The sequence below is a fragment of the Salmo salar genome, chromosome 18, assembly GCF_965601325.2.
Source record: "Salmo salar chromosome 18, fSalSal1, whole genome shotgun sequence".
In the NCBI taxonomy this organism is placed as follows: Eukaryota; Metazoa; Chordata; class Actinopteri; order Salmoniformes; family Salmonidae; genus Salmo; species Salmo salar.
Window position 1 is genome coordinate 15216277 of NC_138308.1, and position 142151 is coordinate 15358427.

At 43.5% G+C, this 142151-nt stretch overlaps 8 protein-coding genes, 1 long non-coding RNA gene and 2 other non-coding genes across 17 annotated transcripts; 5 read left to right on the top strand and 6 right to left on the bottom strand.

The window, feature by feature from the left end:
• Window positions 1–25531: 25531 nt before the first annotated feature.
• Window positions 25532–31581, top strand: LOC106576911 (WW domain binding protein 1 like). Its single transcript, XR_014381300.1, has 4 exons — window positions 25532–25823; window positions 28447–28549; window positions 29036–29200; window positions 30839–31581. It is a non-coding gene; the product is annotated as a WW domain binding protein 1 like (transcript).
• A 6166-nt stretch (window positions 31582–37747) lies between these two features.
• On the bottom strand, window positions 37748–41656 carry cyp17a1 (cytochrome P450, family 17, subfamily A, polypeptide 1). The gene is made up of 7 exons (XM_014154002.3): window positions 40612–41656; window positions 40202–40340; window positions 39835–40064; window positions 39645–39731; window positions 39085–39473; window positions 38887–38990; window positions 37748–38768 (listed from the first exon to the last, which is right to left on the bottom strand). Exons 1-7 carry the CDS (start codon window positions 40924–40926, stop codon window positions 38488–38490), a joined length of 1545 nt encoding a protein of 514 aa, XP_014009477.1. The 5' UTR covers window positions 40927–41656; the 3' UTR covers window positions 37748–38487.
• Window positions 41657–41694: 38 nt separating this feature from the next.
• Window positions 41695–44836, top strand: borcs7 (BLOC-1 related complex subunit 7). The gene is made up of 5 exons (XM_014154003.3): window positions 41695–41908; window positions 42873–42935; window positions 43058–43101; window positions 43278–43298; window positions 43409–44836. Exons 1-5 carry the CDS (start codon window positions 41702–41704, stop codon window positions 43458–43460), a joined length of 387 nt encoding a protein of 128 aa, XP_014009478.2. The 5' UTR covers window positions 41695–41701; the 3' UTR covers window positions 43461–44836.
• Window positions 44837–46082: 1246 nt separating this feature from the next.
• Window positions 46083–73677, bottom strand: nt5c2a (5'-nucleotidase, cytosolic IIa). Of its 3 annotated transcripts, XM_014153998.3 has the most exons (20): window positions 73487–73677; window positions 70329–70447; window positions 69633–69671; window positions 62377–62450; window positions 60797–60914; window positions 60385–60480; window positions 60159–60250; window positions 58076–58133; window positions 57894–57987; window positions 57205–57258; window positions 56997–57080; window positions 56871–56912; window positions 56627–56734; window positions 56440–56506; window positions 54373–54543; window positions 54204–54255; window positions 50129–50189; window positions 49827–50003; window positions 49399–49631; window positions 46083–49111 (listed from the first exon to the last, which is right to left on the bottom strand). In XM_014153998.3, exons 2-20 carry the CDS (start codon window positions 70424–70426, stop codon window positions 49060–49062), a joined length of 1770 nt encoding a protein of 589 aa, XP_014009473.1. In that variant the 5' UTR covers window positions 70427–70447; window positions 73487–73677; the 3' UTR covers window positions 46083–49059. The 3 variants fall into 3 exon arrangements, with proteins under 3 accessions (XP_014009473.1, XP_014009475.1, XP_082820854.1); XM_014154000.3 differs by lacking the exon at window positions 69633–69671 and having other exon boundaries at window positions 73487–73676; XM_082964728.1 differs by lacking the exon at window positions 69633–69671 and having other exon boundaries at window positions 46083–49631; window positions 73487–73676.
• A 597-nt stretch (window positions 73678–74274) lies between these two features.
• On the top strand, window positions 74275–77520 carry inaa (internexin neuronal intermediate filament protein, alpha a). Its single transcript, XM_014154001.3, has 3 exons — window positions 74275–75470; window positions 76604–76728; window positions 76914–77520. The coding sequence occupies exons 1-3, from the start codon at window positions 74400–74402 to the stop codon at window positions 77128–77130; spliced, it is 1413 nt and encodes a 470-aa protein (XP_014009476.2). The 5' UTR covers window positions 74275–74399; the 3' UTR covers window positions 77131–77520.
• A 539-nt stretch (window positions 77521–78059) lies between these two features.
• pcgf6 (polycomb group ring finger 6) lies at window positions 78060–85600 on the bottom strand. The gene is made up of 10 exons (XM_014153997.3): window positions 85145–85600; window positions 84872–84971; window positions 84670–84766; window positions 82609–82664; window positions 82448–82507; window positions 82114–82234; window positions 81847–81874; window positions 81533–81631; window positions 78778–78864; window positions 78060–78662 (listed from the first exon to the last, which is right to left on the bottom strand). The coding sequence occupies exons 1-10, from the start codon at window positions 85304–85306 to the stop codon at window positions 78612–78614; spliced, it is 861 nt and encodes a 286-aa protein (XP_014009472.1). The 5' UTR covers window positions 85307–85600; the 3' UTR covers window positions 78060–78611.
• A 4590-nt stretch (window positions 85601–90190) lies between these two features.
• Window positions 90191–103136, bottom strand: LOC106576688 (RING finger protein 122). Of its 3 annotated transcripts, none has more exons than XM_045700772.2 (6): window positions 102773–103136; window positions 94711–94867; window positions 92442–92484; window positions 91954–91995; window positions 91710–91792; window positions 90191–90601 (listed from the first exon to the last, which is right to left on the bottom strand). In XM_045700772.2, exons 2-6 carry the CDS (start codon window positions 94818–94820, stop codon window positions 90481–90483), a joined length of 399 nt encoding a protein of 132 aa, XP_045556728.1. In that variant the 5' UTR covers window positions 94821–94867; window positions 102773–103136; the 3' UTR covers window positions 90191–90480. The 3 variants fall into 3 exon arrangements, with proteins under 3 accessions (XP_045556728.1, XP_014009471.1, XP_014009470.1); XM_014153996.3 differs by having other exon boundaries at window positions 102767–102971; XM_014153995.3 differs by having other exon boundaries at window positions 102089–102794.
• LOC123728817 (U7 small nuclear RNA) lies at window positions 96321–96377 on the top strand. Its single transcript, XR_006760589.1, has one exon. It is a non-coding gene; the product is annotated as a U7 small nuclear RNA (small nuclear RNA).
• A 1024-nt stretch (window positions 103137–104160) lies between the features above and the next one.
• On the bottom strand, window positions 104161–106331 carry calhm2.1 (calcium homeostasis modulator family member 2, tandem duplicate 1). Its single transcript, XM_014153994.3, has 3 exons — window positions 106198–106331; window positions 105249–105877; window positions 104161–105020 (listed from the first exon to the last, which is right to left on the bottom strand). Exons 2-3 carry the CDS (start codon window positions 105792–105794, stop codon window positions 104607–104609), a joined length of 960 nt encoding a protein of 319 aa, XP_014009469.1. The 5' UTR covers window positions 105795–105877; window positions 106198–106331; the 3' UTR covers window positions 104161–104606.
• A 5565-nt stretch (window positions 106332–111896) lies between these two features.
• On the bottom strand, window positions 111897–121726 carry LOC106576686 (lymphoid-specific helicase). Of its 3 annotated transcripts, none has more exons than XM_082964730.1 (23): window positions 121552–121726; window positions 121213–121313; window positions 119661–119743; window positions 119440–119562; window positions 117827–117868; window positions 117695–117719; window positions 117509–117570; window positions 117367–117408; window positions 117002–117226; window positions 116737–116919; window positions 116461–116604; window positions 116126–116322; window positions 115925–116021; window positions 115667–115828; window positions 115387–115529; window positions 114989–115133; window positions 114696–114779; window positions 114457–114576; window positions 114196–114312; window positions 113921–114080; window positions 113097–113193; window positions 112914–112990; window positions 111897–112666 (listed from the first exon to the last, which is right to left on the bottom strand). In XM_082964730.1, exons 1-23 carry the CDS (start codon window positions 121557–121559, stop codon window positions 112572–112574), a joined length of 2532 nt encoding a protein of 843 aa, XP_082820856.1. In that variant the 5' UTR covers window positions 121560–121726; the 3' UTR covers window positions 111897–112571. The 3 variants fall into 3 exon arrangements, with proteins under 3 accessions (XP_082820856.1, XP_014009468.1, XP_014009467.1); XM_014153993.3 differs by having other exon boundaries at window positions 119661–119779; XM_014153992.3 differs by having other exon boundaries at window positions 119661–119782.
• A 12534-nt stretch (window positions 121727–134260) lies between these two features.
• Window positions 134261–141489, top strand: LOC106576685 (uncharacterized). Its single transcript, XR_014381360.1, has 5 exons — window positions 134261–134394; window positions 139747–140025; window positions 140159–140310; window positions 140905–141112; window positions 141200–141489. It is a non-coding gene; the product is annotated as an uncharacterized LOC106576685 (long non-coding RNA).
• Window positions 141490–142151: the final 662 nt, after the last annotated feature.

Sequence of the window (142151 nt, forward strand, 5' to 3'; positions counted from 1 at the left end):
TGAAACACAGCCAGCCGAGACACAGTATATTTAGCTGAGGGAACCATATGCAGAGCATCAGGGTGCGTCTGTGGGTTAGTGGCGACCTGCTTTAAGACGTAAATCACACACACACTTGGATCATGCAGATGACAGATGTGGAAATAAAGTATAGTCTAGTACTGCAACTACCTCGCAGTGGAGCATGACTTGCACTAAATAGCATTAGCTTAATGCCAAAACATGTTTGCAGATGAGAGCTGATGGAACAAACCAGGCTGTGTGTGTGTGAAGGAACAATGTTTAACTGTTTTCAACACAATATGGTTTGACCAATTAGAATTGTAATTTCCGTACCACTACTGTTACTTCTCCCACTAGATAAACACAGAGTAACCCACTGGCACCTGTCTCACAGAGCAATCCACCATCCTTTGACTTTGTTCTCTCTCACAATGGATAACCTGTAATTTATCCTCAGCACTTAGCAAGACTAGCAGAGTAACATGAGAACATGTGAAGAATCACACAGTGTTTTTTTTGGCCAAGTTCATTGGACTTGAATGGAAGGAATGGCTTCCCTTTCAGTGGAGGTGAGCCCTGTTTCCTTGGGCTCAGGGGGTACAACCACAGAGAGGATCAGATATCAGAGCAATGCTGGGCTGAGCATAAGAGCATCATACCAGGGTTGAGATTGGTTTTGGGGAGGTGGTTGAGCTGTTATAAATGGGCTGTCTGTTAAATGGACAATAAAAACCTTTTATGTACCAAAAGGTGCTGGAGCTCTAGCATCCAGTTGAATAACATTTTAGAAAGAAAACCAGTTGGAATTCTATGACTTTTATACCAATGCTGCCATCTACAGGTGATGAGAGTAAATGCATGCATGACACCACTACTACAGTTTTCACATGTGAGATTCACCTGAATCTCAGAAGTCCGAAGAACCAATCACACACGTCTTTCAGAGACAGACAGGTCGAGTGGCAAATGAGGTGACCCCTCCCCTCATTATAAGAAGCCACATGCCCACCCTCTGGTCATTCTCACCTCTCTTCCTCAGGAAGAGCACTTCTCTAAGCTCTCCTCAGCACGACTTGAGCCATGTTTCTTGCTTACCTGTTCGCAGGTGTGCCGCTAGGTCATAACTCAGAGGGCAGGTTGTTCAGCTCTCGTCTTCGGTGCCGGGTGACTTTACCGAAAGGAACGTTTTTGCTTCGGGTAAGAATGAGCTTTTCCGCTTTTTCTTCCCTTAGTCTCCTGTCGTAACTAGCCTCACACGGCTAGCTACTGAGACTTCGCTAGCTTAGCTGCAAGGCTTAGCTAACCTGGCTTGTTCGCTGCAAAGCTGGCTATCCTACCGACTAGCTACTAGTTTGCTATCTCGTTTAGTTCAACCCACTACCGTGCCGCATTGACTAGACAGACTGTCCTAGCTATACTGCTTATCTGTCGAGAGACACGCTTTTGTTCGTTGGAAGACTAACAAAGCACTATCTTCCTTTGGCTAACAGTGTGCTGCTAGCAAGGCTACTAGCCCATGAGGTGAATGCTAGCTAAGTTCATATTGTTAAAGGATTATCTTACTCCTGCTAGCATCGTGCTAACTAGCTAGGCTATTAGCCCACGTGGAGACCGCTAGTTAAGTTTCACTTTGTTCTCGGAAGAGCTGTTTTTTGGAGCCATGGAGCCTGCTAGCCCGGCCCAAGGGGTACCGAGCAAGGTGACGGCCCCTGCCCCAGCAACGGAAAATCCGTGTCCATGCTGGGAAACCAGATCAGGCAAAGACACGCACCCCCTGTGTGCCGTCTGCCTTGCGCTCGAAAACACACACAAGCGGCATTCTATGACTCCGAGTTGAAGAGTGTGCAGAGCAGCCCAGCTTGATTAGTCTCCTACACTGACTTCAAGCGGGGAGGCTACCTCACAGACCCAGCACTCATGAGACGACGTCTTGGACGGCTACCTCGAAGACCTTCACCCACTCTTCCAGGGCTTGGCCCTGGAGGAGGTTGAAGGGAATCTTGTCATCGATGAGTACAATGGCAAGGGCATGACTGACCTCAAGTCACAGAAGAGGACATGGAGGCGCAAACCCTTACCTTTAGGCCCTCTTCCACCCTTAGCAGGGCATTGATGGCAGATGACAGATATTTGCTCATCGACATCTTCAAAACGGGTAGTGGCCAGACTCAGCATTGAGTGGCCCGAACCCATTGGGGGTGGCAGCGCAGAGAGGGACTGGTATGAATGGAGGAAACTCCCCTCTTGCACCGTCCTAGGCAAGCCAAACGTAACTGGGACAAACCCTTGACCGGCAAAGTCCAAACCGGACTTTTTGCCAACATGAATGTCAAGAACATAGAGGATCTGGGCCTTGGCAAGCCACTGGTGATCGAGCCGTCATTGGCCAACCACCTCAACCCCAGTGCCTCGTCACTGACAGGCACTTCCCTCCCTGATAAGACGGACCACTTTTCCACATCCATCTACCAAAAAGTCTACATGTCTACCGCATGTTAATTATGGCCGTTGAATGTTACGTCCATACTGTTGGCCTACCAAGCCGATTTGATGCTGGAGATGCATAGTCTCCTAGCTATCGGCAAGTATAACCCAGACCTTTGGGATGAGACTGTGGTGTCACAGACCTCAACCTCCAGAGGCGACATTCAAGACTGTGGCCGTGCCATGAGCCTTGCATTGGTGGGGGAGAGAGCCCTGTGGCTCAACTTGTCCAGCCTGTCAGACAGAGAGAAAGCAGGTTTCCTTGATGCTCCTGTCGAGCTGAAGAAACTGTTTGGACCGGCTGTCAACACAATGCATCAGAAATGTGAACTTTTAAAAAAGGAGGGCCTTCAACTTCTGCCTTGGGAAATTCGCTGGCACCATCGGGAAGAGGCACATCTGTGCTCCTAGAACCCTTCCCTTTGTGCAGTGACCCATTCCCATGTGTTTGCTCTTAAGGAAGACGGAGGGAACCCACTTTAACATTTACTGAAGGAAAATGGTTTCACTAAAATTAATTGTGTGTGTGCCTCTGTTTGTACCAGAATGTGAATGACACCAACCTCTCCACCCCAAACACCCCCAACTCTAACTTTGCCCTCACCTGTCAGTCATCCACGGGTCCCTGGGCTGAGGAACACAGTCCTGTCAGAGGGACTTCTACTAGCCCTCAAAGAAAGACCCCCCCCCCCTGACAAAATAAGTCAAATTTAAGAAAGTCGGCCCTACTTTGCAGATCACTCAGTAGATACCTGATTGTCACTCTGAGAGTTGCAGCCTAATCCTATTGTGCCCTCTACAGGATTACTCTCTGTGGTCCCTCTCTCCCTGTGGCTGCCCGCGGGAGAAAGGCCAGATTAAGGGGATTAGTTTGTATCCTCCTTACTTGTCAAATTGGGATGTAAAGAACCATTGACTTCTGGGATCTGAATGAGAGAAGTGCCTAAAAAAGAGGCAATGAAAGGCAGTGAACAAGAAAAATTCTTGAAAGAACAATGTGATTTGTTTCCTTTTGTTCCCTTTAACTGGGCTGAAAGGTTCAAAGAGCTTCCCCTGAGGAGATCGAGAGAGAGAGAGAGAGGGAAGGAAAGATGGAGGGAAAGAGAGACAGAGGGATCCACAGCGGGAGAAGGAAAAGGGAGTGTAAGAGAGATGAAGGAAGGGAGGGAGAGATTTCTATAACAAACATGTAGGCCTATCTTGTTTTTTTGTAATCGAATACATTACGTTTTGCCTTATGTATTGCCTGTTTCTAAAGTGATAGAATTGCACCATGACCTTTTCTTTTCTCCAGCCATTGATCGTCATCCCACATACACTTCCTATAGACTCCAGGAGAATGAGACATGGCATCAATCTCAATCAAGTCATCCAGAAATGAACCCAAAGCTCCATCCATAAAATATTATGTGTAGGCTACACTTAGTCAGGGATCAATTGACAGCACCCGCCCAAAAATGGAAAAATTAACATGGGCAAACTTGTAAGTGCTAAATGGTCAAAACCCCTAGGACTCCCCAATGAGTCAATATACTGTATGTATACCCAATAATACCCATAGACTGCCAGTATGGGGAATTAAATTGAAACTCCATGCTGCCACCTACAGGTGAATGTATGGCACGTTGAATATTAGTGGTGGGTCAGTATATTGAACTGTGGGTGTGGTGGGTCAGTATAATAGACATGTGACAGGTATGTATTTGGGCAGTGGCAGGATTGTGATGAACACAGAGTGACATTCGCAGGACTTCGAAATACATGCAGCATGTGAGAAAATGTTAGAAGCAATGTACTGTATTTCAAATTATGTTGCACACAGTGTCAGATAAATTCATTGGTAGGCCTAATGAGCCCAATTTATTCAATCATAAAGGGCCTCTTAGGTAAACATCCATCTTCCCCTTTGATCCGTAAGGTGTGACTGCATCCTGAACAGAAGTCTGGACCATTTTTTTAATTTTTATTTCACCTTTATTTAACCAGGTAGGCAAGTTGAGAACAAGTTCTCATTTACAATTGCGACCTGGCCAAGATAAAGCAAAGCATACAGCATAAAGCAAAACATACAGTCAATAATACAGTAGAAAAATAAGTCTATATACAATGTGAGCAAATGAGGTGAGATAAGGGAGGAAAAGGCAAAAAGGCCATGGTGGCAAAGTAAATACAATATAGCAAGTAAAACACTGGAATGGTAGATTTGTAGTAGAAGAAAGTGCAAAGTAGAAATAGAAGTAATGGGGTGCAAAGGAGCAAAATAAATAAATAAATACAGTAGGGGAAGAGGTAGTTGTTTGGGCTAAATTATAGATGGGCTATGTACAGGTGCAGTGATCTGTGAGCTGCTCTGACAGCTGGTGCTTAAAGCTAGTGAGGGAGATAAGTGTTTGCAGTTTCAGAGATTTTTGCAGTTCGTTCCAGTCATTGGCAGCAGAGAACTGGAAGGAGAGACGGCCAAAGGAGGAATTGGCTTTGGTGGTGACCAGAGAGATATACCTGCTGGAGCGAATGCTACAGATGGGTGCTGCTATGGTGACCAGTGAGCGGAGATAAGGGGGGACTTTACCTAGCAGGGTCTTGTAGATGACCTGGAGCCAGTGGGTTTGACGACGAGTATGAAGCGAGGGTCAGCCAACGAGAGCGTACAGGTCGCAGTGGTGGGTAGTATATGGGGCTTTGGTGACAAAACTGATGGCACTGTGATAGACTGCATCCAGTTTGTTGAGTAGGGTATTGGAGGCTATTTTGTAAATGACATCGCCGAAGTCGAGGATCGGTAGGATGGTCAGTTTTACGAGGGTATGTTTGGCAGCATGAGTGAAGGATGCTTTGTTGCGAAATAGGAAGCCAATTCTAGATTTAACTTTGGATTGGAGATGTTTGATGTGAGTCTAGAAGGAGAGTTTACAGTCTAACCAGACACCTAGGCATTTGTAGTTGTCCACATATTCTAAGTCAGAACCGTCCAGAGTAGTGATGCTGGACAGGCGGGCAGGTGCAGGCAGCGATCGGTTGAAGAGCATGCATTTAGTTTTACTTGTGTTTAAGAGCAGTTGGAGGCCACGGAAGGAGAGTTGTATGGCATTGAAGCTCGTCTGGAGGGTTGTTAACACAGTGTCCAAAGAAGGGGCAGAAGTATACAGAATGGTATCGTCTGCGTAGAGGTGGATCAGAGACTCACCAGCAGCAAGAGCGACATCATTGATGTATACAGAGAAAAGAGTTGGCCCAAGAATTGAACCCTGTGGCACCCCCATAGAGACTGCCAGAGGTCCGGACAACAGGCCCTCCGATTTGACACACTGAACTCTATCAGAGAAGTAGTTGGCAAACCAGGCGAGGAAATCATTTGAGAAACCAAGGCTATTTAGTCTGCTGATGAGGATGTGGTGATTGACAGAGTCGAAAGCTTTGGCCAGGTCAATGAATACGGCAGCACAGTATTGTTTCTTATCGATGGCGGTTACGATATCGTTTAGGACCTTGAGCGTGGCTGAGGTGCACCCATGACCAGCTCTGAAACCAGATTGCATAGCGGAGAAGGTGCGGTGGGATTCGAAATGGTCGGTAATCTGTTTGTTGACTTGGCTTTCGAAGACCTTAGAAAGGCAGGGTAGGATAGATATAGCTCTGTAGCAGTTTGGGTCAAGAGTGTCCCCTCCTTTGAAGAGGGGGATGACCGCGGCAGCTTTCCAATCTTTGGGAATCTCAGACGATACGAAAGAGAGGTTGAACAGGCTAGTAATAGGGGTTGCAACAATTTCGGCAGATCATTTTAGAAAGAAAGGGTCCAGGTTGTCTAGCCCGGCTGATTTGTATGGGTCCAGATTTTGCAGCTCTTTCAGAACATCAGCTATCTGGATTTGGGTGAAGGAGAAATGGTGGGGGCTTTGGCGGGTTGCTGTGGAGGGTGCCGGGCAGTTGACCGTATTAAGTATTAAGTGCCTTTGCAAAAAATGTACCCACAAAATGGACAGGAGCTAATTTGCTTGATCCCTTTTTACTGCAGATTTCTGGTCCCTTATTGTAGAACCTTTGACCTACATTTTTTATTTAACAATTGCTTCTGGTGCTATGCCTAAGATCTGGAAGGCGGCGCATGTCCTCTCCTTAACAAAGGTGGGGATCCTTTTGACCTAGATAACTACCGCCCAATTTTTATTCTTGCAAAAATGTTAGAATCACTGGCAAACTCTCAGCTACTAACTTTAACTTCAAATTATATTCTTAATGTGTTAAATTATATATTAAATAGCTTAGATCATCCTTTCTTAAAGTATGGATCGAGACCCAAAGTGGGTCGCAATGGTGGGTCGCAACGTGTCAGAGTAAATGTATAATTATATAATTGATTACTGGAGTTGATTTGGCAAAGTGCTACTGTGCTCACTGTTCAGTGCGCTCTCTGCTTAGCAGCGGTCTCTGCTCAGTTTGGCAGCTGCGCAAGTGGGAGATGTCGTGTGCTTCGCGGTTTACAGGATCATTTTTTTCTGCAGTTTTATTGAAAATCACTCCTTGACCCACACGCTGCAGCGCTGTCGTTCAGCAACGGATGATACGCTGTCAGCCACTGATTTATCATTCCCACTCGCCATCACTCACCACTGTCATCAAATGGACTCAAGCTAGCCACTAGTTTTGACTGAGCTCAGTCATCATGAAACGCAAATACAGAGATGAGTTTCTCTCTCTTGGTTTCATACAAACTTTGAGAAATAACGAGGAGCATCCACAATGTGTTTTGTGTGGGGAAGTGCATAGTAATGAGTCTCTCAATACGAACAAATTAATAAAACGACACGTCCTGTCCAAACATCCACAGCATGAGGGTAAACCCAGGGAGTTCTTTCAGAGACGTGAAGAATGCTTCAGGAAACAGTGCTTCGATTGCGGAAAAGTAAGTAAGCAGAAATAAGGGAGTACTCTCTCATATACTATAGTTAGCTAACACACTTTTGTACATCATGCTGTAACATATAATTTGCCTTATTTTAGCGCCCAAAAAACGTAATACTTCCAGGTCAACTGTAATATGAATACCATTGTAAAGGACAATGTCTCTCCTTTCCTGCAAAATCAATGACGAGACCTTGATGCTGCCCGTCTCTGCATGATTGAAGAAGGCAATGAGCTCCGTCGGGTCTTTTTAAAAATGACGGGTGGGGAAGCGAAACCTACTGAGTGATAAGGAAAGGGGGAGAATAGCCGTGTGGGGAAACTGCTTTTTTCGCTCGATCTGTCCAACTTATCACCTCTAAAATGTAAATAGAACACTAAAGAGTAGAGGTCGACCGATTAATCGGAATGGCTGATTAATTAGGGTCGATTTCAAGTTTTCATAACAATCGGAAATCGGTATTTTTGGACGCCAATTTGGGCGATTTATTATTATTATTATTTTTATTTGTTCACCTTTTTTAACTAGGCAAGTCAGTTAAGAACACATTCTTATTTTCAATGACGGCCTAGGAACGGTTGGTTAACTGCCTGGTTCCTCTCTAGGTTTATTCCTAGGTTCCAGCCTTTCTAGGGAGTTTTTCCTAGCCACGGTGCTTCTACATCTGCATTGCTTGCTGTTTGGGGTTTTAGGCTGGGTTTCTGTATAGCACTTTGTGACATCGGCTGATGTAAAAAGGGCTTTATAAATACATTTGATTGATTGACTGATTGTATTGCCAGCGAGAGCTGGGGCTTTTTGAAGAGGCCCTTGCTTTTCTTGGGCAGTGTGAGGCCAAGACAACACGCTTTCACCTGGGTGCCTCTGTGCTGCTCCCAAATAAAATGCAGAACATTTTAAAGTTCCAGCAAGCATTTTCAATGCTAAAACACTAGACCACTGTTACTCCAACTTCCGGGATGCATACAAGCCCCCCCCCCGCCCTCCTTTCGGCAAATCTGACCACTACTCCGTTTTCCTCCTCCCTTCCTATAGGCAGAAACTCAAACAGGAAGTACCCATGCTAAACACTATTCAACGCTGATCTGACCAATCAGAATCCACGCTTCATGATTACGCGGACATGTTCCGGGTAGCTTCCGAGAATAAAACTGACGAATATACTGAAACGCTAACTGAGTTTATCAGGAAGTGTATTGGAGATGTTGTACCCACTGTGACTATTAAAACCTACCCTAACCAGAAACCGTGGATAGATGGCAGCATTCGAGCAAAACTGAAATTACGAACCATCGCATTAAACCATGGCAATGTGACTGGGAATATGGCCGAATACAAACAGTGTAGTTATTCCTTCCGTACGGCAATTAAACAGGCAAACATCAGTATAGAGACAAAGTGGAGTCGCAAATCCATGGCTCAGACATGAGACATATGTGGCAGGGTCTACAGACAATCACGGACTACAAAGGGAAAACCAGCCATGTCGCGGACACCGACGTCTTGCTTCTGGACCAGCTAAACACCTTCTTCACCCAATTTCAGGTTAACACAGTGCCACGAATCTGGCCCTCTACCTAAAACTGTGGGCTCTCCTTCTCCGTGGCCGACGTGAGTAAGACATTTAAGCATGTTAAACCCTCGCAAGGCTGCCGGCCCAGACGGCATCCCTAGCTGCGTCCACAGAGCATTCAATCTCTCCCTATCCCAGTCTGTTGTCCCCACCTGCTTCAAGATGTCCACCATTGTTACTGTACCCAAGAAAGCAAAGGTAACTGAACTAAATGACTATTTCTCCGTAGCACGCACCTCTGTCATCATGAAGTGCTTTGAGAGACTAGTCAAGGATCATATCACCTCCATCTTACCTGTCACCCTAGACCCACTTCAATTTGCTTACTGCCCCAATAGGTCCACAGACAATGCAATCGCCATCACACAGTATACTGCCCTATCCCATCTGGACAAGAGGAATACCTATGTAAGAATGCTGTTAATTGACTACAGCTAAGCATTCAACACCAAGGCATTCAACACCCCGCCCGGTGCAATTGGGTCCTGGACTCCTTGACGGGCCGCCCCCAGGTGCAGATAGGAAACAACACCTCCACTTCGCTGATCCTCAACACTGGAGCCACAGAAGGGTGCCTACTCAGCCCCCTCCTGTACTCCCTGTTCACCCATGAATGCATGGCCAAGCACGCCTCCAACTCAATCATCAAGTTTGCAGACGACACAAAAATAGTAGGCTTGATTACCAACAACATCGGACAGCCTACAGGGAGGAGGTGAGGGCTCTGGGAGTGTGGTGCCAGGAAAATAACCTCTCACTCAACGTCAACAAAACAAAGGAGATGATCGTGAACGTCAGGAAACAGCAGACGAGAAGGTGGAAAGTTTTAAGTTCCTTGGCGTACACGTCACTTACAAACTGAAATGGTCCACCCACACGGACAGTGTGGTGAAGAAGGCGCAACAGCGCCTTTTCAACCTCAGGAGGCTGAAGAAATTTGGCTTGCCACTTAAAACCCTCACAAACTTTACAGATGTACAATTGAGAGCATCCTGTCAGGCTGTATCACCGCATGTTACGGCAACTGCACCGCCCACAACCACAGGGCTCTCCAGAGGGTGGTGCAGTCTGCAAAACGCATCACCGGGGGCAAACTACCTGCCCTCCAGGACACCTACAGCACCCGATGTCACAGGAAGGCCAAAAAGATTATCAAGGATAGGAAACACCCGAGCCACTGCCCGTTCACCCCGCTATCATCCAGAAGGATGTTAAATAAATCAAATCAAAGTTTATTTGTCACATGCGCCGAATACAACAGGTGTAGACCTTACAGTGAAATGCTTACTTACAGGCACTAACCAATAGCGCAAAAAAAAAAGGTATTAGGTGAACAATAGGTAGGTAAAGAAATAAAACAACAGTATAAAGACAGGCTATATACAGTAGCGAGGCTATAAAGGTAGCGAGGCTACATACAGACACCGGTTAGTCAGGCTGATTGAAGTAGTATGTACATGTAGATATGGTTAAAGTGACTATGCATATATGATGAACAGAGAGTAGCAGTAGCGTAAAAGAGGGGTTGGCGGGTGGTGGATGGGACACAATGCATAGCCCGGTTACCAATGTGCGGGAGCACTGGTTGGTCGGCCCAATTGAGGTAGTATGTACATGAATGTATAGTTAAAGTGACTACGCATATATGATAAACAGAGAGTAGCAGCAGCATAAAAAGAGGGGTTGGGGGGCACACAATGCAAATAGTCCAGGTAGCCATTTGATTACCTGTTCAGGAGTCTTATGGCTTGGGGGTAAAAACTGTTGAGAAGCCTTTTTGTCCTAGACTTGGCACTCCGGTACCGATTGCCATGCGGTAGTAGAGAGAACACTCTATGACTGGGGTGGCTGGGGTCTTTGACAATTTTTATGGCCTTCCTCTGACACCGCCTGGTGTAGAGGTCCTGGATGGCAGGCAGCTTAGCCCCAGTGATGGACTCGGCCATACGCACTACCCTCTGTAGTGCCTTGAGGCCGAGAAATTGCCATACCAGGCAGTGATGCAACCAGTCAGGATGCTCTCGATGTTGCAGCTGTAAAACCTTTTGAGGATCTCAGGACACATGCCAAATCTTTTCAGTTTCCTGAGGGGGAATAGGCTTTGTCGTGCCCTCTTCACGACTGTCTTGGTGTGTTTGGACCATTTTAGTTTGTTGTTGATGTGGACACCAAGGGACTTGAAGCTCTCAACCTGCTCCACTACAGCCCCCTCGATGAGAACGGGGGCGTGCTCGGTCCTCCTTTTCCTCTAGTCCATAATCATCTCCTTAGTCTTGGTTACATTGAGGGATAGGTTGTAATTCTGGCACCACTTGGCCAGGTCTCTGACCTCCTCCCTATAGGTTGTCTCGTCGTTGTCGGTGATCAGGCGTACCACTGTTGTGTCGTCTGCAAACTTATTGATGGTGTTGGAGTCGTGCCTGGCCATGCAGTCGTGGGTGAACAGGGAGTACAGGAGGGGACTGAGCACCCACCCAGTGTTGAGGATCAGCGTGGCAGATGTGTTGCTACCTACCCTCACCACCTGGGGGCGGCCCATCAGGAAGTCCAGGATCCAGTTGCAGAGGGAGGTGTTTAGTCCCAGGATCCTTAGCTTAGTGATGAGCTTTGCTGGTACTAGGGTTTCGAACGCTGTGTTGTAGTCAATGAATAGCATTCTCACATAAAGTGTTCCTTTTGTCCAGGTTGGAAAGGGCAGCGTGGAGTGCAATAGAGATTGCATCATCTGTGGATCTGTTTGGGCAGTATGCAAATTGGAGTGGGTCTAGGGTTTCTGGGATAATGGTGTTGATGTGAGCCATTACCAACCTTTCAAAGCACTTCATGGCTACGGACGTGAGTGCTATGGGCTTGTAGTCATTTAGGCAGGTTGTCTTTGTGTTCTTGGGCACAGGGACTATGGTGGTCTGCTTGAAACATGTTGGTATTACAGACTCAATCAGGGACATGTTGAAAATGTCAGTGAAGACTAGAGGTCGACCGATTTAATCGGAATGGCCGATTAATTAGGGCCGATTTCAAGTTTTCATAACAATCGGAAATCTGTATTTTTGGATGCTGATTTGGCCGATTTTTTTTAACCTTTATTTAACTAGGCAAGTCAGTTAAGAACACATTCTTATTTTCAATGATGGCCTAGGAACGGTGGGTTAACTGCCTCGTTCAGGGGCAGAACGACAGATTTTTACCTTGTCAGCTCAGGGATTCAATCTTGCAACCTTACAGTTAACTAGTCCAACGCTCTAACCACCTGCTTTACATTGCACTCCACGAGGAGCCTGCCTGTTACGCGAATGCAGTAAGAAGCCAAGGTAAGTTGCTAGCTAGCATTAAACTTATCTTATAAATAACAATCAATCATAATCACTAGTTAACTACACATGGTTGATGATATTACTAGTTTATCTAGCCTGTCCTGCGTTGCATATAATCGCTTAGGTACACGTTACTCCAACGTGTACCTAACCATAAACATCAATGCCTTTCTTAAAATCAATACACAACTATATATTTTTAAACCGGCATATTTAGTTAATATTGCCTGCTAACATGAATTTCTTTTAACTAGGGAAAATGTGTCACTTCTCTTGCAATGGAGTCAGGGTATATGCAGCAGTTTGGGCCGCCTGGCTCGTTGCGAACTGTGAAGACTATTTCCTCCTAACAAAGACAGCCGACTTCACCAAACGGGGGATGATTTAACAAAAGCACATTTGCGAAAAAAGCACAATCGTTGCACGACTGTACCTAACCATAAACATCAATGCCTTACTTAAAATCAGTACACAGAAGTATATATGTTTAAACCTGCATATTTAGCTAAAAGAAATCCAGGTTAGCAGGCAATATTAACCAGGTGAAATTGTGTCACTTCTCTTGCATTCATTGCACGCAGAGTCAGGGTATATGCAACAGTTTGGGCCGCCTGGCTCGTTGCGAACTAATTTGCCAGAATTCTACGTAATTATGACATAACATTGAAGGTTGTGCAATGTAACAGGAATATTTAGACTTAGGGATGCCACCCGTTAGATAAAATACGGAACGGTTCCGTATTTCACTGAAAGGAAAAACGTTTTGTTTTCGAGATAGTTTCCGGATTCGACCATATTAATGACCTAAGGCTCATATTTCTGTGTGTTTATTATAATTAAGTCTATGATTTGATAGAGCAGTCTGACTGAGTGGTGGTAGGCAGCAACAGGCTCGTAAGCATTCATTCAAACAGCACTTTCGTGCGTTTTGCCAGCAGCTCTTCGCTGTGCTTCAAGCATTGCGCTGTTTATGACTTCAAGCCTATCAACTCCCAAGATTAGGCTGGTGAAACTGATGTGAAATGGCTAGCTAGTTAGCGGGGTACGCGCTAATAGCGTTTCAAACGTCACGCGCTCTGAGACTTGGAGTAGTTGTTCCCCTTGCTCTGCATAGGTAACGCTGCTTCGAGGGTGGCTGTTGTCGATGTGTTCCTGGTTCGAGCCCAGGTAGGAGCGAGGAGAGGGACGGAAGCTATACTGTTACACTGGCAATACTAAAGTGCCTATAAGAACATCCAATAGTCAAAGGTATATGAAATGCAAATCGTATAGCGAGAAATAGTCCTATAATTCCTATAATAACTACAACCTAAAACTTCTTACCTGGGAATATTGAAGACTCATGTTAAAAGGAAACACCAGCTTTCATATGTTCTGAGCAAGGAACTTAAACGTTAGCTTTCTTACATGGCACATATTGCACTTTTACTTTCTTCTCCAACACTTTGTTTTTGCATTATTTATACCAAGATTTGACCAAGATTTTTGCAACGTAAGCTTAACTTTCTGAACATTCGAGATGTGTGTCCACTTGTGTAGCTAGCAGGACTGACTTTGTGTTAGCTAGCCAACGTTTAATCACTTCTGCGTTATGAAAGGTACCAGACACGGACACGAATGATCCATTGGTAGTTTGTTGTAACCAAGTATTGGTGCTAACCGTGTGTTATTGGATGCTAGCATGCTAGTTAGCTACGGCGTCATAGGACACCCTACACCCAAAGAAGGGCACTGCGTTCATCCACCTCTGGCCTGTTCGCCTCCCTACCTCTGCGGAAGCACAGTTCCCGCTCAGCCCAGTCAAAACTGTTCGCTGGTCTGGCACCCCAATGGTGGAACAAGCTCCCTCACGACACCAGGACAGCGGAGTCAATCACCACCTTCCGGAGACACCTGAAACCCCACCTCTTTAAGGAATACCTGGGATAGGATTAAGTAATGCTTCTACCCCCCCCCCCCCCCCCCCCCAAAAAAAAAGATAGATGTACTATTGTAAAGTGGTTGTTCCACTGGATATCATAAGGTGAATGCACCAATTTGTAAGTCGCTCTGGATAAGAGTGTCTGCTAAATGACGTAAATGTCAAAAAAAAGTAAATGTGCACTGGAAGAAGCTGGAAGAATACTGTACCAAGTTATCTAGCTGAATAAACTAAGTTTGAGCCTATTCCTCGTAACATTGAACCACTGTAGTTTACATCAATTATAATTTCTAAAGTGGAAGTTGGAAAGTTATATTTGAGTGTCATTGAGTGTCATTGAGTGTTCATTCCAATCTCCTTTGCATTAGCGTAGCCTCTATTGTAGCCTGTCAACCATGTGTCTGCCTATCCCTGTTCTCTCCTCTCTGCACAGGCCACACAAACGCTTCACACCGCGTGGCCGCTGCCACTCTAACCTGGTGGTCTCAGCGCACACGACCCACGTGGTGTTCCAGGTCTCCGGCAGCTTCTGGAACTGCCGGTCTGCGGCCAACAAGGCAGAGTTAATCTCAGCCTATGCTACCCTCCAGTCCCTCGACTTCTTTGCGCTGAAGGAAACATGGATTACCACAGAAAACACTGCTACTCCTACTGCTCTCTCCTCGTCTGACCACGTGTTCTCGCATACCACGAGAGCATCTGGTCAGCGGGGTGGTGGCACTGGAATCCTCATCTCTCCCAAGTGGACATTCTCTCTTTCTCCCCTGACCCATCTGTCTATCTCCTCATTTGAATTCCATGCTGTCACAGTCACTAGCCCATTCAAGCTTAACATCCTTATCATTTATCGCCCTCCAGGTTCCCTTGGAGAGTTCATCAATGAGCTTGACGCCTTGATAAGTTCCTTTCCTGAGGATGGCTCACCCCTCACAGTTCTGGGTGACCTCCCTACGTCTACCTTTGACTCATTTCTCTCTGCCTCCTTCTTTCCACTCCTCTCCTCTTTTGACCTCACCCTCTCACCCCCCCCCCCCTACTCACAAGGCAGGCAATACACTTGACCTCATCTTTACTAGATGCTGTTCTTCTACTAATCTCACTGCAACTCCCCTCCAAGTCTCTGACCACTACCTTGTAGCCTTTTCCCTCTCGCTCTCCTCCAACACTACTCACTCTGCCCCTACTCAGATGGTATTGCGCCGTTGCAACCTTCGCTCTCTCTCTCTCCTGCTACTCTCTCCTCTTCCATCCAATCATCTCTTCCCTCTGCTCAACCCTTCTCAAACCAATCTCCTGATTCTGCTTCCTCAACTCTACTCTCCTCCCTTTCTGCATCCTTTGACTCTCTATGTCCCCTATCCTCCCGGCCGGCTCGGTCCTCCCCTCCTGCTCCGTGGCTTGACTACTCATTGCGAGCTCACAGAACAGGGCTCCGGGCAGCCGAGCGGAAATGGAGGAAAACTAGCCTCCCTGCGGACCTGGCATCTTTTCACTCCCTCCTCCCTACATTTTCTTCCTCTGTTTCTGCTGCTAAAGCCACTTTCTACCACTCTAAATTCCAAGCATCTGCCTCTAACCCTAGGAAGCTCTTTAATACCTTCTCCTTCCTCCTGAATCCTCCTCCCCCCCCCCTCTCTGCGGATGACTTCGTCAACCATTTTGAAAAGAAGGTTGACAACATTCGATCCTCGTTTGTTAAGTCAAACGCCACCGCTGGTCCTGCTCACGTTGCCCTACCCTATGCTTTGACCTCTTTCTCCCCTCTCTCTCCAGATGAAATCTTGTGACTTGTGACGGCCGGCCACCCAACAACCTGCCCGCTTGACCTTATCCCCTCCTCTCTTCTCCAGACCATTTCCAGAGACCTTCTCACCTCGCTCATCAACTCATCCTTGACCGCTGGCTACGTCCCTTCCGTCTTCAAGAGAGCGAGTTGCACCCCTTCTCAAAAAACCTACACTCGATCCCTCCAATGTCAACAACTACAGACCAGTATCCCTTCTTTCTTTTCTCTCCAAAACTCTTGAGCGTGCCATCCTTGGCCAGCTCTCTTGCTATCTCTCTCAGAATGACCTTCTTGATCCAAATCAGTCAGGTTTCAAGACTGGCCATTCAACTGAGACCGCTCTTCTCTGTGTCACGGAGGCTCTCCGCACTGCTAAAGCTAACTCTCTCTCCTCTGCTCTCATCCTTCTAGACCTATCTGCTGCCTTTGATACTGTGAACCATCAGATCCTCCTCTCCACCCTCTCCGAGTTGGGCATCTCCGGCGCGGCTCACTCTTGGATTGCGTCCTACCTGACAGGTCGCTCCTACCAGGTGGCGTGGCGAGAATCCGTCTCCGCACCACGTGCTCTCACCACTGGTGTCCCCCAGGGCTCAGTTCTAGGCCCTCTCCTATTCTCGCTATACACCAAGTCACTTGGCTCTGTCATATCCTCACATGGTCTCTCCTATCATTGCTACGCAGACGACACACAATTCATCTTCTCCTTTCCCCCTTCTGATAACCAGGTGGCGAATCGCATCTCTGCATGTCTGGCAGACATATCAGTGTGGATGACGGATCACCACCTCAAGCTGAACCTCGGCAAGACGGAGTTGCTCTTCCTCCCGGGGAAGGACTGCCCATTCCATGATCTCGCCATCACGGTTGACAACTCCATTGTGTCCTCCTCGCAGAGTGCTAAGAGCCTTGGCGTGACCCTGGACAACACCCTGTCGTTCTCAGCTAACATCAAGGCGGTGACCCGATCATGTAGGTTCATGCTCTACAACATTCGCAGAGTACGACCCTGCCTTACACAGGAAGCGGCGCAGGTCCTAATCCAGGCACTTGTCATCTCCCGTCTGGATTACTGCAACTCGCTGCTGGCGGGGCTCCCTGCCTGTGCCATTAAACCCTTACAACTCATCCAGAACGCCGCAGCCCGTCTGGTGTTCAACCTTCCCAAGTTCTCGCACGTCACCCCGCTCCTCCGCACACTCCACTGGCTTCCAGTTGAAGCTCGCATCTGCTACACGACCATGGTGCTTGCCTACGGAGCTGTGAGGGGAACGGCACCTCCGTACCTTCAGGCTCTGATCAGTCCCTACACCCAAAGAAGGGCACTGCGTTCATCCACCTCTGGCCTGCTCGCCTCCCTACCTCTGCGGAAGCACAGTTCCCGCTCAGCCCAGTCAAAACTGTTCGCTGCTCTGGCACCCCAATGGTGGAACAAGCTCCCTCACGACGCCAGGACAGCGGAGTCAATCACCACCTTCCGGAGACACCTGAAACCCCACCTCTTTAAGGAATACCTGGGATAGGATAAAGTAATCCTTCTACCCACCCCCTACCCTCCAAAAAAGATATAGATGTACTATTGTAAAGTGGTTGTTCCACTGGATATCATAAGGTGAATGCACCAATTTGTAAGTCGCTCTGGATAAGAGCATCTGCTAAATGACGTAAATGTAAATTGAACATGTTTCATTATTTATTTCAGGCTAAATTGATTTTATTGATGTATTATATTAAGTTAAAATAAGTGTTCATTCAGTATTGTTGTAATTGTCATTATTACAAATTGTAATAAAAATAAATAAATAATAATAATATTTCAAGAAATCGGCCGATTAATCGGCATCGGCTTTTTTTGGTCCTCCAATAATCGGTATCGGCGTTGAAAAATCATAATCGGTCGACCTCTAATAAAGAGTTTATATAATGTGTCATTACATACCTATTTGAAGGTTTGTCGAATTTGACTGGGGTTTTTAGGGCGGCGGTAAAGATATCTTCAGACGTAAACAGCGGCTTTTGAGAGTCAAATTGGCTTGCAGTAATGACGCAAAAAAATTTATGCATTCAGTTGTACAATTGACTAGGTATCCCCCTTACCCTGTCCCTGTCTTGTTTTTAATCTGCGAGAGAAGCGCTACACCTGGTGGAGAGAGGCTGTACAACACAGAATGAGTTGCATTATGCTTGCTGTACGTCATGACACGTCACAATTTAACGTACAGCATCAGAGGGGTCTGTTTTTTTTTACTTTTCTCCAATACTATAGGGCTATTACCATGTCAATCAACGCTTGAATAGAAACGTAGTTCACACCCCAGATTTTGAAGCCAACACATTTGCTACAGTCCCATTAGTTTTCATTGCAGCCTCGTTTGAATGCCGTACAAATTTGCGCAACTGCGGAATGGGGTTAGTCAACAGTAGTAGGTGAGTTTCTTTCAAACAATCACCTGGCCTTGTACACAGTTAACAGCTAATGTTAGCCAAAGAAAGCTAGCAAGCTACTAATAGTGCAACCGTAAGTAACAGTAAATACAGATGAAGATGAAAAATGATCAGGCCTACTGTACATCTTACTGTAGAAATTATTGTTGGAAACAAATCTAGGTTTGAACTGTTGCTGTTAAAATACAATAATAATAACTGGAATAAACTGATTAAAGCAAGATGTTTTTTGAGGCAAACACACACACAGTTCTGGGTTGTTCATCTACAACAGGAAGCGGTCTCCTGTCTGACTGAGAAAGCAGTAGATGTTCTGGTCCAGTTTGGCACCACATACCTATGCGAGTCAGGGTTCTCAACTCTGACATACTTAAAAAACAAGTACAGAAATAGACTCAATGCTGAGCATGACGTCTGTGTTACACTGTCAAAAACAGAGCCCAGAATAGACATGTTGTTGAAAACTTCAACCTGTGGGATTCCAGTTCTGAATAAACAAATAGTTATTGTATTTTAACAGCAACAGTTCAAAATTAGACTTTTTTTCAACAATACTTTCTACAGTAAGATGTACAGTAGGCCAGATCATTTTTCATCTGTACTGTTACTTAGGGTTGCACTATCAAAAAGCCTGTGTGTGTGTTCTGTTTTTCATCTGTGTGATGTGATCAATCAGTTTATTCCAGTTCAGAATGGAAATTATTTATTGTATTTTAACAGCAACAGTTCCAACCTAGACAGATATGTAAAAGTGTTTTTAATGGAGAAAAATAAACATGAATAGCTATTTATATGAATATTTAATTTTATAGTTCTTTATTTTTGTCTATATTGCATTTGTTTTAGGCATAAGGGTAATGAAATGTACCAATATTTATGTATAGTTGCATATTTTCATAAGCTTGGGTCCCAGGAAAACACAGAATTTCTCAATTTGGTCCCAGACTGAAAGTTTAAGAACCCCTGGCTTAGATCATAGGAATCACAGTGCTGACATATTTATAGACCTATCCAAGGTTTTTGATACAATCCCCAACTCATTCGAAGGTTGTCTGAAATAGGAAACAACCTGTCAGTAAGGCCAATGTGTGCTTTCTGATATAGTCTCGATATTACTAAAGGTGTCCCGCAGGTGTCGATTTTGGGACCTGTCCTCTTTACTATTTATATAAATAATATCACAAAGAACTATATGCAAAAACATGTAACATTCATCAGTATGCAGAAGACACTGTTATGTACCCTATTCTACAGCTGACCAGGCTATGTTGAAGCTGCAATCTGATTTTGTTGCCATGCAGAAAGTCCTTGTTGATTTAAAATTATTACTTAATGCGGGAAAAACTAAACGTATGCTGTTTTCTAATTCTCGTAGAAATATTTCAGATGGCTTACACGTTTTGTCACGTCCTGACCAGCAGATGGAGCTGGTGTAGTAGTTTGGGGGTCAGGACGTGGCAGTCTGGTGTGTGTCTTGTGACTCCTGATCAGGAACAGCTGGGAATCGTTGTTCCTGATTGGGAGTCACATATGTAGGAGTTGTTTGTCACTGGGGTTTGTGGGGAATTGTTCTGTGTTGAGCCTATGCTTTGCTAGACTGTTGGTTGGTTGGTTGGTTGGTTGGTTGGTTGGTTGGTTGGTTGGTTGGTTGGTTGGTTGGTTGGTTGGTTGGTTGGTTGGTTGGTTGGTTGGTTGGTTGGTTGGTTCTCATGGTTTGTTATTTTGGCATTCATTTTGATAGTGAATAAAAGTCAAGATGAGCCTGCACGTACCTGCTGCGTATTGGTCCACATTTTCCAACGATGATTTCGTTATATCATCAGAGGACGAAGACAACTGTGACAGAATTCCCCACCAACAAAGGACCAAGCAGCGGAAGAAGGCTGGCGAGGTAAGGGAGACCGAGAGGCACCCCCAATAATTTTTTTAGGGGGGGGCACAAGGGCTGTTTGACGGGGCAAGAGCTGCCCGCCAGTCAGTCGCCAGAGCTGCCCGCCAGTCAACAGTCGCCATCAGAGCTGCCCGCCAGTCAACAGTCGCCATCAGAGCTGCCCGCCAGTCAACAGTCGCCATCAGAGCTGCCCGCCAGTCAACAGTCGCCGTCAGAGCTGCCCGCCAGTCAACAGTCGCCGTCAGAGCTGCCCGCCAGTCAACAGTCGTCGTCAGAGCTGCCCGCCAGTCAACAGTCGTCGTCAGAGCTGCCCGCCAGTCAACAGTCGTCGTCAGAGCTGCCCGCCAGTCAACAGTCGTCGTCAGAGCTGCCCGCCAGTCAACAGTCGTCGTCAGAGCTGCCCGCCAGTCAACAGTCGTCGTCAGAGCTGCCCGCCAGTCAACAGTCGTCGTCAGAGCTGCCCGCCAGTCAACAGTCGTCGTCAGAGCTGCCCGCCAGTCAACAGTCGTCGTCAGAGCTGCCCGCCAGTCAACAGTCGTCAGAGCTGCCCGCCAGTCAACAGTCGTCAGAGCTGCCCGCCAGTCAACAGTCGTCAGAGCTGCCCGCCAGTCAACAGTCGTCAGAGCTGCCCGCCAGTCAACAGTCGCCAGAGAGGTCAGACTGCGCTGAACTGCCGGAGTGGCCAGACTGCGCTGAACTGCCGGAGTGGCCAGACTGCGCTGAACTGCCGGAGTGGCCAGACTGCGCTGACCTGCCGGAGTGGCCAGACTGCGCTGACCTGCCGGAGTGTCCAGACTGCGCCGACCTGCCGGAGTGGCCAGACTGCGCCGAACTGCCGGAGTGGCCAGACTGCGCCGAACTGCCGGAGTGGCCAGACTGCGCCGGAGTGGCCAGACTGCGCCGACCTGCCGGAGTGGCCAGACTGCGCCGACCTGCCGGAGTGTCCAGACTGCCCCGACCTGCCGGAGTGTCCAGACTGCCCCGACCTGCCGGAGTGTCCAGACTGCCCCGACCTGCCGGAGTGTCCAGACTGCCCCGACCTGCCGGAGTGTCCAGACTGCCCCGACCTGCCGGAGTGTCCAGACTGCCCCGACCTGCCGGAGTGTCCAGACTGCCCCGACCTGCCGGAGTGTCCAGACTGCCCCGACCTGCCGGAGTGTCCAGACTGCCCCGACCTGCCGGAGTGTCCAGACTGCCCCGACCTGCCGGAGTGTCCAGACTGCCCCGACCTGCCGGAGTGTCCAGACTGCCCCGACCTGCCGGAGTGTCCAGACTGCCCCGACCTGCCGGAGTGGCCAGACTGCCCCGACCTGCCGGAGTGGCCAGACTGCCCCGACCTGCCGGAGTGGCCAGACTGCCCCGACCTGCCGGAGTGGCCAGACTGCCCCGACCTGCCGGAGTGGCCAGACTGCCCCGACCTGCCGGAGTGGCCAGACTGCCCCGACCTGCCGGAGTGGCCAGACTGCCCCGACCTGCCGGAGTGGCCAGACTGCCCCGACCTGCCGGAGTGGCCAGACTGCCCCGACCTGCCGGAGTGGCCAGACTGCCCCGACCTGCCGGAGTGGCCAGACTGCCCCGACCTGCCGGAGTGGCCAGACTGCCCCGACCGTCCCGAGTGGCCAGACTGCCCCGACCGTCCCGAGTGGCCAGACTGCCCCGACCGTCCCGAGTGGCCAGACTGCCCCGACCGTCCCGAGTGGCCAGACTGCCCCGACCGTCCCGAGTGGCCAGACTGCCCCGACCGGCCAGACTGCTCCGACTGTCCCGAGTGGCCAGACTGCTCCGAGTTGCCAGACTGCCCCGACTGTCCCGAGTTGCCAGACTGCCCCGACTGTCCCGAGTTGCCAGACTGCCCCGACTGTCCCGAGTTGCCAGACTGCCCCGACAGCCTGGAACGGCCTGCACCTGAGCCACCTCCAGGATAGGTGGGTTGGGGAGGGAGGGTGTAGCACAGTGCCGTCGTTGACGTCAGCCACCCTCCCTTCCCTCCCTTATGGTTTAGGGCTTATTGTTTGTTGGGTTTTTGTTGGGGTATTGGGGATTTTTCTTGTTTTTCTTTTTTAGGTGCATTCCGGGGTCTGCACCTTAAGGTGGGGGTACTGTCACGTCCTGACCAGCAGATGGAGCTGGTGTAGTAGTTTGGCGGTCAGGACGTGGCAGTCTGGTGTGTGTCTTGTGACTCCTGATCAGGAACAGCTGGGAATCGTTGTTCCTGATTGGGAGTCACATATGTAGGAGTTGTTTGTCACTGGGGTTTGTGGGGAATTGTTCTGTGTTGAGCCTATGCTTTGCCAGACTGTTTGTTTGTTTGTTGGTTGGTTGTTCGTTCATTCATTCTCATGGTTTGTTATTTTGGCATTCATTTTGATAGTGAATAAAAGTCAAGATGAGCCTGCACATACCTGCTGCGTTTTGGTCCTCTTCTCTCCAGTATGACATTTTTAAGGATGAGTACAACTTATTGTATGACACGTTTTTGCATGGGATGTTTCTTTCATCGAGCAGGTTCCCGCCTATAAATATCTGGGCTTTTGGATTGATAATAATTTGATGTTTAAAAAACATACGGATGAGCTAGGTAAGAGGCTGAGATTAAAAGGCTTTAAAAAGCTGATTTTATAGAAACAGATAATGCCTCTCCCTGAACAGCAGGATGCATATTGTACAGTCAACATTCCTGACAGTTCTGGTCTTCGATGACGCTATTTATCGGAATGCAGCAACCACTACTCTTAATCCTTTGGATGCCGTCTACCATAGCACCCTTCGCCTTATCACAGGTGATCGTTTTAATACGCATCACTGCATCCTGTATCAAAAGGTTGACTGGTCCTCATTAAAGTTCCGGAGATCACTTCATGACTCTTTTTTTGTTTACAAAGCTCTACTATACAAGCTTCCGACTTACCTAACTTTGCAGTTAAAGTATAAAAACATGAGATCCTAACACCGTTCCCAGGGTTCGTTAACTCTTGAAAGTCCTTGGGTCTTCACCAAACTAGGTAAATCCACTTTTAGTTTTAACGCTCCACATTTGTGACTCTTTTCAGGAAACTAGGCATATTTGCCATTAACTTGTAAATAATGATATTGTTGTGAGTTTATTTTCCTGTGATAACAAGCTAGAAACAAACCAAAACATTGTTTAGAAAGTTGCTTTTAGTTGCCTGGTTTGCTAGCTTGACATATATTCAATATTTTTTTGAGCGGATGGGTTTATTGGTGTTAAAATACACCAGTTATGCTATTTTGAACCACAAGGCTGCTGATGTCATGCAGCCTGTCGATTTGTGTTTATACTTTTTCAGAACGACAATGAGTTCGATGTCGGATGACAATAGAATGTTCATGATGTCACTTCGACAACTGTCTACAGAAGTAGTATAAACCAGCCTTTAGTCTTGAAATCTTTGGTTGTTTAGTACACTACTGTACTCACTCTGCAAAGCACATGGCCTCACATGTGAATCCTTAAAGAGATGGGTGGGGCTAAGGCTTAAGAGGGTGTGAACGATGCTGAATGGGTGTAGACAAAGAAGAGCTCTCTAGTGGGTGTACCCAAACATTTAAGGTCAATTTTCTCAAAAGTGGGTTTAGAAGTTTAGAAGCATAACTACTTTCCCATTGTTCCTCAACTGCAGTGTATGATATACCATTTAAGCTCTGAGTCTCAAGTTCAAATGTTGCTACATAAGACCGAATTTGAGTCAGTCGGTCACATTTTTTGAATAAAATACATCCATTTGGATTCCCTGGTACCATTTTGGCAGCTTACAACCCTGATGATTACAGGAAAAGGAGGACGGAGCACGCCCCCATTCTCATCGACGGGGCTGTAGTGGAGCAGGTTGAGAGCTTCAAATTCCTTTGCGTCCACATCACCATCAAACGAACATGGTCCAAGCACACCAAGGCAGTCGTGAAGAGGGCACAACAAATCCTATTCCCCCCCAGGAGACTGAAAAGATTTGGCATGGGTCCTCAGATCCTCAAAAGGTTTTACAGCTGCACCATCGAGAGCATCCTAACGGGTTCCATCACTGCCTGGTATTGCAACTGCTCGGCCTCCGACTGCAAGGCACTACAGAGGGTAGTGCGTATGGCCCAGTACATCACTGGGGCCAAGCTCATGGCAAGCGGTACTGGAGCGCCAAGTCTAGGTCCAAGAGGCTTCTAAACAGCTTCTACCCACAAGCCATAAGACTCCTGAACATCTAATCAAATGGCTACCCAGACTATTTGCATTTCCCCCCTCCCCCTTCTATGCTGCTGCTACTCTGTTATTATCTATGCATAGTCACTTTAATAACTCTACCTACATGTACATATTACCTCAATTACTTCGACACCGGTGCCCCTTCACATTGACTCTGTATCGGTACCCCCTGTATATAGATAGTTATTTACTGCTGCTCTTTAATTATTTGTTATTTTTATCTCTTACTTTTTTTGGTGGGGGGTATTTTTTTATATTTGGTGTGTCATCATAGTGGTCTCTGACTTGTGGTCAGACTTGCTCAGGTGGAACAAACTTAAATTTGCACCTTTTTCAATGCTGATTTGAATGTCATTGATAAAACATAGAGGTGTCAAAGATTTTCTTCCGCAAACATCCTTTCTGAATTTAAAAGTATCCTCGAAGTAATCATCTAGTTTTTTTCAAAAGTATCTGTATTCTGATTACAATATTTTTACTGGTAACGTAAAGGATTACAGTTACCGTCTTTTGTAATCAGTTACTCCCCAACCCTACTTAATACAGTTATTTTATCGATAGGAGTGGCAAAAAAGCTGCTTGTGCATTGATAAGCAAGCAATATCCACAGTCGAAGTACAGATTAAGCTGGAGCTGGAATGTGAAGCTAACTGTAGCTGGCTAGCTTTAGAAAACCTTGAGCAGATCTAGCTTCCTTCGTAGCATACACCTCGGGTCTGGCCAGCGTGTTTCAGTAATAGACTATACAGGAGTGAGGCTAATCTAAATTCAGGGCTGCTTGGCAGTTGTTGTGATTGCATGACATCTACTTGTCAAACTGCAGTTGCAATTTTCGAGGCTGCAATTAAAATTGTGACTACATAGGTCAGACATGGGAGTGTCGGTTAGGGTGTGCGTGTGTCTATGTGAGACTGTGAGAGAAGGGGCTTGGGTCTTAAACTGGCCTCTGTTGCCCTGTTTACTTGCATTCCCTGGCACCATATTGGGGGTCTATATCCAGAGGGGTTCTGTTGCATTTAAATCAAGACCTCTTTTGGGTTGCTGCTCACTCTGTGCTGCTGGCAAAACAACGACAAGACATTTTGAGTGTACCATACAGCAATGCTGCATTCAACCACTCCAGTGATCCATGCAGTGCAAAAAAAGGAAAAGCTCAACACAAAATTCTTCCTGACTTGCCCTCCTTTGGTCGCCTCCCTCCTCTTCCTCTCTCCTGCACATTTTGTTGGGTTTGTTATCCCAGCCGAGAGCATTGATGGGACCATGGCATTGTTGCTGGAAATTACACAGGTACGCTAACACAGGGCATTTCCATCTGAAAGGACCCATGAGCACCAACATGTGAAGTTCATAGGAGTATGTCAAATTGGGTGTCAAATGAAAGCTAAGAGTTGATATTGGAGAAATTAAGGGATACATACATTTTTCAAAAATGTTCGGTCCTAAAAATTAGGAATAAACAAAGGCTTTGATTTCTGGTCAAAGAGATGGAAAAGGGGTTTTAGAAAACATCTACCAGAAAAAGTCTTACAAGGTATTTGAAATACATCAAAACACAATAATGTTGAAGTAAAGATGTCTGCCAACTAAAATCAACACATATTTAGTTTTGGAGAAATGATTTGTCTCTGTAAGTTTAAGAAACCTTGGCTTCCTTGTGCCTTGTAGTTCCGTTATCAAAAACCAAATATATTTTCTAATTTCTCTCCCTGATGAGGGAGGATAATGAAAGTTCACAGAAGTAGCAAGTAAAGGTAGACCTACCAATAAGTTAGTGTTTTTGCTGATATCAAGTTTGTTTAGGAATTTTTAGATGATTAAAAAAGGGATTGAAAAATCAGTAATGGTATTACTGCAATTGAATTGGCTACAATGGCATACTGTTATGTTCAGCTTTCTGTCATCTGGTGGTCAAAGCAAGACTGAACTGTCTGGACAACCCCTACCTGCCTCTCTAGCTCTCTGCTGCTCTCTTTTTCACAATTATCTCCCTCTCTCTCTCCAGTTAATGTCACCTCTCCTGGCTCTTACTGACACCTACCATGACACCTACCAGCTACCCTCTTTCCATTTAATGTAACAAGCACTCTCACCCACTGAACACCGACCAACACCAGACATCCATAGACGTTGAAAAGTATTTGAAATGTTATCATTCACCCTGGCCGGACCAAATCTGAACCAATCATAGATGTTTATGTTTCACAAGTTTGGTGAGCACAGTAGAGTACAGTAGAGAAAACACACACACACCCACACATTATTCTTTGTAATGTAGTATTGTAATATTCTAATGGAGCAATGTAAATTTGTATAATGCTCAATGTTTTGTTTGATGTGATGTTTCATCTATTGGACGCCAGGAAGAGTAGCTGCTGCCTTGGTAACAGCTAATGGGGATCCTTATAAAATAAGGCCGCTAATGGGGATCCTAATACTAAGTACAGTAATGTTACAATAAAGAAAAGCAGAGTACAGTAAAGTGCAGTACAGTAGAGCACACTAGAGTAGAGTACAGTATAATGTACCATACTCTACTGTGATGTTCAAACTTGTGAAACATAGACGTCTATGATTGGTTCAGATTTGGTCTGGTCCGGACCAAACAAATTAGGTCTTGTTTGGAGGCGGAGCTCATTACAATAATAGCTAGGATGTAGACTAACTGCCCAGGACCCGGTTTCCGATAGCAATGGAATTTAGGATTACAATCTTTCCTACCACGGCCGAAGATAACATGCATTTCCCAAAACACCACACAGAGAGAATGGTCACTTGTGCGTTGTTGGAGCGTGTGTGTAACGGTTGTCGTCGGGAATAGAGGACCAAAACGCAGCAGGAATGTGGATGCTCATCTTGATATTTATTTTAAATAAAGAGAACACCAAAATAACAAAAAAAACGAAGAACTCACGAACAACAAAACAGTCTTGTCATGCTCACACAGGCAAAACAAGAAACAATCTCCCACAAACACTTAGCCAAACACATACCCATATATAGGACTCTCAATCAGAGGCAACTAGAAAACACCTGCCTCCAATTGAGAGTCCAACCCCAATAAACTAGACATAGAAATACAAAAGACTAGAGACCACAGAAATACAAACCTAGAACATAACCCCAAAAACCCGGAACTAACTAAACCAACACCCTACCAAATAAATCACCACCCCGAACCACATAAACAAAATACCCTCTGCCACGTCCTGACCAAACTACAATAACAAATAACCCTTATACTGGTCAGGACGTGACAGTGTGTTGATAGGATCTGAAGAAAGGATCTAACATTTCCTTAACATTATAATTATTTCACAATACAGACGATGGATTAGCTCCTGAAGTGATATGACCACCTACGGCTGCAAATATTGAGGCAGCTTATTCTAATGCTTACCCGATAAAAATGCACTAAATCACCGCACATCATTGAGCACATGTTAGGCTACACATCATGAAATATACTATTCAAAAAAATAAAGGGAACACTTAAACAACACATCCTAGATGTGAATGAAATAAATAATCTTATTAAATACTTTTTTCTTTACATAGTTGAATGTGCTGACAACAAAATCACCCAAAAATAATCAATGGAAATCCAATTTATCAACCCATGGAGGTCTGGATTTGGAGTCACACTCAAAATTAAAGTGGAAAACCACACTACAGGCTGATCCAACTTTGATGTAATGTCCTTAAAACAAGTCAAAATGAGGCTCAGTAGTGTGTGTGGCCTCCACGTGCCTGTATGACCTCCCTACAATGGCTTTGGGGTAGAAGCTGTTCAGGAGCCTTTCGGTCCCAGACTTAGCACTCCGGTACCGCTTGCCGTGCGGTAAACCTGATTCTCAATGTTAGAATGGAAAATCATGAATCAATTATGTATGTTTCTGTGCTTTTCTTTTAGAGCAGGTTGGTGTGCCATGGAGACAACAACCAGAGTTATGTGTGTGGATCAGACCACTGCTGTGGAGAGTCTCAGTGCTGCAGCTACTACTATGAGCTGTGGTGTGAGTTACCAGCTTCCTTCTCTCTGTTCCCCTTTCACCCTTGTCTTTTCTCTCCCTGTACTATTCCATGTCTCCTCTCCTCCATACAGTGTATGCCTAACCAGAGTTATTTGTGTGAGCCTGTTGCTATCTCCTCTGTGCTCCTCTCCCCCTCTATCCTCTCCTCATATCGTATTCCCTGTCTATCCACTGTCTCCGTAGGTTGTGTAACTCTTAAATTGATACTGTGAGAGGGTAGCTCTAGTTTTTTTACAGGCAGGGTTGTAGTCTCATGTTACTGGTGCAGTCCCTTTTTATAATAACTCAAGACTGACTGCATGGGCTTTAAAGGTACTTACTCTGGAGCAGTTTTTCATTTGTTGTTTAGGCCGATGTTGCGCTTAACAAATGATCCTGAGCACTGAGGTGTGTGTGTGTCAGAGGTTTGAGACCTACAGATCTGTTGGAAATGGATGCTATTGCATTAACACTTAGCTTTGTTTTCAGGGTTCTGGTTGGTGTGGACTCTCATCATCATATTAATGTGCTGCTGTGTGTCTCAGCACCGGCGGTACAAGCAGAGCTTCCAGCAGCAGAGGAGACAGAATGAGATCAACCTCATTGTATACAGAGAGGCCCACAACAACACACAGCATCTCCCCTTCTATCTCAGTGAGTGCCTGTGTCTGTCTGTAGCATTTGTATGCGTGACACAGCACAGTGACTATGGTACAATACATAGTACTATAGGCCTACATGTCAATATAATGTGTAAATACAGTACCAGTCAAAAGTTTGGACACTCACTCAAGGGTTTTACTTTATTTTTACTATTTTCTACATTGTAGAATAATAGTGAAGACATCAAAACTATGAAATAACACATATGGAATCATGTAGTAACCAAAAAAGTGTTCAACAAATCAAAATATATTTTAGATTCTTCAAAGTAGCCACCCATTTGCCTTGATGACAGCTTTGCATTCTCAACCAGCTTCATGAGGAATGCTTTTCCAACAGTCTTGAAGGAGTTCCCACAAGCTGAGCAATTGTTGGCAGCTTTTCCTTCATTCTGCGGTCCAACTCATCCCAAACCATCTCAATTGGGTTGAGGTCGGGTGATTGTGGAGGCCAGGTCATCTGATGCAGCACTCCCACTAAGCGCAAACCAGATGGGATGGCGTATCGCTGCAGAATGCTGTAGTAGCCATGCTGGTTAAGTGTGCCCTGAATTCTAAATAAATCACTGACAGTGTCACCAGTAAAGCACCAACACACCATCACACCTCCTACTCCGTGCTTCACGGTGGGAACCACACATGCAGAGATTATCCGTTCACCTACTCTGCGTCTCACAAAGACACGGCGGTTGGACTCATCAGACCGAAGGACAGATTTGCACTGGTCTAATGTCCATTGCTTGTGTTTCTTGTCCCAAGCAATTCTCTTCTTCTTATTGATGTCCTTTAGTAGTGGTTTCTTTGCAGCAATTTGGCCATGAAGGCCTGATTCACGTAGTCTCTGAACAGTTGATGTTGAGATGTGTCTGTTACTTGAACTCTGTCAGGTGCAATCTGAGGTGCAGTTAATTGCCGATTTCTGAAGCTGGTAACTCTAATGAACTCATGCTCTGCAGCAGAGGTAACTCTGGGTCTTCCTTTCCTGTGGCGGTCCTCATGAGAGCCAGTTTTTGCAACGGCAGTTCTTTACATTTTACTTATTGACTGACTTTCATGTCTTAAAGTTATGATGGACTGTCGTTTCTCTTTGCTTCTTATTTGAGCTGTTCTTGCCATAATATGGACTTATGGACCAAATATGGACCAAATAGGGCTATCTACCGCATACCAATCCTACATGGTCACAACACAACTGATTGGCTCAAACGCATTAAGAAATACCATACTTTTAACAAGACACACCTGTTAATTGACATGCATTCCAGGTGACTACCTCATGAAGCTGGTTAAGAGAATGCCAATAGTGTGTAAAGCTCTCATTAAGGAAAAGGGTAGCTACTTTGAAGAATCTCAAATATAAAATATATTTTGATTTGTTTAATTTAAACAAATCGGTTGTACAACTGACTAGGTATCCCCCTTTCCCTTTCCCTTAATACTTTTTTGGTTGCTACATGATTCCATATGTGTTATTTCATAGTTTTGATGTCTTCACTATTATTCTACAATGTAGAAAATAGTACAAATAAAGAAAAAACATTGAATGAGTAGGTGTGTCCAAACTTTTGACTGGTACTGTATATCAAGACATTTCAATTAATATCCTCTCCTTCCCTCTTTCGTTGTATAGGATTCCTGCCTGACTACATGCTACCAACCTATGAGGAGGTAGTTGACAGCACTGCCACTCCTCCCCCTCCCTACAGTCCCCCTCCAGTTAGCCTCTCTGTCCACCCAGCACCCTGACTGCCCTCATCCTTCCCCCAGACCACCACCACACCCCCAGACACAACCCCCACTGCGGCCCCCCGTGTCGACACAGGGGGAGCATGGCAAAGATTTCCCTGACAACAATAACTCGACGTTGGGCAGGTACCTGCGCTTTACAGGCGACTCGGCAATCGAGGTGTGTGATAACCAGGAACTCTGGGAGGGAGGAGGAAGAGGCATGCTGGGAAGGGAGAAGGAAGAGAACATCTGATAGATGCAGACCCCAGATTCAGATCCACACAGACACCAATATACACACAGACATAGAGACTCAGAGTTGATGAGGTGTGTGTGTGCCTGTGAATGTGTCCCTCCTTAGAAGAAAGTAGCACAATGCTTGCATCACAATGTGCATTCCTCTGTAATGCAGCCGTGTCATATGTAGCCCTATCTTAAGGTGGTGATGCACTGACCCTAAAAGCCTGGAGTCTCACAGCCGAGCCATACAAAGGCCAGTAGATTACAGAGTTCTGCACAGTTCAAATGGCTTTGCTGGAGGTACAAATTGGTTTCATAGAACCGCTTTCAACACTGCAGACTTCCTCATTGGTTTTGGGTCGAATTCAGGCATAACAGCGGCCTCTTGTGTTTCATATATATATGTACGTGTGTATGTATATATATATATATATATATATATATATATATATATATATATATATATATATATATATATATATGTATATATGTATGTATATGTATATATATATGTATATGTATATATATATATGTATATATATATGTATATGTATATATATATATGTATATATATGTATATGTATATGTATGTATATGTATATATATATGTATATATGTATGTATGTATATGTGTATATATGTATGTATATATGTATATGTGTATATGTATATGTATATGTGTATATGTGTATATATATATGTATGTATATATATATATATATATATATATATATAAATAAACACAAGAGGCCGCTGTTATATATATATATCGTTTATTTATTCAGACAAGACATACATGACTAAATGAGATACACAGCCTAACATCAACATATTATGTAGGAATATACACAACCGGAATTAACAAAGCAAGAGAGATGCGCCAAGAAGGATTACAAGGTATTCTTATTTTTCATTTTTAGATTAACATGGATTATCATCTGACCTCATATTAAAGAGACACCACGTTTATTGCACAAGAATTCACACACCTATGCAGTGCGGAAGTTAATGTTTGAAACCGTGAATATGATCGGTTTAATGTGTCTCGGTTATTGTAATGTGTCTTCAGAACTCCCTTTTACTAAGGAATCACGAAGTCTTGTTAAGTAGCCTTTCTGTAATATATTAAATGATTGAATGCTTTGATTAATACTGTGTAGCCTTATTGGGAACTGTGTTTCAGATATCTCTATAGAGTAGTAGAGCAGCTCTCATCCTCACAGAAGTCCTGTTTAGGCCATGACTGTACTTCCGATGTGGGTTTATTTATTATTATTATTATTATTATTATTATATATATAACAATAATTCTCTAAAGAAATGTAAAATAACATTGAAGTAATATATATATAAAAACATTCACTACACATTAATTGAGTTTCAAAAGTTAAAATAAATAGAACAAGGTCAGGGGTTACAATTGTATAAACCTATGGTAGTGTTGTAAGAATACAATGTTACATATACAATTGTATAAACCTATGGTAGTGTTGTAAGAATACAATGTTTTTTTGACGTTTTTGACTAATTCTAGAGATTTTATAAAATATTGGATTTCATGTAAAAATATATTGATTTGGGAACAGATTTCCAATATGTGTTTTTGTGTATACAACATTTACCAGTGAGAATGAAGAAAGACTAATTCATCAGTTTTGTTTTCATTTGAGTAATAACAATAACAACATTACATCTTTCATTGTAGATACATGGGTCTTATTAATGAAATAAAACATGTAATTACTTAACTCGCTCCAAAATAACTTCACAGAGTTTCCGATGTGGGTGTGGTAGCGAATCAACCTTTATTTGTAGAAGCGAAGCCCAACTTGGCCAAAAAGCTGTCTTCTCCAGCAGGTTGCGATGTTTCGTTTCTTTCACAAAAGCGATTCGTTTTTGTATGGAGGTCAATGAGAGACTATGTGAGGTTTATTTGATCAAAGTTTCGTAATGCTTAGGTTGTTACTAGTGTACTAATAAAAGAAGGTAGGACATCTCGGCAACTTTGAGAAAAACACTTTATATCGAAGTTGTCTCAAGATAATTTAGCATATTCATGACATGAGCGTCTTTCTCCATTGAAAACAGGTGGTTGACGTCAACAACAATATTGAAAACTATATTAAAATAATGAGATGTATCCACCAATCCAAATAGAGGAATAGGTCCATTCACACATTTAACAGATGTTATTGCGTGTGTAGCGAAATGCTTGTGTTCCTAACTCCAACAGTGCAGTCATATCTAACAATTCACAACAATACACACAAATCTAAAAGTAAAAGAATGGAATTAGGAAATATATAAATATTAGGGCGAGCAAAGTCCAGAGTATAAATATAGTGTGTATATATATATATATATATATATATATATATATATATATATATATATATATATATATATATATATATATATATATATGGTTGTGGACGGTGCAGTTGCCGTGCCAGGCGGTGATACAGCCCAACAGGATGCTCTCATTGTTGCATCTGTGAACGTTTGTAAGGGTCTTAGGGAATTTCTTCAGCCTCCTGAGGTTGAAGAGGCGCTGTTGCACCTTCTTCACCACACTGTCTGTGTGGGTGGACCGTTTCAGATTGTCAGTGATGTGTACACTGAGAAACTTGAAGCTTTTCACCTCCACTGCGGCCCTGTCAGTGTGGATGGGGGCGTGCTCCCTCTGCTGTCTCCACGATCAGCTCACTTGAGAATACTGCACCAAACATCTTAGTTAGATGTAAAATTGCACAACTAAGTTTTCCTCTGCAAAAACGTCAAACTTAATGACAGATTTCTTGAGTTATCTTAGATTAATTCTGACTATTATGAGGAAGTGCATACTGGCTATGGCGTCTCAAGATGGACAAACAGTACTACTGCCACTTTTTCGAGTTTTTCAAGTGAAGATATTTTAAGGGAGTATGCGAGCCCACTCGTTCGGCTAGCCGAACTGGAGCATACGGAAGCCTTTTAACTCTTTCAACATCTGTATCCATCGGAGCAAGTTTGGTTTTAGAAGTGGGGGGGACATTTTTGTTATTAATATTATTATTATTATTATTTTTATCCAGTCGGATAAACACTCCAAACAGCCTACCGACCGCTCGGAGGAGTCCGCATGGTCCTAAAGCATACCTTTTCTTCATTTTGTATCACATTCCAATGATAAAACTGGTGAAAGTTGCGCCCCTGCCTGTATCCACTGGTGTACTTAAAAACTGTTTTCTGTTGCAAATGTTGTATTGCAGGAGTGATGCTACCTTGTAGTTCTCTATACCATATGACAAATGAGCAATGGCTAGTCTCACGATTCTATATGCAAAGCTCTGAATGCAAAGCTCTGAATGTGGCATCCATAGACAGACCACTCTCTGCTGAGTCGGTAGAAAGCGGATGTTTCTGGTTTTCAGGGATACAGTATTTTCAACCTTACTGCTGTTACCCCTGAGAAACAAAAGTGAGGTGTCTCAAGTGTACATGGCCAGAGTTCTAAATAGACCATAATTATTGGCACCCTTGATAAAGACCATAAAATAAACAAGCTAATAATGACCTATGTTGTATGCTAAAATATAGGGTTCAAAATAATTGGCACCCCTGTTTTCAATACACTAGCACCCTCCCCTTGCAAGGATAACGACACTGAGCCTTTTTATAATATGTTTTATGAGATTGGAGAACACATTGGGAGGGATCTTAGACCATCGATCCATACCGAATCTTTCCAGATCATTGATATCCTTTGTCTGCGCTTATGGACTGCCCTCTTCAATTCAAACCACAGGTTTTCAATGGGATTCAAGTCCGGAGACTGAGATGGCCATTGCGAAATGTTGATTCTGTGGTCAATTAACCATTTATTTGTGGATATTAATGTGTGCTTGGGGTTATTGTCTTGCTGAAAGATCCACGTGTGGCCAAGTGCCACCCTCCTGTCAGAGGCAAACAGGTTTTTATCTAAAATGTCCTGGTGTGCTACTGGGTAAAGTTAATTACAGTTGAAGTTGGAAGTTTACATACACCTTAGCCAAATACATTTAAACTCAGTTTTTCACAATTCCTGACATTTAATCCTAGTAAAAGTTCCCTGTATTAGGTCAGTGAAGATAGCCACTTTATTTTAAGAATGTGAAATGTCAGAATAATATTAGAGAGAATGATTTATTTCAGCTTTTATTTCTTTCATCACATTCCCAGTGGGTCAGAAGTTTACATACACTCAATTAGTATTTGGTAGCATTGCCTTTAAATTGTTTAACTTGGGTCAAACGTTTTGGGTTGCCTTCCACAAGCTTCCCACAATAAGTTGGGTGAATTTTGGCCCATTCCTCCTGACAGAGCTGGTGTAACTGAGTCAGGTTTGTAGGCCTCCTTGCTCGCACACGCTTTTTCAGTTCTGCCCACAAATTTTCAATAGGATTGAGGTCAGGGCTTTGTGATGGCCACTCCAATACCTTGACTTTGTTGTCCTTAAGCCATTTTGCCACAACTTTGGAAATATGCTTGGGATCATTGTCCATTTGGAAGACCCATTTGCGACCAAGCTTTAACTTCCTGACTGATATCTTGAGATGTTGCTTCAATATATCCACATAATTTTCCTCCCTCATGATGCCATCTATTTTGTGAAGTGCACCAGCCCTCCTGCAGCAAAGCAACCCCACAACGTGATACTGCCAAACCCCGTGCTTCATAGTTGGGATGGTGTTCTTCGGCTTGCAAGCTTCCCCCTTTTTCCTCCAAACATAACGATGGTCATTATGGCCTCCAGCATCTTCACAAGGTCCTGGGTTGATTTGCACTTTTCGCTCCAAAGTACGTTCATCTCTAGGAGACAGAACGCATCTCCTTCCTGAGCGGTATGACGGCTGCATGGTCCCATGGTGTTTATACTTGTGTAATATTGTTTGTACAGATGAACGTGGTACCTTCAGGCGTTTGGAAATTGCTCCCAAGGATGAAGCAGACTGGTGGAGGTCTACATTTTTTTTCTGAGGTCTTGGCTGATTTCTTTTGATTTTCCCATGATGTCAAGCAAAGAGGCGCTGAGTTTGAAGGTAGGCCTTGAAATGCATCCACAGGTACACCTCCAATTGACTCAAATGATGTCAATTAGCCTATCAGAAGCTTCTAAAGCCATGACAGAATTTTCTGGAATTTTCCAAACTGTTTAAAGGCACAGTCAACTTAGTGTATGTAAACTTCTGACCCACTGGAATTGTGATACAGTGAATTATACGTGAAATAATCTGTCTGTAAAAAATTGTTGGAAAAATTACTTGTGTCATGCACAAAGTAGATGTCCTAACCGACTTGCCAAAACTATAGTTTGTTAGCAAGAAATTTGTGGAGTGGTTGAAAAACAAGTTTTAATGACTCCAACCTAAGTGTATGTAAACTTCCGACTTCAACTGTATGCCGTTGACCTTAACAAAGGCCACAGGACCAGTGGATGCAAAATAGCCCCAATAACATCAAAGATGCATTTTACCGTAGGTATAAGGTACTTTTCTGCATATGCTTCAGTTTTTCGACACAAAACCCACCACTGGTATGCTTGGCCAAAGAGCTTAATTTTTATATAATCTGATTTTTGCACAGCCTGGAGTTTGATAAACTGCATTGGCACTTGGATTGGAACCGGGGCCTATTGTCAGATGACATGAAAATAGAGCTCTGGCCATGCATACCAGTGGTGGGTTTGGTGTTGAAGAACAGAAGCCTATGCAGAAACGTCAGTGGATTATCAAAGTGCTTATAGTCCAATATTCAACCCAGTGTTCAAAAACTGGGTCTCTGCTGAAAGTTGTTGGTCTTCCAGGAGGACAACGACCCCAAACACACATCAGAAAGCACCTAGAAATGGTTGAAGAATAAATGCTGGAATGTTCTGTAGTGGCAGCAATGAGTCCAGATCTGAATCTCATCTAATACCTATGGCAAGATCTGACAACAGCATTCAATTATTGTAACAATTTGCAACTGACGAATGGGCGAAATGGGCAGTAGAAAGTTGCTGCTACAAGGAGCATTTTTCGGTAGTTATCTTGGCCAAAGGCTGTGGACAACCAAGTACTTGCTCCAGGGTGACAATAGTTATGTTTTTTGCAATTTGTTTAAGGTTCCCTTTAAAAAAAAGTGGGTTCTACAATGTTGAAAATCCAATTACAAGGTGTGGAGACAGTTATGTTTTTCAATTTCAATGTATTTTAGAAGAAATACGGAATTATTTAAGAAAAATACCAATATATTTGTATTTTTAAAGATCAGTGGTTTCTTCCAATTAAAGAAGCCCTTGGTGTTAAATTGCATTTTGTTCTTTTCCTCTTTGTTATCATCTGCTGAAGGAAATTGCAATCTTTTGTACAAAACCTCAGCCAAATGAATGGATATTAAAGAATGCTGAATATGACATGTGCTTTATGCTGTTGACATTTATTCGTCAGTGAGGCCATTTTGTGAGTGTGTCTTACTTGGAAGGACAGTATATTGTTAGGACGCCAGCGCAACTAAGGGGACTTCTCTGCAAGAATACACTCTCACTTGGATCTTCTCTGTAGCTGGAAATACTGTGGTTAGTTTTATTGACCAAACATCAAGAACAGAGTGCTATATGATTTTTTATTTATCACTAAAAGACAGTATTATGTAAAACAGTAGTACATTAGTTCAGCTCATTAAGGCAAAAAATATACAGCGTTGTTCTACATCGATACACATGCATCCATGAAAAATAGCAGTCATTACAAGGGCTGTCTCTGCGTAATATATCACAACCTTAGTTCACGCTTGTTTCCATGTTCTATGGTGCATTCGAGCGCTCTCTGAATTGTGGAAATATGAGTTCCCAACTCCAAAATAGCCAGTACAATGCCCTACAAGTCAATGCCCTCCAAGTTCCAAGTGAGAAACTCAGGCCAGAATGATGATACCTGACTATCATCGAGTTCTGACGTTTCATCAATGACCTGTCACCTTTGCGACCAAAAGATGGTAAAACAAAGCGTTTACAAAGCCTTTAGCTATGTGGATAAAGAAGCTACTTTGACCCATACAGTCAATGCTTTGACACATTGTTAACGTCAGCTAGTTAACTAACTTATTATTAGCAACGTGATCTTGCTTAGCCCTCTAGCTAAAATCTAATTCATTGTAGAGTTGTACCAACCTCAAAAGCACTAGAATGCATTTATATCGTCTTCACAACTTCACCAACTGGAGCTATGAGATTCCCAGGCCAATTCGAATGCACCACTATTAGTGTTTAAACATTAACACCCATGCATGTCATTCGGTAAGGGTGGGGGTCTAAGATGTCTGGAGATGGCTCTTCTCCCAGCCTGCTCTTGGTGTGGCATTGACCTTGTATTTGACCGGCTGGAGGACCACCCCAAACTTTCCTTCCAGGCTGGGCAGTGGCTGGCCCGGGGACACGGTCATAGTTAAACGCTGTAGGATCCAGGAGAGGAAGAGGAAGATCTCCATCTTAGCCAGCGCCTCCCCCAGACACACTCTCACCCCTGCCCCAAACGGCAAGTAGCTGGGTGAGGGGATGCACAGACCTGTCCCCTCCTCGTTCAGGAAGCGACCTGTGGAGACACAGAGAGAAAGACTGAGACAGAGAAAACTGAGGACACAGGGAGGACTGAAGACACTAATACACAGAGAATGAGGTATAAATAGTCTATTAACTTGAGACATTCTCACCAGGGTCAAACATCTCCGGGTTCTTCCACTCTTTCTCATCGTGATGCAGGGACCACAAGTTGATGATGATGCGAGCTCCTTTCCTGACAGTGAACTTGCCAATACTGCAAATTAAATGCATACAGAAACAGAACAGAGTGAACTTGCTATCAGTACAAAGAAACGTCTTTAGATCAAAACAGTAATGAGTGTGTGTACCTGGTGTCTGTTTGGGCTACATGGGGGATGAGTAGAGGGGCAACAGGTCGGATGCGTAGCACCTCTCTAATGGTGGCCTCCAGGTAGGGCAGGTTCCCCCTGTCACTGAGCTGGGGGGGTCTGTCTCCCCCCACCACACTGTCCAGCTCCTCCTGAATTCGCTTTTGTACCTGTGGATGGTGGATGAGGTAGGCAATTGCCCATTTTAGGACCGTTGACGTGGTTTCCACTCCGGCTCCAAATATGTCACCCACGGTCATGAGCAGGTGGTCTTCACTAAGGCCCACGGTCTCCGTGGTGATCTCGGCGGTGTTGTTGTTCTCAGCACTGCGTTTGGCCCTTAGCAGGGCGTCCAGCAGGTCTCTCTGTTCATGATCGCTGTAGTCCGACTGTTGAGGAAGATAACGTAAAGCACGGCCATACACCATGGCCTACTGTAGCCTGCTGCAACTGGTATTTCCCTGATATTCATAAAAAATGATGAGGTACAATAGATACTTTCATCTATATTCTATTTATATAGAGGAAAGTACCTACTGTACCCACCTGCTGTAGCCTACCTTGTGTTCCTCGTATTTCTTCTGAAGCAGCTTGTCTCTGATTGACACACACTGCTTTAGGAGACGCAGGTCTGCGTTGGGGAAGACCTAGGAGGGAGAAAAGAAGATGTGTATAGAGGCACTGAGGAAACCTGAGAGATGTGCTGGTCAATTCCATCCAGGGGGCTATAAACACCAAGTTGCACTGTACCTGTAGCCATGGGAAGATGTCCACCAGACTGTCCTTAGCGACCGTATCCACTATGCCCTGGCTGAACTGCAGCATGGCCTCAAACTCGGGGTCGCCGCGGCAATAGGAGGAGCTGAAGCAGAGAGAGCAGACCACGTTGGTGACAGCTCTTGTCAGCTCTGAGGACAAGTCCAACGATGCTCTGCCTGACTCTCCCAGAGTGTCACACAGGGAGAGGGCTTCCCTACAGACTGCAGAGAGAGAGAGAGAAAGAGAGAGAGAGACAAAGTTAGTTTTCAGTACACCTGAATCAGAGTGGTCAGATTCAGATTGATTCAGATTCAACAACAAATTGTTATAAAGGATATAAACATTTTTTGGTACTCACTAATCTTCTCGATGGAGGCAGAGCCCTCACCAAACATACACAAGGCTCCATGCACTGTTTTACGATGAAATCTCCAAGTTGCACCGTAGTCTGCAAAGGCAATATCTTTACCGTCCCTCGTCAACACGTCTGTGGTTACCTTGTTAAGGACAAAGATTGTATTATGTAGGCTAGGAGAGCATAAGGAGTGAGTAATGCCAATCAATGATTATGTAACAAATGTTAGCTGTAAAAATCCACTGCATTACACATTACATTTATTTTAATGTACATTTCAGGCACAATTATATCAATGTTATTACGCATCAAAGACAAGCAAATAATCTGCAAATAAATGATCAGGCTGACTTTAAATTGTCTCCATCATATAGAATACAATAAAACATGTTCAAGAAAAAATAACCACTCACTGTTCTGGGTCTCCCTGCAAAGATTTTCCCCTTTTTAAGGAGGACCTCTTTGGCGTGCTGGTGGTGGTTGACAACGATGACTGTGTGTGCGCCCATCATGAGAGAATAGGTCTGTCCATACTTCTGCTGCAGCTTCTGGAAGAGGACATGCGGTGCCTGATTGCTTCGCAAGCTCAACAGGCTCCCGATGAGTGGGAACGCGGGCAGGCCCGGGGGGCCCCCTCTGGTCTCCAGGGACCTTCGAAGTTTCTCCTGCAAGAGCAGTAGACCCAGCCCGACCACAGAGAATACACACATGCACAAAAACCACGCCATGCTGTATGTTGGGCGGAGAGGGGCTGGCGTCGTTATCAGAGACTCAGAGAGTCACTGAACGTCGATAGCAACAGCACTGAGGAGCAGAGGGGTTTTATACGGCTCCTTCAGTGCCATACCTTGACCTTGCATATTTTAAGCTTAGATATCTTTAACAGCTCATGCCAATTTAAACAAGATAAGCTTGTTTAACTTTGATTAATCCCACTAAAGATGTTTGATAAAATAATATATATTGTTGCAAATAGCCTATAATAGGCTAACGAAATACAACAATTAATACATTAATTAACTAATGTTTTATGCATAAAGGAATGCCTATTATAGGCAGGAGACGCCAATAGCCTAACCTTATAATGACAATGGACTTTTGACAATTATTTTCTGGGGTTTCAAAGATGTTTTGGCTGTTTAAGAGTGGGCGTTTTCGTGACAAGCTGCAATTCCGTAGTATAGCACTGCAATCACCGATAGAACAATGAGCCAGATGTTTCACCGGATGTATAAATCTGAAGCATCCGGTTGGCGTTTCCACTCACGACCAAATATGGTGATGAAGAGGAAGCCCAGTGGCCGGCAGTGAGAGAAGATGACGTTCTCAAAACTAGAATTTGTTACGAATAGAGTGGACGACGTTTCGGAGACTTTACCCTTTGCCAAAGTTTCAAAGTAGGCGTTTCCTATTAGAAAATGCAAATATATCCATAAAATGCGCCAATAGTATCTTGCTAGCTCGTGCTTGGCTCTGCCCAACCCCAAGCGTGTCCCGCCCACTATGATTAATGTGCTGCGATTGGAAACGACATTGTGTGGTCTATCTTGGTTTGTTTATAAAAAAAGATTTGCTGCAATGGCTTCCGCGGAGCCACAACCACGGTTTGGTCAATCTGTCAAAGGATTATTGTCCGATAAAGTGGGCTCCTGCAGCGGGGATGTGATCGCCCTGACTCGCCAGGTGCTAAAGGGTTCACGGAGTCAAGAGGTAAAGCTGGAAATCGGTTTGCACCTTATTGTGAGACCTTGCTGCATTTGGTTAGCTAGCTGGTTGCCCAACGACGGCAGCTAACGCTAACTAGCTAGCAAGAAAAGCCATTCAATCGCTGACCAACTGACGTTCGCTAGCTAAGGTTCTTTTGTTTGCAAGATTAAGATTGTTACATCTGTTTGAAGTTGCAAATGGCGTATCAAATGACCATTGTCTGGTTGTCAGTTTTTAATGAAGCGTTACTTAGTAAATTAGGCTGGACAAAGCTAGCGAGCTCATTTCCATAGCAGCTACATCACATGATGGGTGCATCTCAATATGCTCGACCCACTATCTAAATTCCTTATGTCATTTTCTTAAATACTTCACTTGCCTCTCATGTATGTCTGGAACTATGGCTACCATTCTCACTGGTCCAGTTTCTTACTATATCTTTATGAAGTTGGAGACTTTTATTTCCCTCATCAACTTTAAACATCAGCTACCTGAGCTGCTAACCGATCGCTGCAGCTGTACATAGTCCATCTGTAAATTGCCCACCCAATCTCCCTACCTCATCCCCATACTGTTTTTATTTTATTTACTTTTCTGCTCTTTTGCACAACAGTATTTCTACTTGCACATCATCATCATCAGCTCATTTATCACTCCAGTGTTAATCTGCTAAATTGTAATTATTCGCTCCTATGGCCTACCTCCTCATGCCTTTTGCACACACTGTATATAGACTTTCTTTTTTTTCTACTGTGTCATTGACTTGTTTATTGTTTACTCCATGTGTAACTCTGTGTTGTTGTCTGTGTCACACTGCTTTGCGTTATCTTGGCCAGGTCGCAGTTGTAAATGAGAACTTGTTCTCAACTAGCCTACCTGGTTAAATAAAGGTGAAATACAATTTTAAAAATGAAGGGAGGTGAGGAAAGGAAGCCACTTTAAACTATTTACTCAATGTCTCTTTCAGCTCCTGGGACAGGCTGCCAGAAACATGGTCATTCAGGAGGATGCCATTCTGCACTCAGAGGATGTAAGTAGTGCTGGGATCCAGGTCCACGCTACAGTCGCTCAACTAACAGAAGCAAACCGTGTTCACCCTGATCTAGCGCTGATATTGTCGAACTACAAAAACACAATTTGTTTGTTTTACAGAGTTTGAGAAAAATGTCCATCATCACCACCCATTTGCAATATCAGTAAGTTATCCCCAGTTTATTTTGGACAAGATAGACCAATGTGCATCCAGTAAACATGATAGTTCAGAATTGATTCTCATGTGCCATTTGTGGGGATTGCTATGCTTGGATAATAAACATTGACTAGGGAGATGACAATATCATAATTTAAATGACTCTTTTGTTTTATCTTCCAGACAAGAGGCCATCCAGAAGAAGTAAGTCAAAATATGAACTTTGTTTGTCGATCTGCATCACAGTCCAAATGCAAAGTCATAACACTACTTGATGACGCAATCAACCATATCTTCCCTTGCTTTCTCTACAGTGTGGAACACTCCAAAAACCTTCAGGATCAACTGAGGCATTTACTGAAGTGAAGTGTCTGCACTGAGACACTTAAATGAAAGACTATGAGCTGCTCCTGTCTGTGTTACCATGTTGCTTCTTGTGAGAAAATATGTGCAGACCCCCCCCCCCCCCGTTGCAATCTTGGGACAACATTTCCCGGGAAGCCCAATTCCTCATTGTAACTAGTGGAGAACCCCCCCCTACAATGATCTCAAACAGTGTTTTTAATACACAATGAAATTAAACACCGACTACTCCTTGCTAATCAGAAAACTCTCAGGTATGTTGTGGTGGACTGTCATTACAATTGCTTCACAGGAACCAAACCAGCTGAGCTAGCAAACCAGCTGAGCTAACAAACAATGTAACAAATGTATAATTTTGTATAAAATACTCCAACAGGCTCCGCATTACAGGAATCACAGTACCTCCTGGTGCACTGTTAATTTATTTAGCCATTTTAAACAGTTTTTGAAGAAAAATCACATTTTCCCACTGCTTTCATGTGTTTGAAACAAGAGCTTGAATGAGGTGTCCTACTCCACAGCAGTTGCTTTCCATTGGAGCAATGCGATTGGTTGGCCAAAACTCTGGGGCGGGACTTGGCAAAGGGTAAATTCTATCAGAATGTTCTCTGACTTTGCACCTTCCTGATGTAGCCCCTGGCCTTTTGGACTGGATGCTGCCTGGATGTCTCCCCAGGTACACGCTGTTCTTAAGAATATGCATACCAGCATATGGTGCTCTTATCCTGCATATTAGTGACTCTTATTTATTAAAGTCCTACTCCAGTCTCCATTTTAGCTCATTTATCACCTGATTTACTTAACAAAAGGCACATCTCAATTGGTGGCCTTTCCTCTTTTGGTCTTTATTCTTGCAAGCAAAGGGGGAGGCCAATGACATCCGAAGGCACCATCAGACCAATGACCTACTCCATTGGAGATTCTTGTTTGTCATTGTAAATAAGAATTTGTTCTTAACTGACTTGCCTAGTTAAATAAAAATTGAAAGCAAGCGGTTTTTCATCCACATTCATTTTTCACGCCATCTCTCCTCGATTACCTTTGACCTTTTTCAAAAGGAGGTGAGAGGACGCAGGAGGCGAGGACATCTAATTGAGAAAAGGCCCATGGGGTTTGCACTTGTCTAAAAAAAACAATTTTGCTCAAAACATTTTTTTACCCATGTGTGTGTACATTATATTTATATGTGGGATATTGTTTTTCAATGGGAAAAGTTCAAAAAGTGTATACATAAGAATATTTTCCTTCACAGTAGGGGGGGGGGTCGGAATAATGTAATTTCAATATGAATTGTTTTTTTTACACTGGATCTATAACATACTTAATATTGATTGATGTTAGCCTATTGTGGAAATATTAAAGTAGATATTTTGCCTATACATTTTGAAATCTTTATGTCCACATTGTAGCCATTTCATCGACACATGGCAGTAAAATGTGTCATCTGTCCAGTGTCTGCATTGTGACCAGATATCCTGGTCCCTCCTTGTATGCAAATTATTTCAAAATAATATTTATTTTAAGACATATTGAAGCCATAAATCAATTACATCATCTGTTGATGACTTTAAAGTGCTGGATAATGATGATTTAAATGGTTTTACTGTTCAGACCTCTTCGATATCCAGACAATCTGGGTCGGACTACCTCTGGAGGTGATCAGGAAGCTCCATCTCCTAATCTACACCTGTAAAAATGTTGGTACAATCACAATGTGGACAAGATCAGGATAAAGGATGCATGTTAGAACCAGGTATAAATAGGGCTTTAGAGAGTACACAGAGTAGTAGATAGTTTGGATAAGGGATGAGAAGTCATTCAATTTCAATAAGGAAGCATATTGTATTTAACCTTGATTAGCCTGCTAATAGTGGTATTAGAGCTAGCAGTCAGGGTACATTAGTTGAAACGCTACATTGAAATGTAAGTGGTCTTTAAACTTCCTCAAACTTGGCATAAAAGAGGCTGCCATGGCGACAGTATCAGCAACCTTCGAAGGCTAAGCAGCTGGCTGTCCTAGACCGTGACCCTGAGCGTCGTCAAGGGGAGGTTTTCATCTCAATGAACTACTCTCACAAGGGCCAAGTAAAGTGTTGCAAGTCTCGTGTATTGTGCATGTGCACACTGGGAAAGAAGTGGTGAGACTCGAGGGCTCTAGAGAGGTTTGCGTGTTGGGGACGAGCCCTCCATTTGAGCTCCATGCAACTACTCCAGCCAAGATCTGGAACCTTGAGAATGTTCTTGCTGAGGGAAGAACAATGCCACTTTATCAGCCCCAAGGCCTGTCAGGGCCTAACAGGCTGCAATGATTAATATGCACACCAACCTCCTGTCACCTACCTCTTATATAAAGGTTTGCTGAAGCAAATGTGCAGACACTATCTTTGATTAAACTAGACATGAGAAATTTAAAGCAAAGCACAAATAAATGTATAATGACCTGCTTATTTCTATGTCATATACCTCAATTGCAATCAATAAGCCTAGAAATTGCTGTCACCTCAGCACCTGAATAGTCCACAGACTATCCCTGCTCTTTCTCAGATGTTTGTGTCCCCCTGTTGATACGATACTGTAAGCTACTCAATGGAGTAAAAGGTTTGACATAACACAGTAATTCCAATCTATTGCGACTGCGCATTACATTTTATTTAACATCAAAATGGATATTCCCCCAAGTAACATTCTCAGAGACAAATTCCACACTTAAACAGCAACTGCAGAACATGCACAAAATGTTTTCAAGAAAATACATTTTCATAAATTGCTTTAAATCCATTGGCACGGTTTACATTTGGAAGTAGTTTCACATTCCACAATGAATTCAAAAAGCAGCTCCAAACTTGACAGATTCAGATCATGCACAAAAATGATAAATCTTAAAAAGTAGGAAAACATATTTAAAAAAAGAACAGCATGACATTCATTGGCAGAGTTAGCGTTGCTTTTATACAGTAGGTAAATCCGCCACAAGGTAAAGGGACTTCTGAATTTAAACATTTGAGTTAATGGTAGTTTTCAAACTTCCAGTAGACGGAGTCAGTCCAGTTCCATACAGTAGGACAAGACTGTACAGTAACAGTTATTAAAACAAACAAACAGCCAATCATATAAGCACATAGCTTATGGGCATAGTAAGACCTTTGACCCACATTAGGGGGGAGGGTTAGAAATAAACAATGTGAGGGCAACTTGGACCAGTTTATGGGTCCTGCTACGCACCATAATAAACCATAAACACTCATACATAACCGTACGCCCAGAGACACTCGGTTAGACTATACTATTGCAGAAATAAGAAAATGACGCTTGCAGTGCAGAATTTCACATCTTATAAAAAGATATTCATGCAGCTGAATACTTACAGTTGTTAAGCCTGTTTTCTGCGGAATCGCAGATGCATTTCAATACCATGTTTTTCAGGCTTTCAACAAAATGCCTGCAATTTGATGAGTTTTAGGCATGATATTGTCTCTGGATATAGATACTCCGGGAGCATGCTGTGAACTGAGGCAATGTCATTGAACTACAGCCATTTGAAATGCGCATAGAAGAGGCCTACAACATCAAAGCCCTTCAGAACACTTTTACAGTAAATAACACAAGCAGCTTTTACCAAGACTGTCTTCCCTTTCAAACATTTTTCAAAAGACACACAAAAATATACTTATCTTGTATATACATTGTCTCACAAATCCAGACCAGACTAAGGCAATAACAGTTTCATAGGGCTGATATACACAGTATTTCATGATACAGAAATGGTCTGAATTAAAATGATAATACAGGGTATATTATTGCCATAATCTTTATAATGTGTAGGGAACTTAGTAGAGACAGGGACTCTGATTGGCTGAGCTATGGAATACAACTGAATTCTGGGAAATGTAGTCTATCATTCAGTGGGGGATGGTAAATGAGTAAGAGGAATCTGGTAACTAGAGCAGGTAACCAGATGCCGAAAGGAGAACTGTGACTTCTGCAGGCTGCTCTGGATCTGCAGTTGCTGTGTAACGTCACGTAACGTGACACTTTTATTTGTCACATTCCTCAGACAGATGTGTACTGTACCACAGCAAAGTACAGGAAGGCCCGCACACAGTTTATGCTCCCAATTCAGCGCTTTTTTGGGAGCGTAAACAGTGTGCAGGCCTTCCTGTTCTTCACAAGTATTCTTTATTAGCCCAGCACCTATGTTTTTTTAAGGATGTGCGTATGATCACAAAAACTTTTCTACTGTTCCACAGCAGCCATCACATGCAGCCATCACATGCTCTCCGTTTCCATAAAAATACGATTCTATAACAGTTTAGAGAAAAGCATTTCTATAACCACAAAGTCTGGTGCAAATAGGACCCGATATAAATTATAATATTGTTCCTTAGGTGGTTCAAACATTAAAGCTGCAATATGTAATTTCTGGGCGACCTCAACCAAATTCACATAGAAATGTGAATTATAGATCTGTCATTCTCATCGAAAGCAAGCCTAAAAAGCGGTAGATCTGTTCTATGTGCTGACATTTTGCTTTTGTGTTTTGTATACCAGCTTCAAACAGCTGAATATACTATTCTTGGTTATGGAAAATATATTTCACTCCGGTTTACATGGTACAATGATTCTATACACTAAACTTGCTTGTTTCGTCACATATACTGACATTAGGCAAACTATTAGAATTTGAGCAACCAGGAAATGGCAGAGCGATTTCTGCATAGTGCATCTTTAACCAAGGGAACAGTTTCATTCAGTAAAACAAACTAAAAAGGCACACCACTCACAGCTAAGGGACAGTAGCAGGGCAGCGTATGTGCATTAGACTGGAAAATCCGACCCCAGGCTAGGGTCTGCTTTCAATTATGGACTCTTTTGGCATAGAGGAACTACATCATTGCCTACGTCACAACTTTATCAACTTGAATAAAATACAAAATAGTAGCTAGCAAGATGAAGATCATAGAGGTTCTTTTTAAATGAGTGAATTTCACGTGGCCCGTTTGCATCCTTAACTAAAAGCACTGCAAAGTTTTTGCCTGCAAACCTTGGTTTTGAATCGTGAAATTCTGGCATGTCTGCTGCGTGATTTGTTGGGAAAGCGGCAGATTTTTTCCTCCCTTATCGACATAGGCAGTGATGTAGCTCCTCTATACCAGGGATTGGCAATTGGCGGGCCGTTCCCTTTTGAAGGCCTTTGGATCAATTTACCCCCCCCGCAAAATGTGTAGAATTGCAGCAAACTTGCTTTAAAACTGCAACATTTTCTCTACACCCCATGACAAAATGTGTAGAATTGCACAAAATGAACTCTTTGGTGTCAAGAGGGGGGCTACAAAAATGTTTTGCTCGCAATGTGGTGGGAAAAGGGCTATGCACATGTGGGTATGCAGACCTGTGAGCAACTGCGCCTCATGTGGCCCCCACACCGATCAAAGTGGCCCATCCCTGCTCTATGCCAAAAGAGTCCACCTTTGAAACCAGACCCTAGTCACTGTGTTGCCTGGGGTGGGGTTTTCAAGGCTATACGTGCACGGCTCATGTATGTGATACTGACTGCATAATGATGCCAGGTCAGTGCAGGCATGCTAGGGGGCCCAAGTCACCATCAGTCTCTTAGGTGTGGTCCGAAGAGCTCCATCTGGAAACTTCTCTGGAAACTTCACCAAGCAAAAAGAACAAAACAAACAACATTTACATAGCCTGTGCTGATAAATATATACAAACGGTACAACTAAAATCTGTGTAACCCTTACCCTAATCCTGACACTTACTGAGCCTCTCCAATCCCTTTGCTGGGGATATTCAGTTACCTAGCTGGCTACACAACACTACGCGCTATACACCTCCTGGAGTAGTAGGAATTTGCCACTAGACACTAAACTGATTCTAGATCTGTCCCTAAAGCAAAAGTCTACCCTTTGGCGAGCCTCCTGTCCCTGCTTACTCTTCCTCCTCTTCCTCTTCCTCGTCATCATCCTCGTCGTGGCAGTGGGTGATCTCTTGGGGGGTCTGTGGGAACAGGTTTGGGGGCTGGATCTCACTTATGGAGCGGGTCAGCTGGTGCCTCTTACAGTCTAACTCCAACAGGTCCACGGAGTGGCGGTTACGCGTTGCCAGGGGCGACTCGGTATCGTTGATGTCCACGTGGGCGTGCTCAACCGTCGACTCATGGGGCATCTGGGAGAGAAGGGCACGAGGGAGGAAGTGTTATACAGATCCACACAGAGAACAAAAAGCAACCCATAGTAGTGCTGCTCTCAATGTATTGTCTTCATACAGACAAACAACGTTCCTCCGTTTTGTCCTAACTTTTGTATCTAACGAGGGAATTTACATCCGGATGTCCTGTGAGACAACATTAGCTGAACTCACCAGTACGTGTGCTGCTCTGAACAGGTAGCTGAATGGGTAGTAGAGGAGGTTGATGAAGGAGGCAGCGTACAGGTCAGCATAGCGCATCACCTGTGACGCAAACAGAGTCTGTCTGGAGCCACTGCGGAACAGACTGCCCATCATCCCATAGCACATGTCCATGTCATGGGTCACTTTCTGTGGAGGACAAGGGTAAGAGAAGAAAGAAAGTGAGAAGATTTAGAGGTTGTGTGGACTGTATGCTATGTGTACGTTTGGGTATGTGTTGTATGCATATGTGCGTGGTGCCAGGTTGTGTGTACCTTGATCCTGCGCTGGAGGGAACTGATATCAGGTCTCTCGTTGCTGCTGCTGTCAAGATTTCTGTGGACAGAGAGACAGTTCTATTGGATTGGGCTTTGGTGGAGTCAAGCTATATTCATTTGTACTTGTCTCACCATTCTATAGTAGAATAGGAATGGCGCCGGAATGTATAGCGGCTGATTTACGGGTTCCTGACCAAGTCTTCTATTTTGTGTGTTTTGTTGCGATTCTTGTAACTTTTTTTGGACATAATGTTTCCGCCATTTTTCCGGTCATAGGAAACAAGCTTCTGGACGTCACTAACCTTGATTCATCTGCACAGGACATACTGCTCACCCCCTGACCAGGCCCAGACACCCGGGAAAAGAAAGAGACTGCGATATAGAGGCCGATGTGCGGGCACCCTGATGAAGCTACGGCGGCTAGTAAATAAAATCACTGGAGAAAAACCTGGATGAGCTCCGTTCAAAACGATCCTATCGGCCTCCCGACTGGCGCAGTGGTCTAAGGCACTGCATTGCAGTTGCTAGCTGTGCCGCTAGAGATCCTGGTTTGAGTCCAGGCTCTGTCGCAGCCGGCCGCGACCGGGAGACCCATGGGGCGGTGCACAATTGTCTCAGCGTCATCCGTGTTAGGGGAGGGTTTGGCCGGCAGTGATGTCCTTGTCCCATCGCGCTCTAGCGACTCCTGTGGCGGGAGCACACTAACACGGTCGCCAGGTATACGGTGTTTCCTCCGACATATTGGTGGGGCTGGCTTCCGAGTTAAGTGGGCATTGTGTCAAGAAGCAGTGTGGCTTGGTTGGTTCGTGTTTCGGAGGACGCATGGCTCTCAACCTTCGTCTCTCCCGAATTCGTACGGGAATTGCAGCGATGAGACAAGATTGGATACCACGAAATTGGGGAGAAAAAAGGGGTAAAAGAACAACAACAACATTTTTTTTTTTAACTATCCCATCAACAGGACCTGAAGAACTGTATCTTTGTTATAAGCTCTCTAATATTAAGGAAGGCTTGTGGTTCTGCTCGCCTGAGTTAGAATACTTCATGATAAATTGTAGACCATACTACTTACCAAAATAGTTTATCTATATTTTTCGGAGCTGTCTATTTATCACCACAAACTGATGCTGACACTAAGACCGCACTCAATGAGCTGTATAGGGCCATAAGCAAACAAGAAAATGCTCATCCAGAGGCAGCACTCCTAGTGGAAGGTGATGTTAAAGCAGGAAAACTGAAATCCGTCATACCTAATTTCTACCAGCATGTGCATCTAGAGGCGAAAGAACTTTACTCCACACACAGAGACACATACAAAGTTCTCCCTCGCCCTCCATTTGGCAAATCAGACCATAACTCTATCCTCCTGATACCCGCTTACAAGCAAAAACTCAAAACAGGAGATCAATACAGAAGTGGTCAAATGAAGCGGATGCTAAGCTACAGAACTGTTTCACTAACACAAACTGGAAAATGTTCTAGGACTGATCCGATGGCATTGAGGAGTTTAACACATCAGTCACCGGCTTCATTAATAAGTGCATCGACGACGACATCCCCACAGTGACCGTACGTACATATCCCAACCAGAAGCCATAGGTCACAGGCAACATCAGCACTGAGCTAAAGGCTAGAGCTGCCTCTTTCAAGGCCCCGGACGCTGATAAGAAATCCCGCTACGCCCTCAGACGAACCATCAAACACGCAAAGCATCAATACAGGACTAAGATCAAATCCCTTACACCGGCTCTGACACTCATCGGATGTGGCAGGTCTTGTAAACTATCACGGATTATAAAGGGAAACCAGCCGCAAGCTGCCTATTGAAGCGAGCCTACCAGGCGAGCAAAATGCCTTCTATACTCGCTTCGAGGCAAGCAACACTGAACCAATCATGAAAGCTCAAGCTGTTCCGGACGACTGTGTAATCAGCTCTCTTTAGCCAATGCGAGTAAGACCTTTAACCCGTAAGCATTATTTGGCTATTTGAATTAGAATTTTAAGACCCCTTGAAGTATCAAAAATAAATAAAAAAATGTATTTGGCCTTACTGCTATTAGCCCATACAAACATATTGAATAACAGAGTAAACCCAAAAGTAACCCCCAAAAAATCTAAAGGAAGTTTGTCCTTTTCCTCATTTTGTTACGTTAAACAGTCTCCATCCAGATTCTCATCTTTCCATAGAGAGGTCATATTAGCTTTCCGGACGCTACAGACGATCTGACATACACCGCTCTATTTCTGTCACCTTTTAGTGACTGAAAGTGTTACATAGCCGGTTGCAGTGAATTGAGACGCATCCAATGCAAAAAAAACAAACAAACAGAAATCTCTAGTTTAAACTGACATATTTTTATAGGGATTTTTGTATTATGCTAAGTAGTTTTCCGCAGAGGCGCGCACATCGACCTTTGGGGTTAAACAGGTTAACATTCACAAGGCCGCAGGGCCAGACGGATTACCAGGACGCGTACTCAGAGCATGCGCTGACCTCTCCCTGACGCAGTCTGTAATACCTACATGTTTCAAGCAGACCACCATAGCCTCTGTGCCCAAGAACGTCAAGGTAACCTGTTTAAATGACTATCGCCCCGTAGCACTCACATCTGTAGTCATGAAATGCTGGTCATGGCTCACATCAACACTATGACCGCCCCAATTGATATACAGATGACACAATCTCAATTGCACTCCACAATGCCCTTTCCAACTTGTACAAAAAGAACACCTACATGAGAATGCTGTTAATTGACTACAGCTCAGTGTTCAACACCATAGTGCCCTCCAAGCGCATAACTAAGCTAAGGATTCCTGGGACTGAACACCTCCCTCTGCAACTGGTTCCTGGACTTCCTGATGGGCCGCCCCCCAAGTGGGGAGGGTAGACAACAACACATTAGCCACACTGACCCTCAACACATGGGCCCCTCAGGGGTGTGTTCTTAGTCCCCTCCTGTACTCCCTGTTCACCCACGACTGCGTGGCCGCGCACAACTCCAACACCATCATTAAGTTTGCAGATGACACAACAGTGGTAGGGCTGATCACCGACAATGAGACGGCCTATAGGAAGGAGGTCAGAGACCTGGCAGTGTGGTGCTATGACAACCTCTCCCTCAACGTCAGCAAGACAAAGGGAGCTGAACGTGAACTACAGGAAAAGGAGAGCTGAGCACGCCCCCATTCAAATTGAGGGGGCTGTAGTGGAGTGTCTCAGTGTCTACATCCATAAGGATCTATCATGGTCTGAACACACCAACACAGTCGTGAAGATGGCACGACAACGCCTCTTCGCCCTCAGGAGGCTGAAAGGATTTGTCATGGGCCCTCAGACCCTAAGAAAGTTCTACAACTGCACCATTGAGAGCATCTTGACTGGCTGCATCACCGCTTGGTATGGCAACTGCTTGGCATCCGACCGCAAGGCACTACAGAAGGTAGTGCGTAAGGCCCAGTACATCACTGGAGCCGAGCTCCCTGCTGTCCAGGACCTCTATACCAGGCGGTGTCAGAGGAAGGCCCTAAAAATTATCAGACTCCAGCCACCCAAGTCATAGTACCAATGCACCAAGTCTGGAACCAACAGGACCCTGAACAGCTTATACCCACAAGCCAACCAAACAGCTACCCAGACTATCTGCAATGACCCTAATTGCACTAACTTTTTTGACTCATCTCATACGCGGCTGTTACTGTTTACTATCTGTCACTTTTATTTGTAGTTATATGTAGATATCTACCTCAATTACCTCATACCACTCACTGCACATCGACTCGGGTAGCCCTTGTATATAGCCAAGTTATCGTTACTCATTGTGTATCTATTATTACGTGTTTTACTTTCCGTTATTTCTCTATTTTCTTTCTCTCTGCATTGTTGGGAAGGGCCTGTAAGTAAGCACTTCACTGTTAGTCCACACCTGTTGTTTACGAAGCATGTGACAAATAAAATTTGATTTGATTTTGACATTTGGTCGATAAAACAATGACTAATTTAGTGTCAACCTTGAGCCTACGTTTTGGCAGGATGTGGTTCAGTTTGCTGTGTAGACGAGGCAGAGACACTCACTTATAGAGCTCTGCCAGGAAGATGTCCAGAGACTGGAGCTCCTCAAACAGAGCTGGAACACAGACACACACAGTTGAAAGAGATGCACAACAGTGCACAAAGACGCACAAATATACCCAAATACTGTTGTCAAGCATCAGTAACTATGACATGGGTGTGTTAAGCTCACAGCTCTTGTCAGTCCACACGTGCAGCTCCTGAGCCAGTTCAGGGATCACCAAGAAGGTCCTCCATCCCTGGCGTTTTTTGGACTTGAGGATGTCCCCAAAGATGTGGTCTCCAATGTATACAATGTCCTTCCCTTTGGCCCCCAGCAGGTCACACACTATGTCAGAGGAACCTGTGAGGAGAGAGAAAACTGAAAACTAAGGCCTTGTTGGAATACTTTTGCATTGGACCGTTTCCTTCCTCTGAGTAATCACTAGAGGTTCAACTACCACACGATAGTGATAGGTGAAAAGGGTTGGTCATGTCATATCAGTGATTAGAATGCATTTCCAAATGATTCGAACAGGGCTGTTGATGTTTGGCTCCTTGTAAATTCCCCTGGCCCCTAAAGGGTGTATCCTTACAGGCTACAAACAGACACGTACACTGTGGGAAATGAGACAGTATGGAAGCTCTACTTACATGTTTGTGTCAACAATAAATTCCTAATTTATGAACGATATTTGTATATACAGTGCATTCGGAAAGTATTCAGACCCCTTGACTTTTCCCACAATTTCAACCGTTACAGCCTTATTCTAAAATGGATTAAATAAAAAAAGTATCCTCAAACTACACACAATAACCCATAATGACAAAGTGAAAACAGGTTTTTAAAAAACAGAAATATCTTATTTACATAAGTATTCAGACCCTTTGCTATGAGACTAGAAATTGAGCTCATTTTCATCCTGTTTCCATTGATCATCCTTGAGATGTTACTACAACTTGATTTGAGTCCACCTGTGGTAAATTCAATTGGGCATGATTTGGAAAGGCACACACCTGTCTATATAAGGTCCCACAGTTGACAGTGCATGTCAGAGCAAAAACCAAGCCATGAGGTCGAAGGAATTGTCCTAGAGCTCCAAGACAGGATTGTGTCGAGAAACAGATCTGGGGAAGAGTACCAAAAAATGTCTGCAGCATTAGATGTTCCCAAGAACACAGTGGCCTCCATCATTCTTAAATGGAAGAAGTTTGGAACCACCAAGACTCTTCCTAGAGCTGCCCGCCCGGCCAAACTGAGCAATCGGGGGAGAAGGGTCTTGGTCAGGTAGGTGACCAAGAACCCAATGGTCACTGACAGAACTCCGGAGTGCCTCTGTGGAGATGGGAGAACCTTCCAGAAGGACAACCATCTCTGCAGCACTTCACCAAAAGGGCCTTTATGGTAGAGTGGCCAGACGGAAGCTACTCCTCAGTAAAAGGTAAATGCAGCCGGCTTGGAGTTTACCCAAAAGGCACCGAAAGAACTCTCAGACCATTAGAAACAAGATTCTCTGGTCTGATGAAACCAAGATTGAACTCTTTGTCCTGAATGCCAAGCGTCATGTCTGGAGAAAACCTGGCAACATCCTTACGGTGAAGCATCATGCTGTGGTGATGTTTTTCAGCGGCATGGACTGGGAGACTAGTCGGGATCGAGGGAAAGATTAACGGAGCAAAGTACAGAGAGATCCTTGATGAAAACCTTCTCCAGAGTGCTCAGGACCCGGGGAGACGGTTCACCTTCCTACTGGACAACAACCCTAAGCACACAGCCAAGACAACACAGGAGCGGCTTCGAGACATCTCTCAATGTCCTTGAGTGGTCCAGCCAGAGCACAGACTTGAAACCGATCGAACATCTCTGGAGAGACCTGAAAATAGCTGTGCAGCGACGCTCCCCATCCAACCTGACAGAGCTTGAGAGGATCTGCAAAGAAGAATGTGAGAAACTCCCCAAATACAGGTGTGTCAAGCTTGTAGCCTCATACCCAAGAAGAATCGAGTCTGTAATCGCTGCCAAAGGTGCTTCAACAAAGTACTGAGTAAACGGTCTCAATATTTATGTAAATGTGTTTTATTTCTAATAAATTTGCAAAAATGTCTGCCATTATGGGGTATTGTGTGTAGAGTGATGAGGGGAAAAAACTATTTCATCAATTTTAAAATAAGGCTGCAACGTAACAAAATGTGGAAAAAGCCAAGGGGTCTGAATACTTTCAGAATGCACTGTATAATAGATATGTCAGGAGTACGCTACCTCCAGAGTACACGATGCCGTGCTGCAGCGGTCCTGTGTATGTGCCAATCTTCAGCCGGCCTGTGGTCTGCAACAGCAAGCACTCTGGTAAGGTCATCGTGGCAATGCCAACATGAACACGCAAAAACGTGCACACACACACAGGCTAGACAGTTTAACGCATTCTTGAGCCCAAACACACACTCACTGTGTCGACCTGCCGTAGCACTGTCCCCTCTCCGAAGAACACGGGCTTGCGGGCATCTACTAAGATCAGGTCAAAGTAGGACTGCCAGGGCCGATGGGGCATTCCCACCTGCAGCACAAACATACACATTGAACCTCTATTCCATTTCAGCAACTTGCCGCCTCCCCTAAACCCCTCTTCTCTTAGAGTTCTTTGGTCTGAAAGGAAGCAACAAGAATCTAAACAAGACAATTCAGTCTCTTACCTTTGGACCATGTGGGAAGTCAAACAGGTATGTCATTATTTTCTGAAATGATAAACAGAGAGACGTTATACGTGTTGTTCATTGATTGTGTATGGGGTTATGTACAGCGCAGTCGGTAGGCCTCACCTCTGTGTATTTGTAGTCACTGTTGGTGGCCAGGAACACCTTGGCCACTTCATTCATCCGACTCAGGAGTAGAGGGAGCTTCCCCTTTAATGAAGAAAAAAATAAATAAAGCAAATGACATTTTAAGTGATACGTTTACAGGTGTTAAAAAAGACAAGGTCACTGAAAATGTGTCATATGCAATTAAATGAATGTGAAGTTCACTTACATCCTTGACCACGTACTTTTCCAGGTTTTCAACCGTTTTTTCTTTCAAAGATCCCTGATGAAAACAGGCGACAAAACATTTAGACAGGGAGTAGAAGGAATAACAGATACTCATTGTATGTTTACATGCACACGAATAACCCGATATGAAAAACAGATTATGGCAGTAGGCCGAGTATGGCAATTGTCATGTACACACCTTACTTTGCTTATCTTAATCGAAGTAAGCATACGCCCATTAAAACACCTGGTTTTCTGAGCAATCTTTCCAATTATTAGCACACGTAAACCGCTTAATCGGAGGTCCGGCAGTGTATTTGATCTGTGCATGTGGCAGCACCAGCAGTGCAAGCCTCCCTTTAAGCGCGAGTGAAGTATACATCTGAGAAATAGTTTTCACATAAACTTTATATGTCCGAACTCAGAATCAAATAAGCTTCCCAAAAATAACATGGTCGCTGCTTTACAACGTTTACTTTGAGTGCCGATCTGCATTTCTCAAAGTCCCATTAGCGTCCATGGAAACAGGATTATTAGGGAAATCGTTCTTGCAAAGCATGTAAACGTTTTAATCAAACTATTATATTACTCTGACTATTCACAATAATCGTATTACTGTGTGCATATAACCATATTCAGTGAAAAATACTTGAATGGATTTAGAAGAGGAAGTGAGGGAGGTTGTTGTACCTTCAAGTGGACCCAGTCCACAGCATCACGGACATCCTGGAACATGCTCTTGTAGGACATGAAGAGGTCTCCATTCTTAAAGCCAGTCTCGCAGCTGGGACCACAATAACTTGAATTAGAAATCCCAAGCTGTCTGATTATCATTCAAAATGATTCCGTTTGAGGGAGAGCAGCATACTCACCTTGTGTATTTGGGACAGTTGGTGAAGAAATCAACCAGACAAGCAAAGAGGTAGGTTTCTGAAGAGGGAGCAAGGTACACACTAACTTATGGAACAACCACCAGTGGAGTACAGTGAGGGAAAAAAGTATTTGATCCCCTGCTGATTTTGTACGTTTGCCCACTGACAAAGAAATGATCAGTCTATAATTTTAATGGTAGGTTTATTTGAACAGTGAGAGATAGAATAACAACAAAAAAATCCAGAAAAACACATGTCAAAAATTTTATAAATTGATTTGCATTTTAATGAGGGAAATAAGTATTTGACCCCCTCTCAATCAGAAAGATTTCTGGCTCCCAGGTGTCTTTTATACAGGTAACGAGCTGAGATTAGGAGCACACTCTTAAAGGCAGTGCTCCTAATCTCAGCTTGTTACCTGTATAAAAGACACCTGTCCACAGAAGCAATCAATCAATTAGATTCCAAACTCTACACCATGGCCAAGACCAAAGAGCTCTCCAAAGATGTCAGGGACAAGATTGTAGACCTACACAAGGCTGGAATGGGCTACAAAACCATCGCCAAGCAGCTTGGTGAGAAGGTGACAACAGTTGGTGCGATTATTCGCAAATGGAAGAAACACAAAAGAATTGTCAATCTCCCTCGGCCTGGGGCTCCATGCAAGATCTCACCTCGTGGAGTTGCAATGATCATGAGAACGGTGAGGAATCAGCCCAGAACTACACAGGAGGATCTTGTCAATGAGCTCAAGGCAGCTGGGACCATAGTCACCAAGAAAACAATTGGTAACACACTACGCTGTGAAGGACTGAAATCCTGCAGCGCCCGCAAGGTCCCCCTGCTCAAGAAAGCACATATACATGCCCGTCTGAAGTTTTCCAATGAACATCTGAATGATTCAGAGGATACTTGGGTGAAAGTGTTGTGGTCAGATGAGACCAAAATGGAGCTCTTTGGCATCAACTCAACTCGCCGTGTTTGGAGGAGGAGGAATGCTGCCTATAACCCCAAGAGCACCATCCCCACTGTCAAACATGGAGGAGGAAACATTATGCTTTGGGGGTGTTTTTCTGCTAAGGGGACATGACAACTACACCGCATCAAAGGGACGATGGACGGGGCCATGTACCGTCAAATCTTGGGTGAGAACCTCCTACCCTCAGCCAGGGCATTGAAAATGGGTCATGGATGGGTATTCCAGCATGACAATGACCCAAATCACACGGCCAAGGCAACAAAGGAGTGGCTCAAGAAGAAGCACATTAAGGTCCTGGAGTGGCCTAGCCAGTCTCCAGACCTTGATCCCATAGAAAATCTGAGGAGGGAACTGAAGGTTCGAGTTGCCAAACGTCAGCCTCGAAACCTTAATGACTTGGAGAAGATCTGCAAAGAGGAGTGGGACAAAATCCCTCCTGAGATGTGTGCAAACCTGGTGGCCAACTACAAGAAACATCTGACCTCTGTGATTGCCAACAAGGGTTTTGCCACCAAGTACTAAGTAATGTATTGCAGAGGGGTCAAATACTTATTTCCCTCATTAAAATGCAAATCATTTTATATAATTTTTGACATGTGTTTTTCTGAATTTCTTTTGTTGTTATTCTGTCGCTCACTGTTCAAATAAACCTACCATTAAAATTATAGACCGATCATTTCTTTGTCAGTGGGCAAACGTACAAAATCAGCAGGGGATCAAATACTTTTTTCCCCTCACTGTATTTGAGCAGTACTCTGGAGCAGTAATGTGGACAGTATCAGAGAGACTGTGAACACAGTTCAGTGAATGTCACTAAGGCAGTAGTATTCAAAGTCGGGGTCAGTGGGGTCGCCCAAATTGTTTTTACGTTTGTATTTCTATTTTTTTATGCAAGAACAAAAAAAATAAGAGCACATAAAAGTTTTTGATTAAGATAATTTGTTTTTTAGTAATTGTATTTATTGGTTTCTTTTCATTTAGAAAATGTTACGAATTTAAGGTTATTTGAAATTGACAGATTTTAAAGGTTGTGCCATTCGATTTGGAGTGGGGTCGCGAGAGATCCTTGCCCCCCAAAAAATGGGGTGAAGACTGCTCTCTCACCAGGGAGGTTGAACAGTGTGTTCAGAATGTAGAAGCGGTCAGTGTCTCCACGCTGGATAAACTTGTTGGGGTACATCTCCCTGATCTCAGGCCTAAAGGAACATAGTGATTAAATGAGAATGATATGACTATACGGTGTTTGTATGTGTAATATGAGGGTATTTGGCATGAGCACATGGTAAATGTTTGGTGCGAGTGTGATATCGTTACGAGCAGCAGAACTCACCCCCTCATGAAGTTGAAGCCGTGGGCACAGACCAGGATGTTGCCGTATGCGTCAACCTTGAGCAGATTCCCGTGCATCGTGTCAAACAACAGGCCTCTGGAACCAGAGGGTGGTAGGAGATGTGTGTGAGATGGGAGGGACAGCCATCGATCTCTAAAAAGGTTTACTAACTGAGATGTATAACTTTTAACCTGGGCCAGACCGAAAGGGAGTATTTTCCTCAAGATCCTAAATAATTTTTTTAAACATATATTTGTGAAATGAAATCCGTTCAAACCAAGTACTGTTAGAAAACAAAGAAATAATTATAATTGATCAAATCAAAGACAACTCTATAACGATATTCATAAGAATTCAGTCTGGCCTTACTAATAACTAACTGATGTGAACGTGTGATGTCAGACGGACAGACCTGGTGGGGAAAGCGGGGTCGTAGACAAAGTTGAGCAGCTCCTGTGGGTAACCGATGTGGACGAGACGTTCCACGGTCAGGTCAAATCCCAGCGACTCGTACTCAGGTGATTTATACACTGCAGTAAGCAGGGAGAGGGATAGAGCTACTGTGGTACAGGGTGATATACTCACTGGGAGAGAGCTACAATGCGGTCTCTCCGTGTTCATAGAGAGGGAGACAGATTTATGTGGCGAGACTGACAAAGCAAGATAGGGCCTACACACTGGAACATAGGGAGGGATTTATACATGTCCTCTGTGGACTGTTGAAAGAAATCTGGTATGGGTATGTTAAGTGAATAATGTGTACATCCAGAACACATGTAAGCACATGCGCGACACACACGACCCACTAACACACTAAGAGTGCTTCGACTGCACTGCAGATAGTGGCTATGGAAGCAGATGACCTGTAGCGGTTGGCATGTCAAAAACCCTTTAGTTCCTGGCGCTATTCCCACAGCCCTATCCCCCCTCCCCCAGGAGTTGTTTCTCCCCACTCACTGTGTGGAAACACAACCCCTTAGCAGCACTTGTTTATGGGACGGTGACGGGGCTCTATAAACAGGCGATGTGAGCCGCTTGGGTTACAGTTATCCTTCAGAGACCCAAAGGAGGGCAGCGGAGTGGGGGGGGGGTTACTGGTTGAAAGGGTGACATCTGTGTAAGGTACAAACAATGTCATCCAGGCTACACGTGTCACAAAAAGCAGAGCTGGCCCACAAGAGGTTCTAGGCTATATCGAGACCTCCTACATGCAAGGGAGTAAGCTACTGTATCAACACAAGCATTTTGCTGCACCTGCGATTACATCTGCAAATCTGTGTACGCAACCAATAAACTTTGGTTTGATTTGAGCAGGCGACTGTACACATGGCATTCTAAACATGCACACATTGTCAGTACACATAAACATGGACACACACACACACACACACACACACACACACACACACACACACACACACACACACACACACACACACACACACACACACTGAGTGTACAAAACATTAGGAACACCTGCTCTTTCCATGGCGCAGACTGACCAGGTGAAAGCTATGATCCCTTATTGATGTCACTTGTTAAATCCACTTCAGTCAGTGTAGATGAAGGGGAGGAGAAAGGTTAGATAAGGATTTTTAAGCCTTGAGACAATTGAGACATGGATTGTGTATGTGTGCCATTTAGATGGTGAATGGTCAAGACAAAATATTTAATTGCCTTTGAACAGGGTATGGTAGTAGGTCCCAGTTGCATGTGTATAAAGTGTGTCAAGAACGGTAACGCTGATGGGTTTTTCACGCTCAACAGTTTCCCGTGTGTATCGAGAACGGTCCACCACCCAAAGGACATCCAGCCAACTTGACAACTGTGGGAAGCATTGGAGTCAACATGGGCCAGCATCCCTGTGGAACGCTTTCGACACCTTGTAGAGTCCATGCCCCGGCGAATTGAGGCTGTTCTGACGGTAAAAGGGAGTGCAACTCAATATTAGGAAGGTGTTCCTAATGTTTTGTACACTCAGTGTACACCTACCTGCCAGAGTGTAGTCCATATCAAAACCAAAGCACTTAATCTTCTCCATTGCCAAGCTTCTGTTCACAAAAACTCTGAAAAGGAAGTAGAGTATCTAGTCAGTCTGAGGTTCTGATGATGAACATATCCTAAAAGAGGATACTTTGCATGAAAACAGATGATAGTAAAGGACAGGGTCCTGAGTTCAACAGTACAGAAGTGGAGCACTGCAGTAGCAACTCTAAATGTGTCCATACAAAATATGCATTCACAGTGAGGATTACGCAGATCTTTACAAAGTTGGAGAAAAATTGAGTCCAACTCAAAAGGCCATTTTTCATATACAGTATTGTGAAAAAGTATTTGCCCCTTTTCTGATTTTCTCAATTGTTGCATATTTTTTTACACTCAATGTTATGCAACACCCAATGCCCCTTGTGAAAAACGAATTGCCCCCTTACACTCAATATCTGGTTGTGCCACCTTTAGCTGCAATGACTGCAACCAAACACTTCCTGTAGGTGTTGATCAGTCTCACATCGCTGTGGAGGAATTTTGGCCCACTCTTCCATGCAGAACTGCTTTAACTCAGCGACATTCTTGGGTTTTCGAACATGAACTGCTTGTTTCAGGTCCTGCCACAACACCTCAAATCAGGTTTACATCTGGACTTTGACTAGGCCATTCCAAAACTTCAAATTTGTTGCTTTTCAGCCATTCTGATGTAGACTTCCTTGTGTGTTTTGGATCATTGTCTTACTGAATGACACAGCTGCGCTTCAGCTTCAGCTCACAGACAGATGGCCTGACATTCTCCTGTAGAATTCTCTGATACAGAGCACAATTCATGGTTCCTTCAAGGATGACAAGTCGTCCAGGTCCTGAGGCAGCAAAGCATCCCCAAACCATCGCACTACCACTATCATGCTTGACCGCTGGTATGCGGTTCTTACTGTGGAATGCAGCATTTGGTTTTCGCCAGACATCAAGGTTTTTTCTCTGGATCAAAAAGAGGATTAGGTAGGGGGCGTGGCAATAGATGCAGTCGGCCCGTTGACACAACTGGATTTTAGAGAACCTTTTAGAGGCCACCCATCTTTGCGGTGTAGATTCTACTGCAATTCTACTACACATTTTGCCATGGAGCAGAGAGAAAATGCTGCAATTTTAAAGCTAATTTCCTGCAATTCTATGTATTTTGCAATGGCTAATGCTGTGTTCTTTTGCACAAACATAAAATCAATGCTGCTAAATTCATTGTTTAGGGAATTTTCCATTCAACCCTGACTACCTAGCTTTATTTTTGGTGATTGTTAATTCTCAAATAATATATTATTAAAAAATATACATTGAGTATACCAAACATTAGGAACACCTTCCTAATATTGAGTTGCACCCCTCTTTTGCCCTCAGAACAGCCTCAATTTGTCAGGGCATGGACTCTACAAGGTGTCGAAAGTGTTCCACAGCGATGCCGCCCACATTGACTCCAATGCTTCCCACAGTGGCTGGATGTCCTTTGGGTGGTGGACCATTCTAGATACACGCGGGAAACTGTTGAGCATGAAAAACCCAGCAGCGTTGCAGTTCTTGACACAAACTGGTGCACCTGGCACCTACTACCATACCCCGTTCAAAGGCAGTTCAATCTTTTATCTTGCCCAATCACCCTCTGAATGGCACACATTCACAATCGATGTCTCAATTATCTCAAAGCTTTAAAAAAAAGATATAATCTTTAACCTGTCTCCCCCCCTTCATCTACACTGATTGAAGTGGATTTAACAAGTGACATCAATAAGGGATAATAGCTTTCACCTGGATTCACCTGGTCAGTCTAGGACATGGAAAGAGCAGGTGTTCTTAATGGTTTGTGTACAGGTCCATTATCTTTTATTTATTTATTTTTTACATACTTTCTATCTGGTTTTAGTCGTTCACAAGTTGTTGTTTTTTTAGGCAGCCCGCCCAAGGATTTCAATGGCTGAAAAATCCCTGTCCATAACAGGACCCACGTCGTCCAAAAAGTTATACTTTTGACTCATCTGTCCATATAACATTCTTCCAGAGTCTTTATGACCATCCAGGTGCTTCCAGGGGATTTTTGGCAAACTTGAGTTAACTTTTTGAATGACATGGGTCCCACTATGTCTGGCAAAAACCAAACACTGCATTCCACAGTAAGAACATCCTACCAACGGTCAAGAACGGTAGAGGTAGTGTGATGGTTTGGGGATGCATTTCTCCTGGACGACTTGCCATTATTGACGGAACCTTGAATTGTGCTCTGTATCAGAGAATTCTACAGGAGAATGTCAGGCCATCTGTCTGTGAGCTGAAGCTGAAGCGCAGCTGGTTCATGCAGCAAGACAATGTTCCAAAACACACAAGTCAGTCTATGTCAGAATGGCTGAAAAGCAAAACATGTAAAAGTTTTGGAATGGCCTAGTCATCCAGACCTAAACCAGATTGAGATGTTGCAGCAGCACCTGAAACGAGCAGTTCATGCTCGAAAACCCACAAATGCTCAAGGTGTACCAGTTATTGGGTGTAAGGGGGCAAATTATTTTTCCCACAGGGCATTGGGTGTTGCATAATGTTTATTAAATAAGTATCATATTTTTGTGTTATTTGTACACTCAGGTTCCCTTTATCTAATAATAGGTTTTGGTTGAAGAACTGATAACATTCGGTATCAGAAATATGCAAAAATAGAGAAAATCAGAAAGGGGACAAACTTTTTCACGGCACTGTAGTAAGATTTTTTACTTTTTACTTTTTTTTGCATTGTTTACATGTAGGCTTATACATGAACAATAATTGGTGTTTGCTTGAAAATAATTTGGCTAAGTTTGAAGGAAATTAGCAGAAATCCACAAAGAAAGGAAGAACCACTGTACAAAAGGTCCCATAGTCTTGCATCTCTGCTGTGTCAGTGTCAGCAGTAACCTACTTCCTGAAAAGACTTGAGCTGTGTTCGAATACCCATGCTAAAATACTGTATACTACATACTATTAGTTCATTTAGGTATACTGTAAACAAATGGTATCTTTTCAGTTTAGCGTACTAGTGATTCCCCGGACTAATGGAAATTGATGCTGTTGCTATGCAACCTCTTGCTAGCTTGTTAGCATAACAAATGACTAGCTAGACATTTGAACGATTTCGGGTGTGTTCGTAAATTCAGTCTGGAGTGCCAGAGTGTGCTCCAGAGCATTGTCAGATTGTCCGTTCGTAAATTCAGAGCGTTTTGCTCTAGGAGCGTGTCACTGGATGCTCTGGCCGAGGAGTAGGGTTGATCCGAGCGTTCTGACCTCACAACGGCAGTCAAGCACCCAAGCTAACTGGTTAACATTAGCTATCTTGCTAGCTGAACTCAACAAAAAATAAACGTCCCTTTTTCAGAAACCTGTCTTTCAAAGATAATTTGTAAAAATCCAAATAACTTCACAGATCTTCATTGTAAAGGGTTTAAACACTGTTTCCCATGCTTGTTCAATGAACCATAAACAATTAATGAACATGCACCTGTGGAACGGTCATTAAGACACTAACAGCTTACAGGCGGTAGGCAATTAAGGTCACAGTTAAGAAAACTTAGGACACTAAAGAGGCCTTTCTACTGACTCTGAAAAACACCAAAAGAAAGATGCCCAGGGTCCCTGCTCATCTGCGTGAACGTGCCTTAGGCATGCTGCAAGGAGGCATGCAGATGTGGCCAGGGCAATAAATTGCAATGTCCGTACTGTGAGACGCCTAAGACAGCGCTACAGGGAGACAGGACGGACAGCTGATCCTCCTCGCAGTGGCAGACCACGTGTAACAACACCTGCACAGCATCGGTACATCCGAACATCACACCTGCGGGACAGGTACAGGATGGCAACAACAACTGCCCGCGTTACACCAGGAACGCACAATCCCTCCATCAGTGCTCAGACTGTCCGTAATAGGCTGAGGGCTTGTAGGCCTGTTGTAAGGCAGGTCCTCACCAGACATCACCGGCAACAACGTCGCCTATGGGGACAAACCCACTGTCGCTGGACCAGACAGGACTGGCAAAAAGTGCTCTTCACTGATGAGTCGCGGTTTTGTCTCACCAGGGATGATGGTCGGATTTGCGTTTATCGTTGAAGGAATGAGCGTTACACCGAGGCCTGTATTCTGGAGCGGGAGCGATTTGGAGGTGGAGGGTCCGTCATGGTCTGGAGCGGTGTGTCACAGCATCATTGGACTGAGCTTGTTGTCATTGCAGGCAATCTCAACGCTGTGCGTTACAGGGAAGACATCCTCCTCCCTCATGTGGTACCCTTCCTGCAGGCTCATCCTGACATGTCCCTCCAGCATGACAATGCCACCAGCCATACTGCTTGTTCTGTGCGTGATTTCCTGCAAGACAGGAATGTCAGTGTTCTGCCATGGCCAGCGAAGAGCCCGGATCTCAATCCCATTGAGCACGTCTGGAACCTGTTGGATCTGAGGGTGAGGGCTAGGGCCATTCCCCCCAGAAATGTCCGGGAACTTGCAGGTGGAAGAGTGGGGTAACATCTCACAGCAAGAACGAGAAAATCTGGCGCAGTCCCCACCGTCCCCGTCCCCCTTTGTTCAGGGACACATTATTACATTTATGTTCGTCACGTCTGTGGATCTTGTTCAGTTTATGTCTCAGTTGTTGAATCTTGTTATGTTCATACAAATATTTACACATGTTAAGTTTGCTGAAAATAAACGCAGTTGACAGTGAGAGGACGTTTCTTTTTTTGCTGAGTTTATTTCCAGACACAAATAGTTAACGTTAGCCAGTTAGCTATCTTGCTAGCCATTTCCAGACACAAATTAGAGAACACCTCACTCGCCCTAGCAGAGATGGTTACGCTGTTTGGATGTTATCCAGAGTGTTGGTGATGGCAACAATTTAATGACACTCTTTTTGCTGACATTTACTGACACTGGCCATATATTCAACGGCTGTTGAGCGTTCGTAACTGCGCTCTGGCACACTCAAGACGAGTGCTCTGAAATCGGAGTAGATAGCCAGAATTAACAATGTCCATTGAGAAAACAAACCGACTATACCACTTAGCTAAGAATGATTTTAATAATCAAGTCAATAAATGTTGGGTAGTTAGTTCGATTATAGTTAACATACTGCCTGTCAAATTTGATATATTAGCAGCCAACTAACGTTAGGACGGTAACTAGCTAACATACCGTTAACTACTGCTGTCATGCTATGTGATTCGTAAAGGATAGCGTAACTAACAAATTGTCAGCCAACATAACATGTAACGTAATTTATTTGAAAAGTAATTACTTTATTACATTGCTCAACATTTGTCATAATTAATTAAAGCAATGAATTTGTATCCGCTCTCGGACATCGGCAGCATATTTTCCGCCATTTTCTTAAAATCTGAAAACGTTGTGAATCCACGCCCATTTTCTGAAGAATTGTATTATGGGCCCTAAAAGCACGGAAATAGTGCCCACTGCTTGTATACTTCGTATTTTGGGGAATTCAGTGTGACATCCGGGGACTTTTGGCATACTATATCCGGGCAATGACCAATAAGCATACTACATACTCAATTTACGACACAAATAGTACAGTTAGTATGAGTATTCAAACACAACTTTGGTTTGTTGGGAGACTAGCCTAATGTCTAGATTGAAAGAAACAACCAAGTATCACTCAAAAATAAATCAATGGCATGCAAATCCATTTCTACATTTGTTACGTAGTCTGCTACACACATCTGAACTTCAAACTTCAAAAGCCTTCCTCAGATTTCCCCTGAAACCTGGCATCATTGTATTGAATTATAGGTCCACAAATGTGCTTACACACTGCTACGTTGAGTCAATTCCGTTATAACATAAGCAATCCACGATACAATGAAGGGCTCAGGTAATCCTCTTTTCCAGTGAAAGTGAATTAGGCAAGTGCTTTGTCTGCTGCTGGTGCCCATGGGCATACTGAAAGGCCTTGGCAACCACTCCAGAGTCTGTGCAGTCAACTCTTGCCTGACATCTATTCCAAAAAAAGCAACAGAGGAAGAAGGAATCATTTCACAGCACTACAGCTAATTTTGATTCAAAAGAGAACAGAAGGTAGCACACCAACCGAAGGACACAGCGGCTCCAATATCTCGGCCTCCACATCACTTAGAATGGAGCAATGTGTTGGACATGCATTTTAAGTGCTGGGCTAGTGTGAATATTGCAACAAAGCAACACATTGAAGTTCACTGGCCTTTTTGATGCCATTTAAGAGGCACTCTTAGCTCGTCTTGTATTTATTCGGACACTAGGTATTTTCACTATGAGAAGCCTACATCGTACGGACCAACAGGAAACACCTGTAGTGAAGTTTACATTTCAGACACAATGAAAATGTGAAAACCATTTTAAAACAACAGACGCTTGAAAATGCACCAAGGAAAATTATGCAGATGATCAGTTGAATATATCTAATAGGAAGCAAAGTAGGCAATAACATTCTAGATACTCCCTCGCTCCAACAAAGCCATACTATTCCTGGGCAATTCCATTGTAACAGAATTTCACTCACTCAGATTTTTCATTTTTAAATGTATATCGAACAAAAACCATTGCTTTCAAAGTTTAACAAACCATAGAACTCTATGCACAAGGACTACTTTTAACAAGTTCTTGAGAACATTTTACAAAAACACATTTAGAGGAAGAACTGTGCAGATACAAAGTTTGGTAACAGAATACAACTGAGGGAGATTTTACCGTAATTCTGTTACCAAACTTTTCATCTTTAAATGTTTTATTTACTGTGTAAATCGTTTAAAGTAGTCATTGTGCATAGAGTTTAATGGTTTTTAAACTTCGAAAATCAATGGTTTTTGTTTGGCATACGTTTTAAAGTGAAAAATCGTAGTCTCAGCGCAATTCCTTTTTATTGTGGAATTGCCCTCCTCCAACACTATTCTGGCCTGAAGTTTCTATTCAGATGTTATGGGATAAGACTTCAGACTGATGGCGATGGGGAGGTGGCGTTAGGAGCGGGTGAGGGGTGATGCAGTAAGAGAGGGGGAATGAAGGGCAGACTGAGGGGGAAGAGGAGAGATCACACCAAGAACTCATGACCACCTACTACCACCCACCCTCAGGGACCTACCCAGCACACAGAGGGCTAGTGTCAGTATGAACATGGGATACATGGAGTTTGAATGGAGAATAAATACACATCATGTACAAAAGGGTCATTCAGTCAGTATTGAGGTTCAACAAAAGTTTGGCGTACCTCATTGCAGGATGGTATTGGGCCAGTTCCCTTGGAAAGCTTTGTAATAGAGAATACATGTGCGATAGCATTACCACTGAATGTGAATGTGTCGTAGCCTGCGCTCCAGTGATGCACACCACATAGATCAGGTGGTTCTTACACTGCTTTTAGACTTGTTGCATTGACAGTGCCCCTGTCATGTTATGTGGAAAGGGTATGTAGATTTTCAACCACAGAATGAGGAAGGAAGACACTACACCATGACAACACCACCAGACTTTTTACCCGGAAATGGTTGCCGGCCACACGATAGACACCCAAAAGACCTTTCTTACATGTTTATTACACTACATAGTTATACATCAATTTATTAAACTTTAAATGTTGTACGGAATCGGGAGTACGTGTGTTTCACACACCTTCAATAACATTTGAAAACTAAAAAGATAAATTAGCTTACATTGCACATAAGCAATAATATATCCACGTAGCCTGGTCCCAGATCTGTTCGTGCTATCACGCCTACCCCTTGTCACTCATTGTCATGTTTGGCGTGACAATGATTGAGAAGGAGTTGGCAAGAGAGCAGAAACAGACTAGCACTCAGGCTAATCGCCATGACCTTAACCTGACGGGATCTTGCTCTGATGAAATGGAAAGACTTTCCCACAAAGCATACATTTCTGTGACACGTTATGCATCCTTATTCTGTACCTGTGGTAGGCCTCACGCCGATACTTCTTCATGGCCAAGCCGTCCATGTTGGCTGGGAGGTCTGCAAAGTTCTGTAAGCGGTCGCTCCATGACGTCATCTTGAACCGTTTGAATTATTTCTGTGAATCAAAGTGAATAGGCTTTAAGGACCGGTATGTTGTCACTGGAACTACGGCAGCAGTAAAATGGGGTTGCCCTTTTGTCTAGGTTGAAGGGACCTCAATTAAGCTCCTCCCATGCTCAGATGAGAAGTATTCCAAGAGTTTGAGGCTGAACTGAATCATTTAAAAAATGATACTTATTATTGACTGTGACTGAGGATTTGTTTTTTTTAAACATGATCTTCAGGGAAATCATGGCCTTCCGAAAATCACGAGGCAGGCTTGTTTGTACTCTGAGCCTTGGAGTAGACTAGTTTCTAACAATAATAAGGCTCTACTACAGTGGAATCGCAGTTAATCCCTCTGTGCAAGTCTAAACACAGACATCCTCAAATAAGGGCAGCTGAACATAACAATGCAAGAACATGCAGCAAGCTCCTTCAACAAGGTTCATCAACAAAGTGTACAAACGTACGAGAACAGCTATGGAACTAACTACTGGTGTACGACAGTAGCCTAGTTGGAAAGATAATGGAATCTGGGTCATCCAATGTTAAAATCAAATGATCGGCTGATAAAACGAGAAGCATAGCATGCAGCTACACCTGGTGCGCACTGAAAGTGAATCTCCAAGCGCATGCGTCTCAGATGGTATGTGCACAGCTGCACTAATGCCTTGGACCAGAGCTTTAATCTGTCACTAGCTCTGGACCAGGGCCTGGTTTCCCGATAGCAATGGAATTTAGGCTTATGAGTTTTAACCATGCATCTTTCCTACCATGGCCGAAGATATAACATGTTTCCCAAAACACCACGCAGAGAGAACGTTTGCTAATGCTTCGAATACACTGACTGTGTCATTGCACACAATAGTAGGCAGCATCATCTGCATATGTATCCGGGTGGCAGGTAGCCTAGTAGTTGCTAGATCTGAAAGGTTGCTAGATCGAATCCCCGAGCCAACAAGGTAAAAATCTGTTGTTCTGCCCCTGAACAAGGCAGTTAACCCACTGTTCCCCAGTAGGCCGTCATTGTAAATAAGAATGTGTTCTTAACTGACTTGCCTAGTGAAATAGAAAAAAAATGTGGTGCATGCCACAAAACTTCAACATTCACCTTCTGCTACCATTTCTGTCAAACCGTCAACACATAAGTTCGATAAATCCAACATATGCACCACACTGCAACTGCCTCTGCAACGCAAACACAGTGTTTCATTGGAAATTAATGTAATTCTGGTGTACCAAAAAATGCAATGACACTATCGGTGTGATCGATGTGTAAGTGTGCCTTTAAGGCATGTGTAACAATGGTTTTGGGAAACAGCTCGGAGATGTAACGATGCTCATACAAAGGTTCTAATGATGAATGTACGTAAAAGCGGAGCCCAGGACCGAACACACCGACAGCGTTATTGCATTTTGGTACAACAGAATTACATTTATTTCCAATGAAACGCTGGGTTTGCCTTGCAGCATAGCGTTGCAGAAGGCGGGTTGCAGTGCGTTGGTATGCGTAGACGGCTTGACAGAAATGGTAGCAGAAGGTGAACGTTGAACTTTTGATGCATACATATCCAGATGATGCTGTGTACTATTTACTATTTTGCACAAAATATGCTAAATAGTACGCAGCGTTTCATTGGAAATTAATGTAATCCTGGTGTACCAAAATGCAATATACTGGCGGTGTGTTCGAAGCGTTAGCGCGCAACATAGGCTACCACTTTAGCCACAATCGTGGTGGTCGAAGTTGGCAGAGTTCGCTAAATTATTATTTTTGGATACAATTTTAATGACATACTTGTAAATGTTCTGTAATAAATTACTACAACAACTTTAGCTGTCATCTTGCTTAATTGGCTACACTAGCTAGCTAGGTACCTACTTCCCTCTCTGTAACGTTAACAGAACTGCGGGAAAGTAGTAACGTTACTCGGCAGGCGAGGGTGAAGGACACTGTCCCACACCGACTTGCCATGCATGCTCTCCCACTGAGTAGACTGCATCCCTGTCACATCCAGGTGGTTACCAATATTATTTACCAAAGTTATTTCTCATGAAGGCTGATATCCTACTTGGAATAAAAAAACTTGGGAGGGAAACATTTGGCCATGTTAACTACCGCCGGTAACAACGTGATACAGCTGCCGAGCGGGAAGCATCTCAATACAACACCCGTGCACTGGTCCTTCGCACCAGCTAGATGTCATGCTTCCCGAAGACTAACCTGTACCAACTGGCGACAAATATTACAGGTTATTTCTCGCTCGCCCTTTAAAATAAACAAAACTAACTCGAGCCCGGTATTTAATATATGTTTGTGTGTGAAGCCTTAGACAACTTTCCACATTGGGCGGACAATTTGTTTTTCTAATTCAAAATCGAATTTCACCACCTGTGTTGGTGGCGTGGAGCTCACGCAGCATCCACTCAGGCACCATTCGACATCCGGCCCTCAGCTTGCATGTCTCACAGCGTCTGAGGTATGATCTCCAATCAGACACTACTCGATAAAACAAGCAATTGACTATAGGCCTAAATCTGCAACAGCTAGCTAGCTAAGTTGCCAGCTAATGGATAGAGGAACACAGGGAGGAGCTTTCTAGGGCTAGCTAGCTACCCATGTAGCTAGCCTGTTCTGAGTCCGACTCAGTCCCAGATCTTTTTGTTCGATCATGACAACTCCTTGTCACATGAGAACAGTCACTCTTTCTAGAGCTAGCTAACAGGCAACAATAGCAAGTCAGCTAAAGTTTGCTAGGTAGAGATATTTTGACAGCTAGCGGAACATTACTTTATTTGCTTCGTCCAGCAACGAACCATTGTTCAATAATAGCTCGTTGCGGGACGAAGCAAGACTTTCTATCCCCCCATCAACTACGACAGCTGCTAGCTAAGCTAAAACCAAGCAAATCAGCTTAGTGCAGCCGGCTCTTTTAGTCCACACTCGAGAGAATAATCAATTCATATTTGCATGTCGTGTATGCTTCGTTTATATACCACGTTGTTAGGCTGCTATTTATGCTAGAATCACAGGATGAGACAAGCTACTCACCAGTCTTGTTGCAATATTGAGTGGGTAGCTAATGATTCACAGAGCATGCGCGAAGCCTGGTGCGGAATATGTAGATAGAAATGCAATACATAGAATGAACAGTCCATATACAGATGTTATAATAATAGGCCTACTGGAACATTCTTATTTGTAGGCGTCATTGAAGGTCTATCTGACCTCTCCCCATTCAGATCAGAGTTTACAGATCGACTTGATGCCAATGACAGGATCTCACGGTTGCATAAGATATGAGCAATCCGTGCAAAAAATAGGGAAAGTGGGCAGACTGCGTAAAAGCACTGCTATTAGCCTGCAACACAACTATTTCCCTTCCAAGGTAAACATATCACATTTTGAATCCCATTGAAAAGGTAAAATATAAGGCTACGTCTCCATCTGTCGGTGTCATGAGGTGCATGCATGGTGATATACCGGGGAATTCATATTTGTGGGGCAATTCAATTGTGCTACAGCGTCATGACGCACGACCAGAATCAGTGATGTAAAACATATTGCTAAGCCGAACGAGTTGTCCATATAGTTTATAGAGCCAAGAGACAGATGTCTAGTTTCGCAGGCTGCAGCAGCTCACACCTGCACGATTAGTTACAAATCCTCTGACATCAGCACGGCACCAAGTGGACAGTTCCATCGATGCTCGGGGAAAGGAACATAGCCTCTACCGCACAATAGTAGAAAAGATACATGCATTTAAAAATATATATATATATATATATATTTTAGTCTAGGCCTATTAACGTTTTGTTCAAATAGATTCGTTTTAGAAAATCGTCTATCATGCGCTTATGTTATGGGGATAATGTAAAACTCCGTGTGTATTGGGTCAGTCTGCCAAAACCTATATAAGCACTGCAGCCAAAGCTTTCCAAAGCCTCTCTTGCCAACCGCAAAGATGAACTACGGATCTGACCACTATACCTCGTCGTCCTACCGAAAGATTTTCGGGGACGCTCCTCGTTTCTCACCCTCAACCTCTCGTATGAGCAGTCCCTCCGCCTCCTCCCGCAGTTCTGTGTCCTCCACCAGTTACAGGTCTGCGGTGTCTCTCCCCCGCAGTAGTGCGTCATCGCTGGGCTACTACAGAAGGACCGGTCAGTCTTCTTCCTTTTCGACGGTTCCAGGTGACAGCCTCGAATTGACTCAAGCCTCCGTCCTCGGCAATGAGTTGAAAGTCACCCGAACCAATGAGAAAGAACAACTGCAGGGTCTCAATGACCGCTTCGCCATGTTCATCGAGAAAGTGCGTACCCTGGAGCAGCAGAACAAAGTCTTGGAGACGGAGCTGGTGACTTTGCGCCAGAGGCAGCACGAGCCATCCCGCATCGCGGACCTATACCAGCAGGAGATGCGCGAGCTTCGCGCGCAAGTGGAGGAGATCGGCAGCGAGAAAGCCCACATTCTCATCGATAGGGACAACTTAGAAGAAGACCTGCACAAGCTTAGGGCCAAATATGAGGAGGAGATAAGGGCGCGCGAGGAGGCTGAGCAGACCCTGCGGTCGTTCAAAAAGGACGTGGATGACGCCACCATGGCGCGGCTGGATCTAGAGCGCAAAGTGGAGGGCCTCCTGGATGAGATATCCTTCCTGAGGAAGGTCCACGACGAGGAGGTGGCCGAACTGAGCGGTATGGTCCAGGCAGCTCATGTGTCAGTCGAGGTAGAGCTGGCCAAACCCGACCTCACCTCGGCTCTGAAAGAGATCCGCAATCAGTACGAGACTCTGGCTTCTAAGAACCTGCACTCCGCGGAAGAGTGGTATAAATCCAAGTTTGCCAATCTCAACGAGCAGGCCACCAGGAGCAATGAGGCAATGCGGGCCAGCAGGGAGGAGATCAACGAATTCAGGAGACAACTGCAGTCCAAGACAATTGAGTTGGAGACCCTACGTGGCATCAACGAGTCTTTGGAACGGCAGATTCGAGAGACAGAAGATGGACACAATCTTGAAATCGCAGGTTTGCAGGTAAAATACGTTTGTTTGCACTTGACAGCTCTTTTTCTCACACATACACGCACCCCTCCTTGCACATGTGCGCCTGTGTTGGGGAAGTGAGAACATCATGTGTACGCATGATGGAAAAGTAAGATTACTCAAATTATTTGTAAATAAACACATTTCAATACATGATTTATATTGCAATGGGTAGCCGTCTTTGCATCTTAAAACATTGTTATTATTCTGAGACTGTTGTATGTTCTGGGATGACATCTGGAAGTCAACATTCCCTGTCCATGGTTCTGAAATGCTCTAAACTTGCAACCGCACGAAGTAGCAGGATCGCCCCCGAGCTCTCTAAATAAAGAGGATTTCTAGCAGATATCAGCAACGTTAACCTTCTGCTTGAATCATCACAGCTGTATGTCTTGTCGTGTCCTGTCCAGCTGAGAAAGTCTTATAAGACTGACCATGAGAGCCCGCGGGGGCTCGTGTGACGTGATGTCATGTGTTCATCATATATACTGAACAAAAATATAAACTCAACATGCAACAATTTCAAAGATTTTACTGAGTTACAGTTCATATAAGTAAATCAGTCAATTTAAATAAATGTATTAGGCCCTAATCTATGGATTTCATGACTGGGCAGGGGTACAGGTTTGTATTTCAGCTCATGAAACATGGGACCAACACTTTACATTTATATTTTTGTTCAGTGTATCACTATCACGCTGCTTGACATGACAGGAAACATAACGGCACGTCGGCGTCAGAGTAGTCTACGAACCTAGCTTCAACCCCGTAGAGTAGACTCACCAAATGCAGTGCATTATCCTGAACGAACCCCGTGTATTTATACTACCCTAAATCGGATTAGTGGTCATCCGTTTTTGACCTCTTGCGCAAGCGTTCAAATCCTCTTCCTTGCCACCAACAAGCGAACACAGGCTACTGTGTCCTTATAGATAATTCAATGCATATAGTTACCTGGAAATTCAGATTAAACCAAGAGTAGGACTCAAGGAAAGGATATAGATTAAGTATTCCCATCTGGACTAAGTTTTTTTCCTTGGTCCATGTAATGACATTCAGTACTGAGAGGCCTTCTGCAAAGGAGATGTTAAGGTCTAATTTGTTTCTACCTTTCACCTAAACAGGATACCATTGGGCACCTGGACAATGATTTGCGGAACATCAAGAATGACATGGCTCAGCATCTTCGAGAGTACCAGGATCTGCTCAATGTCAAAATGGCTCTGGACATTGAAATAGCTGCCTACAGGTAATTTACGTCGACCAGGACCTGTGACCAGGGCCTGTTAGCAAAGTCTTAGTGACTCCCATTATGGGAATATGCCCTTGCCCTCCATACTATTTCAAAAATAATGTTACAATATGTTAGTCACTAATCACTCTCAGCTATAAATGTATTGACAAAATACTTTTTGACCTGTGTTTGGCCCTCAGAAAACTGCTGGAGGGAGAGGAAACTCACTTTAGCACAGGAATATTATTCGGCGCCTCAAACCATGGCACCAGTCACTTTGGATACCAGCCACGTGCCTCAAGCTATGCACGGAGTACCAATAAGGAGAAAGAGGCTGCTCAGAAAGATGGCTTCAAGGAGATCACTGAGGAAAAAGTGGAGAAGAGCGATGAAGCAGATATCAACTCAAACAACTAGAGACAACATAAATTCAGAGCTTGCGAGCCAGTTATCTATAGGCACAGAGCAAATGTACTGTATATCTTAATGCATCACAGTAATCATTTATGTGCAGCTGAGCACGGCTACACTCTCCAGTTTCAATTAATAGTGGAATTCGAGATCATCTTTGTTAGTAATATGATATATGGAAGGTAGGTAGGTAGTTGAAAGGAGTGATCATTTTGTAATTTAAACAAATAGAATATTTTAACGAAATGTATATATTTTTGTAGCCTGGTTGCCAGATCTGTTTGTGTTTTAGCCAACTCTTCTGTCGTTCGTTGTCATGCCATGCAAATACAGTTCATGGCTAATATTTTTGTGAGTTGAGGCTCTGTTGATGAAGCCATTAAAAGTGTACTGTAACCATTTTGTCCCTATTTATTGAACATTGTCAATAAATGACTGGGAAGTCTTTTCACTGCTCTCTCAGATCCCCCACCGAGTCGAGTAGAGCAGGAAGGATGCAAATAGGTTAGATATAGATCCAGGCCACACACTGAGCTGAGAGAGGATATTAACTCTACACAGCTAATTGGCTTGGCAGTTGGATCAACTTGAAAATCATCCTTTCAATGCCGACAACCTGCTAAAAACAAACACATCGTTATTCTCATTTTAGTTACTGCAGAGTGAAGACTTCCCATAACCTCCCTGTCCCTCTCTGAAAGGCTCTGGCTACTGCATGAGCTCAGGGTTAGTCCAAGCTCAGTGACTAAGAGTATGACACTGCACTGAACAGATCAAGTCTCACCCCTAGAGTCACGTTCCTTCTTCAGAGCCACATTACAGGTCAAAACATAAACATCTTCAGCATATCCACGTGACAAGAAATCAGAATCACATAATTACCATATCCACACCGGCTAATGCAAAATGTAGCCCAATAAAACACAATGGGTATATAATATTGCATAGTATTTTATTAGTGTTAATATTGAGAAACTGCATGTATCAAATCCCAACTTGTTGTATTGGTTGTATCAAAAAGGCCTGTTTGAATTATCTTCAAGTAACAGCTGTGTGTCTCTAAACTCTGGTCAGGAAAAACTCGAATGGTTAATCAATATTCAAAACAATGACATGAAGTGACACTAAGAGTGTACAGACAGTCTGTACAAATGTTCAAAGCTCTAAAATGATGTATGATGTAAAATAAGGAAACATTACAGATACAGTGTATATTGAACTCATAACTAGTGTTTCAAAATGAGATTTTGGTAGTAGTAGCATGACGGGTCCTTTTTCTCTTTGAGCCCTCTGAAATCACTTCAGTCTCTCAGACTGAAAACTATAACCTAACCATAACAATTTACAGAAGAAGGCATCTGGAAAATAGTCAGGCAAGTAGGCAGAGGAGAAGACTTGATTCTTTAAGGCATTAGTAACAACAATGAAGACCGTGGTTCCCTGAAGGTCAGCATTAATATCAGGATCACATCCATCCCACTTTCCCATCACATGTGAGCAGGCAGCACCAGTCCAAAGTGGAGAACCAAAATACCATCCTGGGAATAAAAACACAAGAAAATAAGCACACAAACTCATAAATGGAGGCTAACGATATCAGGGCTATTTCCAGAGAGAGCGACTAGGAGTACATAGGGTCTTGAGTGGACCCACCTGTAGAGCATTGTCTCCCATGGAGCCCTGAACATCTCGCAGCGACTGGTAACGGTCCAGGAGGTGGTCTCCACACACAACATCCACCTGCACCACAACATCATATCATTTCGACAGACTGCATGTCATCATATGAGAGTGATACACTGAGCGATAACATACAGTTGAAGTCGGAAGTTTACATACACCTTAGCCAAATACATTTAAACTCAGTTTTTCACAATTCCTGACATTTAATCCTAGTAACAATTCCCTGTCTTAGATCAGATCTCCACTTTATTTTAAGAATGTGAAATGTCAGAATAATAGTAGAGAGAATGATTTATTTCAGCTTTTATTTCTTTCATCACATTCCCAGTGGGTCAGAAGTTTACATACACTCAATTAGTATTTGGTAGCATTGCCTTTAAATTGTTTAACTTGGGTCAAACGTTTCAGGTAGCCTTCCACAAGCTTCCCACAATAAGCTGGGTGAATTTTGGCCCATTCCTTCTGACAGAGCTGGTGTAACTGAGTCAGGCTTGTAGGCCTCCTTGCTCGCACACACTTTTTCAGTTCTGCCCACAAATGTTCTATTGGATTGAGGTCAGGGCTTTGTGATGGCCACTCCAATACCTTGACTTTGTTGTCCTTAAGCCAGTTTTCCACAACTTTGGAAGTATGCTTGGGGTCATTGTCCATTTGGAAGACCCATTTGCGACCAAGCTTTAACTTCCTGACTGATGTCTTGAGATGTTGCTTCAAAATATCCACATAATTTTCCTCCCTCATGATGCCATCTATTTTGTGAAGTGCACCAGTCCCTCCTGCAGCAAAGCACCCTCACAACATGATGCTGCCACCCCCGTGCTTCATGGTTGGGATGGTGTTCTTCGGCTTGCAAGCCTCCCCCTTTATCCTCCAAACATAACGATGGTCATTATGGCCAAACAGTTCTATTTTTGTTTCATCAGACCAGAGGACGTTTCTCCAAAAAGGACGATCTTTGTCCCCATGTGCAATTGCAAACCACAGTCTGGCTTTTTATGGCGGTTTTGGAGCAGTGGCTTCTTCCTTTCAGGTTATGTCGATATAGGACTTTTTCTACTGTGGATATAGATACTTTTGTACCTGATTCCTCCAGCATCTTCACAAGGTCCTTTGCTGTTGTTCTGGGATTGATTTGCACTTTTCGCACCAAAGTACGTTCATCTCTAGGAGACAGAATACATCTCCTTCCTGAGCGGTATGACGGCTGCATGGTCCCATAGTGTTTATACTTGCGTACTATTGTTTGTACAGATGAACGTGGTACATTTATGCGTTTGGAAATTGCTCCCAAGGATGAACCAGACTTGTGGAGGTCTCCATTTTTTTTCTGAGGTCTTGGCTGATTTCTTTAGATTTTCCCATGATGTCAAGCAAAGAGGCACAGAGTTTGAAGGTCGGCCTTGAAATACATCCACAGGTACACCTCCAATTGACTCAATGGATGTCAGTTAGCCTATCAGAAGCTTCTAAAGCCATGACATAATTTTCTGGAATTTTCCAGGCTGTTTAAAGGCACAGTCAACTTAGTGTATGTACACTTCTGACACACTGGAATTGTGATACCGTGAATTATAAGTGAAATAATCTGTCTGTAAACAATTGTTGGAAAAGTGACTTGTGTCATGCACAAAGTAGATGTCCTAACCGACTTGCCAAAACTATAGTTTGTTAACAAGACATTTGTGGAGTAGTTGAAAAACGAGTTTTAATGACTCCAACCTAAGTGTATGTAAACTTCCCACTTCAGCTGTAGATGGGAGTCGTCAGCAGGTAGCCTAGCAGTTAAGAGCGTTGGGCCAGTAACCGAAATGTTACTGGTTCGAATCCCTGAGCAGACTATGTGAACAATCCTCCAATGTGCCCCTGAGCAAGGCAAGTAACCCTAATTGCTCCTGTAAGTCACTCTAGAAAACTGCGTCTGCTACATGACTCCAATGTAATGGGGGGGGGGCATATCTGAGGGGAAACTGGTAGCTGCAGTTTGGGATGTGCAAATGAAAACTGAAAAAAGGCTACTGATCAATTTCAATAAGACACAGAAATAGTATTCCTGAATAATCACATTTAGAGGTCAGTTTAGAACTGACCTCAATAAAAATGAACAGAACTCTGGACAACGTCATTGCTTTTGTGACAGTGCTTACAATCTGTTCCCCTGCTACTCAGACCACTGCTGAGCTCTGGCTTAGCTACCCTTCCTCTGTCCTCTGCAACTCTTCCTCCCCACGTTTCCCCAGACGAGGCCAGTGAGTGCCAAGAAATCACCCTAAGCCTATAATCCCTGTCCAAGTGTGTTACTGCTAAACAGGCTATGTACAGGTAGCTCTGCTCCCTGATTGTGTTGTTACACTCTGCACTTTCATATTAGACAAAAGAACACTCTTCTCTCTCTGCCCTTGGGTGAGCTTAAGGTGCATCAACCTCTCACTTAGCTGCTTAGCCCGGATGCCCTAGAGTGCCCTGGAATTGCAACAATGCAGGCCACTAAAGTATATTTCAGGGGATGCGATTGAGATGGGTTCCTCGCACACCGGTATACACACAATGACATTTAAACATGCCTCTTTCTTGAAGCAGAGAGCACTCTCACATAACGAGCAGATATACCGCGTGTACATACTTATGCCTCTCTCTTTCTGGCATCTTGCCAGGTTTCCCTTTCAGAAATAGTTCATAACCTCATCAGGCATCCTGGTAAAGTCAATGTGAAACTCCTCCCACTGACCTGGCAGGTGGGACTCAGCTCCATCTTCCTCCTGATGAAAAGTTCCACATGGCGGACAGTGGCCTCTCCCGACACTCGCACGTACCGCCTCTCCAAAGGCTGGCCAGGTACACCAGTGTTACAGATTTCAATCCCTTATTCATTTGAGCATTATAACAATATAACTAAAACAACTCCATTTCACAACATTAGTTTATGTATGACCATTCCTATATAGTGTATAGCAGCATTATCGCCGTTACTGTTATTTATTTTAACAGGTCTCGTACAACTGTCATTAAAACTCAAGAAAAGAGCTTGTCAGCAGTAATTACCTTATAGTTGTTTATGCCTTCTTCCGCTCTGGATCAAAACAAAAACACAACATTACATAGAATTTTCTTAATCCCTGCTGTAAAGTTAACCATCAAATGTTCACCCTAGTGCCTATTCACACAATGGAAGAACTGTAGCACCCCAGCACCATCTACTGGGGAGAAAAGAATGAACAGAGACAAACATAAACAATAACATTTCAAAATCTCTTACTAAAGATGCCCCATCCCTCAAATAGAAGATACTAATGCTAGGGAGAGACTCACCCCACAAACTCCAGCTGCAGAGACACATCCAGTTCAGGAGGGATGGTGAAGACAGACTGGGGCAGCAACTCCCTCCTCTGCTTCTGGTTCTTCAGCACAGGGACAGCGGGGGACGCCACCACTGAGGTCACAGAGAAAGACGAGCGTTACAGTAGCATTAGGGGAATGTTCCACACACAGCAATGAGACAGACAAGAGACTGACACATGGCTAACACCAGAGGTAGAGGCTGTCTTCAGTCTTCAAATACGCAAACCCTTCATATAAACAAAGCTCCATCACATATCTGCCAAAAACAATTAACATCAACAACAAATAAATAAGTATTTTATACCTGGTTTAGGCACCTCCAGCCCTCTCTGTTTGTAAAATTCTATCATCCTTGCTCTCTCCACTAAAAAATAAAATAAAGAGTAAAAACAATATTCATTTAAACTGCCAAACAAAAGATTGACATGGGAAAATGTGAGAAATGGAAGGCTTGTGGATACTTACTTTCTTCTAGATGTGGCAGCATCTTGTAAACAATATCTTGCAACTGTCTGTCAGGTCTGTGGAGGTAGAAATACCCACCATACAGTAAGTATTTACATACCTGTGTATAACTGAGTATTAGCCTATAGATCACTATATTCATTGATAATGGGCCAATGGGAGAGTTATAGTTATCTGCTGCAAAGCGGACTTCTGCACACGTCGTTTCAGTGAAAATGTCACTTTATCGTGGGAGCGTTTTCATGTAAAATGAGTTTGCACTAGGGCTGCACCCATTTAGTCGACTGGTCGATTGTTTGGTTGATAGGCTGTTGGTCGGCCAAGATTTTTTTAGTTGAGCAGTGGCAAATATATATAAACAAATTATGGCACACGAAACACCAGTCTGATTCACGCCTGTCAGAGGGGACTGATCCATTGCGGAGGCCGCAGGGATGGCACACCAGTATCACCAGTAGTACATTTACCATTCATTCCCATCATTTCTAATCTACAATGTTTATTTGGTTACGGTAATTTCTGTTAATGCATTCAATATATTATTATTATTATTATTATTATTATTACAGTCCTACCATTGTCATTGTAGGAGTGGACACACACCTGATTCCGCATATAAAAGTAGACTAGTCTACTTGTTCTGCACGCAGTGTAGACCTATAAGTGTGCCCATTTGGGGATCTGATACCATTTCTGATTGCCTTAACTCACCATGACTGCAGAGCTCCTCAAAGCAACTTTTTTTTCTCGCCTCAAACAGCAGGTAAACAAAGTCTGTTTTTACATCCATTGAGAATGACAATAGTTCCTCAACGTAGCCCATTTAAAAAATATATATATATTTCCAGCTCTATCCCTTTCGAGTACCACTCAGCATACCAAAATGTTATGCTTTGATCCGGTAGAAACATAATAAAATAGGCCTACCTGATTAATTCTTATCCCTTGTGCAAAATAGCCTACACCTGTGTCTGTCTGTCTGGAGCTCACTGGCCTGGGAAACTGTGGGCCCAGAATATTTTATACAATGTTGCAAGGAGCTTCAGGCCTGACCATGTTAATACAATGTTTCTAGTTCCTTGCAGCCAGGACATGTGCAGCCAATGTGATTTAGGGGATACTTATTTTTAAAATCAGGATATTTTCTACCTGCGGGCTGCAAAGTTTTGCTGGCTTATGTAGGTTATTTCTACATATGGGCAATATAAGTTACTTTTAGATTTGTATCATTTTCATTAAGATAGAATTTGATTAACCACATTACATTTTGAATCTTAAATGTAAATGTAAATGTAAATTTTGAGATATGAACACTATTATAAACTAAATTAAACTGTTCCACAAAAATGTGCATGTGAAAATCATAACCGGCACGCAGATCAGTAGAAATGACACTTCAAATGGAAAAGGTTGCCGACCGCTGGTGTAGCCTATTACCGGCAACTTTAGGAGCATAATGCAGTATCTGCTAAGGCCAGTAGCAGGGGGCAACAGGATTGATCTCTGGCTCCCTCTTTAGTAATTTGTGTCTTCCTTTTTAAATCACAGTGCTTAAAGCATCAGACAAGCTCAGTGGCCTAGATATAGTTGATTTTATTCAAACATAGGGTGTGTCTATATATGTAAAAATACTTGTTTTAAAATTTCCACCAATCGATTGGTCGAAAGAACAGACGACTCTTGGCTAGTTTGCATATTAGTCATCTGAACATTTGTGTCCCTTTGGACTGTGCAGAAGGCAGAGTTGTGCACAGCGGTTCAGTAGACAAGCGTGTGTGCTTGGAATGAATAAAAGTGGCATCTACTGATAGACACATCAGTACCTGTGTGTCACACCAGGACATTGTGTACCAGGTAACTCCCCAGCAGGGAGGGTAACCATAGAAACATCACCTTAAAAAGAACACTAATGAAGACAAGCAGAAAAACAACCTTTGATCGCTCTTTTTGAACAACTCTCATAAATAACATGAACCGATGTCTTCAAATTCAAAACCTCTGATACAATTGAACAAGACAAGAGCATGTGTGCTCTTAGACATCAGAGGCAGGCATGTTTACCTTATATTGTACAGTGGTTGTGTCTGGTGGACCACAATGCTGCAATTGGGACACCTGTTGCTGTAGAAGAAGTGCTTCACGATGCAGCTTTTACAAACTGGGAAAGGGAAAACGCATAAGAAAGCAGTTATGACTAATGTGATGAGACTGAAGTGATTGCATTCATATTTCAGGAATTTTTATCTCAGTCATTGTATCTCACAAGTGTGCAGACACTCTGTTATGGTGGTGGCATCGATGAGGAATCCGCAGCAGAGAGCACATCGGATATATGGGTAGAATTGATTAAGAGGAAGTTCAGGCTGTGAAAAGATGCAAAAACATGCATAATGTCATTCCACATTTACAGAGTACAAACCTTTGTAACTACCAGGTAACTAACGTTACCATATTCATAACAGTATATTATGACTCGCCACTCTAGCGATATAAGAAACACTGACGTTAGATATTGCCCAAGTCTCCAGTACTGTACCTCATCCTCGGAGTCAACATTATTGGATGTCCCATCGTGGTCTTCCGAGCCATCGTTGTCAACACTGTTCTGGCGGCTACCATCGGTTGGCGTCGCCTCTTCTGAATTCTGACCGACACTCAAGCAACCTGGTCTTTCGAGTTCCTTGGTCCTGTCCTCCATGTTACTGCAATTTGGGTTGATTTCTACGCCAATAAATTTTTCAATTAATCAATAATTTGATATTCACCTGACCCTGGTCTGTCCGTTGAGGGGCAGTGTTGCTAACGTTAGCAAGCGTGCAGGCTACGGTTGCAAGCTCAAGGAATACACAATGATAACAGTCCTACCTTTACCTTAACGGACTACCGATTAACCACATACGTATTTTAACCATTAACGTTAGCACAAATTAAACTAACAAAACCAAATGTAACAGTTGCTAGCTAGCTACTTTTGTTGTCCTTCGACTTTCAGCAACTTCCGGGTTGGCGCCATGGTGGTGAAACTAGCCAATGAAATCCAAGCTGAGCAGAGTCCCCTAGAAATAGAACGTATAGAATGGAGCACAGTCACTTATCGTGCATCAAATGAAGGAATATTCATTAATATGACATAAATTAATCATTAGAACAGGGGTCTCCAACCCTGTTCCTGTAGATTTTCACACCGACCCCAGTTGTAACTAACCTGGTTCAGTTTATCAACTAGCTATTTGTATTAGGTGTGCTAGATTATGGTTGGAGGGAAAGCCTACAGGAGGGTAGTTCTCCAGGAATAGAGTTGGAGAGCCCTGGATTAGAACATACTTAATAATGTGTTTATTTTTTACATGATGGTTTATTTAAGTTTTATCAAACATATCTCCTATATGCTTACTATTGGTAGCTATACGTGGATCTAAGTTTATGGATCGGGTGCCGTCAGGCAATGGTCTTTAAAATCTCTAACTATTAATTTGCCCATGCCAGACACAGGGAAACATGAGGAATGGTTGCATGGCAGTAATATACCCTCACCAGCAGGGAGCACAGAATCCAGTCCTGCAAGCAGCAAAGTCCTCATGGTTTCATATCATATGCGATCAGATAGAAGTGCTTCAGTATTTCACTTGGTTGTTGCATCTCTCATATTTTAAAACAGGGATTCAGTGACTCAATGTATACAGGAATTATTCCTTATGGTGTGTGGTACCATTTGGATTGTGATTCAACAATTAAAGCCTTCAGATCATATGCAAACTGGTTTATGTAGACTTAACATACTGTGTGTCAACTCCTACCTCTACCTTGTCTGCTTTGAGATCACAGTTATTGTGTGAGTGTTCAGGGAGAGTTGTGCTGGAGCATGTTGAGTGGGACATCTCTGAATCTGACAGAAGCAAGTCTGAGCAGCACAGGCATTCATCTCCCTTCTCATTCCTGCCTTCTCATTCCTGCATTCCTGTCCACTATTCAAGTACCATATTTAATTATCATCCATCACCCCTTGGTGCTCCTGATTTGTCAATCACCGTATTCTTATCGGCAGACTCAACAGCCTTCGTTTCTCTAATGACTGCCCTGCCTGGTTCACTAACTACTTCTCAGATAGAGTTCAGTGTGTCAAATCGGAGGGCCTGTTGTCCGGACCTCTGGCAGTCTCTATGGGGGTGTCACAGGGTTCAATTCTTGGGCCGACTCTTTTCTCTGTATATATCAATGATGTCGCTCTTGCTGCGGGTGATTCTTTGATCCACCTCTACGCAGATGACACCACTCTGTATACATCTGGCCCGTCTTTGGACACTGTGTTAATAAACCTACAAACGAGCTTCAACGCCATACAACACTCCTTCCGTGTCCTCCAACTGCTCTTAAATGCTAGAAAAACGAAATGCCTGCTCTTCAACCGATTGCTGCCCGCACCCGCCCGCCCGACTAGCATCACTACTCTGGACGGCTCTGACTTAGAATATGTGGACAACTATAACTATCTAGGTGTCTGGCTAGACTGTAAACTCTCCTTCCAGACTCACATTAAGCATCTCCAATCCAAAGTTAAATCTAGAATCGGCTTCCTATTTCGCAACAAAGCCTCCTTCACTCATGCTGCTAAACATACCCTTTTAAAACTGAATATCCTACCGATCCTTGACTTCGGTGATGTCATTTACAAAATAGCCTCCAACACTCTACTCATCAAATTGGATACAGTCTATCACAAGCCCCTTAAACTACCCACCGCTGCGACCTGTATGCTCTCGTTGGCTGGTCCTCGCTACATATTCGTCGCCAAACCCACTGGCTCCAGGTCATCTATAAGTCTTTGCTAGGTAAAGCCCCACATTATCTCAGCTCACTGGTCACCATAGCAGCACCCACCTGTAGCACACGCTCCAGCAGGTATATTTCACTGGTCATCCCCAAAGCCAACACCTCCTTTGGCCACCTTTCCTTCCAGTTGTCTGCTGCCAATGACTGGAACGAATCTGTAAATAGACCATCCAACCAACTACCTACCTCATCCCCATATTTGTTTTTGTTTTTCTGCTCCTTTGCACACCAGTATTTCTACCTGCACATCCTTATCTGCACATATATCACTCCAGTGTAAATTGCTAAATTGTAATTACTTTGCCACCATTGGCCTATTTATTGCCTTACCTCCTTACTTCATTTGCACACACTGTATACCGATTTTTCTATTGTGTTATTGACTGTACTATTGTTTATCCCATGTGTAACTCTGTGTTGTTTTTGTCGCACTGCTTTGCTTTATCTTGGCCAGGTCGCAGTTGTAAATTGAGAACTTGTTCTCAACTGGCCTACCTGGTTAAAGAAAGGTGAAATAAAAATAAAAAATAAAATAATAATTGGTTGGAGTAGGTTTGGATCCAGCTGCACTGATTATGTATGATTGGATACTGGAAAATGTCTCAAGACGCTTAGAACAGTCAAGTCAGGAAGGAAAAAAATATTCCAAAATTGAATTCACTACAAAATCATGGTTCAATCTTGGTTCAGAGTTTGTGTCCACTGACCATTACATTGAATATTTGAAGATGAAGGTGAAGACAAACTTGAAGGCAAGGACATAATATTATAAATCCAGCCCATCTTGGCTGTGGATATTTAGGATGAATCTATTTTCTGTTCACAGTAGTCAAGCAGTAATTATACTGAACAAAAATATAAATGCAACATGCAACAAATTCAAAGATTACAGTTCATATAAGCAAAATCAGTCAATTGAAATAAACTCATTAGGCCCAGTCTATGGATTTCACATTACTGGGCAGGGGCGCAGCCATGGGTGGGCGTGGGAGGGCATAGGCCTACCCACTTGTGAGCCAGGTCCTCCCACTGGGGAACCAGGCCCAGCCAATCAGAATATGTTTTTCCTACAAAGGGGCTTTATTGGACATACTGCCAAATTCTCTAAAACGATGTTGGAGGCGGCTTATGGTAGAGAAATTAACATTTTCTGGCAACAGCTCTGGTGGACATTCCTGCAGTTAAAATGCCAATTTCATGCTCCCTCAAAACTTGAGACATCTGTGGCATTGTGTCGTGTGAGAAATCTGCACATTTTAGAGTAGCCTTTATTGTCCCCCGCACAAGCTGTGTCTGTGTAATGATCATGCTGTTTAATCAGCTTCTTGATATGCCACACCTGTCAGATGGATGGATTATCTTGACAAAGGATAACATGCTCACTAATAGGGAGGTTAAAAAACATTTGTGCACAGATTGTTTTTAGAAATAATACTTTTTGTGAGTATGGGACATTTCTGGCATCTTTTTTTTCAGCTCATGAAACACGGGACCAACCCTTTACATTGCATTTATATTTTTGTTCAGTATTGTTCAGTGCATTCAGTGGAGCACAGCTAAGGCCATGCAGGGTTAGCTGAATATACAACATTTGCATGCTTAATGCTAAAGAATGAATGACATCAGAGTTCTCAATATCACTGAAACACTACACTTTATTGAAAGTCAGTTATAATACAAAACAATTCCTTAGAAATAACTTAAAGACTATATATTTAATTGAATTGCGATGGCATTTGCGTCCCTCAGCTTTTCAACCATGAAAAACACTTAATGACAAATAGTTACACATCATACACATTTTTTGTTTATATTGAACTGTTTATTAATGATAAAACATAATGCAAGTCCTTTCTACTGCAAAACTGTCTCTTTAATGCATTGTTTAAAGAGACTTCGCTAGTCGTGTTAGTATCTTTCCTCATACCTCTCCTCCAGAATCTAATCGAGCATCTGACGTAATTACGTAAGATTTTCGTTCTGGGTTTCTGAGATTACTCATTACACAAAAGATATACAAGGACCTTGAGCATTCCCTCCAGGAAAAACTCTTATCGGAGGAGTAGTCTATATTAAAGAAAGTTGTTAGCTATTCACACCCTTTTAGAGTGTTATAATATGGTGTGTCTAAATAAAGTGTCATTAGTGTTAGGCTAATCAATTTAAATGAAGAGAAATTACATTGTGAGCGATTAATCATATAACTTTAGAAAATGAAGGGTTAATGACATTAGATTTAAGCAGCTGTGGTCTCCATTTAAGAAAGTCCTCAATTACAAAAAATGTGTCATTGGTATTACCAACATTGCATTGTCTTCCGACAGGTGGGTCACTCCTACGCGATGCCAGTCCCTCAACCGACAGCGCAGGCAGAATGGTCGCACTTTCTGACATACGATAATGGCATCATTGGTGTTTCTACTCCTAGTGGTGGCACAAGGTTATCGTCAAAATTACTTAAAGTCATAAATCGGCCATATTCATTTATTTAGAATGGGAAGATGTACCCAAATACATTTAAATAAAAACAATTAAACAAAAATTAAGTAAATGTCTTCCAAAATGCCATGCCCAAAAGGCACTGCAAATCAAGAATGACCCTGATGTGTTATTTAGAGACAGGGTCACTGTACCCTATGTCATAGCTGGGTACCTCAATGGCCCATATTCGCAGCTATGGGCGTGGTATGTGGGTGTCACCTCCATCCAGGTCCTATGTTACACATCGACCAATCAGAGTGGACACCCTATCTTCAATTGGCAACATGGGATGGAGGGTACTGACAGTTTGTCCCCCAAAATTGTTCTATGAGTTCCACTTTAAAGTCTTATCTCACACACACCTGCAGGGCTCTAACACCTTCAAAGAGTGGATTTAAATAGTCTGTCAGAACTAGGATAGGGATATATGGGAGAGGTCAGGATGGAATGCCCGATTCCCTTCACCAGGGTGTGATTTTTAGGGGTCGGGCGGTCTGGAAGAGACAGGTTGGGACTGTAGTTAGTGGTGTTGAGGTGCTGTGGTGGGGTCCTTCTCTCCTCTCACACCTCCATTGGCCTCTGGGGCCCCTCTGCACCCTGTGGGGGGTCTGGTTGCAAACGGCAGATAGGTTTGTTGCACATAGGGCAGACACTGCGGATCTCCAGCCATTTTAACAGACACCTGCGTGGGGGCAGAGCGGGGAATGTATTATATTATAGACATACAGAGAGAGAGAGCGAGAGAGAGAGAGAGAAAGAGAGAGAGACTGACAGAAAACAGAGGAAAATATTTACAATGTACAGACAGTGAGCATAGCCTTGCTATTGGGAGAGGCCGCCATCGGCAGATCTGGCTCTCAAGAGAAGAAGTGTGTGCCCAATGCCCACAAAATGTGTTGGAAACTGAGCTGCACCTTCGGACAAATGTATGACGATATGAGACACACATATTTCCCTTAGATTCCTAGGATCCAAAGAGAATTTGAAAAACAAATCAAATATTGATAAGCTCCCTTATCTGTTAGGTGAAATACCGCAGTGTGCGATCATCGCAGCAATATGTGTGACCTGTTGCGATAAGAAAAGGGCAACCGATGGAGCACAAACACCAAAGTAAATAAAACCTATATTTATTTATCTGGTTATTTATTTCCCCTTGGCATTTGTACTTCTACTATTTGCACATTGTAACAACACTGTAGACAGTTAATAATATAACAATTCAGGGAAGGTTAAACTGTACACACCACCCTGCATATTACTATATAGGCCATTGGCTACTAACATGTCAAACATATCCTGTGAGAGAAGTCATTAGACTAGGGCAGGTGTGTCAAACTCATTTTGCCACGGGGGCCACATTCAGTCTTCAATGAGGCGGCACTGAAAATGTGTTATATTTCATCGCCGTCGAAATTTGAAAGAAATAGTTTTGGGAATTTTCTATGCTCTTTCCGGCAATTGTTACACACTCAATAATTAAAAAAAAACTCAAAACACACGCGGGCCAAATAAGAATGGGCTTGCGTATGTTTGACACCTCTGGACTAGGGAGAGGCAGATGGCTTGCGTTAGGGGTAAACAGGCTCATATAGTCAAATGACAAAGTCACACAGACAGTAAATGCCTGTCACTTTGACACTACACCTGGAGGGCTCTGTCATGGTTTTTGTCTCTGTTTTTTTACATTACAATTTTAGTGTTTCATTGCTTTTGATGTCTTCCTTCTGACTATACCTTCAGCTGTTCACTTCATGCCATCAAAGCCAAGACTGTGGGAAGGGACTTACTTCTTGTGGAAGGCATGTGAGCAGGGACACACTCCAAGTTCGTCTCTGCTTTTGAACTCTTCTAAGCACACTGCACAGGTCTGCTGTAGGATGGGAAAGAGATCACGTCAACACTCCTTCAAAAAACAAAGTCTCTCACTCCCCACCATAACCCTTTAATGCCAAGGCCAATATTCTATCCCCCTGCTGAAACCAAATGTTCTTATTTGGAAAGTGCATAGCTGGACCAATGAAATCAACTTACTCCAAGAAGACTCAGTTTCTTTCCTGCTCCTTTCAAAACAACCTAGAAACAAAGATGCATATATATGACAGAGAACTATTTTATACCATAAAAGAAAAACTAAAGAACTATTTTATACCATAAAAGAAAAACAAAAGAGCAGCTTTATAAATGAATATAAATACATCAACAACAACATCTGCCGATCCAAAGATGCCAAGAAGCAAAAGATCAAAGCCATCATGAATTGAGAAATGTACAACTTTTTTGAAGAGTTTTATTTAGTGTCTGTATGTCTGACACTACAGAAAATCCAGGATGTATCACATCAGGCCGTGATTGGGAGTCCCATAGGGCGGCGCACAATTGACCAAGCGTTGTCCGGGTTTGGCAGGGTTAGGCCGTCATTGTAAATAAGAATTTGTTCTTAACTGACTTGCCTAGTTAAATAAAGGTTAAATAAAAAACATTTTTACAAAAAAGGTTTTATTCAAACAAGATGAACTTACCTCATTATATCCGTATTGCTCCCTTGTGCCTTGTCGCCTTAACCTGAAATAGAATTATAAAAAGGGATTTAAAAAAAATATTTTTGACATAATTCTATATTACATTGATCTGGTATGAAAATATAAACGCAACATGTAAAGTGTAGGTCCCATGTTTCATGAGCTGAAATACAAAATCCCAGAAATGTTCCATATGTTCCATCCAATTTTGTGCACAAATTTGTTCACATCCCTGTTAGTGAGCATTTCTCCTTTGCCAAGATAATCAATCTACCTGACAGGTGTGGCATATCAAGAAGCTAATTAAACAGCATGATCATTAAACAGGTGCATCTTGTGCTGGGGACAATAAAAGGCCACTCTAAAATGTGCTGTTTTGTCACACAACACAATGCTATAGATGTCTCAAGTTGAGGGAGTGTGCAATTGGCATGCTGACTGCAGGAATGTCTAACAGAGCTGTTGCCAGATAATTTTATGTTTATTTCTCTACCATAAGCCACATGCAGCGTCGTTTTAGAGAGTTTGGCAGTACGTCCAACCGGCCTCACAACCGCAGACCACGTGTATGGCGTAGTGGGGGTGAGCAGTTTGCTGATGTCAACGTTGTGAACAGAGTGCCCCATGGTGGCAGTGGGGTTATGGTATGGGCAGGCATAAGCTACGGACAATGAACACAATTGTATTTTACCGATGCCAATTTGAATGCACAGAGACACTGGGAGGAGATCCTGAGGCACACTGTCGTGCCTTTCATCCATCACCATCACCTCATGTTTCAACATGATAATGCACGACCCCATATCGCAAGGATCTGAAAATATCGCAGTTCTTCCATGGCCTGCATACTTACCAGACAAGTCACCCATTGAGCATGTTTGGAATGCTCTGGATCGACGTGTACGACAGTATGTTCCAGTTTCCACCAATATTGAAGAGGAGTGGGACAACATTCCACAGACCACAATCAACAGCCTGATCAGCTCTATGTGAAGGAGATGTGTCGCTCTGCATGATGCAAATGGTGGTCACACCAGATACTGACTGGTTTTCTGATCCACGCCACTACCTTTTTTTAAGGTATCTGTGACCAACAAATGCATATCTGTATTCATAGTTGTGACATCCATAGATTAGATTTCAATTGACTGATTTCCTTATATAAACTGTAACTCAAAGTAAAATATTTGAAATTGTTGCATGTTGCTTTTATATTTTTCTTCAGTATATCTCATCTCTCTATCATATCATGTCTCATCTTGCCCAATGTGTCGGGATGGAGACCAGTTTTCCCTATAGTATTCACATGAATGTCAAATGCAAGTCACAATGTGTCTACACTTAGCTGTGCTACAGCTGCAAAGTACTTGATCAGGAGCACATTTACATATGTCTTTTTGGTTCTTTATCTGGACAACAAGAAAGTATAGAAAACATTGCCTCAGACTTGGCCAAAAAACACATTTTGCTCCAGGTGGAATTACAGTCTTAGCAAAAAGCCTGGCAGCTGATGATGTCATGAGGTTGTTCAACACCTAGCATTGATCACATTGTTGTTCAAAACCTATTGTACTACCTGATTGGGGCGGCAGGTAGCCTAGTGGTTAGAGCGTTGGACTAGTAACCGAAAGGTTGCAAAATTGAATCCCCGAGCTGACAAGGTAAAAATCTGTCGTTCTGCCCCTGAACAAGGCAGTTAACCCACTGTCCCTAGGCTGTCATTGAAAATAAGAATTTGTTCTTAACTGACTTGCCTAGTTAAATAAAGGTAAAATAAAACAATTATAATTGTGTCTGCCTCAGGGTTGTACTTCCCAAAGAAGGATCAATAATTTAGCCAGCTGAGCAAACATTGACAAAAACATAGCTCTTTAACGTTGTGGTCTATAAAGAAAACTACAGCTGACTATGGGTTACCAAGCCCATAATTCATTGACCTTGCTTAATGATATTGCCCCTACAGTCTTAGAAAAAAAGGTGCTATCTAGAACCTATACGGGTTCTCCAGCTGTCCCCATAGGAGAACCCTTTGAAGAATCCTTGTTGGCTCCAGCTAGAACCGTTTTGCTTCCAGGTAGAACTGTTTGGGTTCTATGTATAACCCTTTCCACAGAGGGTTCTACATGGAACCCAAATGGTTCTACCTGGAACCAAAAAGGGGTTTTACCTGGAACAAAAAGGCTTCTCATCTGGGGACAGCCGTAGAACCTTTTTTGAACCCTTTTTTCCCCAAGAGTGTAGGTGATCACTGCCGTGCAGTAAGCCTCACCTGAACATGTAGCAGCAGAAGATCAGGCTGAGCATAAAGATGAAGAGGCCGATGCCCAGGATGATGACGTACACATTGAGGGGCAGGTTGTAGATGTCTTCCGATGGCATCTTGCCGTAAGGGTCTGAGATCTGCGATCTTAAACCGCACAGACATCCTGAGAGGAGGAAGACAGAGAGAGGAAGAAGACAGAGAGCCTTGAGTCTACTTGACCAAACTCTACAGCCCCCTCTGTCCTCACACACAAAAGACAAGAGGAGTTCAGTGCGTGCGTCATTCTCAATAATGGATTCTGAAGCACATTCCAGTGACTGTGTGTTTCATTTAAAATGTAGAGAGGAGGTTTTACATTGGAGGAATTAGTATGTTTTACATGTGGCATTTCAAAACATTAAGTGGTGTGTGTGTGTGTGTTGGTGTGTTCATCTACACAGAGGGTGTTTTACATCTGAAACAGACTGAATCAAATGAAATGTGGAATTTGGAATGTCTTATTAGCATAAATGTTTTGTATTATTTTATACTGTGAAGTAGGCTGCACATTGTCTGTCTGGCCAGCACTGAACTTGTGGTAACTCTCATTGCATGTGTGCTCCCAAGGCTGGGCATGCATATTGCATACTGTTAGCCACTCAGCAGCAGCTTGTTTCAAATATGAATATAACACTACTTCCATTGTTGAACTTCATTGAGTTGCACAAACTTTACGCAAAGTACTAAGTTACTTCAACTGAAAAGTGAGCTGTCAGTGGGAGTGGGGTGTGTGTTGGACCAGCTCCCCCATTAAGGCCTGAGTGTGTGTGTGTGTGTGTGTGTGTGTGTGTGTGTGTGTGTGTGTGTGTGTGTGTGTGTGTGTGTGTGTGTGTGTGTGTGTGTGTGTGTGTGTGTGTGTGTGTGTGTGTGTGTGTGTGTGTGTGTGTGTGTCCCATGTCTGAAGGCCACCCCAGCAGCCAGGCACTCCATAATGACAACAAGAAAAACACTTTAGTAACATTCCTTGGAGGCTAATCTGTTACGAAACATTTCCATAACCAATGTCTCCAGCACAGAAATATTCCACAACCACATATTCTCTCCATTCATGGTCCTTTAAACACAAACTCTATCCCTATAATTAAACATCTAAAAGCAATTACATAGGAAATACAACCTCCTTTTTGTTGGACTGGAATGTGTTACACATCCCACATACAAAAATACTACAGTTTATTATAGAACTTACTATAGAATTCTGTAGTAAACGGTAGTATACTGAAGAATACTATACTCCACACTGTAGATTCCCTCAATCATGTGTAGTACTTACTATATAATTTTGTAGTATACTGTAGAATACCATACTACACACTATAGTATCCATAGAGCATGTGTAGTACTTACTATATCATTTTATAGTATACTGTAGAATACTATAGTAAATACTACAGTAATGCCTGCAAAAACACTAGTGTCCACAAAAACATTATATATTTTTAAATTATAGTAATACTACAGTATCTGATTTGCATATACCCCTCCCAATCTCCGCCCCCATATCCCAATTTGTGCCACCCATTAGTAAGAAACCTACATGCCAAGTATAGACTATATATTGTGTTCCCAACAGGTTACGGTACATTTGCTCTTTTAGTATTTGTCCAGTAGGTTTCATCAAGGAGAAAGCCCCCACTTCTATGTCAAATATAGTAAAACAGAAACACTATAGTAAATACTACAGTATACTACAGTCATGTCCACAAAACACTATAGTAAAATACTACAGTCATGTCTGTAAAAACACTACACTGCAGTAAAGTCCACCAAAACACTACAGTGAATACTATTGTATACAAAGATAGCAACACTACAGTATTTATGCCATATTATACTATAGTCTTTTTTCATGTGGATTGTTCATCGGCCTGGGGATGTGAGTGTGTGTATAGTGCATTCAGAAAGTATTCATACCTCTTGCCTTAATCCACATTTTGTTGTTACAGTCTGAATTCAAAATGGATTCAATATTTTTTTTTTTCTCTCCCACTTCAACACACAATAACCCATAATGAAAAAGTAAAAACATGTTTTTAGACATTTTTGCTTTGGAACTTTGAAGAGACCCCCGGTGGCATGTCTTGTGGGGTATGCATCTTGAATACTTCATTGCTGACATGCAAAACAGTTTGGGAATATATCAACAATGGACTAATACCAAAAGATCGTTTTTGGCTGGAGTTTTCCTTTAAGAGCAAGACGTGCTGCTCTGTTTTGAGCCAGCTGCAGCTTTGCTAGGTTTGTCTGTGCTGCACTTGACCATATTACTGGACAGTAATCAAGATGGGACAAGACCAGAGCCTGAACAGCTAGTACAGTTGATGTTTGTGTCAAAAACACATATTTTTATAACATACATACCCCTCCCCCATCTTCACAACAACTACAGTTGAAATCAGCAGTTTACATACACCTTAGCCAAATACATTTAAACTCAGTTTTTCACAATCCCTGACATTTAATCCTAGTAAAAATTCCCTGTTTTAGGTCAGTTAGGATCACCACTTTATTTTAAGAATGTGAAATGTCAGAATAATAGTAGAGAGAATGATTTATTTCAGCTTTTATTTCTTTCATCACATTCCCAGTGGGTCAGAAGTTTACATACACTCAATTAGTATTTGGTAGCATTGCCTTTAAATTGTTTAACTTGGGTCAAACGTTTCAGGTAGCCTTCCACAAGCTTCCCACAATAAGTTGGGTGAATTTTGGTCCATTCCTCCTGACAGAGCTGGTGTAACAGAGTCAGGTTTGCAGGCCTCCTTGCTCGCACACGCTTTTTCAGTTCTGCCCAAAGATGTTCTATAGGGTTGAGGTCAGGGCTTTGTGATGGCCACTCCAATACCTTGACTTTGTTGTCCTTAAGCCATTTTGCCACAACTTTGGATATATGCTTGGGGTCATTGTCCATTTGGAAGACCCATTTGTGACCAAGCTTTAACTTCCTGACTGATGTCTTGAGATGTTGCTTCAAAATATCCACATAATTTTCCACCCTCATGATGCCATCTATTTTGTGAAGTGCACCAGTCCCTCCTGCAACAAAGCAAACATGATGCTGCCAACTCAGTGCTTCATGGTTGGGATGGTGTTCTTCGGCTTGCAAGCCGCCCCCTTTTTCCTACAAACATGACGATGGTCATTATGGCCAAACAGTTCTATTTTTGTTTCATCAGACAAAAGGACATTTCTCCAAAAAGTACGATCTTTGTCCCCTTGTGCAGTTGCAAACCGTAGTCTGGCTTTTTTTCGCGGTTTTGGAGCAGTGGCTTCTTCCTTGCTGAGCGGCCTTTCAGGTTATGTCAATATAGGACTCGTTTTACTGTGGATATAGATACTTTTGTAACTGTTTCCTCCAGCATCTTCAAAAGATCCTTTGCTGTTGTTCTGGGATTGATTTGCACTTTTCGCACCAAAGTATGTTCACCTCTGGGAGACAGAAAGCATCTCCTTCCTGAGCGGTATGACGGCTGCGTGGTAACATGGTGTTTATACTTGCGTACTATTGTTTGTACAGATGAATGTGGTACCTTCAGGCATTGGAAATTGCTCCCAAGGATGAACCAGACTTATGGTCTACAATTTTTTTTCTGAGATCTTGGCTGATTTCTTTTGATTTTCCCGTGATGTCAAGCAAAGAGGTACTGAGTTTGAAGGTAGGCCTTGAAATACATCCACAGGTACACCTCCAATTGACTCAAATGATGTCAATTAGCCTATCAGAAGCTTCGAAAGCCATGACATCATTTTCTGGAATTTTCTAAGCTGTTTAAAGGCACAGTCAACTTAGTGTATGTAAACTTCTGACCCACTGAAATTGTGATACACTGAATTATTAGTGAAATAATCTGTATGTAAACAATTGTTGGAAAAATGACTTGTGTCATGCACAAAGTAGATTTGCCAAAACTATAGTTTGTTAACAAGAAATGTGTGGAGTGGTTGAAAACCTAGTTGTAATGACTCCAACCTAAGTGTATGTAAACTTCTGACTTCAACTGTATGTCAATATGACTTGCCCATGATAAATGACCATCCAATGTTATACCTAGGAGTTTAGCTTCCTCAACTTGATCAATAGTCACACCCTTTAATATACAACTCCAGTTGAGGTTCAGGTCTTAGAGAATGTTTTGAAACAAATACATCGCTTTTAGTTTTAGATTTAAGACCAGTTTATTATTAATCACCCATTCTGATACTGACTTTAAGTTCTTACTTAGAATTTCAGAGAGCTCACTGGCTTTGGGTGCTGACATATAGAGTGTGGAATCATTTGTAAAAATAGAGAAGAGTACTGGCCCAAGGAAACTTCCATGAGAGACACCTCACTGTACATATCTGATGTTAGAGAAGCTTCCATTGAAGAACACTCTCTGGGTTCTATTGGATAAATAACTCTCCAACCATGTGATGGCAGGTGATGTAGATCCGTGTTGATACACCCCACTGCTGGAACAATCTGCAGATCTTGTTGAAATTAAATGTTTTACAGCCGCTCAGGCAGTTTAGGGTATTAATTGAAGACCTGGTAGCTGAGAGATGTAGATGTTATCTATGATTGTATTTGAGATTGTGTATTTTAACTGTTGCTTGTATTCTATAAAACGTGTAAATTGTAAAATGCAGGGCACCCTTGTAAAGGAGTGTTACGCTCGTCGATTGAAGAATTAGACCAAGGTGCAGCGTGGTAAGCGTACATCTTTCTTTTATTAGATGAACACCAACAAAACAACAAAATACAAAACCGAACGTAACATTCTACAGGCTTCACAGCAGCTATACAAAAACAAGATCCCACAATCTCAGGTGGGAAAAAGGGCTGCCTAAGTATGATCGCCAATCAGAGACAACGATAAACAGCTGCCTGATTGGGAACCATACTAGGCCAACAAAGAAATAAACATAGATTTGCCCACCCAAGTCACACCCTGACCTAACAAAATAGAGAATAAAAAGGCTCTAAGGTCAGGGCATGACAGTACCCCCCCCAAAGGTGCGGACTCCGGCCGCAAACCTGAACCTATAGGGGAGGGTCCGGGTGGGCATCTCCTCTCAGTGGAGGCTCCAGTGCGGGACGCAAACCTCGCTCCGCTTGAGGCTCCCCCCACTTCCGTGGAACCGGACCGTGGATCGTCGCCGGAGGCTCCGGACCGTGGATCGTTGCCGGTGGAACCAGACCGTAGATCGTCGCTTGATGCGCACTGGAGACACATTACGTATCTCTGCAAAGCATGGTATCTGAACCATGACCAACTCCTTATCGTAATTACAAGGAGTTGGTTCTTGTTCCCACCTTTGCTCCGCTCGCCACCCCGTGTGCCCCCCCCCCCCCCCCCCATTTTTTGGGGGGAGGCTGCCTCTCTCCGTCGTCTCCTTGATTCATGATCTCGTCGCCGTTCCTCTCGCTGCCTCCGCCTGCTTCCATAGCAGGGTCTTGTCTCCTGCCATTACCTCCTCCCAGGTCCAGGATGTCCTCCACTCCTGGGCACGCTGCTTGGTCACTTGGTGGTGGGATCTTCTGTTACGCTCGTTGATTGAAGAATTAGACCAAGGTGCAGCGTGGTAAGCATACATCTTTCTTTTATTAGATGAACACCAACAAAACAACAAAATACAAAACTGAACGTAACATTCTGCAGGCTTCACAGCAGCTATACAAAAACAAGATCCCACAATCTCAGGTGGGAAAAAAGGCTGCCTAAGTATGATCCCCAATCAGAGACAACGATAAACAGCTGCCTCTGATTGGGAACCATACTAGGCCAACAAAGAAATATAAACATAGATTTGCCCACCCAAGTCACACCCTGACCTAACAAAATAGAGAATAAAAAAGGCTCTCTAAGGTCAGGGCGTGACAAGGAGATCTTGGTCTCAATGGGACTTCCTGTTAGCAAGTGAGATTTTTCAATAACAGTTTATGATCAATAACATCAAAGGTTGCATTGAAATCTAACAATACAGCTCCAACTATCATCTTATTATCAATTTCTTTTAACCAATCATCAATCATCTAAGTTAGTGCAGTACATGTTGAGATCAGGCAGCACACTGATTGTGTGGCTGTTAGCACCAGCAAAGGGAGCTTTACTATTTTTAGACAAAGGAATTAATTTAGCTTCCTTCCATGCCTGTGGACAGACACACTCCTTTTAGGCTTTGGTTAAAGACATAGCAAATATGCGTGGCAATATAGTCTGCTAGCATTCTCAATAGTTTCCCATCAAGGTTGTCTATACCTGGTGGCTGATCATTATTGATGGATAACAGTAGTTTTCCCACCTCTCCCACACCAACTTGACCAAATTCAAAACAGCATTCCTTCTATTTCATTATTAGATCTTAATATGATAGTTCACTATTCAATGTTGTCATTTCACTTCTAAGTTTTCCACTTTACTAGTGAAATAGGCATCGAAATGATTGGCAAAATCGAAAGGTTTTGTTATAAATGACCCATCAACTTCAATGAACGATGGAGATGAATTGGGTTTTCTGCCCATCATATCATTTAAGGTACTCCAACGTTTTTTTACATTGTGTTTTATGTTATTTATCTTTGTTCGGTAATATAATTTCTTATTTTTTTTGTTAAGTTTAGTCACAACTTTTCTCAATTTACAGTATGTCAACCAATCAACTGAGCAGTCTGACTTGTTTGCCACCTCCTTTGCATAATTTGTGCCCTACAGGCCTAGAGTGTGTGTCACCTGGGAGGACCACAATGGAAAAACCCTCTACTCAGACGTTTAGACGTGTGTGTGTGTGTGTGTGTGTGTGTGTGTGTGTGTGTGTGTGTGTGTGTGTGTGTGTGTGTGTGTGTGTGTGTGTGTGTGTGTGTGTGAGGAGATGGGGAATTGGGTTCTTTCAGTCCATGCAGCCATTACAGACTGTCATCAGCAGAACCGTCTAGGGAGAGAATGTTGAGCAACCCTAAGGTCTAATGCCACCCATAGTCCCACAATGAGTAGAGTACTTTCTGGGTCAAAGGTCCCTCTTTGCCTGTGTGAAGGTCAGGCCAGAAGGGCCATTCCACCAGCTCTGTCTCTGAGGGGGGTGGAGTGCTGGGTTTGGGTTAGAGGGGTGGGGGGCTTCTGTAATCTTAGGAGGATGTTAGTAAATCATTGATAGTCAAGCTCTAAGAGTTAGGCCACTCTGTGAACACATGATGTCTGGGAGAGTGTTTAGGGCTCAGCGTTAAAAAGAAAGGCACACAAAACAGGCAGGACCATAAGAGTCGTATCCACTCAGATGCAAACCAATTGTAACGTGACAATACATTGTTACACCGCAAACACAAAGGTCATTGTTACGCGACGAAACATTGGAAGGACATACTCACCGTTACACCACCGGACCGGGTGCATGAAATAACCTTCCAGATGGCCAGAGACCCAGGGAATCAGTGGATTGGGGTCAAAACGTCTGAAGTCACTCACGACCACTAGGGTCACTGTGTCTGCGGTCACAACCAGTCCTAGGTCTTTGTTTGTTGGAGTGCAGACAGATCGAGGAGATTGTCCCCAGATAAGTCACTGGCTTCCAGACAATGACGTGAATCCAAACTCTCCTGTCCCCAATGAAAAGGACTGATGACTCAATCCTTGTTGTGTTTGTAGGCTATGAGTCAATCCCTTTGGGATAAAACTCTCAGTTCCTCAAGAAACTCTCTTGTGGATGATGGTCTGTTTCCAGTAAAACATTACAAAAACAAGTCACTCATTGTTGAAATCCACTCTCCTTTGTGATGATTTAGGTAAGCATGATGTGAATAATCAAGCAACAATGTCATCAGGAATTGATAGCTACTTTTTAAAATCCAAAATCAAGCTCAAAACAAGGTATTGTGGAATCAAATATAGCCGTATTGCAATGGCTCCACTCTTCAAATAAACAAAACGATATCCGGATGATAGCGTTGTTTATATTAGGATATAAACATCCAAACCTGGCAGGTTAAAGACACGTCAATGTCATTGTTAATAGTCCAAAAGGAGAGAAACATTGTCACAAGGCTTACCCCTACCTCCCCTGCTCCTCTGAAGTCCTCTGTTTTACTCTCCTTCTCTCTCTTTCTCTCTGCCTCCTCCTTCCTCCTTCCTCTCGACATAGATTTCCTCTCTTGCTGTTGAAACCTGCCTCTGCCAATTATGGGAAACAAAGGAAAGACGTGAATGGCTCCCTGCAGTGCCCAGTGTTCCTGTGAAAGCAGCTCCTCATGCCCGCACTGGCGTTGTGCTCTCTGCTCTGTCAGCCCCAGCCATCTGCTCCCCCCCCCTCCTTCAAAACAGACAAAGAGGAGGTGAAAAAAAGAGAGAGAGAAAATTAGCCTAACACTGCTAAGTTTAACCCAGGCAGCACCTCTCCTCTGGTCCCAGTCTCTCTTTTTCTCTCTTGGCTCTCAGTCCTGCTTCCTCATAATGGATCCAGTGAGCACGCCTCCTCAGCTCCGTTTGTAAACATATCCCTGCTCATGTGATTCGCTGTCTGCATCACAGCTCTGCTTTCACCCGCCCCCTCCTTTCTCTCTGCCTTGCTCACTTTCCCTCTCATTTTACTTCCCTCTCTCCCCCGCCCTCTTTCCAGCTATAAGCTATTACTAGGTGACAACAGAGCATGGGCCATATAGGCAGACAGGCAGGAAGGCAAGCAGGGGAGACAGGGTTGAGTTCCTGGCCGACTACATTGCGGACGCCATGCCAGAGCTTACAACGCATGGATACATATTCAACATATCAGCTAACCACATCATACGATATAGCAATCTGATGCTTGACTGCACAGTCAATGACGTGGCAGTGGTGGCACGCAACTATCGGTCGATGCAATGCAGTTGGGCAGGAACTCGACCCTGGTAACATAGACAGACAGACAGACAGACATGAGGACAAACAGGTAAACAGATAGGTACACATGAACGGCTCCTAGACAAGGGATGGGCCGGGGGGTGGGGAGGGCATGTGGGTAGCCCCACGAGCAACTGAGGCCTCTCATGATGAGTTCAGATAACTGTCCTATACAGATAAGCAGACATTCAGATGGGTTTGACAGTCGGACAATCAGGCAGCCAGTGAATCTGATAGTCAGACAGACAAGCAGATAAACAAAGAGATAAATACACACACACAGACAGACACAGACAGATTTAGCGACTATCTTAGAGATAGTCAGGACGACAGGCATAATAGGTAGTTTTTATGGAAAATTACAAAGACAAAAGCAACAGAACTGAATCCTGACAGAGAAAAAGGTGCTCTGTCTACGAGCTGATGTTTGGAAGTGCAGGATGTTACAGTAATAGGCCATCTAGTCTGAGAGCTTGTCTCTTATTGAGAGGGAGGGTAAAACACCTGCATAAAATGTTCTGTTAAACATGGACCCTGAACTAGACACAATAAGCATATAAACACAAACTCAGAAAAAATACTTTGGACTATCGTCCTTTATCAACCATTACAACCATTTGAAAATGGGAAGAGAACAGAAGTAAATGGGGAACAATGACAGTGTAACGTTGAGAACATTAGTTCAATCCATATTTGAGTCCATTCCAATTTACTTCCAATAGTTATCATGTGCCATCACTAGCCGAAGGGTGTTATAAATATAAATGTGGGATAATACAAGTAAAAGACGAATCTATCTAGGTCAGTGTTCTTCAACTCTGGTCCTGGGGACACATCAGGTGGGCATGCTTTTGCTCCAGCCCTGTGCTTACACACCTGATTCATTCAACTAATCGAGGACTTGACTATTAAGTTAATTAGTTGAATGTGTCAGTGCTGGGCTGGAACAAAAGCCTGCACTCCCAGTGGGTTCCCAGGATCAGGGCTGAAGAACACTGGGGTGTCCAGTGCCAGTCAGCTCAGAGTGTCCATCTCTTTCTCCATGGCGTCTATGTTGTTCTCCATACTGTACTGGGCCCACTTGTTGAGGCGGCTATAGAGGGGCAATCCCTTTTTCTCTCTGTACAAGCAGATCCCAGTGATCCGGTTCCACTCTGTACTAGAGATGGGGCTGGCATTCTGGTGCTCCTCCAGCTGCTGTTTCTCCTCTTTCTCCAGGGCCACGAAGCCAAAGTAGCTCTTCACACTCTCAACAGCCAGGATGCGGGAGTGCACGTCGGCCGTGCGCTGGAAGAGGTCGTGCTCGTTGGAGCGGAACTGGGACCAGTACGCCTCCTGTTGGTAGCCCAGGGGAGAGCAGCAGCGCTTCATGCACAGCAGGAGGAACAGGACCACTGCCATCCCCGCCACCATCAGCCACCCTAGCAGCTGAAAGGAACAACACCATGACAAATCACCACAGGAAGAGAAGCCAAACAGCCAAGAAACAAATTCAGGAAACATAAGGGCAATGATAAGCCTTTTAATGTAATGACACTGTGATAAATCATTTGAATTTCTACTTCCTCTTTCCACCAGCTATAATGCCACAAACATAGTGTTATCAAACACACAGGAAAAGAAAATGGAATAGTGGATTTAGATCAAATTAAATACCTGAGACTCGTACTTCAGCCGGCGTTCAATCTCCGCCCAGAAACCCTGCATCTCCTGTGGGACCGTGGCCTTACAGGGAAACCTGGCCATGACCTCTAACCCCTGTCCAGAGGGAAAACCCTCCAAGGTTGAAGGGTCCACAAACTCACTGAGGGCACAGACATAGGCCTCCCCACGTAACAGTGAGATGACAGTCCACGTCACGGGAGCCACGGCCGCTCTGCCAATGATAGTGCCCAGGACGGCAAAGGCAGCCGCCCCCGATAGTTTCCGGCACCTCCTGAGGCGGCACTCAGACACCAGATCCCAGGTACTCTTATTCAGCATGATGCCAACAAGGTAGAATGCCAGGGCAGGCACCCCGATGGCTGCCAGGCCATAGAGATAGTTCCGCCCGGAGGAGCACGGGCAGTCAAAGGCAAATATGTTGTACATGGTCTGACTGGCCACCGTGCCCAGGGCTATCAGGCCATTGAAGATCATTACGTCCTTGCTCTTGAAGAAGAGCGAGACAAACTTGAAGTTCTCTGTGATGAGAGCAGCCATTTTGAAATGTTTGGTGTGTTGTCTGACACTGGAGAGCAATGGAGGGTTTTCCTATTTTGGAGCTTGCACACTGGGGAGTCACACTATAGAAAGTGAGGGAGATACATGAGATCTTTGTAATCTGAGCTGCCCAGTAAGATAATCTGGTGATAAGAGCATTCCTTGCATTGGTCATTGAGGCTGCAACAACTGGGAATGCCTACTTCATTGACTAATGGATTTCATTTTATCGAAGAACATAACATTATTTCCTGGGAAACTGACTCAGATCAACTGCATAACTTTAGCATTGGTTCATACTAGCACAAGCCGTATAGAGCTAAAGCCTTTAAACAAGCCATGTGATTCCACAGGAAAAGAACAGAGAAGAAAATCTGGAATCAATGAAGTCATGCAAACTTACATTCTATAGAGCCGGGAGGTATTTGAGGTACATTCTTTGTGTAGAACGGTTGAAAAACAAAATCTGTGAGTAAAAGCAAAAATGGGTATATGATTTTCTAAAGTACCAAAGAGTCCATGCTGGTCGGTTCGGGGGGAGAAACATTACTCTTCGTGTGTGTTGTCTGGGGTCTGGGCATGTTCAGTGGTGACTCATCGTCAGGAACTGCCCTCTGGTTTCCTCTCCCAGTGGAAAAAAAACGTTCTTTTTTTAAACTGAAAACATGTGTTGAATGATCACAGAGCAACATGGTGGCTGCAAGCTGACTACTATCTCAGAGCAACTGACTACATCTAAGAAACTACACATAAAATATAAACAACATTCAATTGCACTTTATTTTACAGTACAGAAATGACCAGTTGTTTACCAAAACACATGTATGGTAAAATGATAATTACACAGTAGTAACCAATTAATTACTTTGGAATTCATTAACTCTATCACCATTAGTACCAGGTACCTTTTGAATAATAAATAGCAGAATGTAAAGGTTTGAATAACTCAGTCCATCTCTAATTTGTATCTGTCTGATATCCATGGAGTTGAGCAGTATGTAAAACGAACTATGCAGAACAAGTCAGTCTAAATCCCAGCACATTCAAATACGCCCAGGCATATAGTTTCAAGGTCCACTCTCTAATGAATAGTTTAGACATAATTGTGTTGAATGTATAGTATGCAGCCCGTGGAAAACAGTAATAAGCGAATAAGTACTATTTACACAATCACACACACCCACACACACACACACACACGTCTAAACGTCTGAGTAGAGGGTTTTTCCATTGTGGTCCTCCCAGGTGACACACACTCTAGGCCTGTAGGCCATTCTAGTGACATCCAGCTCAGGCTTACACTGGAACCATGTTTGAAGCAGCTGATCCATTTGTTCCTGTGTGGTAATCCCATGGAGTCTCTCCTCCTCCTCTTCCACCATATCTTCTTTCCTCCTGTACCTGACTTCGGGTGAGAGAGGCAGTCTTAGCACTGCGTCTTCCCGCATGCCTTCGAAGAACTGCACCACGCACTTGCGGGTAAAACTGCAGCGCGCACGTCTAGTCGAAGGGCTTCTGCTCGATGTCCAGGTAGTTGCTCCAGTAGCGTGTCTGGAGGTTGGTGGCATGGTCATCGAAGCAGGGCTTGATGAGATGGCCCAGTGCACCCAAAAGAATGAAGAAGAGGAGGATAGACCATCCAATCGCCTGTCAGGGAAGTATAGTATAAAGCGTTGGCATTCGGAATAGAGAATGTAGGACATTAGTCATCAGGACGATTGTTTTGGACACCCCCGCATTTAGGAGTAGGATGTGAGTGTGCAAGTAACTAACAAAAGCCTACCTACCTGAACAGTGCAACCACATTTTTGCTGATTTGAATATTAAACCCATCAACTCAAATACGCAAAGTAAAGACATGAGTTTCAGGGTTATTTAAAAATGGGAGTACACTCACTTGGGAGTAGCAGCGCACGTAGCGTGAAACAGCTTTACGGAATGTGATATTCCTGAAGACCATGTCCTCTTTGCAAGGCACCTTGGCCATGAGCTAGACCAGGTCCAGGCCAGTGTTGTCGGGCATGCCTGTGGAAAAATAGAGTACAACTAAGTTAAAGTTAGTGTTTGAGTCCAAGTTAGAATGTTACAAGACTAGACTGGACAAGACTAGTTTTACTCTGGGTGAGGGCTTGGGTCAAAGTCAGAGTTAGAGATACAGTCAGTGCTATTAGTTAAGGTTATACTGTCATTAAAAGGTGTTGTGGTTATAGCTACCAGAGAACGGTTTGGGGTCTACACTCATGCTGAAAGCACAGATGAAGATTTTCCCATCCAGCAGAGTGACCAGAATCCACACCATTGGCGCCAGTAGAGCCCTATGCATCATGGCAAAGAACATGTACCTGCAGAGGGTTATAACGTCCCAATAATTACAGGAAATAGTTGTCGTTTTTGGACTAAAAGCTGTGATGGTAGTGGTAATGGTGGTAGTAAACACAGGAACATGAGGTGGTTTGACAGCAGCACTTGAAAACTCACTTGACAATGGCATGGTCTTTGCTTCTCTTCCCAATGGGTCTCAACCATTCTTCCATCATGATTCCCGTGTGTCGACTGACCAAGATTCCCAGGAAGAAGAATATTAAAGGTGGGACAAACATCAGTGTGTAGAGTTTGTTATATTGTGGAATACAGGGGCAGTTGAAGTCAAAGCTGGTTTAGAGGTTCACACTGATTAGGGCCAGTATGATGCAGATCAGGGCCAGTACGATGCAGATCAGGACCAGTACGATGCAGATCAGGACCAGTACGATGCAGATCAGGACCAGTACGATGGAGATCAGGACCAGTACGATGCAGATCAGGGCCAGTACGACGCAGATCAGGGCCAGTACGATGCAGATCAGGGCCAGTACGATGCAGATCAGGGCCAGTACGACGCAGATCAGGACCAGTACGATGCAGATCAGGGCCAGTACGACGCAGATCAGGGCCAGTACGATGCAGATCAGGACCAGTACGATGCAGATCAGGGCCAGTACGACGCAGATCAGGGCCAGTACGATGCAGATCAGGGCCAGTACGATGCAGATCAGGACCAGTATGATGCAGATCAGAGCCAGTACGACGCAGATCAGGGCCAGTACGATGCAGATCAGGACCAGTACGACGCAGATCAGGACCAGTATGATGCAGATCAGGGCCAGTACGATGCAGATCAGGACCAGTACGATGCAGATCAGGACCAGTATGATGCAGATCAGGGCCAGCACGACGCAGATCAGGGCCAGTACGATGCAGATCAGGGCCAGTACGACGCAGAGTTGGACTGAAAATACTGCAGAACTAACTTCAGACGTTCCATGGTTTAGTTAGACCGAAGGCTTATGGGACACGTATGACAATGATCCGGTAAAGTGGTCCAACTAGGTTAACACTGTCAAAATAGATACTAGAACAGAGATACTGTACAAAAGTAACCGTAAACACCTTATTTTAAAAACAAGTAGGTAAGATTTGCCCTACCACAAAATAGTCCTTACTAAAGAATCAACTGAATTCCAGTGTTGAATCAAAATGTCAGTGCCGTACTAGTATTTTTTTGGTGCTTTTTTAGAGGTAGTCTTAAGTGTCCGAACAGAGAGGTTGAAAATGCACCAGCCAGGTTAGTGTCCTCTTTGACCACACCCCAGTAATGTGCAAGGCTGAGCACCCTGACACCAGAGGCTTTAGGAGAGAATGGAGGGTGTGTTCACTAGCTCCTACTGAGCAGGTGCAAGCAAATTCAACACTGTTTAACAATTACTGACCTTTGAATGACAGAACGTGCTTTTAATGAATGCTGTGCACTTGTCAGGTCCAGTATTTTCCAGTGGTGTAAAGTACTTAAGTAAAAATACTTTAAAGTAGTACTTAAGTCGTATCTGTACTTTACTATTTATACGTCGTATCTGTATTTCACTCTTTATATTTGATGTTTACTTCACTACATTCCTAATGAAAATAATGTACTTTTTACTCATGCACTTATCAAGAGAACATCCCTGGTCTGATCTGGCGGCCTCACTAAACACAAATGCTTCGTTTGTAAAGATGTCTGAGTGTTGGAGTGGACCCCTGGCTATCCGTACATTAAAATAAGAAAATGGTGCCATCTGGTTTGGCTAATATAAGGAATTTGTAATGTATACTTTTACTTTTGATACTTAAGTATATTTAAAACCAAATACTTTTATTAAAGTAGTATTTTAATGGATGACTCACTTTTACTTGAGTCACTTTCAATTAAGTATGTTTACTTTTACTCAAGTATGACAAGTGAGTACTTTTTCCATCACTGGTCTTTTCTACAGCTGTTTTACTCTGATTAAGTATGTGAACTGTTTGGTGGGTCACTTATTGATCCCCAACCATGACATGTGTATCAAACATTGTTTTTATACAGTGAGGGAAAAAAGTATTTGATCCCCTGCTGATTTTGTATGTTTGCCCACTGACAAAGAAATGATCAGTCTATAATTTTAATGGTAGGTTTATTTGAACAGTGAGTGACAGAATAACAACAAAAATCCTGAAAAACGCATGTCAAAAATGTTATAAATTGATTTGCATTTTAATGAGGGAAATAAGTATTTGATCCCCTCTCAATCAGAAAGATTTCTGGCTCCCAGGTGTCTTTTATACAGGTAATGAGCTGAGATTAGGAGCTCGCTCTTAAAGGGAGTGCTCCTAATCTCAGCTTGTTACCTGTATAAAAGACACCTGTCCACAGAAGCAATCAATCAATCAGATTCCAAACTCTCCACCATGGCCAAGACCAAAGAGCTCTCCAAGGATGTCAGGGACAAGATTGTAGACCTACACAAGGCTGGAATGGGCTACAAGACCATCGCCAAGCAGCTTGGTGAGAAGGTGACAACAGTTGGTGTGATTATTTGCAAATGGAAGAAACACAAAAGAACTGTCAATTTCCCTCGGCCTGGGGCTCCATGCAAGATCTCACCTCGTGGAGTTGCAATGATCATGAGAACGGTGAGGAATCAGCACAGAAATACACAGGAGGATCTTGTCAATGATCTCAAGGCAGCTGGGACCATAGTCACCAAGAAAACAATTGGTAACACACTACGCCGTGAAGGACTGAAATCCTGCATCGCCCACAAGGTCCCCCTTCTCAAGAAAACACATATACATGCCCGTCTGAAGTTTGCCAATGAACATCTGAATGATTCAGAGGACAACTGGGTGAAAGTGTTGTGGTCAGATGAGACCAAAATGGAGCTCTTCGGCATCAACTCAACTCGCCGTGTTTGGAGGAGGAGGAATGCTGCCTATGACCCCAAGAACACCATCCCCACCGTCAACATGGAGGTGGAAACATTATGCTTTGGGGGTGTTTTTCTGCTAAGGGGACAGGACAACTTCACCGCATCAAAGGGACGATAGACGGGGCCATGTACCGTCAAATCTTGGGTGAGAACCTCCTTCCCTCACCCAGGGCATTGAAAATGGGTCGTGGATGGGTATTCCAGCATGACAATGACCCAAATCACACGGCCAAGGCAACAATGGAGTGGCTCAAGAAGCAGCACATTAAGGTCCTGGAGTGGCCTAGCCAGTCTCCAGACCTTAATCCCATAGAAAATCTGTGGAGGGAGCTTAAGGTTCGAGTTGCCAAAGGTCAGCCTCGAAACCTTAATGACTTGGAGAAGATCTGCAAAGAGGAGTGGGACAAAATCCCTCCTGAGATGTGTGCAAACCTGGTGGCTACAAGAAACGTCTGACCTCTGTGATTGCCAACAAGGGGTTTTGTCACCAAGTACTAAGTCATGTTTTGCAGAGGGGTCAAATACTTATTTCCCTCATTAAAATGCTAATCATTTTATAACCTTTTTGACATGCATTTTTCGGGATTTGTTTGTTCAAATAAACCTACCATTAGAATTATAGACTGATCATTTCTCTGTCAGTGGGCAAACGTACAAAATCAGCAGGGGATCAAATACTTTTTCCCCCTCACTGTACGTGTATGTGAAAACATGCATAGCCTTTTCAAAAGGCACATTCATCTTTTTTGGCACACGCCTACTGACAGACCGTCTGTAAGTAAGTGGCACCACGTTCCACTATTATAAGGAATAGAACTCACATGACCATAACCCATTCAGGAGATACTGTTTATTTTTTAGAAGAGGGGTTGCATACAAAACAATTAAAAGGGAACGGTCTCAGCTTGTAAAGAAATACCTTTCCTTACATAAAAGTGCTTGGAGTTCTGGTCCAACATACAGTATCAATTAACCCATTTTGTGAACTGAATAAGATATGAGTACAGCATTTACTTTAGCATGTATTGTGAAAAGTAAATTGGTTCCAATGCAAAAATGGGGTTTTTACAAAAAAATGACTTCCAAGTGAATGAGTCACTGCACCAAAAGTGGTTAAAAAAAGTCCAAACAGTATCCAACTCCACGACAAAAATAATATCAATGGCAGGTAAGAAAGATGTCAAAGCTGCAAGAATACTTTTGTTACATATAAGCAGCTTCTGGAAGACTGGTTTCAGTCTCCCTGGTTACAGACTCCACTATAACCAACAGTATTTGACAAACTCTACAACAAAAATAAACTTCCAACAAAAAGGCAGTTAATAACAGACGCATAAACTTTACAATGAAATACTCTTTCTTCTAGTATAAAAACAGTTGTTTTAGGAGGACGGCTTGAGTAAGTCCTCTGGTTTCAGTCTCAGTATTATAACCAACAGCAGTGTTGTGGACCATTAGGATCTAGCTCAAGAGCTTTTTGGTTATGCCTTTAGGAGTAGCTCGACTTCTTTCAAACACTGGTCAAGTTGATCTCAGATGATTCCTTGGCTTCGATAACCTTGAAGACTCCAACCTTCTCCTGCTTTGAGCTCCTCTTGGCCTTATCTGGAAGGAGACAAATGATTACATTTCATACAATTGAGCCCAAACAAAAGCTAGGTTTATATTCACAATAGATGTCGAGGGCTCATCGGGGGGCCATTCTACAGGGGACGGCACTGGAGCTCTACAGTGGTAAAGCATGCTGACAAAGGATCTGAGTATATTGTGAAGCAGGGGATCAAATACGTTACATTCTAGAAAGCACCACGACATCCCATTCCATGACAGTAGGCGTTTTAATAGAACTCACCTAGTAGGTCACTGCGGTCCAGCAGAAACTCCAGGTCCCTGTCACTAATGACCTTCCCCTTGGTGCTTTTCACCTCCCTGAGGAAGACGGTCATTAAATAACAATAGACTTCGACCAACTTACTATACATTTGACATTTCCTCTAGTGAGTTTCATAATGAACATTGATCGACAATCTCGTACTTCTCGTAATCTCTTGCACTGAGAAGATCCATCAGCTCGGACAAGTCAACGCAGCTCTTCGTCTGTTTGAGCTCAGCTTTTCCTCCTTTGAATTTGTCTGAAAAAAATAATAAAAGTACCAAAATATGAACACATGCACCTAAAAATAATAATAAACATCACCGCTACAATAGTCAGTTCTGAAATATTTAGCATCTCTAATGCAGGGAGGGGCAACTGATGGGGGTGGGGGCCGCCAATAAAAATCTGAACTCCTCATGAGCGGCAGCAGTGGCTCGCGGGTCTGCATACCCACGCGTGCAGTCAGGCCCTAGCATTTTGGGTGCCCATAGCAAAATTGTTGCCCGCCCACCCCTCGTTAGCAAAACATTTTAGCGGCCCCTCTTGACAGCAGATATAAACATTAAGTTTGAGTTTATTTCCTGCAATTCTACAAATTTTGCCATAGAGTGGAGAAATGTCTGCAGTTTTTAATATGACATCTGAGTGAGTGTGACTAACCAAATCAATGGGGGCCCCCTGGTCGGTATTCGATCATGATTACTATAAGTTTAGATAGGTTGGTAAATTAGTCTAGCCAGCTAAAAAATGTTCGCTGACAAGGGTGAGTGACCGTTAGTGACTGACAAGAGAACCTGCTGATTCAAAACCAAATTTCTAAATTGCACCATGTGTATTCTACCATTTTAACTTGGTCCATGGGCCTACAAAAGGGGGGCCAGGCCACCAGTTGCCCATCCCTGCTTTAATACATCTTCCATTCATGTGGGTTTTAGATTTCCCTCAATGTAATAGTTGTGTCCTGGATGTGGTACTCTACGCACTCTTGTGAATGACCATCTTCTCCAGTTTCCTCTTGGCGGAGGCTCTCTCCAGGATCTTCTGGTCGATGGTGTTGGCCGTGACCAGGCGATACACCACCACGGGTTTGGTCTGCCCGATACGGTGGCACCTATCCTGGGCCTGCAGGTCTGCCTGGGGGTTCTGACAGAAGAAGAGTCCATTCATTATCATATGGCACACATCCAGTCAGTACCAAACAAATAGTAGTAGGCAACGGTTGTTGTGCTCATCCAGAGGGCAAGAGTTCTACACCTACCCAGTCACTGTCAAAGATGATGACCGTGTCAGCAGCAGTCAGGTTGATGCCCAGGCCACCTGCTCTGGTGCTCAGTAGGAAGAGGAACACCTCTGGGTCAGACGAGAACTTTGTCATCTGCAAAGAAAATATGGAGGGATAATTGCACAGCACAAGAAAGGAGAGAGACTGCCACATGATTATAAGAGCTGTATGACTGCTTCATGGCAGAGTGCTTTAAGGGTAATTCCTTTGTGGGGAGTAGATCCTGCCGCTACTCACGTTCTCCTCTCTGTCGGCATAAGCCATCGTCCCATCCAGTCGGCTGTACTGGTAACCACGCAGGTAGCAGTAGTCCATTAGGATATCCAAGATGGACGTCATCTGGCTGAAAATCAGCACCTGTTCGTCCGCAATGTCGAGTCAGAAGTGGTCACAAACATCTCTCAATAAATACATATTCAAGCAAAAAGGTTGGGGTATTAAAATCCAACACTTGGACAAAGAATTTTTCAGTTTACCTTGTGTCCCCTCCTCTTCAGCTCTGGCAGCATTCTGTCTAGAATGAGGAACTTCCCAGAGGTCTGCACCAGTTGCTCATCAACCTGCAGGGGAAAGAGATTGAGGGTGAAACACAAGACAACGCATTTACAAATGAGCTACACCAGATGGCAGGCCAACTCCCTAAACGCTCTGACAAAAGTCTCTACTTAGCTACGATTTGAAGTCATGAATGCACCCACAACATTCATAGGCCGTGTCATTTCTACATCATTTTGTGCCAGTAGCCATTGAAATCCAGCGGGGCCTCTACCTTGAACTCCTGAGTGGCCGGGTCCAGTGGGTACTCTATGAGGTAGGGGTGGTTACAGCACCTCTTCAGCACCATGAGGATGTTCTGCAGTTTCAGGTTGATCTGGGAGTCCAGGGGCATCTGCACGTCCACCACCGGGGTGGGGCTGGAGAGGAGAGATAGGCAGCATGTTACACCACTGTTGGGGAAAATCTCAAACTCTAGTCTTTATGGTTCATTTATATTAAGAGGTGACATTAAAATGCGGTTGACATTAACAAAAATGTAGAAATGATACAGACTTGATAAACTACAATTGATACGACCTATTATGTAAAGGCACTGCCATAACAATAGAATCATCCCATTTATGGGCACAGCATTGTTTGCGTCACTACGATAGTAGAGGAGATTCTGACCTCAGCTCTGCCTCCTTCTGAACCCTCTCCAGGTATTTCTCCAGGTCATAGGGCGTGTCACCATCAGTCTCTTTGTAGTCCACAGGCCTCCTGGTCCTACGCTTAGGCCTGCCATCGGTCGTCAGCACCACTGGGGCCTCCCCCTGAAAGGGGACACGTCTCTTAGAAACATCTTTCAAAACAAAGCATGGCCTCAGAAGAAGTCGCCAATATTTTTTCCCCATTCTATACCCTTGTTTTTCTATAGTCTAACCATATGACAGTGAACTGAAGGTCTTACCTTCTCCCGGCCCAGCATTTTGGCGATGGTCTTGTTGACCACAGCAGTGTAAAAAGACTCCTGTTTGGCAGTGAGTGGGGCGTACACAACAATCTCTTTCTTGGGCGGCACCTCCAACGCCACGTCAGACTTCAGTCTTCTTAGCAGGAACGGCGTCAGAATCTGCAAATGAAAGAGAGTTTATGGACAATCTCCCTACTGGTTTAACCGTTTTACCTTTCCCAGTGAATTGCAGAGCTAGTCAGTCAGAGGGCTTACCTGGTGGAGCATGTGCAGGATGTTCTGCTCTCGTTCGTTAGCCACAACTTTTTTTGCATTCGATCCGATGGTGTCGATGTCAAACCACGACTCAAAGCTGTAGAGATAAGTAAAGTGCAATTAAGTTTACAAGGCAAAATAAAAACATACTGTGTAGTCCCATTCCAACAGTAGAGGCAAACAGACAGACATGTCCCTTACCTCTTGAGGTCATCAAACACCTCAGGCAGGAGGAAGTTGAGCAGTGACCAGAGCTCAGCCAGGTTGTTCTGCAGCGGCGTGCCTGTCAGGAGCAGTTTGTTGTCCGCGGGCAGCATCTTCAGTTCCCTCACCAGTCGGCAGTTCAGGTTCTTGATCCTGTGGCCCTCGTCCACGATCAGGTACTTCCACTGGAAGCGCTGGGGAGGAACAGCAAGAGGGGGTTATCAGTGAGATGCTGAATGGGTTAAATAGGTTTCACAACTTGAGGAAGGCAAATTTAGACATGCAACTTATATGCAACTCTTACATGATATGAGTAGGGGAGTTGGGCCTACCTGCAGAAACTTCCTGTCTATCATGGCAATCTCAAAGGAGGTCACCACCACAGGGCACATTTTGTGAGGCCCCTGAGGCTTATGAATCTGCTTTAACAACAACATCCTCTCCTTAGCAGGCCCATGGTACAGCTGTACTGACACCTGACAATTCAAGATGAACAAGGAATTGAACAGTTAAAATAAAGAGTAATTGATTGGCATATTCACTTTCAAATGGTATCAATTGCACAACTTCTGTAATACTTTGAATAGTTCTTTTTTTTTTCTTTTTACCTCTGGAGTGAAGCGCTTGAACTCATTGATCCAGTTGGGCAGAGTGGACAGGGGGGCCACCACCAAGAAGGGTCCCAGCACCTTTCTCTCCAGCATCATGGCCACATGGGCAATGCACTGGATGGTCTTCCCCAGACCCATCTCATCTGCCAGGATCCCATTGATACCATTCTCCCACAACATCTGGAGAAAACAAAATACACCAAGGTAATAACGAAATATCTCTATGATCAAACAAAATGGGCATAATCAACAGCCCACTTACCCTGAGCCACTCCACGCCCTCTATCTGGTACGACCTCATGACTCCCCCAGTGAAGAGCAGGGGCTGCTGGGCGGGCACGGCCTGCCCGTTCACTTTCCTGTCTGGGTCCAGCAGTTGTTTGGCATTGTCTCTCACAGCCTCCGACAGACGGCCCTTGATGTCAGCATTTGAGTCACTCATCTTTTCAATGTCCTCCGCTTCTAGCTTCTTCTTCCCAAGGACCTCCTGTTATTCACGGACAGATATATTGACATTAGAGCATCTGGGACATCTAGGACTCATCAACACTCTCCCAAGTTCTTGAGTCTAAGAGTAACAATCAGTTCAAAAATGCTCCTTGCAGTGTATAAACAAAAGTCCTTTACCTCGTCTTCCACTTTAGGTTTCTTGGCCTTGGACATAATTTCCTGAAACAAAAAGTAAAAAAATAATGACATATGCAAAAAAAGGTTGAATAGCGTGAAATAGGCATTCGTCTACATTTCAAAAAGAGACGGACACCCTTACCTCTTTAGACATGACATCAGCAATTTTGTAATCTTCCTCCCTCTCCCTTTTCTTTCTTTCAACTGAAAAAAAAAAACAAAGACAAATTCAAGAGTCGGATATCGTCAATATAAAATTGTGCTTTCAACATCAACTAGAGGATTCAGTGTTCATGATGCAACGTAACAGGACACAAGTGCTGCCTACCTCTCCCAGTCTTTTTGCCAGTGCCCTGTGACAAGAAAATTGTATATATGTTTAGTGATTAAGGAGCTGCTGGCAGCAGTAAATCACAGAAACATAACAAAAAACACTCATAGGAATGGAAAACTCACTCACCTTTTGCGTCTTCTTTTCCAGTCTCTCTTTCTTCAGCATTTCCTGGGTTTATAGGGAAAATGTACAGTTAAGACACGGCTTTTTCAAATACTATTCAGACTACTTGGGTAAATATACAGTACCAGTGAGAAGTTTGGACACCTACTCATTGCAGGGTTTCTTTATTTTTACTGTTTTCTACACTGTAGAATAGTGAAGACATCAAAACTATGAAATAACATACGACAAGAACAGCTCAACTAAGCAAAGAGAAACGACAGTATCATTACTTTAAGACATGAAGGTCAGTCAATACGGAACACTTCAAGAACACAAAGTTTCTTCAAATGCAGTCGCAAAAACCATCAAGCGCTATGTTGACTCTCACAGGGACCGCCACAGGAAAGGAAGACCCAGAGTTACCTCTGCTACAGAGGACAAGTTCATTAGAGTTAACTGCACCTCAGATTGCAGCCCAAATAAATGCTTCAGAGTTAAAGTAACAGACACATCTCAACATCAACTGTTCAGAGGAGACTGCATGAATCAGGCCTTCATGGTCAAATTGCTGCAAACCACTATAGGACACCAATAATAATAAGAGACTTGCTTGGGCCAAAAAACACAGGCAATGGACATTAGACTGGTGGAAATCTGTTCTTTGGTCTGATGAGCCCAAATGAGATTTTTTAGGTTCCAACCGCTGCGTCTTTGTGAGACGCTGAGTAGGTGAATGGATGATCTCTGCATGTGTGGTTCCCACCGTGAAGCATGGAGGAGGTGGTGTGATGGTGCTTTGCTGGTGACACTGTCAGTCATTTATTTAGAATTCAAGGCACACTTAACCAGCATGGCTACCACAGCATTCTGCAGCGATACGCCATCCCATCTGGTTTGCGCTTAGTGGGACAATCATTTGTTTTTCCAACAGGACAATGATCCGACACACCTCCAGGCTGTGTAAGGGCTATTTGACCAAGGAGAGTGATGGAGTGCTGCATCAGATGACCTGGCCTCCACAATCGCCCAACCTCAACCCAATTGAGATGGTTTGGGATGAGTTGGACCGCAGGGAAGGAAAAGCAGCCAACAAGTGCTCAGCAACTCCTTCAAGACTGTTGGAAAAGCATTCCAGGTGAAGCTGGTTGAGAGAATGTGCAAAGCTGTCAAGGCTAATTTGAAGAATGTGAAATTTAAAATATATTTTGGTTTAACACTTTTTTGGTTACTACATGATTCCATGTGTTCGTTCATAGTTTTGATGTCTTCACTATTATTCTACAATGTAGAAAATAGTAAGAATAAAGAAAAACCTTTGAATGAGTAGGTGTGTTCAAACTTTTGACTGGTACTGTATGGGTTTCTATGCATTTTCAGACAATCACACGAGTTGGAAAGCAATTATGCCCCAATTAAGGATAGCTACAGCAGAGTTATGCATGAACATAACCACAAAGGAGGCCTGGAAACGGCAAAGCTAAGGAGCTTAGGTAGTGACTGCCTAGATTCCTGTTCTCATTCGTATTTGTTCACCTGTCACATGATCAAATCACATCTATGGATAGGTAGTAGTTGTACAATAAGCTGTGCAAGAGGTACTTCTAATATTCCACTCCACTGGTATTAGGACTTACCTCCTGCTGCTGTTGCTCCATCTTGGTAAGAAGGAATTTAGAATAGATGTTACTTTTCTCCAGCAAGTGTTGCAGTCTCTTGAAGCGAATGTCATGAGATTCCTTCTCCCGAGCTTCTCGAGCCTTGGGGGGGAAAAAAGAGCAAATGTTGGCCATTGAAAACATTACCCCAATAACATCACTACAGTTGTTCAGACGTTTTTTCAACAACAAAAACTAACCTTTTTCATCATCTCCTCTTCTTGTTTCTCTCCTTTCTCCATCAACTGCTTCTCCTCTTCCTCCATCTCTTTTGTGATGACAACTGCAGACACTACAGCTTCAGCTTCCACACTTGCAGCTGCTGAGTGGTGATATGGTTAAAGTACACTACATGACCAAAAGTATGTGGACACCTGCTTGTCAAACATCGCATTCCAAAATCATGGGCATTAATATGGAGTTGGTCCCCCCTTTGCTGCTATAACAACCTCCACTCTCCTGGGAAAGCTTTCCACTAGATGTTGTAAAATTGCAGGGACTTGCTTCCATTCAGCCACAAGAGCATTAGTGAGGTCGGCAATGATGTTGGCCCATTTAGCTTAGCATGCAGTCAGCATTCCAATTCATCCAAAAGGTGTTCGATGGGGTTGAGGTCAGGGCTATGTGCAGGCCAGTCAATTTCTTCCACATGATCAACAAACCATTTCTGTATGGACCTCGCTTTGTGCACGGCGCAGTGTCATGCTGAAACAGGAAAGGGCCTTCCCAAACCGTTGCCACAAAATACAGAATCTTCTAGAATGTCCCACCGCACCGGAACCCGGAACTTTCTTGAACTGCATTGTTAGTTAAGGGCTTGTATGTAAGCATTTCACGGTAACACCTACTGTACTCGGCACGTGACAAATAAAATTTGATTTGGAATGTCATTGTATGCTATAGCATTCAGATTTCCCTTCACTGCAACTAAGGAGCCTAGGCCGAACCATGAAAAACAGCCCCAGACCATTATTCCTCCATCACCAAGCTTCAGTTGGCACTATCGATTGGGGCAGGAAGCGTTTTCCTGGTATCTGCCAAATCCACATTTGAATGGCGGACTGCCAGATGAAGAGTGATTCATCACTCCACTGCTCCAGAGTCCAATGGCGACGTGCTTTACACCACTCCAGGCCAAGCTTGGCATTGCGCATTGTGATCTTAGGTTTGTGCATGCCTCCTTTGACATGTAAATGCCTCCTTTGACAAGCCCCTGACAAACCGTTCTTGTGCTGACGTTGCTTCCAGAGGCTGTTTGGAACTCTGTATTGAGTGTTGCAACCGAGGACAGGTGATTTTTACACGCTTCAGCACTCTGTGGTTCCGTTCTGTGAGCTTGTGTGGCCTACCACTTCACAGCTGAGACGTTGTTGCTCCTACACTTTTCCACTTCACAATAACAGCATTTACAGTTGACCAGGGCAAAACATTTGATGAACTGACTTGGTGGTATCCTATGATGGTGCCACATTGAAAGTCACAGCTATTCACTAAGGCCATTCTACTGCCAATGTTGGGCTATGGAGATTGCATGGCTGTGTGCTCGATTTTATACACCTTTCAGCAACGGTGTGGTGGAAATAGCCGAATCGGCTAATTTGAAGGGGTGTCCACATACTTTTCTATATAAATCGTATATGGTTATAATTTATATTAAGTGAAGAATTGTCATTAGGAGGCAACCTTTAAGGGGTAGTAGCTACTACAAGTTAGTAAGCCACCGATGGCCAATGAATGAGTGTCTTCACTTACCATTTTCAGGCAAAGTCTCCTCCATAGCTGTACCCAGCGGTTCTTCAGATTCGTTAGGCTTCGGACAATGAGGAGACATGCTTCGGGTTTCTTCCTTTACGCTGTTTAGTAAATATTACATGAATGAGAGTGAGACAAATAACCGCGCATGTGTAAATTGTATGGCAAGTAAGAAGTTCAGCGAGCTAGCCTTGAAGCTACGAAACACCACACTAACGTTACCGACGTCATAGCGATTTAACGTTAGCTAGCTAGGGCTACTAACGTTAGCCTAGCCCTAGGTTAAATCTAACGGTAGCTGCATGCACAAAGACCGTTTTGAAACAAAACAGGACTTACCAACTCATATTGGGGGAAAAAGTGCCAAACTAGATATGTAGCAAAATAAACTATTTCCCTGGGATATTTATTTTTGGAAGAACTAGCTAGATATAGCAAGTTATAAAAACAAGTTACACAAGCATTCAGCAATCTGTCTGTGTGTGATGACTGACTGTAGAATTAAGGAGGCGGGGCTTCATAATTTCGCGCCAAAGAGGATGAAACTAATGTTAAAGACAGGGGGATCTGATATATTGCAAAACCCAACAGTATTTCTATTTTTGGTTTGCAGAACATCGAAAGAGAGAAGACTTGATTATATGATCATGAGTAAGATCATATTACATTTTCACTCGCAATAAAATTGTTCAGAATTGAGATATGAAATCGCTTCATGAAACATCTACCCCTTAGGATCATATATCTAAAATCCAATGTATTAATATTTCCCGCGAACTACTGACCAAAGATACCGGTTCCGCAGAGTACGGTCAAAGTTTTTTAAAATAACTAACCCATTGTTCTATCTGCAGTGGTGCCCCCAGAAATGTTTCATGGGGTTGCCAGATGGGGCCACTGAAAATCTTGGGGTGGCACACCAAAACCAAAAGCCATAAATGAATTTCACAGTAATGCCATTATGCTGTTGTAGTATATAGGCTAGTTGAAAACTATGTCAATATGAGAGTTAAGGAATCGCATACTGATATACTTTGGTTTCTTATGTTACAGTTAATGTTTAAAAAGTTTAAAAACACCACACAGAGGCCTCAAATTATTTTCAATACAGCTTTAGTCAGGTGTTTTGTAAACAAAAATATTATATAAAGGCATAAAAATAAAGTCCAAAAATGGAAAACAAAACAAAAAAGCATAATCATGGACAACAATATACATTTGACTATGGCCTACTCACAACCTATTCATATTCCTGCTTTATTAGGCTACATTTTTTTAATCCAGCTTTATTCAACTGTTGCTGTGTCTTTTTGTTAACAAATATGTTGTAGGCTATGGCCAAAAATGAAAAACAAAACCAAAAAAAGCATTATCAATGGACAATGTACATTTTACTATAGCCTACTCAAAACCTACTCATATCCCTGCTTTATTAGGCTACATTCTTTTCAATACAGCTTTATTCGCCTGTTGCTGTGTCTTTTGGCAAACACATCCACAAAATCATAAAGATTTATGGCCCTAGCCTGTCTTGACTCTACACTTAACATAGCATTAGTATGTGATTCTGATTTGGCATGGCCTACAAATCCCCATCTTTGTAAGTTGCTTTTCCCCCATTTTTTAACCCCTCTTCAGATGTAAACACTGAATCACCTGAGGAGGGGAGACTGAAGTGCCGGCAGGCATAACAGTAGGCAGAGTCTTTACTCTGAGAGTTTTCCAGCCATTTATGCTTACTGTACCGTCCGCGGGAAAAACTTCAGATGTGGCTGTTTGGGCCCCTCTGCTCTTGACTGGGATATATCTAGGATGAAAGAAGAGGCAAAATCTGTTATTCTGATTTTAAAATAATAATAACAATAATAATAACATAAGTAGCTAGCCCCTCTCCATAGTAATTACCGATTACATTTGTAATATCGGCCTATAGATAATTCTATTCAGACTATTCAAACTCAACTACTAATAAACATGAATCAGAAGGCTTAATGTGATTATGTATGACTCAAAACTCAATGTAGACACGCTATAACCATACATTTATCCAGATAACGTTACTCTCTAGCCATCCATTTCAATATCAGGGGCACTGTCACAACTTCACCTGTTGGTCCAGGAACGGGTTGAATAGCTCAAGCTGAGTCCTGCCTCGCATGGTTGTCAACCTCTGTGACTGTTGTTGCTGCCTGTTCCGCACTTTCGTGCCATGCTGCGGTCTGTTGTTCTTTACTGTGCTCTGTCACTGATGCTGCCTGTGCGTCACTGTCATGTTCTGCCTCTGTTCTGTCATGCTCACTCGCTGCCTCTACCTGTTCATTGGCTTGCTCAATGATGTTATCGTCATCTTCAACTGCATCCTCACTAACGTTAACCCTCTGCTGCTGCTCCCCTGTCGGCTGCGTCACCCCTGTACTACTTTTCTTCTTAAAAGAAATAAGAGATATCTGTGGACTTTCTCTTCATTTTCTGGAAATTGACATAGCTACAGTGACTAATCGTAGCTAGTAAGCTAACGCTATACCAGCCCATAATGTCAGCTAGCTAGATGATCTGCCAGTCCTAAATTCATCAAGAGGTTTGAAAATCGTTCTAGAAAGCTATGATAACTCTAACTATAGTTAGCTAACACTCACTATGCTGCAGAGTAACCTTAAGCCAGGCATAAACTAACTAGCTAAGCCCCCCCCCCCAATACCTAATTTAATTAGCTAACAAAAACGAACAGTTCACTGAATACATACTTTTTTTTTACTATAAGTAGTATTGTATGACTTACTTACCCGTCTCAACTCAACTCTGCAGGCAGCTGCCAGCTAGGCTAGCTTCTGATGATGCCACCAGAGACACAAAGCTGAGCTCAGCTGCTGCTGTCCATGAGGCAGACTGCCATCTGGACTATTATGAAAAATATACATTATTGATTTAAATTAATAGTATCTCATGTAAAATATCAGATAGAAGCATATTATGCATACTCAGAAGCATATTATGCATATGCGACTGGCGAGGGGGGGCCAGTGGAGGGCCAGCGATTGTATCAGGATGGCCATGGCCCCCCCTGGCCATCCCTTGGCGGCGCCAACGCTGTATCCTCCTTGCATCTGCAAAAACCCAAGCCTTACTTATGATTCAGCACTACACAAATTGGTAAAAATGATTTATTTACTAGCTAACTAAATAATAACACAGGATAAACACAGAGACACTGTATAAGTTATTGACTAGAAACTTAATATGATAGAAACACAATATGACGGCTTGTCACAAAATATATGGGGGGGGGGGGGGCAGAGAGGGACAGAGACACAATACTTTGGTACATTTAGAAACTACTCTCACAGTAACCATATGTTTTGTACACAAACCGCTGCACACATGGAGTAAGAAATCGTGAATGTATTTACGTGAGAATGTCTTGGTTCTCCGTTTACTTGTCGGAGCCAAGGCTTCTTGGAAAAGGGGTTGGCTGGGCCTTTCCGCGGCCCGTTGTATGGCTCTGATTGTCCACAAGAGGTCACAATTTCCTTAGTTGTCATGTAGTCATTTCCAATGACTTGTCATGTAGTCTTGAACAGAACTACAGAATAGATTATTCTTCCCGTCGCTCTTAAATGAGCTTTTCTATATACTTGTTAACATCAGAAGCTTCCTCCCAGCAGGAACAACCCTAAATCCGTAAACATGGGCACCCTCATAGATATTATCCTGACCAACTTGCCCTCCAAGTACACCTCTGCTGTTTTCAATCAGGATCTCAGCGATCACTGCCTCATTGCCTGCATCAGCTATGGGTCCGCGGTCAAACGACCACCCCTCATCACTGTCAAACGCTCCCTAAAACACTTCTGCGAGCAGGCCTTTCTAATCGACCTGGCCCGGGTATCCTGGAAGGATATTGACCTCATCCCGTCAGTCGAGGATGCCTGGTCGTTCTTTAAAAGTAATTTCCTCACCATCTTAAAAAAGCATGCCCCATTCAAAAACTGTAGAACTAAGAACAGATATAGCCCTTGGTTCACTCCAGACCTGACTGCCCTTGACCAGCACAAAAACACCCTGTGGCGGACTGCAATAGCATCGAATAGTCCCCGCGATATGCAACTGTTCAGGGAAGTCAGGAACCAATACACGCAGTCAGTCAGGAAAGCAAAGGCTAGCTTTTTCAAACAGAAATTTGCATCCTGTAGCTCTAACTCCAAAAAGTTTTGGGACACTGTAAAGTCCATGGAGAACGAGAGCACCTCCTCCCAGCTGCCCACTGCACTGAGACTAGGTAACACGGTCACCACCGATAAATCCATGATAATCGAAAATTTCAATAAGCATTTCTCTATGGCTGGCCATGCTTTCCTCCTGGCTACCTCAACCCCGGCCAACAGCTCCACACCCCCCACAGCTACTTGCCCAAGCCTCCCCAGCTTCTCCTTCACCAAAATCCAGATAGCAGATGTTCTGAAAGAGCTGCAAAACCTGGACCCGTACAAATCAGCTGGGCTAGACAATCTGGACACTCTCTTTCTAAAATTATCCGCCGCCATTGTTGCAACCCCTATGACCAGTCTGTTCAACCTTTCTTTCGTATCGTCCGAGATCCCTAAAGATTGGAATGCTGCCGCGGTCATCCCCCTCTTCAAAGGGGGTGACACTCTAGACCCAAACTGTTAAAGAACTATATCCATCCTGCCCTGCCTTTCTAAAGTCTTCGAAAGCCAAGTTAATAAACAGATCACTGACCATTTTGAATCCCACCGTACCTTTTCCGCTGTGCAATCCGGTTTCCGAGCTGGTCATGGGTGCACCTCAGCCATGCTCAACAAGGTACTAAACGATATCATAATCGCCATCGATAAAAGACAGTACTGTGCAGCCGTCTTCCTCGACCTGGTCAAGGCTTTCGCCTCTGTCAATCACCGTATTCTTATCGGCAGACTCAATAGTCTTGGTTTCTCAAATGACTGCCTCGCCTGGTTCACCAACTACTTCGCAGATAGAGTTCAGTGTGTCAAATCGGAGAGCCTGTTGTCCGGACCTCTGGCAGTCTCTATGGGGGTGCCACAGGGTTCAATTCTCATGCCGACTCTTTTCTCTGTATATATCAACGATGTCACTCTTGCTGCGGGTGATTCTTTGATCCACCTCTACGCAGACGACACCATTCTGTATACATCTGGCCCTTCTTTGGACACTGTGTTAACTAACCTCCAAACAAGCTTCAATGCCATATAACACTCCTTCCGTGGCCTCCAACTGCTCTTAAACGCTAGTAAAACCAAATGCATGCTTTTCAACCGTTCGCTGCCCGCATCCGCCCGCCCGACTAGCATCACTACTCTGGACGGTTCTGACTTAGAATATGTGGACAACTACAAATACCTAGGTGTCTGGCTAGACTGTAAACTCTCCTTCCAGACTCATATCAAACATCTCCAATCCAAAATCAAATCTAGAATTGGCTTTCTATTTCGCAAACAAAGCCTCCTTCACTCACGCCGCCAATCTTACCCTAGTAAAACTGACTATCCAACCGATCATCGACTGCGGTGATGTCATCTACATAATAGCTTCCAATACTCTACTCAGCAAACTGGATGCAGTCTATCACAGTGCCATCTGTTTTGTCACCAAAGCCCCTTATACCACCCACCACTGCGACCTGTATGCTCTAGTCGGCTGGCCCTCATTACATATTCGTCGCCAGACGCACTGGCTCCAGGTCATCTATAAATCTATGCTAGTAAAAGCTCCGCCTTACCTCAGTTCACTGGTCACGATAACAACACCCACCCGTAGCATGCGCTCCAGCAGGTATATCTCACTGGTCATCCCCAAAGCCAGCACCTACTTTGGCCGCCTTTCCTTCCAGTTCTATGCTGCCAGTGACTGGAACGAATTGCAAAAATCGCTGAAGCTGGAGACTTACATTTCCCTCACTAACTTTAAACATCAGCTATCTGAGCAGCTAACCGATCGCTGCACCTGTACATAGTCCATCTGTAAATAGCCCACCCAATCTACCTACCTCATCCCCATATTGTTTTTATTTACTTTTCTGCTCTTTTGCACACCAGTATCACTACTTGCACATCATCATCTGCTCATCTATCACTCCGGTGTTAATCTGCTAAATTGTAATTACTTAGCTACTATGGCCTATTTATTGCCTTACCTCCTCACGCCATTTGCACACACTGTATATAGACTTTCTTTTTTTCTATTGTGTTATTGACTGTACACTTGTTTATTCCATGTGTAACACTGTGTTGTTTTTTGTGTCGCACTGCTTTGCTTTATCTTGCCCAGGTCGCAGTTGTAAATGAGAACTTGTTCTCAACTAGCTTACCTGGTTAAATAAAGGTGAAATATATATATATATATATATATATATATATATATATATATATATATATATATATATATATATATATATATATATATATATATATAAAAAAAAACTTGAACAGCTAATCAGCTAATCAGCTGTACCAGTGATTGTTTGAGAGGGTAGTTTTGTTCTCCCCCTCATGTTGGTATTATGGGTTCAAACCACTTTACACGGGCAGCTGCAGCCTGGCGATGTTCTGGTCTGGAGGTTGATTTCTTTTCCAAGCCTTTATGCACTCTGGTCAAAAGGGGCTCGTTCCGTCAGGCTGACACGCTCTCTGACCTCACTCGGGGTGTGGCTACTTACTTGTACAAAGTTATGTAACACTATTATCTCTTATTGCTCCTAAAATCATGTCCCTATCTTAAAAATACTTTCACCATTTTTCACATTATATGCACAACATATTGGATGAAAACTTTATACATATAGTGTGTATACTTTTCAAGTTACAGTATTTCCTCTATAATGTTTTTAATGACATCACAAAATAGCAACCCATATGACATTAGTGTTCTACAGATCGTCTCTGACCATTCCCCAAATTCTTATGTTCCAGTATTCACTTTTTGAACGTGTTAAGAGTTTCCAGCAAGACCATCCAGTCTGGTCCCAGGTGTCCAACAGCATGGGGGACAGTCTGCTCTGGGCAAAGCAGCATGCAGTGATGCTGCATAACATGTGCCTTAGGGCAGCGGAGGAGAGGCACCTTATACAGGCAGATCTACACAATGGCCTTTTGTATTAGGAAGGACTCTCTCTCTCTACCGCACCTGCTGTCTCTAACTCTGAATGATCGGCTATGAAATGCCAACTGATATTTACTCCTGAGGTGCTGACCTGTTGCACCCTCTACAACCACTGTGATTATTATTATTTGAACCTGCTGATCATCTATGAACGTTTGAACATCTTGGCCATCTCTTTATGTTATAATCTCCACCCGGCACAGCCAGAAGAGGACTGGCCACCCCTCAGAGCCTGGTTCCTCTCTAGGTTTATTCCTTGGTTCCAGCCTTTCTAGGGAGTTTTTCCTAGCCACGGTGCTTCTACATCTGCATTGCTTGCTGTTTGGGGTTTTAGGCTGGGTTTCTGTATAGCACTTTGTGACATCGGCTGATGTAAAAAGGGCTTTATAAATACATTTGATTGATTGACTGATTGTATTGCCAGCGAGAGCTGGGGCTTTTTGAAGAGGCCCTTGCTTTTCTTGGGCAGTGTGAGGCCAAGACAACACGCTTTCACCTGGGTGCCTCTGTGCTGCTCCCAAATAAAATGCAGAACATATTAAAGTTCCAGCAAGCATTTTCAATGCTAAAACACTAGACCACTGTTACTCCAACTTCCGGGATGCATACAAGGCCCTCCCCTGCCCTCCTTTCGGCAAATCTGACCACAACTCCATTTTCCTCCTCCCTTCCTATAGGCAGAAACTCAAACAGGAAGTACCCGTGCTAAACACTATTCAACGGGTATGTTCCGGGTAGCTTCCGAGAATAAAACTGACGAATATACTGAAACGCTAACTGAGTTTATCAGGAAGTGTATTGGAGATGTTGTACCCACTGTGACTATTAAAACCTACCATAACCAGAAACCGTGGATAGATGGCAGCATTCGGGCAAAACTGAAAGTACGAACCATCGCATTAAACCATGGCAATGTGACTGGGAATATGGCCGAATACAAACAGTGTAGTTATTCCCTCCGTACGGCAATTAAACAGGCAAACATCAGTATAGAGACAAAGTGGAGTCACAAATCAACGGCTCAGACATGAGACATATGTGGCAGGGTCTACAGACAATCACGGACTACAAAGGGAAAACCAGCCATGTCGCGGACACCGACGTCTTGCTTCTGGACCAGCTAAACACCTTCTTCACCCAATTTCAAGATAACACAGTGCCACGAATGTGGCCCTCTACCAAAAACTGTGGGCTCTCCTTCTCCGTGGCCGACGTGAGTAAGACATTTAAGCATGTTAACCCTCGCAAGGCTGCCGGCCCAGACGGCATCTCTAGCTGCGTCCACAGAGCATTCAATCTCTCCTTATCCCAGTCTGTTGTCCCCACATGCTTCAAGATGTCCACCATTGTTCCTGTACCCAAGAAAGCAAAGGTAACTGAACTAAATGACTATTTCTCTGTAGCACGCACCTCTGTCATCATGAAGTGCTTTGAGAGACTAGTCAAGGATCATATCACCTCCATCTTACCTGTCACCCTAGACCCACTTCAATTTGCTTACTGCCCCAATAGGTACACAGACAATGCAAGCGCCATCACACAGTATACTGCCCTATCCCATCTGGACAAGAGGAATACCTATGTAAGAATGCTGTTAATTGACTACAGCTCAGCATTCAACACCAAGGCATTCAACACCCCGCCCGGTGCAATTGGGTCCTGGACTTCTTGACGGGCCGCCCTCAGGTGAAGATAGGAAACAACACGCTGATCCTCAACACTGGAGCCCCAGAAGGGTGCCTACTCAGCCCCCTCCTGTACTCCCTGTTCACCCATGACTGCATGGCCAAGCACGCCTCCAACTCAATCATCAAGTTTGCAGACGACACAAAAATAGTAGGCTTGATTAGCAACAACATCGGACAGCCTACAGGGAGGAGGTGAGGGCTCTGGGAATGTGGTGCCAGGAAAATGACCTCTAACTCAACGTCAACAAAACAAAGGAGATGATCGTGAACGTCAGGAAACAGCAGACGAGAAGGTGGAAAGTTTTAAGTTCCTCGGCGTACACGTCACTTACAAACTGAAATGGTCCACCCACACGGACAGTGTGGTGAAGAAGGCGCAATAGCGCCTTTTCAACCTCAGGAGGCTGAAGAAATTTGGCTTGCCACCTAAAACCCTCACAAACTTTACAGATGCACAATTGAGAGCATCCTGTCGGCCTGTTACGGCAACTGCACTGCCCACAACCACAGGGCTCTCCAGAGGGTGGTGCAGTCTGCAAAACGCATCACCGGGGGCAAACTACCTGCCCTCCAGGACACCTACAGCACCCGATGTCACAGGAAGGCCAAAAAGATTATCAAGGATAGGAAACACCCGAGCCACTGCCTGTTCACCCCGCTATCATCCAGAAGGTGAGGTCAGTACAGGTGCATCAAGGCTGGGACCGAGAGACTGAAAAACTGTTTCTATCTCAAGGCCATCAGACTGTTAAATAAATCAAATCAAATCAAAGTTATTTGTCACATGCGCCGAATACAACAGGCATTTCACCTTACAGTGAAATGCTTACTTACAGGTACTAACCAATAGCGCAAAAAAAGGTATTAGGTGAACAATAGGTAGGTAAAGAAATAAAACAACAGTATAAAGACAGGCTATATACAGTAGCGAGGCTATAACGGTAGCGAGGCTACATACAGACACCGGTTAGTCAGGCTGATTGAAGTAGTATGTACATGTGGATATGGTTAAAGTGACTATGCATATATGATGAACAGAGAGTAGCAGTAGCGTAAAAGAGGGGTTGGCGGGTGGTGGGTGGGACACAATGCATAGCCCGGTTACCAATGTGAGGAGCACTGGTTGGTCGGCCCAGTTGAGGTAGTATGTACATGAATGTATAGTTAAAGTGACTACGCATATATGATAAACAGAGAGTAGCAGCAGCATAAAAAGAGGGGTTGGGGGTGGGGGGGGGGGGGGGCACACAATGCAAATAGTCCAGGTAGCCATTTGATTACCTGTTCAGGAGTCATATGGCTTGGGGGTAAAAACTGTTGAGAAGCCTTTTTGTACTAGACTTGGCACTCCGGTACCGCTTGCCATGCGGTAGTAGAGAGAACAGTCTATGACTGGGGTGGCTGGGGTCTTTGACAATTTTTATGGCCTTCCTCTGACACCGCCTGGTGTAGAGGTCCTGGATGGCAGGCGGCTTAGCCCCAGTGATGGACTGGGCCATACGCAGTACCCTCTGTAGTGCCTTGAGGCCGAGCAATTACCATACCAGGCAGTGATGCAACCAGTCAGGATGCTCTCGATGTTGCAGCTGTAGAACCTTTTGAGGATCTCAGGACACATGACAAATCTTTTCAGTTTCCTGAGGGGGAATAGGCTTTGTCGTGCCCTCTTCACGACTGTCTTGGTGTGTTTGGACCATTCTAGTTTGTTGTTGATGTGGACACCAAGGAACTTGAAGCTCTCAACCTGCTCCACTACAGCCCCCTCGATGAGAATAGGGGCGTGCTCGGTCCTCCTTTTCCTGTAGTCCATAATCATCTCCTTAGTCTTGGTTACGTTGAGGGATAGGTTGTAATTCTGTCACCACCTGGCCAGGTCTCTGACCTCCTCCCTATAGGTTGTCTCGTCGTTGTCGGTGATTGGACTACCACTGTTGTGTCGTCTGCAAACTTAATGATGGTGTTGGAGTCGTGCCTGGCCATGCAGTCGTGGGTGAACAGGGAGTACAGGAGGGGACTGAGCACCCACCCAGTGTTGAGGATCAGCGTGGCAGATGTGTTGCTACCTACCCTCACCACCTGGGGGCGGCCCGTCAGGAAGTCCAGGATCCAGTTGCAGAGGGAGGTGTTTAGTCCCAGGATCCTTAGCTTAGTGATGAGTATTGAGGGTACTATGGTGTTGTACGCTGAGCTGTAGTCAATGAATAGCATTCTCACATAAGTGTTCCTTTTGTCCTGGTGGGAAAGGGCAGCGTGGAGTGCAATAGAGATTGCATCATCTGTGGATCTGTTTGGGCGGTATGCAAATTGGAGTGGGTCTAGGGTTTCTGGGATAATGGTGTTGATGTGAGCCATTACCAACCTTTCAAAGCACTTCATGGCTACGGACGTGAGTGCTATGGGCTTGTAGTCATTTAGGCAGGTTGTGTTTGTGTTCTTGGGCACAGGGACTATGGTGGTCTGCTTGAAACATGTTGGTATTACAGACTCAATCAGGGACATGTTGAAAATGTCAGTAAAGACTAGAGGTCGACCAATTTAATCGGAATGGCCGATTAATTAGGGCCAATTTCAAGTTTTCATAACAATCGGAAATCGGTATTTTTGGATGCCGATTTGGCCGATTTAAACCCCCCAAAATGTGACCTTTATTTTCAATGACGGCCTAGGAACGGTGGGTTAACTGCCTCGTTCAGGGGCAGAACGACAGATTTTTACCTTGTCAGCTCAGGGATTCAATCTTGCAACCTTACGGTTAACTAGTCCAACGCTCTAACCACCTGCTTTACATTGCACTCCACAGAGGAGCCTTTCTTCCTAACAAAGACAGCCGACTTCGCCAAACGGGGGATGATTTAACAAAAGCGCATTTGCGAAAAAAGCACAATCGTTGCACGACTGTACCTAACCATAAACATCAATGCCTTTCTTAAGATCAATACACAGAAGTATATATTTTTAAACCTGCATATTTAGCTAAAAGAAATCCAGGTTTGCAGGCAATATTAACCAGGTGAAATTGTGTCATTTTGCGTTCATTGCAAGCAGTCAGGGTATATGCAACAGTTTGGGCCGCCTGGCTCGTTGCGAACTAATTTGCCAAAATTCTACGTAATTATGACATTGAAGGTTGTGCAATTTAACAGGAATAACGTTTTGTTTTCGAGATGATAGTTTCCGGATTCAACCATATTAATGACCTAAGGCTCGTATTTCTGTGTGTTATTATGTTATAATTAAGTCTATGATTTGATAGAGCAGTCTGACTGAGCGATGGTAGGCAGCAGCAGGCTCGTAAGCCTTCATTCAAACAGCCCTTCGTAATGCATTGATCTATTTATGACTTCAAGCCTGTCAACGCCCAAGATTAGGCTGGTGTAACCGATGTGAAATGGCTAGCTAGTTAGCGGGGTGCGCGCTAATAGCGTTTCAAACGTCACTCGCTCTGAGACTTGGAGTAGTTGTTTCCCTTGCTCTGCATGGGTAACGCTGCTTCGAGGGTGGCTGTTGTCGATGTGTTCTTGGTTTGAGCCCAGGTAGAAGCGAGGAGAGGGACGGAAGCTATACTGTTACACTGGTAATACTAAAGTGCCCTTGTGACAACGATTTTGGACCCCCTTGTGTGGAGTATGAAATAATTTTTACATAACAAATTTTTGCTATCTTTCTTTTTTTACATCCGTTATTAGACAGAAAATGCAAATAACTTGTTGAATGATTATGAACATGGTCTTTTGCCTGCTAATGCCTGCAATGCAGTGAAGAAAACGATAGGACAACAATAACGTCTAATGTAACTGGCCCCTCTAACAGTACAACTGGCCCCAGCTTGGCCCCCCCAGTTGAAATGATCTAGAACCGTCACTGGCTGGAGCTCATTCAGAGTTGACTTTTAAAACTACGTTTTAAATGTTTTTATTCATTACAGAGCTTTAAATGCAATGCTCACTTATAATTGATTCATGAACGTTACCATTTTGCTTCCTATGGCGGGCACGGGAGGTCTGGTTGTCGCCCATGCTGGAAATGTGATCTTGCGTTGTGTCATTGTCAATACAGTACATCAACACCACGATATGAAACACTGATTTGAACCTTCTGATCAACTAGTGGGTCAGGCGGCGACCCACTGTCTGATTCATATCGCGTGATTTCTGATGATAGTTCTAGATTATATCGACTGATTGCTGTTATTGTACGGGGTGCACCATTCTACTCATGAGCACGAAAAAAAACGAGTAGGCTATTTCCGGTTAGGCGCCGTTTCAAAGATAATGAAAGTAAAAGGGTATTGTCACACAAAGGCTAGATAGGATAACCTACACAGCATATCGTTCTGCAGTCCCTATACGTTTTCTTCAAGGTAAGACCCCCTAATATTTCTCCAATAGGCCAACATCTAATCCAATATAGCATAATACATTTCTCGGCAGTGTTGTAGTATTCCTTGAGTCCGGTCTCAAGGCCACATATTGAGTGTCACGGTCTTGTCTCGGTGTCGGATACATTTTTACTTGGTGTTAGTGAGGATTTGTAAATTCTCCCAGAGACCAGCACAGTAAAAAACTCATAATTATCAGCTTCCATTCAGTCAGTGCATAAAAGCGCATCGTCAGGCCAAATATAAAGGCTACACTCCTTTCTTGAAACATTTATGTATTATCACCTATTCAGACATGGGATTCCAGCTTTAGTCATAACATCATTGTCCTTTACTTTCATTGAAAAATATCCTCAAACTTTCTCCCAATTTCCTTGACTTGCTGGCAGGGAAGAGTGGGGGAATTGTTGGAAAGTTGCATGCTCACTATTAGTAAAGGTGAGACGGGGAAATTTGTAACAGTCTTTATATCTATTGTAGACATGTTTGCGCAGTGGCGAACGTATTGTACCTAGGCCTTCAGTATGTGACAGGCTCTTGATGCTGAAAGGACAGCAACTGTAATAACAGTGCACTCATTCATGGAGGAGAGTGCTTTTTGTAAAACACAAAGGGCCGGTGGTGTAGTGGAAGCTATATGCCCACTTTTTTTCAGTGGGCATTGCCTATACTCACTTCTTAATAATCCCTTCTGTTGTGTATCAAGTGCAGTGGAGGTATACGACATATTAATTGTGTAGTATAATAGAGAAATCATGCACAAAGTTGCCTACACAATCGCAAAGCATGTGAAATGTATTCACATGCAAGCAGTATACAGCCTAGTTTCAGTGGAATATCATCTGCACTCAGCAAGAGCGCGCAGCTCTCAACTGGTTGTTTTTTACCCCTACCTACATGCAGGGTTGGGAAGGTTACTTTCTAAATGTAATCTGTTAAAGTTAATAGTTACCTGTCCAAAATTGTAATTAGTAACGTAACTACAGTACAAAAAAAGTACAATTTTTTTTTTTTAAATACAAAGACAAATGCATGAAATGAAATGTATGCATTCACTACTGTACGTCGCTCTGGATAAGAGCGTCTGCTAAATGACTAAAATGTAAATGTAACTTTTGGATTACCCAAACTCAGTAATGTAATCTGATTACATTCTGTTACTTTCCCCTTAAGAGGCATTAGAAGGAGACAAACATGTATGTTACCAATTGAACGACATCTATTGCAGGATAAATCAATATTAAAGTTTACATTGCTGGCCATATATGGATGTTACTTTATGGGTTGGTTATGTAGGCTTCTTCTAATCCTTTGCTTTCTACTACATATAATAATACGAATAACTGATATCTTTACATTAAAAACCAAAGTCTATCAGAATTCCAGTCATTCCAATAAATGTTATACCCCTTGATCTTCAAAAACAAGACTTGGAAATATGGAAGTATAGATTAGCTAAATTGTTTTACCTGAGCATGACCCCAAAACTAAGGACTTATTAGACATCCCTACTCTGTTGTTTATGATTTTGTTGTTATGGATGACTGATTGGGCTCATTGATTCGAGTTGAAAATAAATGCTGCGCTCATGGAATGGCATGCTTTGATCAATAATAAGTCATATCCGTATTGCCGTAGATATCACTGCTGTCATCCTTACCTCCAAGCGTTTATTCATGCTGGATAATCTTTGGATAACGACAGCAGTGGCACGATTGGAAGCCATAGCTTGAACTGTAGCCTACAAAAGCCTATTCCTGTTCTTTTCCCACAATCCATCAAACACATTTGATGTGCCATCCAGGGGCGAAAATCTGATATCAACTTTGGAGGGGACAATTACATTACATTTTCTCAAGAGCAATTCCTGAGGGGGACACCAAAAGTAGTGCTGTAACACATAGCCTACGTTTAATATGGTAAATGTATATTGAGGAACCAAAGAAATAAGGTGTTTGCCGTACTCCTAACTACCGGTACCCAAAACTACACAACTAATCACAACAGCAATACCATTGCCTTTAACAAATCTTAGTTCAGTCACCAGTTTAAGTTGAGAGTGGGGGTATCCATGGCATTTTCCAATTATGTTCCTATTTTACAAGTAAAAAAAATTGAGAACCTTTCATAATGTTGCCAAACAAAGACTCAACAAACTTACCTGAGACTCCCTGTCTGTGCCAGTCTGTCCCTGCATATCTGTCCCCAACTCTGCTGTCTGTGTGCCATCTGTTGCCTGCTCTGCCTAATGACATCATTGTGAAACATTCCATTAGCATTTCACTTCTTTCTTATGAACATTTTATCAACTAGTCTGAGATATTAGGCTACTAGGGTTCTTATTTTGTGTTTTGGTGTACTGAAAAATACTCTGATGTCCGTCTTTTTTCTGCCATTTTTCAGCCATTTTTCTACCTGGCTGGCTACACACACACACAGTATGTAGGTTATTTACAGTAGGAGATTGGCTTCTATCATCTTATCTTCTATCATTCTATATGGGCTTCGATCTAAAAGGTAGCTAGCAAATGTGAAACGGATTGCAGTGACAAGAGTTGACAGCTGTATGAGTTCACCATTTACACAACATATGCTGCAACCTTTTGTAATTTTAATCGTTTGTTTCATATTGGCTGGCTTCTAACAATAGCTGAATTTGCAAAGCTAGCGAGCACCAATTCAGTGGTGTTTGCTATAATCTTTGCTACCCAGGTTAAATAAAGGTGAAATAAAATATATAAATAAAAGTTCCCTTGCGACAATTTAGCTTTTGCAACGAGACCATTAAATATATTTAAAACAATGGTAGAAGAGAGTGTAGTTCTGTTCAGTTTATCGCTAACCTTATCACAGGGACTTTGAAGCACTAACTTACATGCATGCTGATCTTGGAATAAATTGACGATAGCAAAGATTCCATCTTTGACGATGCCACATAAATGGAATAGGTACTAGCTAGCTTAATAGTTAATATTTGCGCGCTAGCTCTGCATATTCAGCTAGTGTGTGTGCGCGATTGACTGGATTAACCTCACGTCAGTTACGTTCATTGAGTGCCTTTCAGACAGTAGATACGACCTCTACGTTACCTAGCAAGCTAAGGAACTGGCAGTGGATCAAACCATTGTGAGGCAAAGGGTGGGGGGGGTCGCAATCTTTTGAAACTTAAAAACGCGCTATTAAGTATCTATAATCAGCACAATTGCTTTCATTGCGTATTATTAATATTATTTAAATTACATAGTTATGTTTCAGTGATATATTGGGGGGGACAAATCATATTTTTCCCAGGATGGGGGGGTCGTGTCCCCCCCCCCCCCCCCCCCGGGATTTCCGCCCCTGGTGCCATCATAGTGGTCTCTGACTTGTGGTCAGATTCACTCAGGTGGAACAAACTTAAACTTGTGCCTTTTTTCAATGCTGATTTGAATGTCATTGAGAAAACATAGAAGTGTCAAATATTTTTTTTCTCGCAAACATCCTTTCTGAATTGAAAAGTTATGCACGAAGTAATCAGATCAAACTTTATTTGCCACATGCGCCGAATACAGCAAGTGTAGACCTTACCGTGAAATGCTTACTTTTCAAAATTGTATTATTATTATTTTATTTTTTTTAACCCCTTTTTCTCCCCAATTTCGTGGTATCCAATTGGTAGTTACAGTCTTGTCCCATCGCTGCAACTCCCAAACGGACTCGGGAGAGGCGAAGGTCGAGAGCCGTGCACCCCCCAAAACACAACTCAGCCGAGCCGCACTGCTTCTTGACACAATGCCCGCTTAACCCGGAAGCCAGGTGTAAGAACACCCCTGCCGGCCAAATCCTCCCAAATCCTCCTAACCTGGACGACGCTGGTCCAATTGTGCGCCGCCCCATGGGTTTCCCGGTCGCGGCCGGCTGCGACAGAGCCTGGACTCGAACCCGGATCTCTAGTGGCGTAGCTAGCACTGCGATGCAGTGCCTTAGACCACCTCACCACTCTGTAGGCCTGTGAAATGCTTACAAGCCCTTAACCAACAGTGCAGTTCAAGAAAGAGTTAAGAAAATATTGACCAAATAAACAAAAGTAAAAAGTTATAAAAAGTAACACAATAAAATAACAATAACGAGGCTATATACAAGGGGTACCAGTACCAAGTCAATGTGTGGTGGTACAGGTTAGTCGAGGTAAATTGTACATTAGGTAGGGGTGAAGTGACTATGCATAGATAATAAACAGCGAGTAGCAGCAGTGTACAAAACAAATGGAGGGGGGGTGTCAATGTACAGTGCCTTGCAAAAGTCCTATTTTGTTGCATTACAATCTTTAATTTAAATTGATTTTTATTTGGATTTCATGTAATGGACATACTCCAAATTGGTGAAGTGAAATGAAAAAAATTACTTGTTTAAAAAAATGCAAAAAATAAATCAACTGAAAAGCGGTGCGTACATATGTATTCACCCCCTTTGCTATGAAGCCCCTTAATCTGCTGCAAACAATTACCTTCAGAAGTCACATAATTAGTTAAATAAAGTCCACCTGTGTGCAATCTAAGTGTCATATGATCTCAGTATACATACACCTGTTCTGAAAGGCCCCAGAGTCTGCAACACCACTAAGCAAGGGGCACCACCAAGCAAGCGGCACCATGAAGACCAAGGATCTCTCCAAACAGGTCAGGGACAAAGTTGTGGAGAAGTACAGATCAGGGTTGAGTTATAAAGCAATATCAGAAACGACTGACCACGCACACCTGAGGGTCCCCCTTTTTGAGGATCAGCGTGGCGAATGTGTTGTTCCCTACCCTTACCACCTGGGAGCGGCCCGTCAGGAAGTCCAGAATCCAGTTGCAGAGGGAGGTGTTTAGTCCCAGGGTCCTTAGCTTAGTGATTAGCTTTGAGGGCACTATGGTGTTGAACACTGAGCTGTAGTCAAAGAATAGCATTCTCACATAGGTGTTCCTTTTGTCCAGGTGGGAAAGGGCAGTGTGGAGTGCAATAGAGATTGCATCATCTGTGGATCTGTTTGGGCGGTATGCAAATTTGTTTCTGGGATAATGGTGTTGTGAATCATGACCATCATTTCAAAACACTTCATGGCTACAGACGTGAGCGCTACGGGTCGGTAGTCATTTAGGCAGTTTACCTTAGGGTTCTTGGGCACAGGGACTATGGTGGTCTGCTTGAAACATGTTGGTATTACAGACTCAGTCAGGGACAGATTCCAATCATATAGCAAATGTTGGTTTTATTAAGTTAAATTCTTCAATTTAGTTTCTTCCCATTTCGTTGACTAAACAGGAGATTCTAAAATAAACTCTTTCTCTCTCTCTCTCTCTCTCTCTCATCCAGCATGGATAAATTGAGAAAGATAAAGATACCTCTGACAGAAATCTTGTCAGCGGAAGCCGGTTTCATCCTTCAGCATGTAGACCAGGAGGGCCTGGTGACTCAACGCGATTACTTGAACCTTATAAAGGGCAGTCAATTAAATCCAGAACAATCCATCATCAGTCTGCTGGATACACTCATATTGAAAGGAGGAGATGAGAAATGCACTAGATTCCTGACCCTGTTGCAGCATCCAGGCATCAGATCAAACTTCTCCAGACTGGGAGAAATCAAAGACATGTATTATGCACAATATTATGCACTATTAAGCACATTTTTATATAATGTAGCCCTGTTTTTTTTGTATGTACGATGGTTGGGATCTCCTAATTAAAGCATAATAACTTTTGCTAATCTAATCTAATGACAACAGTGACATAGCTCCGGCACCCAGTAGCCCAGCACCCCCAGACGCTGTCCCAACCTCTGCCTCCTCCACAGTCCACACCCGTGGCCCAGCACCCCCAGACGCTGTCCCAACCTCTGCCTCCTCCACATTCCACACCCGTGGCCCAACCACATCAGGTAGAACCATTTTAAAGCATACATTTCCATTCTTTTTGCACAGATCGATTGAATCATGGTCTATGTATTCTATGAATAAATCCTTTCTAATGATCTATCTATTCACTCATGTTCCTACTCCAACCCCACCACCGTTAGAGGAATTGTAGTTCAAATGTCTGACACCAATATTCTGCGCTTGGAAGCCCCAAGATGGATATACACACCTTTAGCTTGTCATTTTAATTTGTAAAGGGTTACAGATCAAGTCATTTCAGACAACCAGAACTATAAATATCACGTAATTGCATCAGATGCTTGATTAAGTTCTATTCAGTACCAGAACAAAGTTGCTTGTTAGTCGTCGCATCCCAGTCTGTCGACCTTTTATGTTATGTGCATCTGTCCACCAGAAGAGAATACACATCAAGTAATGAATAGCCTAATGTAAACTAGAGGACTCAATGTCCCATTTAAAGTGAACCTAATATGCAGAACAGCCCAAAAAAAACTGAGGCAAAACCTGCAATTTAAAACTGCTATGAGTAGAATGGAGCTAAATCATAAACCGATATGGCATCTGGGAAAAATGATATGTGTTGTTGTTTTTATTAGGTTCAAAAATTCCAACTACTCCTGTGAAAAAGACAAACCGGAGAAGTACCACTGCGTGTGGAACCATCAAAGACGTTTCTGAGATGAAGATGGGGAAGACGGGGGCGAAATACTTCCTAGCTGTTCTAATCCAAGAGGATGGGCCCATGGACATTCTCATTTTGGATCAAGATAAACGAAATAACTTTGTAGGAGCAGCGAAGAGAGGGTAAGTCAAACAAAGTATGATAAGCTTTATAAGGTCTGGTTTATAGTGCAGGTGTAATATTGAGTATCTTTGTGTGTTTTTTTCCAGGTCTTCTGTAAAGTTGAAGAGAATCTCATTCGAGAAACTTGGAATTAACAAGTTCCGAGAGGGGATAAAGTTCACAAACAAATCCGAATTGACTTTCACAAGAGTCAAAAACACTATAAAGATGGAACCCACTGCTGATGAAAAAGAATAAACACATTTAAAAAAAAAAAATAGAATGGAAATTTTAAGGGTGACCTACTGACCAGACCAGAGGCAATTCATTAACTACCTAGCCTACATTATGTAAATACAGTGCCTTCAGAAAGTATTCACACCTCTTAACTTTTTCCACATTTAGTTGTATTACAAGGTGGGATTAAAATTGATTTCTCATTTTTTTTGTCAGGGACCTACACACAATCCTCTGTAGTCGGTTTTCTAGTTGCTACTGATCCATGTTTTCTTTTTTGTAACGTTAGTCGTCGGGTGATGAGGAAGAGGACCAAAGCGCAGCTGGGAGCGAACATGTTTATTCTTAACACTGAAATAAACACGTACACAAAACCAAGAAAATGCCGATACGTTAACTGCTCAAAACAAAGAGACAACACCCCACAAACAGCGTGGGGAAAAAGGAACTTAAATGTGATCCCAATCAGAGACAACTAGCGACAGCTGTCTCTGATTGGGAATCGACAGAACCCAACATAGAAATAACCCACATAGAGCTAACACAAAGGCTATAACGCAAACATAGAAAACAAACCAAGGAAAAATACCCAACATGACACACCCTGACCAAAATACCCGAGTTCACCTGGTCAGGGCGTGACAGTACCCCCCCCCCCCCCCCCCCAACGGTGCGTACTCCCGGCGCACCAAACTTAAGTCTATTAGGGGGGGGACCCGGGTGGGGGCCTCACCCTCGGTGGCGGCTCTGGCCCCGGGCGTGTTCTTTCCCCCGCCTCCACCTTAGCCCTACCCCTCTGGCCCGGACTGGACCACTGTGGAG

What these genes read in the sequence shown, in the direction of transcription:
- borcs7 (XM_014154003.3), top strand. Translation starts at nt 41,702, where the DNA reads ATGATTAATGTGCTGCGATTGGAAACGACATTGTGTGGTCTATCTTGG. An exon ending in AGGGTTCACGGAGTCAAGAG is followed by an intron (nt 41,909 to 42,872) that starts GTAAAGCTGGAA and finishes TGTCTCTTTCAG; the next exon opens with CTCCTGGGACAGGCTGCCAG. An exon ending in ACCACCCATTTGCAATATCA is followed by an intron (nt 43,102 to 43,277) that starts GTAAGTTATCCC and finishes TTTATCTTCCAG; the next exon opens with ACAAGAGGCCATCCAGAAGA.
- inaa (XM_014154001.3), top strand. Translation starts at nt 74,400, where the DNA reads ATGAACTACGGATCTGACCACTATACCTCGTCGTCCTACCGAAAGATT. An exon ending in TTGAAATCGCAGGTTTGCAG is followed by an intron (nt 75,471 to 76,603) that starts GTAAAATACGTT and finishes TCACCTAAACAG; the next exon opens with GATACCATTGGGCACCTGGA. An exon ending in ATTGAAATAGCTGCCTACAG is followed by an intron (nt 76,729 to 76,913) that starts GTAATTTACGTC and finishes TTTGGCCCTCAG; the next exon opens with AAAACTGCTGGAGGGAGAGG.
- LOC106576686 (XM_014153992.3), bottom strand. An exon ending in AAATGCTGGGCCGGGAGAAG is followed by an intron (nt 115,530 to 115,666) that starts GTAAGACCTTCA and finishes GTCCCCTTTCAG; the next exon opens with GGGGAGGCCCCAGTGGTGCT. An exon ending in TGAAGAGGAGGGGACACAAG is followed by an intron (nt 114,577 to 114,695) that starts GTAAACTGAAAA and finishes GCGGACGAACAG; the next exon opens with GTGCTGATTTTCAGCCAGAT.
- cyp17a1 (XM_014154002.3), bottom strand. Translation starts at nt 40,926, where the DNA reads ATGGCGTGGTTTTTGTGCATGTGTGTATTCTCTGTGGTCGGGCTGGGT. An exon ending in TTGCAGGGAGACCCAGAACA is followed by an intron (nt 40,341 to 40,611) that starts GTGAGTGGTTAT and finishes GTCCTTAACAAG; the next exon opens with GTAACCACAGACGTGTTGAC. An exon ending in AGAAATACGAGGAACACAAG is followed by an intron (nt 39,474 to 39,644) that starts GTAGGCTACAGC and finishes CTTCCTCAACAG; the next exon opens with TCGGACTACAGCGATCATGA.
- nt5c2a (XM_014153998.3), bottom strand. Translation starts at nt 70,426, where the DNA reads ATGACGTCATGGAGCGACCGCTTACAGAACTTTGCAGACCTCCCAGCC. An exon ending in GTGACTACAAATACACAGAG is followed by an intron (nt 56,913 to 56,996) that starts GTGAGGCCTACC and finishes TTATCATTTCAG; the next exon opens with AAAATAATGACATACCTGTT. An exon ending in CCCTCCAGCGCAGGATCAAG is followed by an intron (nt 50,004 to 50,128) that starts GTACACACAACC and finishes TGTCCTCCACAG; the next exon opens with AAAGTGACCCATGACATGGA.
- LOC106576688 (XM_014153995.3), bottom strand. Translation starts at nt 102,113, where the DNA reads ATGCACCCGGTCCGGTGGTGTAACG. An exon ending in CCCGGTCCGGTGGTGTAACG is followed by an intron (nt 94,868 to 102,088) that starts GTGAGTATGTCC and finishes TCCTCCTCTCAG; the next exon opens with GATGTCTGTGCGGTTTAAGA. An exon ending in TCACATGCCTTCCACAAGAA is followed by an intron (nt 90,602 to 91,709) that starts GTAAGTCCCTTC and finishes GCCCCCACGCAG; the next exon opens with GTGTCTGTTAAAATGGCTGG.
- calhm2.1 (XM_014153994.3), bottom strand. Translation starts at nt 105,794, where the DNA reads ATGGCTGCTCTCATCACAGAGAACTTCAAGTTTGTCTCGCTCTTCTTC. An exon ending in GGCTGAAGTACGAGTCTCAG is followed by an intron (nt 105,021 to 105,248) that starts GTATTTAATTTG and finishes TGTTCCTTTCAG; the next exon opens with CTGCTAGGGTGGCTGATGGT.
- pcgf6 (XM_014153997.3), bottom strand. Translation starts at nt 85,306, where the DNA reads ATGGAGGACAGGACCAAGGAACTCGAAAGACCAGGTTGCTTGAGTGTC. An exon ending in GCTGCCACATCTAGAAGAAA is followed by an intron (nt 82,508 to 82,608) that starts GTAAGTATCCAC and finishes TTTATTTTTTAG; the next exon opens with TGGAGAGAGCAAGGATGATA. An exon ending in TGGGAGACAATGCTCTACAG is followed by an intron (nt 78,663 to 78,777) that starts GTGGGTCCACTC and finishes TTTTATTCCCAG; the next exon opens with GATGGTATTTTGGTTCTCCA.